The sequence below is a fragment of the Numenius arquata genome, chromosome 10 (genome assembly GCF_964106895.1).
Source record: "Numenius arquata chromosome 10, bNumArq3.hap1.1, whole genome shotgun sequence".
In the NCBI taxonomy this organism is placed as follows: Eukaryota; Metazoa; Chordata; class Aves; order Charadriiformes; family Scolopacidae; genus Numenius; species Numenius arquata.
The window spans coordinates 1,327,929-1,472,107 of NC_133585.1; the positions used below are offsets into that span (position 1 = coordinate 1,327,929).

General features: G+C 43.3%; 3 protein-coding genes across 4 annotated transcripts; 2 read left to right on the forward strand and 1 right to left on the reverse strand.

The window, feature by feature from the left end:
- Nucleotides 1-16,668: 16,668 nt before the first annotated feature.
- On the forward strand, nucleotides 16,669-23,517 carry ANKRD1 (ankyrin repeat domain 1). The gene is made up of 9 exons (XM_074155316.1): nucleotides 16,669-16,972; nucleotides 18,289-18,468; nucleotides 19,741-19,878; nucleotides 19,966-20,073; nucleotides 20,711-20,809; nucleotides 21,271-21,369; nucleotides 21,499-21,597; nucleotides 21,732-21,830; nucleotides 22,582-23,517. Exons 1-9 carry the CDS (start codon nucleotides 16,946-16,948, stop codon nucleotides 22,690-22,692), a joined length of 960 nt encoding a protein of 319 aa, XP_074011417.1. The 5' UTR covers nucleotides 16,669-16,945; the 3' UTR covers nucleotides 22,693-23,517.
- Nucleotides 23,518-25,151: 1,634 nt separating this feature from the next.
- RPP30 (ribonuclease P/MRP subunit p30) lies at nucleotides 25,152-40,448 on the reverse strand. Of its 2 annotated transcripts, XM_074155317.1 has the most exons (11): nucleotides 40,353-40,448; nucleotides 39,372-39,427; nucleotides 39,014-39,070; nucleotides 38,221-38,295; nucleotides 37,593-37,664; nucleotides 33,772-33,861; nucleotides 31,568-31,684; nucleotides 28,044-28,073; nucleotides 27,574-27,611; nucleotides 26,435-26,514; nucleotides 25,152-25,608 (listed from the first exon to the last, which is right to left on the reverse strand). In XM_074155317.1, exons 1-11 carry the CDS (start codon nucleotides 40,432-40,434, stop codon nucleotides 25,499-25,501), a joined length of 807 nt encoding a protein of 268 aa, XP_074011418.1. In that variant the 5' UTR covers nucleotides 40,435-40,448; the 3' UTR covers nucleotides 25,152-25,498. The 2 variants fall into 2 exon arrangements, with proteins under 2 accessions (XP_074011418.1, XP_074011419.1); XM_074155318.1 differs by lacking the exon at nucleotides 39,014-39,070.
- Nucleotides 40,449-46,056: 5,608 nt separating this feature from the next.
- HTR7 (5-hydroxytryptamine receptor 7) lies at nucleotides 46,057-65,801 on the forward strand. Its single transcript, XM_074155019.1, has 2 exons — nucleotides 46,057-46,586; nucleotides 65,051-65,801. Exons 1-2 carry the CDS (start codon nucleotides 46,057-46,059, stop codon nucleotides 65,799-65,801), a joined length of 1,281 nt encoding a protein of 426 aa, XP_074011120.1.
- Nucleotides 65,802-144,179: the final 78,378 nt, after the last annotated feature.

A 144,179-nucleotide genomic window follows, 5' to 3' on the forward strand; every position in this document is an offset into this window, starting at 1 on the left:
CCAAGCTGAGTCACTTTTATTGCTATCTTAAAGGGTAGGTGGCAGATCACGTGGGTCTTTACTGCCTCAATAAAAGGAATTTTATTACAAGCTGCTGTTGCTTTGCCTTTCCCTTCTCTGTTCGGCATATGCAGCAATACCATCCGATGAATTCAGGATTAATTTATTCATTTCTGGAAAAGAGGTATTTTATTTTATAGCCTTGACACAAACACGTTGCATTTCCATGAGGAAACCAGATGCGTGGGATAACACAAAACAGCTTCCAGCACTGGTCTTCTAAAGTCACTGGTTTTAACTGGGACTCTCTTCCAGAGAGCTGCCCTCAGAGGCACCAGCGAGAGGAGATCTCCATCCTGGAGCTGCACGCGCTTCTCCTCCCCAAAGTTTGCTGGGCAGGCACCAAAACGTGGGTCCGCAGCTTCTGTCTCAGACCCACCAGGAGAGCTGGCACACAAGCAAAGCAGATGTAGCTGGTGGGACACTGGAGTAAGCAAGAAGAAGTTGTACTGTCTTTGCAGAGAAGGAAGAGCGAGGAGAAGGCACTCATTTTGCTTCATGAGACGCGCTGCTCCCAGCGTGAAGCTTGCTGCTTACACCAGTCTGGCCCCGGCTGCCACCCCACCTGGGTTCAGGCTCTCAACATCCTTCACTCTGCAACAGATCAGCCTGGAATGAGCAACCCTGGGAGCAGGGACACCCTTGCATGGTGATTCTGTGTTAGATGTTACACACTGCTGTATGACCAAGTGACATACAGAAGAGAGAATGGAATATGGCAAAAGAGGGAGGAGGGAAAGATTCCTGCGGAGGAAGATGGCACTGAACTCCTAATGGTTCCTGCCCAGTTCTCTTTGGAGAGAAACCCGTCCCTCAGCACGCTTGCAGCAGTGCACGCAGTATTCCAGCTCACCTTTTGCCTTTTTTTAACTCAAGTCAGCAGATGAATACATGCTTAGAGGAGAATAACCCGCTCCCAGACCAAGGCAGCTGGTGTTAGGGCTGGATCCAGCCCGGATGCCCCTGGAGCCGTGGTCCCCTGTGCCAGGATCAGGGGTGAGGATGCCTGGGACAGGCAGGGAGACCAGACTCCGCTGCCCCAGGGTACGTGCGACCTCGCCAAGGCCACACCAAGACTGTTTAATCCTATTAACGCATGAGCTGGGAGTATGTGATACCCACTAAGAGAAAACAGCTTCCTTTGTTCCAAACCCCACAGCAGCTGTGGGATAACCTGCCAGTATCGATCTCCACAGGCAGGGCTTGCCAGCCCCATTTCGCCCCCCGGAGAGGTCCCTCAGCCCTGCTCTTGCCTCCCCTCTGGAGATAGAGGGCCAGGATCCCTTCTCAGCACGAGTGAGAACATGTATTTCCAAAGGGGATTTGCAAATGTGAGGGCCCAGCTTATCCTCCAGCTGCTGCTTTACAGCCAGACCCCTGCACAGAGCCCACAGCCCGTTGTCACTGTCCCCACACTGCCCTTCTCACTGTTAAAGCGCCAAACAGACAAAACCGGGCACCTCATCTCATACCTCCCATGGTGGATGTTCCTAAACCTCTCACTGGTACTGCTGACTGCAGCCACGCATGGCAATGACAGGATGCGACCTGCATGCCAGAGCCGGGGGAAGAAAAAGATGGGATAAGTTGGCAGCAAATATATCGGGTCAGGAACAGTAATCATTTATAAAATGTGGAAAAAAAGGTTTAAGAAGATGGGCTGTGCAAACTTATCCAGATTTTATGTTTGTGTGCGTGTGTAAGGTGCAGGAATTCCATAGCACATGGAGAGGTCCTTTTTGCAGCATCCAGCTCAAGCACGGGATTCAAGATTGCCAGTGGTTTTAGCTGTCCCAAACGTTAACAAGTTCAACAGATTAAATCAAAGATCTGAAAGAGGAAGACATTTTCCTCTTCCAAACCTGCTTATTTTCAAGATGCTTGTGCTGCAGTACAGCACACGGGGTTGATTGGATACCACCCTGCCAGGGAAGCGATGGAATCAGCATCGTTGCTTTTATTCATTCCCCCTGTAACGAGTGGAAGCAATTCCTCCCACTCTCATGCCGCTCAGGCATGCGCAGCCGCCTGTATCCAGGGAACCGGGGCTGGGGACACATCCCCAGGGACACAGCCGATGGAAGGACCCCGCAGGAATGGGCCAGCCCTCCTGACCCCACAGGAGCCACGGTGCGCGTTGGCCTGTTTTCCCCCGAGGAGGTCTCCAGGTACTGGATGGCTTTGTGTGTACGTGGAGCCATGCAAAGCAGAACCACACAGCAAAACTGAGGAGAAGCAGGAGGACAACAAGGGGAAGAGAGACAGATGCATATAATCAAGAATTGAACGCTTTTCATCCCTTCCTGCACAATTCCTGCCTTGTTTCCCTGAGTACCGGAGCGCTGCCTCCCTGTCTTCTGACAGCAAAAAGCCTGCCCCCCAGTAACAGCCATAAAACCTGTAATTTAAGGGGACTACCAGCTGATCCTGCTGCTTTTCCCTCCCATCAACTGAGCTGCCACTCTCCCCACCCTGGGTGCTTGCCTCAGGTAACTCCCCTCCAGATCCTCACCAAGGTTATTCATGCTGAAGAATTAATACTGAATGCAAAGAACCACCACAGTTTGCAGAAAGCAGAAGCCCCCCATTCCCTGTGCCCGGGAATTCTTTGAAAAAAAAGTTGAGTTGTCTAAAATGAAATGTGAATATTATATTTTTTTTTGGCCCAAAAAATAACAAAAAAATAACATTACATGACAGTCCCTCCACACAGTCAATTGAGAGGGTTTTTTCAGAGCCTGTGTAGTCAGTTATTTCTTAAGCAGGTGCTTTCTGTGCTCAGCGAGGCAGTGTTGGTGCTATCCCACGTATCCTAGCTGTTGCCATGGAAATCATCCCTCCGTAAGCCCATGTGCAAATGCAGGTCTTCTCTCCCAGCACCGAGGCTAAAGGTGTGTGTGAGTCAAACCATTTGCTGCGCGTTATTCTCCGGCAGCCTCGCTGCTACTGGGGGAGGAACAATTAGCGTCTGTAACGAGGGCACCTGTAAGAAGGGGCCCTGGAGAGGGCCAGCAGCAATGGAATAGCCCCGGGAAGGCTCCGGGCCACCTGGTTTAGTCGTTGTCCTGCTCTGGGTGCCACAGCAGGGACAGGATTCAGGCACAAAGCATCACCTACAGCATTTTTAAACATTTGAGGGGGGAAGAAAGTGAGCGAATCATGATGCAGCGTCACAGACACGAGGCAGACGGTACGCTGCCCTGTCTGCACGTCTGTAGCCACTCAGAAAAACTAAGCCACTCCATGATAAAATGAAGCTTTTGCCCAGGAGCTGCTGCTGGCTGCAGAGCTGCCCGGACAGCCACGTGGCTGCTGAAGCAGCAAGGCCAGAAGGGAAACAACTACAAAAAAATCAAGCTCGTTTGCCTCTGCCATAATTGGCAACTCTTCCACACACAGCATTCAGGCTCCTTGAGACCCATGGACAGGGGCTAAGGTGGATGTGGAGTGTTCCACACAGCCTGATGTCAGCAGGCACTGTTCAGCAACCACCTCTGCCCTCTCACAACGTAACAGGGAGAGAGGAACCCGCTGCCTCCAGGGCTCAGCCACCCTTTACTGTCAGTGGAGATGGAGCCCTTAGAGGAGAGGCCATGGATGGCCATGGCAGAGCTCCTCCACCTCAAACGCCAGCCAGACACGGCCACCTCTCTGTCCACAGGGCTTTGTGGGAACATTGCAGTTTCTAGAGCAGACAAGAACACCCCACGCGCGTTTCTCTCCCCTTGCTGTGGAACACTTGGCAGTGCTTTTCATGGATGCATTGCAGTAAGGAGTGTGTTCCACGGCAGCTCTCATGGCTCAGGAGTTCCCCAGTTCAGCATTTGACGTCCCTTCTGCAGCCTGGGGGGGAACTGGGATCGGGGAGGGGACAAGGGCTATCAGGCTCTCAGATACAGGTGTAAGAGGGGAGAGAGACAAATAAGTGGCTGTCTTAGGGTTGGTTGATGATTTTTTTAGGTTGTTTGGTTGGTTTGGGGGATTTATTTTTTTTTTTTTCCTTTTCAGATGAGGAACTAGAAGGCTGTAGCAGACAAAGAGAACATGGGATTTTTGTTTTCCCTCCACCCCACTGAAAAAACTGCTCCTGCAGAAGATTGGCAAGTGCTCCGTCGCACAGACTGAAGGTTTCTATTCACATCTACTCCCCTTTCCCACTGCTCTACAAGAAACACAGGTGTCGTACCCATCCTCTCTTCTTAATTATCTTTTCCTAGACATTAGGGAACTCTTAGAGGTATAGCAAGTACCTTAGTGTTACAGATTCACACAAGTTCATGAAGTTTTTACTTGACTTTTTTTGGTTTTGCCAGCCCCCCCTGGGGAAAGGCAGCTGGTTGAAGAACAGAATGCAAACACCCAAACATCCACACAAGATTTCAGATGAGGCAATAATCTCAAAGTGCAACTCCTTTGAGGCACCACTGCATAGGGCAATTAAACATAAACACCATAAACAGGCAACAGCACATTGCTGTGAACAACGCAAGCAGCTCTCCCTCAAGCGTAGCCCAAAAATAAAGCAACACTTACTGCAATTTGAGGTGGAAAAGGGACTGCTCTCGCCCAAAGCTGCTCTGATTCTCTCCAGCCTGATGTCCCATGTGCGGCTGGGCTGGGCTCCTCTCTGGTATCTACTTGCCAGAGGTCAGTGGCCAGTGGTCCTCAGTGGAAACACCTGCTGGTCCAGCACAGCTTGTAGCAGAGGGCAGGGATGGCTGGGATTTAAACCAAAGGAATACAGTTAATGAATCTTTATGAACTTTGTTGTGATTCTAACTCTCCCTGAGCCGTAATGGGCACTTTTATGTTGTCTTTCTGGTTAAAATCAACTGCATTCAGACTTGATCAATAGCATCCTGGCATTCTAACACACTGCTATACCATTTTATGAAAACACAATAAATATGCAAATAGCAGTGTTTCCAGTTGCTTTAAGAAGATATGTGAATAAATTACATTAAATCATGCTGTCTTAGAGAAATATCTTGTGATTTATAAGTACCCACCTTACGTAAGTTAACACCACACAGTCCTGCAGCCCTGGGGATGGCTCTCGTTTGTGTCGGGCATGAACACACATACTACGCCTCAAAAGCTTCCAAATACGTGGGTGGGAGTTGGAGAATACAAATGACGTAAGATACTGAAGGGTTTTATTTCAGGAACATCTTAGTGTGCTAGAATATGGCATCAGAGCTTAGAGGTTATGGATTAGAGAGTCACTTTTCCTGTCTTCTTAGAAAGGGTGTAAAAGAAACAGCAAAGGAATAGTAGAGGAATAGCAGAGAGAAGTGTGTACGTTTGCGTTTATTGTAATTAATCACCATTCCTTTTATTTTTAGTATAATGGTCTTCACAATGAATCATGTTGTAAGAGTAAATTTAAGGAATGTAATTGTGAATGGTGCAATCTGTTTATGACATTCATAAATGCAGACACAATCCCAGAGAAGCTGTGGCTGCCCCATCCCTGGAGGGGTTCAAGGCCAGGCTGGATGGGGCTTGGAGCAACCTGGTCTGGTGGGAGGTGTCCCTGCCCAGGGCAGGGGGTGGCACTGGGTGGTCTTTGAGGTCCTTTCCAACCCAAACCATTCTATGACTCTATGATCCCACCCTCAGCAGGACTGGGACGGATTCCTCTCACGTACACAAAAGCCAAACCCTCAGATCCTTTCTTCCTTCCCAGATGCATCATGTCATGGAAACTGCTCATTTGTTGGCATCCGATTCAGAGGGTCAGTTTGAGCTAAAACACTCCATAACAATATTAACACTCTTCTGTAAAAGGCATTTGTGAATTTGGAAATCCAGATCAATTCAGTTCTAGATTGGCTTTGACGGTTTTCTAAGATCATTTCTTCAACAACAGAAACCCAAACCAAAGCCCAGAGATTGCTTCTTTATGAAATGAAAGGTCAAATTCGTTCATGAGGAGAAGATGCACATCTAAGAAGAGCATCAGAGAGGGGGAAGAGGTGTTCCCGACTCCAAGTGGTGCTAACTTTCAGTTTTCCCTTGGGACAGAGGCTGTTTTTCTGCTTCGTGTCAGAAAAAGCTCATTCAGCCCTGGTGAAATGACTCCAAAAGGACTTGTACTGCCCATCTCTGGATAACAACCGCACCTTGATTTATGTGTGGGAGGGCAGGGGGACACAGAATTTACTTGCCAAATTCCAGAATTAAACTGCAGGGAGGAAGGAGGGTTTGTCAGGATTTGAGAAGCAGGAGCTCAGTCCACACTGCGGTGCCTCTTCGTTCCGATTCCACACACGATGCACCAACCCCTTTGTCGCTGGGGTTATTGTGTGAGAACATTTCTCCTGTAAACAAGAAAGAAATCATGTGGTGGTTCTTGTCATTTTAAAAATAATCCCAGAAGCTTTTAAAGGTTGGTGGCTTGTAGTTCAACATGGTCTGTCCTTTCACAGGAGCAGAACTGGGCTCTAATTTTTTCTGTTACGGGTGTGTGTAAGGAAAACCAGCGCCTCACGGCAAGTATGGAATGGCCACGGAATTGCTTCAAAACTGCCCAGCCCCCCGTGTGGACATTTATGGGTGACAGAGGTTACGCCATTCTCCAGCTCTTACCCTGAGGTTCAAAACTTTCCCTTTTAATCTCTTTTTTTAAATAAAAACATCATATAGATGTCAGTGAAACTCTAGCACTCTGTGAAAGCTGCTACCACGTGTCCCCGACGTTATTCTTAGACAATAACAAGCAAGAAAACGTTTATCTTCTCCCCGCGTTCTGAAAGCTCCATCAATAGAGACAACTGAGATCTTCCCGGGGAGCAAATCATCAAATTAACTAATGAACGTATGAAACGAAACACCAAGAAAGCGCACACTCGGAGGGACTGTTCCTGTGCCCGTGGGTGCCTGTGACCCTGGCAGAGGCCCGGGGGGAGGCGCACACGGAGAAAAGGGGGAACAGGCTCCCCCAGCCGGGTGGCTGGCGGCCAGCCCGGGGCAGAGCGGGACACACGCAGGGATTTACAGCGGGATTACAGATGCCTGGGGCAACTGCTCTCAATAAATTATAGTCAGATCAAAGAAAAGTAGAATGCTTTGATAAGAGATTAACAAGTGCCATTCTCAAATGGACAGTTGTAATTAAAAAAAAACCAAAATGACATTTTAACCCTTTTCTCAAGGTATTATGTTTTTCTTCTAGTTTTATTTAGGAGTGACTTCTGGCACCCAAGGATAAAGACTTTTCAATGTCTTCATTCTGTTGCAACCAGCCACCAAATAAACCCACAATCATTCTTTTTATACCACCAAATAAACCCGCAATCATTATTTTTGTGCATGCCCTGGAGTTGTGGCACGGGACATGGACCTGGCGGGGGGTGGTGTCAGTTTGAGAAAGACAAGGTGAGACACTGCAGCAAAATAGATGATGAGGCAGCAAGTCTGCTGCTTCCCCTGAGCTGCCAGCTTTGGATTTACCAACACGGAATAAAGAAGAGAAAAGCAAAATTGGATTTGCTTTCAGCTATTGTCTAGAGCCACTTCTAGAACACGATGAACATTTGAAAGGTCAGTGGAAAAATTAAGCAGTAAAGTCAGAAGTGGCTACAAATGTGAATCTCCTGCCATCATCTTATATGAAACACAAAGGTTGCTTCTTTTTTGGTTGTTAAATTACAGTTAGCGTGGGAAGATGCCTTCTGACTGCCCCCTTTCAGCGCCAGAAAAGCGGGAGCCCATCGCCCGTTCCTCGGCAGCTCTGGGGCTGCAGAGGTGTTTGCAGGTGCTGGTGCTGCTTCAGAGGAGAAAGGACACGACTTCTCCAAATCTGAGCATTTGTCCAGAAATTCTGTCTTTGGAAAAATCGCCTTCCCGTGACTATTCCACATTCCTGAAAAATGTGTTCAGGCAGTAAAAGTAAAATCTGGGATTACAGCCTTGTGATTTCATATCCAGGAACGGCTTCATCTGCCCATTTTTCATCGGAAGGTTAAAATTTACCCTTTTCTCCCACTGGTTCCTGGTTGTGCCCATCATCATCAGAAAGTCCTCTGCACTCACAAGGTGCATTATTACTCGACTTGACTTTCTCAGCCGACTTGCACTGACAGTTCCAGTTTTTTACTTGGTGTGATTTCCCGTGGTCCGACAGGCCGGGGGTCTGCTCCACAGCTCCACGTGTTCCTGTGAGCGACACCGTAACACCCTGGGAGCTCACTCTGCCAAACAGTCATTTCCCATGAGAAGAGGCTTCTCTCCCCTCATCAACAATTTATGGTCGATGTAGAACGTGGTGCTCTTCCTCCCTTAAAGATCCCTGGAGAAAGCAGCATCATTCCCAACCTCACCAGCGCTAAGTGCTGCAATTTCCCATGAAATCTGAGGCATTAAGGTGAGGGAAGCATGGAGGCATACTCCCAGGATTTGGTTTTTGTCAAGTTTTACTAGCGGTGGTATCACAAATTCAGACTTTGAGGTCTCTGTGTTTGTGCTTCTGGCACAGAGGCTGCCCGTGGCAGTAGCCCTCAAAAATGAAATGATGATTGCAGGACGTAGCACACGCTAACAGTGTCTGCATTGCTGGGTGGATGTTCAAAGTGCTTTATTTCCACTTTTCTCAGGTTTTTGTTTTTTTTTTTTTTTTTTCTCTAGTTTCTGATTTATTGATTGACTGACTTTTTATCAAAGCAACAATTCTCCTATCTCCATCTGTGCAGGTCTCTGGGCAGGGGATTTCTGTAGGAGGTGACAAACGTCAGAAATCTCTCAAGTGAATCTTTTTTTTTTCCCCTCAAAAGAGAGGGGAAAATTTTTTCTCCTGATTTCTATGATCAAACACTAAAAGAGTTTAGTTTTTAAACACTAAAAGCCCAATAAGGACTTGCAGGAATGCCTACAAATGGATCTGGCCACGAGCTCAGCAGCCTGGCACACCGAGGCACGGGCGCGCCTGGGAGTTTGACTGTCACCATGAGTTTGACCTTGAGCAAATAAGGCTCAAGAGCATTGAAAAGGAGAGGAAAAAGCTCTTCTAGACCTATTTGGGCTGGAAATTGGAGAGAGTTGTTTGTCAGGCTGAGATGTCCCACACTTCCTCGCTTCAGGAAAGCTGGCAGCCCAGTAGGGTTTAAACGGACGTGCGACGTTTCAGTGTTTCTCTTCTCCTTTCTGCCAAAACTGAGAATTGCAGAGAGACTTTAGGAAGGAAAAAACCCCCACAAACTAGCCAAAACCGTGGTAGGTTTCATAAGCTGCAGTTTCTGGGCAAAGATCCGGGTGCTTTCTTCTTTCCTCCAGACCCGTTCTCCCACCGGTGCTGCTAATCAGAAGAGCAACCCTCTCCCTGCCTCATGGTGCAGCCGGATATAAGAGCACCAGGTCACTCCAGAGGACGGAACGGCCACTCACCTGGAATGAAGACACCATGGTGGCCTGGAGCAGGGTGTCACAGAAGGCGGTGGCCTCCTCTTTCCGTTCAGACGGGAATCACTGAACGTACTTACTTCTGTGGCGAGAGCCCTTGGCCATCGGAAAAGAGCGGGGTAGATACATGAGAATGCCTTTCAGTGCTCTCAATTCCTTCATTTTTTTCCTTGTCTCCATCAGAAAAAGGAAAGCGTGTGTCTGGTTTTACATTTCTTCACCACGAAATTCAGAGTTTCGTTTGGATTCCTGCTGTCCTGTATCTCACCCCTCGCTGCCCTGAGGGGATGGAGAAGGTGGCTCTCCCACCGTGTTTCTACCCCGTTATAGCGAGGATGGCCAACCCCCCCGCTGGCCTTGCCCCACAGATGGTCTAAAAAGACACGGAAAAACCACAACCAAAGCTCAGAGAAAATTTCTTACAGGGGATGCGAGTTAGATACGGGCAGAGGAGGGGCTCAGTCCAGCTCCAGCAAGAACCGGCTGCTCACAGCCCAGTGACCTTTCCAGCTCCATAATTTGGACGACAAGAGATTTCTGGGGGAAAAGGCCTACGCCGTGGTCTCCTTTGTCCAGCTGGCTCCGGTGTGAAGATGCCTTTGCTGAGAGAAAATAGCTAGGGGGGAATTGTTATTTATTTTTTATTTTCTCTTGTGAAATAACAACTGCCTGCAGATGAGTATGTTGCAGTCTGCAGGCCCAGAGAAACCAATTTAGATCATGCATTCCCCTTTCCTCCCTTTTCATGCATTCCCTACATTTTCTCCTGGAGTAATAGAGAACACAGAAATCCCAGCCCAAAGTGTCGTAACCAACTCTGCAAAACTTCTGTATCTTACAGAAGGGCACAAGGTTTTTTCCAAGTTAATCATCTGACATAAATTTCCATCTAATTATGATACTTTAGAGGAAAAGGTGAGTTTGGGGGTTGTTTTGGTTTGTCTTGTTGTTTTTTAATTGCTCTCTTCTCTAAAATGAAACTCAAATCGCATTTTCAGTCTATGCCCTGTACCTGTAACAAATCGATAACGAAAGAGAAAATGGATTTTTCCGTCTGTGTTTGCAGCCACAGAAATACTTGCCCCCTGGCCCCGGGGGATGGCTGTAATGCAATCCCAAAGCTGCACCAAGGCTTTCCCACCCGCGCTGGTGTTGTGGCAATCAAAGGAGATATTTGTTAAAAATAGCTTGGATACAAATCCCACAGTACCCCGCTGCCAGTGAAAGCCCGTCTCGTGAAAGGGGGGGTGTGGGTATGTGAAGCTTTTCAGCAGATTTATGCATTTACATTTTAATTGCAATATGTTAAATGCACAAAAAAACCCCCTCCAAAACCATAAAAGGGTTGTTTTTTCCAGGTAATAGTGATTTTTCCAAATCTCCTCAACCTGTTTCTAACATCCCAGGAGATATGTTTCCAATGAATAAGAGAGAGGGAGGCCGCCGGCTCTGAGCGCAGGAATTGTGCCAGTGCTGTGACAAACTATTGTGTTCCTCCAAGATTACAAAAATCACTGCTCTCTGAAAACATTCTCGTGTTTTTAAGCACGATCCATTGGATTCTTTCTCACCCTGATTCCCCTGAGCTCCCTCTTGTTCACGAGGGGCAGGACCCTCCCTGAGGCAGAGCATCCAAGGGTCTCACGGGCTGGTCCCAGTGCCATCAAAGCACAAAAGCTCCTTTCTGTTTGTTCCTTCTCTCCCAAGGTATTTCCATGGACTGAAAATGCTGAAAGAGAGCGAGGGGCAGGCTGACCCCCGCGGGAAAACAGGGGGGAAGGGTTAACCAAAGCTTCAGGCAGGGAATGCCGATCCATGGGGCTGGATGCAGAGCAGCTCTGTTTAAACAAAGTCTCTTTCCATGGGATGAAGTGTCTGGTTGGCAGCAGCGCTCTCCTTAACGCTGTTCACTTGGATCTTGCCAAAGCATTTCACTTCACGGCGTACGTCGGTGGGAATCCAAAAGCACGCGTTATATGGAATTAAAAGGATGCCCTTTGGAAGAAGGGAAAGCTGGCTGGCTGACACATCGCAAAGCGGCGAGAGTAACGGGGGGAACTATTTCCAGCAGATTCCCACAAGGATCAGTTCCTGGTACAACACCGGCCAGTATTTGCATCACGTGTCCAAACAATGATGTACAATCAGTCCCGAGACGGTCGGGGGCTGGAGCACTTCCCCTGGAAGAAAGAAAGGGCTGCATGAACTGGACGTGTCCGGCCTGGAGAAGACCGGGTTTCACAGGAGCTACCAGCCGCCTACGAGGAGGTGACACAGAAGCAGAGCCAGGCTCCTCACTGAGGTTTATGGGAAGAGAACAAGAGCCCACAATCATAAATTGAAACGGGGAAACTTCTAACTGCATATAAGGAAAAAAAAATCACAATGAGGATACTCAGATGTTGGACCAGGGTGGCCAGGGAGGTTATGAAATCTCTGCCCACAGAGGTTTTCAAGATGTGACTGATGAAGCCCTGAGCAACCTCACCCAAATTCATTTTTAACAGTGTTTTGGGCAGAAACTTGGGCTAGATGACCTCTCAAGGTCCTCCCTTGCGACTGTGACTTGGTCAATTTGGGAATCCTGTTAGATAACTGCTTCAACACGTGCTGTAGCGTAATGCTACAGGGAGAGATGACAGTTGGATGTTATTTGGCCACTGCTGGTAACCAGCCCCACACACAACCTGCCCCCTTTGCAGAATGGAATTCCCAGAACTGAAGCAGCCGGTTGGAGGTGACCACTGGTCCCTCACGGACAGCCCATGACATCTGTGGTCCCTCCTGTGTCTCCTGAGCTGCTCCTTCTGCTGTGGAGAGGAGAACAGCTTGGACCTGGATTTTTTTCTGCACAAGCAAGGAACAGTCCTGCGCACGCTGTACAGCGTTTCAGAGGGACGTTTGCATCCCCCAAAACTGCAGCGTCCCCTTTACATCTACCCAGCAAAAAGGCACTGACTGGCTGGGATGACAGGCAGCACCGAGGAGCTTTTGGGTACAGCAAGATTCAACAGCTGCAGGCTTTAAGTCAGACAATGTGAAATTCAAAATAAAAATAAGGTTAAAAAAATGTCCAGGCTTCTCCGGAAGGAAGCGTAATTCTTGCTTGCTGAGAGTTGGCCAGCAGTTGGCCACCAGAGCAGTTGGCCAGCGTGGGTACCTGCTGGACCACGACTCCAGTGACCGGGCTTTGCAGGCATGCTCTCACCGTGAGGATAATGACATCTCTAAGCACTTTTCCTCTCCTGGCTGACCCGGAGTTGCTCTGGAGGACTTATGAATGGCAGAAACCCTCCAGACGACTCCACGTTGGTACCGAAAAGCCTTTTTGCCGCAGATGAGAGAATATTGTACCTCCTGGACCCTACAAAAATGCAGTCGGAGGTGAGATGAGCAGAGCACCGGCACAGGCGAGTTGGTGCAGCAGGACCCCCACCGGGAAGGGCAAGGAGCCAGCGGGTAACCCCTTTGACCACAGATAACGACCCTTCTGGTGTGTTTTCACCCATTAAGGTGAATTAGCCAGATTCCCGTGTCATACAAATGCCATCACGGCAAAGCTCAAAGCCTCACATAAATTCAAATTCCTTGTTTTTAAATGGAAATCACAGTCTTATTTTTTTTTCTATGATGTGAAATCCCCAACCCTCATGTCATTTGAGGAGGGTTTTTTTTAAGCCCTACAGTAAGTGATGCAACTTTTGCCTCATTGCTGGTGTGGGGTTTGACACCAGAGGACTGTGCTGGCCAGACCCACAACCCGCCGGGCTGTGGCTTCTTGGATAACAGCTGATCCGACAAAATGGAATTATGGCCTCATCCTTTAATAATCTACCATAGTCTAATTTCGTACTCAAAACTAACCCTGTATTCCTAGGTGAAATAGTTTGGGGTTCCCCCCCCCCCCCCAAGGAGACAGTGAGTTTCTCTTTAGCAGTTTTATACACAAAAAATAGACATTGATAAGGAGTCTCTGAGTTGTTTTAAAGAGATGATGATGTGTTGAGCTGATCCCTTCAGAGAAAGCGGACAGACATAGGTATCACTACGTGAAACACTTAGAGAATGAGGGGTATAATTTGCATATTATAGTTAACTCACACCCTAAGTGCTCTTTGACAATAAACACCACAGAGTATACATCAGACAAATAAAAGTGTTTCCTGCCTCTTATGGAAAACAAACAGCTACAGAAGAGGAGAAAACCACCACAGTTCCAGCACTGGACCATTACTGGGTACTCTGCTGTGGGGGGGGGGGTTGTGGGCACACTGGATGCTCACACGGACTGAGAAATGCACACACCAGCAGAGCACTAATCCTGGAGTAAATTAGGGGTTGCTGCCTCTTCGTGTACCGGGGGTATGAATTTACCCTCGGCTGCACACGCGCGGAACAGGGTTTGCTGGATTAATACCCTCCGAGGTGCACGACCGCCCCCCACCAAGGGGTTTTGTCATCCCTTTACTTATTTGGCAGCGGGAGACGGACAGAGACAGCCAGGCACAATGACATTCCGAAGGGCAACATCTTCGGATGCGAGGAGGAAGCTGAGGGCAGAGGGCTGGAAAATGTGAGCCAGCCAAGGCCGGCAGCGAGGGCACCGAAAACACGCTGCTAACCCCCCCCGCAGGGGCGGTAGCATCACCTGTACCACAGAGAATGCCTTCCATACACCATTAACCTCTTAAAAAAATTAATTGCAAAAATCCTTTACGCCACTCGGACAACTTCTCTTTGGATGGCAGGGAACAGGGTGTGCCAGGAAGTTTCCCCTCCGTCACGCTGAGCCTACTGCCCTTTTGTGGTTTTCTCTGAAGCTTTTTTAGGAGGATGCCCGATGGCCTCACACCTTGCAGGTCACCGCTCTGCCCTTCCCCTCGCGCCCAGTGGCAGGAGGTTTTTCAGCTTCCCCTTACGCATCTCCCACGGCCCAGCCGCTGTTACCACCTGAACGAGAGATCACTCGGTGAAAGGTGATTCGGTGGTTACGATCCAGCACAAGGTTGTGAGCTCATTATACGACTTCCCCCTCCAATATTAAGCAACAGGGATGAGCGTCCGGCAGAGCCCGAGCTGGTACGAATCAGCGCGTTGCTGCTGCTTCGGTAGGGTTGCCTTGGTTGACGTGATATTTAGCTTAAAGCATTTACCATTAGGTTAATTTAGCTCCCAGCCTTTGGGTAACGTGGGTTTCTGCGTGCCACCCTTTCACTCCGAAACTCAGGATAATCCAGGAAGATTCTTTTCTATTCTTTATTATTCTCTCAGCCGTCAGGGGCGGGATGTTTTAAAGACAATAACTGAATTACCTCTAAGTAAGATGAGGTTTTTTGGTAGCACTCACGGTGTGAGAAGTGGTTTGTGTTTCCCCTGCGAGCGCAGAGGTTTACGGTAAAGCTGCTCCGGCGCTGGGTTTACGTACCCTTTGCAGAGGAAGATCTACTCACTGAAACCTTCCAGCTTAGGGTTTCCTGAGTGGGTTGCAAATACCAGGCTGTTTTTTTAAAAAAAAAAAAAACAAACCAAAAAACAGCAAGCAAGCAAAAAAAAAAAAGAAAAAGCTTCAAATACAGCGGGGCCGGAGGAAGTTCAGAGCTTCCTAAACAGTTTTGTTCTTAAAGCAAACCCCTACGTTTCTCATCCCGCCTCAGGTCTCCGCTGTGATCTGCTTCCACTAAAGCAGAAGCTGCCTTTGCAGCCGTCTTGCTAGAGCTCTGGATTTCAAGAAAATCTCCCAAATAAGCGTCGCAGAACAAAGCAGACCGAGAGAAGCTGCTACAGCACATTTGTAAATAAGAGAAAGCCAAACCGAGCTGCCTCTTGTCGCAGAGACATACAGCAGGAGCAGAAAACTCCTGTGAAAAACAGCCCGGCAGCCTGACCGAGGACATTCCACTCCGGGGGAATGGGATCCTGGCTGTACTGAGGTTTGGAAAAAAATGTTCTGAAAGGTTCTCTTGCTGCCACATACTCTATTTTAGTGCCGGGGCTCATCCTCTAATGTCATCTATATTCTGAGTAGTAAAGGAGCCACCTGATGTTCAGCTTCATTTCAGGGAAAGGGAGGGCGTAGGTATGATGGGCGCCGGGAGACAAGTTTGGAAGTGCTCAGATTACGGGGAGACAGTTCCGAGGAGAGACACCTTGAAAGGTCAGTGCCAGGAACGCAGCACGCTAATGATGCTAACGATATAAACACCACCCCGGCGAGCTCGGTCCGGGTCGGGCGCAGCAGCCACGGACACGCCGTCCCGGCAGCACCTGAGCGGTTGCGTTCATTGCAGCCAGGTGACCGGGACGCCCCCAGCCCAGGCTCCTACTCACCCCGCAGGAGCTCCAGGCGTCGCACAACCACAGAACGGATTTTTTTCTTGGCATTTATCCACGCTCTTTACATGCAAAGGGTGGTGCATCTTCCTTTTATGAAACAGCCTTCTGCTGCTGATCATTCTCCCGCTTCCAGGCTGCTCCGATTCACGGCACGAGAAAAGCTTTTCCAAAGGACTCAGTAACTCCTTTTCCCCAAACCACACACATCATCCGTGTATGTCTGTCTGTATCCCATCTTAGCTCCGAAAAAGAACAAATCACTTCTGTGCCCTTATTCTGCCCTATCCAGAAGGAAAATATTGCCTGAGAAATCAGTATTAGTTTTACTATTTTTTTTTTTTTTTTTGCATAATAGGGCAAAATTTATTATTCTGCTTTTGATCACTGACAAAGTCCCAGAAAAATGCAAAGCTTTTCAGACCTCACACTGATTGTAACTTATCACGTCATATGCCCTTTTAGCACCGGAGACATCATTCTGGCTTAGTAATCCCTTCAGAGAATTCCTTCCCACAAATATAGAAGACTGCCATCATGACGAGAAAAATCCTTTCCCCTAAAACTGTTTATCATCCAAGAATAAATAGCAATGAAAAAGAGTGGCTTTCCGAGATTTGAGGGGTCATAATCTATTTATCGGGGAGACGTTACTGCAAGTGTTGTACCTCGGGCACTTACCCTTCCCGGTGTCTTACTGTCATCTGAATGTCGGTTAAAAAAAAACCCCAAACCTGAAAAAAAAGCAGAAATGAAGTTATAACGCTGCATCAACAGACAGCTGTCCCAGTGGGCACGGGGCGCCCGGGATGGCTGGCATTGCTGAGCCGTGCGGTCACTGCCGCGGGAGCGATGAGGTCACATTTCATTCCCATCCACATACTCGGTGCGGTCAGAGCGGGAGGCTCAGCCTCCCCCAGCCCCGCTGACGCCCCCCCGTCCCCGCCCGGACACCAGATCTGGCTCGTTAACACGTCTGGAATGAGCGCCAGCCCACCTCGGGCCCAGGCTGGCATTCCCAGGTTGGAAGATTATCTCATTCACGCGCGGCGCTCCCGCAGATATATAAGCGGGGCCGGGGTGGGGGTCCCCGCAGAGCCAGCCCGAGCACTCGGGGTTCAGCCGTTGAGGAGCGCAGCCTCCCAGCCTGGCAAACATGATGACGATGAAAGTGGAGGAGCTGGTAGGTACAACCTTCCTTCATTTACTCATAATCCCTTTCCTTTCTAGACTGTCCTTGCGCCAGGCAGAGATCACCGAGACCAGCACCGCCGTGCTCGAGGCGCAACCCCCCTGCAGACTGTAGCTTCTGCTCTACGTTCTCGCTTTTCCTCGGGAGGGGGGCTCACCGCTGATACACCCACAGAGCTGTCTGGGTTTTGCACCAGAACACAGTTCACCAGGAAGAAGAAACCGACCAAAACTTAACTTTGTATTTTTCCTTTGACCTTGATCCTCATTTTCATTTTTTTAGCAGCTATTAAGTTTATGATCACGCTCAGCAATTCCAGTCCTGTAAGGGACTGGGAGGAGGTATCGATGCAGAGAATCCAAAGTGTTTTCCAAATCTAAACTAACAGTTTAGTAATAAGTACTGTTTTCTAATAATAAACTAACAGCTCCCACACCGACTGCTGTTGATGGCAAAACCAGTCTCTGAAAACTAACGTCTAAACTAGACCACAAGTAACGGGACATCCCACTGCAGAGATTGGGCTAAGAATGCCTGATTTGATCAATAAACGGGGAAAAGAGGAACGATCCAGTAAAACACTGGAGCATCATATAGAAACCCCATTTTTCCCCATGAGGGCTAGGTTAAGATGCCACTGCCATATAATCCGACTAGTTAATGCTGTCTTAAATTCCCTGGCAAGGCCCTGGCAGCTTCTCCAGTGTTAAACCCTCTAACAAGGACAATTTTACAAGGTGACTGAACGGGAAGGCAGTCCGGGACACGCGAATTTACGGAACCCCTCTCAAAATATGCAACAGCCTCTACTAAGTTTAACAGGTTACCTCTTTGTAGGCACTTAGTCGAGCAGCAGAAGTATCTCCAGCAGCTGCCGAAAGCTGTGCTGCTGCACCGTGTCCCACAGCCCCTGCGCGGGAACCGCCTTCTGCTGCTTTCCCGAGGGCTACAAATGGGGTAAAACCAGCCTCGAAATTACTCAGCAGCCTGACTTGTCTGCATCGGATGCGCTTTGATAAAAATGTAAGGTCCCGAGGGAGAAAAAGCAGGGACTCGGACCGTGAGGTGGCCTCATGGATCTTGACCCACACCCTGGAGATGCCAAGGTGGGGGTTGCAGGAGATCTGCCTGCAAGAGAGAGCGCTCCAGCCATTAATTAGTTAATCCAGGCACAGGCTGAAGGAGGTCAGCACTCTGTCCCTCACAGCAATGACACGGAATTAGCCTCTAGGCAATCTTCCTTCCCAGGGGGTGGCTCCTGCAGTCACTCAACCGTTGCTCATATTGGATCCCGTTTGCTTTTACAGGTGACCGGGAAGAAAGCCGACGATAAAGAGATGGGCAGCTTCCTCCCCGAGGACTTCAAAAATGGAGAGTATGAAGCTGCCGTGAAATTAGAGAAGCAGGAGGACCTAAAGACGGTCTCTGAACACTCCCTGAGCCGAGGAGATCCAGCTTATGAGAAGGAGAAGAAACTAGAAGCAGAGGTAGGCTCTCGGGGTCTGTGCTTGGCTTCTTATCGCCCCGTGTGCACGTTCTGCTCCAGCCCTTGGAGTGTGGCCTCTTTCTAAGCGAGAAATAAGTGTGGGTTGAGCCAGGAAACCCTTGGGAGATAACACCAATGGTCTAAATTCCATTGAAGGCCACGGCAACCTGCTGATTCCCATAGCCTATGGATGCGGGCAGTGACCCCCAACTCCCCCGATAACGTCTGGGGGCTCCCTCCTGCCCAGAGCCACCCGCTGCCGCCTCTCGGTGAGGGGGGAGCAATCGTAGCCGGTACGACACCTTCAGCTTCCACACCTAGTGACTGCCACCAAAAATAACCAACCCAAGGAAGATGTAATAGTGCATTTCTGAAGCCTTACCTACCATGAAAATGTTCTTTTTGTGAAAACACTGCATTATGCTTACTACCACATTTGGGAAAAACAATTACAAATGAAAGTGATACCGGTCTACAGAAAAGTACCATTTTGCATTCCTGGAGCATGCCAGTTCTCCCTGCATCCCTAAGAACCGATGGGTTTTCCCCACCAAAATACAGTAGCTGTAAATTCTTTGGTGAAAAAGCAACCAACTGGCTTAAAAATTTAAAGTGACTTGGGAATGAAAGAGTTTAACTAGCAGGGGGAATAAGACTTTGTTCTGAAAAAATCAGGGTGGGAAAGTGAGCCTCAGAAATATTAAAACAAACGCTTCTGACCTTCGCCTTCAAGGGAGAGATCATTACTTGCTGCAGAGGCTTTTTGAGTTCCTCCAGAACAGGGTCCTAAGAACCTTTTGGGTTTGTGGTTGATCCCCAGCCCACTCAGCCAACATCATTATTTTCCATTAAGTCAACGATCTACAGCTCAAACCCTGATGGGGACGTTCCTTGTACTTCACCAAAATCTCACGCTTGCTGACTGAAATGCCAGGATTGGTATAAACCTGGCTCTTCACCTAAGGGTCTATTTTTCATCAAAGAGGATTAAGTTACAATAAATCAGGGGCTGCATCATAAAAGTGGTTGAAGAGAAAACGCTTGGTGGAAGTCAGCTAAATCTGACTACGTGGAGGATGCAGAATTTCTCACACGCTTAGTAACTTATTCTGATGGCCAATTAGCCCTAGCTGTAATCAGAAAAAAAGAGAGACAACTTATTTCAAAATTCATCCATTCTAAACTGAATTCAGCTGAGCATTAGCACACTTTGTCCCACCACTCAGGCAGGTCACACTCAGCTCAAGGTGTCACCTCCCTTGATTTGTTTCAGCTGAAGAAGAAGAAATTAGAACAGAGATCAAAACTTGAAAACTTGGAGGATCTTGAGAAGATTATTCAGTTGAAGAAGCAGAAAAAATGCAAGAAAGTGAAAGCGCCCGTTGTAAAGGAACCTGAACCAGAAGTTATTGTAAGTGATTTCAAAGCACTTTCTCCTGGGGAGCAGCGATGGGGTTTTGTGCCACACATTTACGCCCTGCGTGTTTCTCTCCGTCAGACGGGACCAGTGGACGTACCCACATTCTTCCGAGCTGCCCTGGAGAATAAGTTGCCAGTAATTGAAAAATACCTGTCAGACAAAGGGGATCCCAACGTCTGTGATAAGGTACGGTCTCCCTTCTTACTGCAAAGCCTGCTGCAGAAGGGGGGTTATTACACAGCAAAACTTAACCTTAACCGCTAGGTTTTGTAGCTTCAAAACTTTGTAGTTTTGAGGGGGGGGGGGAAGTGTGGGAAAAGTAAGTAAACGCTGGGAGTTTTAGTACATCAAGTTTTCTAGTGATAAAGGGGCCGCTGCAACCCTTCAAAGTAACATTACAAGAGGATCTTTACATTTGAAAGAAGGCTGTTGGTGCCCAGGAGCCCCTGATTTTCTATAACAGGGGGTCTTCCAAGAAGTCTGTGAGCAGAGCAGCAGAGAAAGCGGCGCTGCCGCCCCTCGTGCTCTGTAAGGCGTGAGCTGTGTTTGCCCAACGCAGCGCAGCACATCAGCTGGGGGAGCTCAACAGGCGCCCTGTGAGATTTGAACGCGGCACCACCCTTTAAAACGCCGGGGAGGCAGCTCTCGGCTCTCAGGATGCTGTTAAAATTTAGCAGATTTCAGGTCTCCAAAGTATTAGCTCTTGGAAAAGACTCGGCAGAAAGTAGGCGTTTGCCATCATCCTAGGGAGGTGGGAGAAAAGATTTCAACATCTCCCTTTGTGCTGTATCTAACACCCGACCTTGGGCTGTTTAAATCGCAGTACAAGCGCACTGCCCTGCACAGGGCATGCTCTGAAGGACATCTAGAGGTGGTGAAAAAACTGGTGGAAGCTGGAGCCCGGCTGGAACAGAAAGACATGGTACGTACCTCAGCTCACGCTCCCTCCGAAAAACCGCTCCTGGTTTTACAAGCGCCAAGAGCAGCAGTTATAGAAGCGCTTCTTGTGGAAGAGGAGCGTTTAGAACACAAAAAGCATTAAAAAAAAAATTAACTGGCACATACCTGGCCAAAGAGAAGTCCCAAGTTCGCAGAACAGACAAAACGCAGCCCCCCGCAGCAGCCTTGGCAACCTCTCTGTCTTTAAGAGCGACGTGCAGCGAGTGTGAGGAGTGAGAAGCTCCCAGCGCTAAAGAAATTAGGGCAAAATAAGGAAAGCTGTTACTAGGAACAACCCGGTGCTTCACTTCACAATGAAGTGCTTCAGCTTAAATGGCGAGAAAAGGATTTTGAATTAATTTAGAAATTTGATCAAAACGGTTAAATTTTTTTAAAAACATGATAATGAATTAAATCACTTCCCGTTTGTTTTTCCTGCTGCAGCTTGAATCCACAGCCCTGCACTGGGCCTGCCGGGGGGGCAACCTGGACGTTCTGAAGTTCTTACTGGACAACGGGATAAACAGAAACGCGAGAGACAAGGTACGTGCTCCTGGGACTCTGCAGCTTCTTAAACTCCAGATGAAAAGCTGACCTTTATTCCAGGTAGATAATTTTTGGTGGCTATTGAAGCGTTCTGTGCCGCTGACATCTTCCTCCTTCCCCCCCCAGCTGCTGAGCACCCCCCTGCACGTGGCGGTGCGGACGGGCCAGCACGACTGCGGGGAGCACCTCATCGCCTGCGAGGCGGATCTCAACGCCAGGGACAGGGTAAGTACCCACAGCTTCTCACCCCTCGCCATCGAGCCCCTGCCCTTCCTCAGCCATAAAACCCCCCCCCGGCGACGCGGCTGGGGCCGGATCACGGCAGGACCGACACCGTGGTCCGCGTCTCTGTCCTGCAGGAAGGAGACACGCCGATGCACGACGCCGTCAGGCTGAACCGCTACAAGATGATCAGGCTCCTGATCCTGCACGGAGCGGACCTAACTATAAAGAACTGCGTAAGTAATCGCAAAAAAACCCCGAAAAAGCAGTAATTCAAACCGCTTCAGAGCAAGTTTGCCTTCAGAGCGGTTTCAAGGCTGGGAGAGAGAGATTTAATTAGATCATTTCAGAGTTAATTAAAGCAGAGCTGACATAGAATCGCCCAGGTTGGAAGGGACCTTTCGGATCATCCAGTCCAACCATCAACCCAACACTGACAAAACCCACCACTAACCCATGTGGCTAAGCACAGAGGGAAAGCATACCTTGGGAGAGGTCAGGGAGAAGAGGAAAAATCAGAACTTCTTCTAAAACCAGAAGCCACCATGAAAGGTGCAGCCCCAAAGGCCAAAGAGCTGCTCTCTCAGGCTCTGTCTGCACACAAAAGTTGCTCCTGTTGAATTTAGCTGTGGTTCTCATTAAACCATCATTAAACCAGCACGAACTCTAAGCTGAATTCTCAGTTTAACAGAAGAGTGGTTCCTCTAAATGTATTTCTAATCACTTTAAATGAGATCACAAGAAACACCTGCTCTGCCCGTCGTGGTATTTGCTAACATGGCTTAGACCTACTGAAACCCAGGTAGATCTCACCCTGGGTCTCACCAGGGCTGGGACCAGACCTGCGGAGCGAAAGGACCCCGACCCCGCGTGCGCAGGAGGGTCTCGCCTCAGGCCGAGGCGCTGTACAAGTATGTGGGGAAGGATGAAGGACTCTATTCACCAGCCAAAATTAAATCTTGCTTCCTCCGCTGTTTTTTTCACCAGCAAGGGAAAACCCCCATGGACCTTGTTCTTCACTGGCAGAACGGCACCAAGGAGATATTCAACAGCCTGAAAGACAACTCCTACAAGAGCGTCCATCTAGGGAAGCTCTGAAGAGAGGAAACCAAACTGCCCTCTTTTTGCTGCTTTTTAAACGCTTCTTATGAACCTGGAGGAGAATAGCCCTGAATGTAGTATTTTTATTGAAAAATATTTATGGTACTGGATGATCTGAAGTATCTGCACTGAAAAGGGCAAAACAAACATGCAGATAAAGATTTTTTTAAAGGCAGGCTGAGTGTTAAAATTCCACTGCTTTTCAAAGGGCTTTATTTATTACTATTTATTATTTATTTAAAAGGTAATTTTAAATTATTTTCAATATTATTGTAGCTTTTTTAAAGCGAGCTTTACATCCTAACGCAATTCTTTGCCAACAACGTAAATCCTTTTGTCCTAGACGGCAGTATTTCCAACTTCCACTCGCTCCACACGGGGAATACTTGCGAGCGGTGCCTTTGTCTCTGCCAAATTCTCACTATTAAAATAATGTATTAAATGAGTGGCGATAGGGGGAAGAGCAACGGGAGGAGGCGCACCGAGGCGCCCAGAGGATTTAGAGAAGCAGTTGAGCGATGGGGTTTGCACGGGGTTTAGCAGTCGTGGTTGATAAAGAACTGGAGGACGGAGCTTCAGCCTCCACGGAACCGGGATTCAGATGCAATGTTGAGGAAGGTGAGAGGAGACAGTATCGGGAATGTGAATTTATTTTAAGCTAGACTACTGTGACATCAGCACGATTGAAGAATGCAAAACCAGATTATGTATATTTGTAAATTTGTACTGCCTTTTCTGTACATTTTGTACCGATCTATTTCAGATTAAATAAACAGAGTGATTCTTTTTATTTGCTGGAGTGGATTATGGAGCGGTGAGCACACACAGCATCGTTCTGGCTCTCTTTAAGGAAAGTTCACATCTTGGCCCCTGTAAAATTTTTAAAAACTCCAAAAAAAAAAAAAAAAAGCCAGAGCAGCCAGCCCTTGAGCTACCTCCTGCTGCCGTTAGAGAAATGCCATCTCTTATCATTTTGTTAAATGCAAACACGTATACAAAAGCGCAAAGACAGCACTTGAGTAACTAGTAAATCAAAGCTACAGTTTTATTACCGAGATTGCTGTAAAATCTCAGTTTCTCAGCAAGTCAGTACTCACTGTGCGGGCACAGGAGACGGGTCAGTTACCCAAGCCGAGGGAGATGCCGAGTCCTGCCGGGAAAGGCAGCGCCTCTCCCCGTGCTTTAGCAGGAGCAATCTCCACAGTGCCACCAATGTCCCATTTCATCGGGACATCACAGGCTGCATTCAGTTAAAGTCCCAACACCCCGCGGCATGGCTTCCCAACGAAGCATATCACGGGCTCCCACACACCTTCACCAACCCGTGTCAGGTGGCTTCTAGCCAACAGGCTCTACAGACTGGCCAAAGCCACATTCTGGGCAACGAGGCCGGGCCAGGAGCGGGCAGTGACGAATAGCTGTTACTAGAGCCCAAATATTGGAGACTAAAGGGAATTTACCGCAACCCGACAGAGAAGCAAGCAGAAGAAAGGCCTCTTTTGCCTGCAGCCAGCTACCCTGCGCTCAGCCCAACAGCCTCAACGAGCAGCCAGTAGGATCTCCAGCATTCAAAAGCCTCTTTCCACACACCAGTTACCAAACAGCTCCCCTTGTGCTCAAGGCAGGTTATTCTCTGGCCAAGGAACAAGAACGTGTCACTCAAACTGCACTAAACACATCTGCTTCTTCTCTGGGTAGAGCATCATTTTGGAGGTAAGTCCATAAATGACAAAATGCCCTGCACATACATATATTTTACATCCCAATACCTATAATAGAGGAGACTTAAATCATAAAGGCAACAAGTAGAATAAAATAAAGGAAAAATGTTCCATTATGTGTTGAATGAAGCCAAAGCTGTTGTGACTTCCACCAGCATTATACAGAAGCATGAGTCTGCCAAGAACTTCACCCATCCTGCTCAGTCCAGTTTCCAAGAGCTCAGAGATGACCCACTGCAAGATTCCAGGTGCTATAACTTCCACTTCTCAGCTTGTTGTCAGTGCAAACAAACTGGAATATTTGCAGTAAAGCTGCCTCAAGAGCATCTTGAGTACAGTAGCTAACATAATTTTTATATTGGTTTAATCAAAAGAAAAACTTCAGTCAACATTTGGAAGCGCTCTGAAAACGCTCTGCCGGCTGTACATCTGTGGCGATTGGTTTTCTGGCAGCCAGATGAGGTTCACTGAGGCATTAACAGGCAGGGAAACAGAAAGGCAGGAGGCAGCAAAAGGAACACTCCGACAGGCAACACCGCCAGCCCAGCCCAGCCCATAAAGAAGGAAATGATGCAGTAAAACCGATGTGACACGGAGACCGCTCCGGCCAGGGCGAGACAGCCGTTACGCTGCCACTCTTCCCAGCCCACCGAAGGGAAACTCCCCCTCCTGGCTTGTGGCTGTAAGGTGGAGTAGATGTGCTTAAACCTTGAGAAACCATAAGAGCTAGACTTTGCGTTCTTAGAAACATTTTTAATAAAAAAAGGAATGCGCTTGTACAACTGAGAGTTTCTGTAAGTTAGAAGTGTTGTGTGGAGTTTGCACTAATTCCAGAAGACCTAAGACAGGGCAAGAGACAGGCTCCTGACCTTGACCAGAAGTCCAGCATGACATTTCATACGTGGTGATCTACGTTCAGCAGACTCATTCCCACAGCCTTCCTTATTTAAGCACCAGAAGAACCATTCTTCTCCAGGCTAAATAAGGCAGTAAGGGAGGAACTGGGCTGGCTGGAGGACTGGGAAAGACTCAACACTGGAAAGAGATGGGCTGGAGGCTCCTCTTGACAATGGGTTCAGTTCTCAAGCTTGAGTCTTCGCTTTTTTGCAGGCTGGCAGCGTTGTTTCTTCCTCCTCAACCTTGCGAGGCTTCTTCACCGTGTACACTACCCCACAGGCACTCTTCCGAGTTTCTGGAATACACAAGCAGAAGCTGTAGCACCTCAAAGTGATGCTGATGCATTTAACGCATGCTCATTTCAGGTGTCCGTGCCCCAAAGCACAGTTCAACACGTTTAACAGGCGGCCAGTCAGCAGGTAAGGCACCTGCAGGGGTGGGACCTGTGGATACGCTGCTTCATGGAGCAGAGACACTAAAGGGGGAAATCCGATGGTGCAGAATTACAGGAAACATAAGGGAAAACAGAGTTCTGCAGGGGTTGAGGGGCTGCACATACATAAAACCATCAGAAACCAGGCTTCATCAGCGCCGTAGGCACAGGAGGACACATTCTTGAAGCATTATCAAAAGCATTTTTGGATTTCTGAGCAAAACATACTGTTCTTAAAAAAAAATATTAAAAATGTATTCACATACCCCAGGATTCTTAAACAGACTGTGCTGGCACGGCTGTATGGGCAGAGGCTGCTCTACACGCACCAAGTAAGTGGCTTTCAGTAGTCGAGAATATTTTATTTACAGAACCCTCAGCACTACCATAAAACAGTACCGTGTGATGTTATCAAACTCCTCACGTTTTTGCCAAACAACCTAGTGAGCCCAAACCAATTTCAGAACTACTGCTGGGAGGCTCCTTTGTACAATTTGAGGTAGAAGAGATTCTCCACATATACTCCATTAGCAACGAGACTCGGCAAGAGTCCTTCTTCACGCACTGGACAAAGGAGCTAAAATAGAGTAAGCTGACTTACTCTATTTTGGAAAACATGCATTAATATGAATTTAGCTTAACAAATGCAAGTGTTACTTAGATGCATTTGCCTGCTCTTTCCACGCACCTCCATGAAGCATGGTGGCTCTGCAGTTGGTGGACACGGCGGCCTTGGCTTCGCTCTCCGACAGGCCGAAGAGCAAACCTCTGTCACCTTTGCTCAGGATCAAAACACCCAGAAAGGAACGGACAGAATAGCGAAGCCCGTCTGCAGGATAGGTTTGCTTACTCTACAAATAACTGGGAATTAGCAACGCTGTAACTCAAAGTGACATTTTGCATAAGGTTACCCAGAGGCAGGGGACTGTGGCACCCGGTTCTCCTGGCTGCAGTTCCCCAGCAGCCCTCCTGGAAAGCTCCTGGCAACCTTGCTTTCTTCCAGACAAGCAGCTGTACTTTTAAAAAATAAAAGTCTGTCAACACAGGAACATTTTTATATGCATAAAGAAATGACCCCAATCGAAAATTTCGGTTCTGGGGAAAGGGCACTGTGTGATACAAAAGCATTATGCTGAGAAATTCCCAGCCACCTCGAGCGAGGATGACACCAGATGAGGTATGTTAATTTGGGTTGAGCCCGACTGCTCTTTTTAAGAAGGAAGGAAGCATTGCGCAGAAAATCCTTGCAGGCCACACACCCTCCCACATGGTTCTCATGACTCAGAGCACGCTCCTCCCTTCGAGGGACAGTCCCAACACCTGCTTGTGGGGCAGGGAGGGGTGAGCAGTAAAAACGCATCTCAATTTCTAAAAGAAGAGGAGAAAGACACCCTCCTCGGTTTCTAAAACACCGCCACTTATTTGTAACCAAGGACTGGAAAATGCAGAGCAAAAGTAACCAGCACTCAAATAGGAAGCTTTTCTTTCTTAATACAAATATGATTTTATAGCTTCTTCTATCAAAGATGTGGCACCGTGGAGATCATAAGTAATAATTTCTGGTTTGGTTCAGTGTCCATAGATTTTTATGGCTTTTATTAATTTCTCCACTGACACAGTATCAATACATATCACAACAAACCATACCTGCAGCTGAACAGACATTACTATTTCCAGTGACTGCTCGGGCCACCCCATGACCAAGATCTGTTGCTCCTTTCACATCCACTCAGAGCCCTGACTCATTGATCACCGCAAGCACCACTCTGTAATGTTCAAGGAGTATAAAGGATGGAAGTATTTCAAAACCACTTTGGAAAAGGATACAGATTAGCCACATCGTAAGGACCTCGGAGTTCTAGAGGCTAAAACAAAACACAGAAGGTTGGGTATGTGCATGCACCCTCTCGCAGGCTGACAGAGGGTGAGGAGGCAGGACAGGGCTGGCGGGAAGGCAAGATTAAGTGCTACATAACAGCAAGCTGCTGAAGATGCACTAGGAAATCAAGCAAGTACTACTGTTTTGGAAAACAGAGTCCCCGTCTGTGAGACAAATGTCATGGAAAATACCACAGCAGCAAAAAAAAATGCCACCCACCCAACCAAAAACACCCCAACACCAACCCAAACCCCACAACACAATTCTTTGGAAAAACAGATTGATTAAAAAACCCCACAAGATGGTAATCATATTTAAAATTGCAATTTTTATATGTTTAATACATAATTACAGATGTATTTTTAGCCACAGATAAATCCTCAAGTTGTTCTGACTTCAACAAAAATCTGGGACTTACCCTTTCAGCTGCACTAGATATAACAATGTTCTAGAAAACAAAAGAGAACAAACATTCATCTGTCAGACAGCATTAGTAAATAAATAAATAAATAAATAATCAGCAAGCAGCAAAGACTTTATGAGCATTAGCTAAGTGCAGGCTCAGAGCCCAATCTACCATCAGATTATCTGATGCCCTCAGATGAAGCCAACTCTAGCAGGGTGTGGATCTTAATTTGGGGACATGGATAAACCCAGGTTATGTCCCTGTCCCCGACAGAGAGAGGGGCAGAGGTTCATCCCTCTCTTGCAGTCACACACCTCTCAGACAGATGTGAGCTGAATAAGCATGGCACCTTTTAGAGGAGCGGGCTGAGCAGTATAAATATCAGAGCGATGGCATTAAGCAAGCACCCATCAGCCTGTTTCTCCCAGAGCAGACTTTAAAGAGACCTTAAGGGTAAAGAAGAAATGCAGAGTTGTACACGCTGTGTTAAGAACTGCCCCCTTCAATCACACAAGCTGACAGAGGCCCCACAAAAATGCCAACTCGGCCTGAGCTGAAACAGAAATGGACTTAGAAGAGGAGTCCTGGATCCCCCAGAAGCAGGTTAGATTGTGCCTGCAGCCAGTTTGGTGCTGTCTGTGTTGTGGAACACCTCAATCCTAACCCCAGCATCCACGCTGGCCTTAATCAAACTCCCACCGGTTGAGGAACCCTTCCTGCAGCTAGGCAGTGGCTGCTGATTCATGCCCTAACACTACTTCCCTCAACACTGGCACCCCCATGACAAACACCAGACATCCTCTCCCTTCTCTCCCAAAGGGCTTCTACAGAAGAGGTCTGTGACGGCTCAGGGGCTGGCACCCACCACAGCTCAGCTGCCAGCGCTCTTCTGATGTTAAACCTCCAGGGGTGCTCACCCGGGGACAGACTGTTTTGCACCGGTGGAAACTGCAGCAGAGAACAATTCCTTGCACCTTTTATGATACTGAAGAAAATGCTTTGGGAATTCCTGCCTGAGTGGGCGGGAATGAGAACTGCACTGAGGCAGTGAAAGACTTTCCCTCTCTGACGTCAGCCCCACCAACACATCACACCACCTCCGGTTACCAGCCAGGGGTTCTGATCCTTCACCGCACCGCTCTGCTTGTCCTGCCACCTCCCCGGCACGGGGAGAAAATGCTCTGTGCCCAGCTGGAACTCACACAACACATAAAAGAGCTATTTGCATGGAAACAGCTGCACATTCACTCTGTGCCCAAGGTTTCCTCCAGGAAAGGATGGGACAGACAACTCTGCCTGAGCATAAGAAGAAAGCCAGAAGGAGAAGCAATATACACAAAGTGACTTAACAGCACACATCCTGATGGAGCCTGGGGCATTTCTTCCTGCGTGGTTCACCTTTAAAACGCCTGCACTATGGATCCCAAGGGTGCTTTTGAGCTTCAGCGGTGCTGACTGCTAAAGTCTGCTGGGAAAAATTCAAGATTCCTGCTCTGAGCTGTAGCAACCCCCAGGGTGGGAGAAGCTCCCAGAGCAGCCGTGCGAGCCACCCTGAACCAGCGCAGGATCGTGGTTCACGGCCGTGCCCTGGAGAGATGCTCCGTCTGGTTCAAAGGCAACCAGTCAGGGGATGGGTACGGCGGCAGAAGGAGACAAGAGCAGACAAGAAAAGCACTGCTAGGGAGCGGAGGAGAGGCAGGCGAAGGCAAACCCAAGGGCAGGGCTAAAGGGAAGAACTTAAATGCAAAACAATCTCCGCAGGTAAAGCAGACAGAGAGCAGACTGCTTCAGGCACAGCACCCACACCCGGTTACCAAATCACGGGAGGTGAGGCACTGCGGCTACACACACCTTGTGCCCGGCAAGGCAGGCCAGTCCCTCCCTCACTCCCTGCACATCCTAACACGCTTTAAGGACTCTGCTCAACACCAGCTCTGAGGACACCAGTAAATTTCTGGAAGTTTCTCTGCCCTACTGCAACAGAGGAGGAATAAAAGTTCAGCAACTATAGGTTCCAGAAGGCAAGAGCTGCGAGCCAGGTGCCAGTGCAAGTAGTCTATGGACCAGCCACCCCACATCCCATTAAAAAAAAAAAAAAAAAAAAAAAGGCCTTTACAATAACTGATGGATACAAACTGCCAGCAAGGGCTAATAACCATTTCCGCTGGCCCACCAGCTACTGAGTCTGGAGGCAAAAAAATAAAGGCAAATATTAAAGACAAGCTAGCAGTCCTCTCCCAGCTCTTCCAGTGCCTAACAACAACTTGTCTTGCCCAGCTCCTGCTGATTTACCTTCCAGGCACAGATGATGCACTGGACTGACAGATCCAGAAAGAAAGGGTGCTGTGTACAGACCGAGTGCCAGAACACCCCATACGCTGTCTGTGATGCCAACTCAACCAAGGCTCTCCAAATCAATAACCACAGGAGAAAGACACCTTCAACTGCACAGAGGAAAGAGGAGTACTGGCAAAAGGAATCCCAAAGGAAAGGGGACCTGTGTGTATGTACCTCACCTCCAAGTCAGTATTTTGTGCAATTGACTGACTCCCAGGGCTTCTCAGGAAAGGCCATGCAAATAATCACTTTCTTCTGTTTTTCTAAGGGAATTCATCTGTTCAACCCACTCTGCTGTCCTATAAAATAGGCTGCCATGTCTGAAGGGAACTGAGGTAATGAAAGATCTGCTTTTAATTCGCCTTCCAAGCTGAATTTCCCACTTCAGACTAGATCTGCAGGGTAATGCTTCTCTGGACTAGCTCAGTGCTGAAAAGGCCTTTTCCAAAAAAGGTGGCGGGAGCTACAATCTCTTTCAACTTGGATATGTGTTACGATACGCTTCCCTGTTAAAAAAAAACCCCACAACATGGCCTGAGAGGACCCAGCATGACGGGCAGCTCAGCCTGGCAGCCTGGGAGGAGGTGAGGCATGAGAGCAATGGATTACAGGCATCTCAGCTGCAAGTGTTACTTCTTCCTTGGGTTTCAGAGGCGAGGAAGAAGGCATTGGATCTGACTGCAGCAAAATTCCTGGCTGGCAGCCAGCCAGCTGTTGGTCTGATTTCTATGCTCCGAATTTTTACTAACTCTGTAACAGAACAAGATTTCTACTTTTTTTCCTTATTATTTTCTACCCCGCACATTCGAGGTATACTACCAAAAAAGAGCTTTTAGTCAGAAACATGAAATGGAGATTTTTAAAGAGATGCTTGGACCTCAACTGTAGTGCAAACCTTAGATCTCTGGCACTTCCACCCCCCTCTCCCCCTTTTGTTTTGGGTATTGCATACAATTATAACAGATAGATTGTTCTGAAAAAAAGAATCTAACAGTTTGACAACTGAAGAAGAAAGCACACAGCGGTGCATGGCTGGAAGTATCTGGAGCTAGAATAATTGTGTCCTTGTATTAACAGGCGAAGATTCAGTCACAGCTTCAGAAACCCCAGCATCAAACTCATTTAAAATGGCTCAGCCTGTACAACTCCAGAAGAATTTGAACTGAATTAATTAGCTCGCTTGCACTTTGAGAGCTTACCTTTCCTTTGCAGATCTGCATCAGGCTGATCGCATTTGAAATTGTGTATCTTCTCATCGTGGAGTCTTTGATGGCAGGCGTGTAAAGAAGTTCAAAGTAAATGCCTCGATCTATTGCCTTCACATGAAAGAGTGATCAAAAATCAAAAGGGGAGAGGCATAACAATCTAACAACTGTTGTCTATTATTGATGTAGCTTATTCTCAGTTTAACTGTGTTATATATGAAAAAATTAAGGTGGAATTGTTCTAGCAAGAACACAACATAGCATGAAAGGGGTGGAGGGGAAGGTTTCACTGTACACCAGATCTGTGTTCTTGAATCTTGGGATGAGAGATAAATGAGGTTTAACAAACAAAGAAATACCAGCTGCTTATTAGCTGTAATTGGCTTTCCACTGTCCCAGAGCCGAGGAGACAGGTAACCACTGTCAGAAACAAGTCTTGAAATGTTGAGCACCCTCCTCCTCTAGCCCCACAGCCTGCTGCGAGGAAAACGCCACTTCCCACAGGACCCACGTTTTGCAGCTGAGGAATCTGTCCTTGCACAAAAGCAGCAATGAGGTCCCTTCGCTCCCGTCTCACAGCGTACTCTGGTATTTGTGACAACATGAAGTAACAGTGAGTCACAGGAGAGGTTCCAAACAGTAATACTCGCTATATTTTCAGCTGCTTTAAAATCCTTTGCTGCCAGAGTACCTCACCAAAAGCCTAGTATTCTTGTTTTAACAAACACCCAGAGAAAGGTCAAGGAACTCACTATAGAACACAGTGAGTTAGTGATAAAGACCCAACTCAAAGCTAGGAGTCCATTGGTCCCTAGCCTATACTGAATTTGCCTGAAATGTTACTCTATGCTTTACACTCCTATTATTAAAAAATGCTGCAACGTTAATACTGTAAGAGAGTCCAGTAAGCGAGTACAGATGGAATGAATCCAGCTCCCATGCATGCAAGCACAACAGAAGCTATGTACACATCAGGTGTTTGCAAGCATCGGGCCAGCTTTGTGTGAAACGAGAAGAGAAGCCTGAATTTATCAAAACCAAACCAGGTGACAGCAACGCACCAGTCCCCAGCCAAGCAGATTTTTCACCTCGTCCCCAGCACTTCAGCTGCCTGCCAATCTGTCTGTCTGGCACCACAACAACCACAACCACCTGCCTGAGGAGGCACCAAACCAGTCCGACAGACAGACTGCTGTGAAGCCGGGAGCGTGGAGGCTGAGAAGTAGCTCGTAAGGAAAACTCCAAACACAGGGCTCCGAGAGCCACCCAGCTCCTCACCTGGGTCAGCTGCTGGAGTTTTAGGCAGCTAGGGTACCTTCACACAACATTTCATACAAAACTGTTATTCGAAATGGAATGTTGAAATTTCTGGTCTGTAGTAAATTCCAAAGTAGTACTTTTATTCTGTTTCATGATTAATTCTACTTGATTTTCACTTTTATTCTAGGTCAAACTTTCCGTAGAAGACAAAGTAGGATTTCTACCCAATTCCAAATTTAAATTTTTAAGCACTAAGGGCCACATCAGCCAAGAATGCCCATGTGGAATGTACTCAGAGGAAAAAACTAGTTCACCTAAGAGCATGTTCAGATGAAGCTTTCTGGCAAACCACCACCAGCAGGCAGAACTGTATTAACAAAACATCTGATCCACGCTGATAGCCACCTTGTGTCCCACAGCAGATATTTAGCAGTTCCACATTTGACTCATTTAGCAAGACATTCCTTTGTTTAAGTGTGGATTCAATACAGCTGTCCTCCAAATAACTGGTACGACATCCTTCTCCCAAATTAACACTGTCATTTCCATTCTCCTGCCTTTTAAACCGCAGGGCTGTTTATCTGTTCTGACACAGCTGTACCACTCCCAGTTTGGGAGGCAGCTTAGTCAGCAACCGCACCACATCTCACCGCTTTGCACAGCGGTGGCCTTAAGGCTCCCTCTCCATTCCTTGGGAACCCCACTTCTGCCTTCGTAAGTGGGGGACAGGAAGGAGAAAGAACAGACATCACCGTGTATCAAATGCTGCAGTGGAGGCCTTGCAGTGAAGGACATCTGAAACAACACTATACATTATGTGAGAAAATAAAAGAACGACTTGGATGGGAATGGTGGGAGGGAAATGGTAGGGAATTCAACTCAGACTGACATTAAATACAGAATTTAACAGCAAGGAAACAATTTAGACATAAATTTACCATATTCACAGGGGGCCTTCGGAAGTAGAATGGCAGCTTTTCTGTTACATTTATGCATACCAGATCCACGTCTAGAGTTGTGCAAGCGATCTACAGCAAAGAAATAGGAACCGATTATTAGATACGCCAGAAAACGTGTAACCAACTTCAGGCACGCTGATATTCTCCTTCATTTCTTAATGCAGGAAACATCTCCCCAGGGTGAATTCAGTTTTAAAATGAAGAGGCACCACACCTTGCAGGTATGCCAATAAAACAGCAGGGCTACAGGTGTACAGCTTGAGCCCTGTTTTGGGCTTAAAACCCCAAGCCTTCCCTCACTCATAGAGCTACTTTCCCAATAAAATAATGACCAACCCAAAGGCAAGACTCACTGCTTTGTTCTTATCCAACACAGGACACGCAGAAGCAATGGTGGCTTTTGGCAAACGAACTCACAGCTAATGAAGGACAACTCCTATTTGCAAAGGCAACAGCCCAGGAACTGCCCCTTACCCCATCACTTTCCAATTCCAGTGCAGCAACTGTTTTACAGATGAAGTACTTTTTACCAGAAACAACCAAAGACTGAAACAGAAGCAGAATGTTAGACAGTGACTGGTGGTGCCCCATGCCCAGGATCCACAGGGCCTCACTTTCCTGGGTTGGTGGGGAACATGTAGCCCCCTTCCCAAAAGCCACATCTCTGGAAAAGTCTCAAGATGGTACTGGAGGTCAGAGTTTAAAAGCTTAGCTTTGAACCCACACCACAATTTACAGCCTGTATTAATAGAGAGAAGGAATGAACAAAGGGTCGAGAATCTTCACACGGAATCACAGATCACGGAATTGTCAGAGTTGGAAGGGACCTCTAGAGATCTAGTCCAACTCCCCTGCTGAAGCAAGATTGCCTAGAGAACATTACTCAAGACTGCATCAAGGCGGGTCTTGAAAACACATGCAGAGAAAACTAAGTGCACATAAAAGGGAGCCTGTGATTTACATATAATCTCACGCACACAAGACATGTAGGAATTATATATGTCTACCCCGTAAAGGTGATTACACAGGGCCAGATTACTGTCTGTAAGCAGAGTTGTAACAAAGAAGATAAAAGGGGCTGAAGATATTGAAAAGGAATTTTCTACATGTAGAGGAACTCTGCTTTCAGAAACCTGCCAGCAACTGCTCCAAACACACCTGGGCCAGGCACCAGCCATTCATCCCTCCTCGCACCAGCAGGAAGGTGGTGAGGGTGGCGGGGAGTCCCCGGGCTGGGCTGCGGGATTGCCACGCTCCGCTCCAGTGCAGGGCAAGCTATTGCTTTGCAAACTAGCCTTCTACCAGTTTGTTTGCGTGAAATTTGAGTGGCGATGAGAGCAGAGGCCCTGTTTCTTAGCTGTTGATAGCACTCCCTCCTAGACAAGAGAGCCACGGTGCACATGCAGGGAGCTGAAAGATCCACCAGAGATCCACAAGGGTTCTGAGGTTAAGATGTCTCTACCAGGCCATCTGGAGAACTTCATCTTCGTGCCCTACCTGTACCAACTCTGTTAGGCATGGTTGGAATCTATTCCATCCAATTAGACTTGCATGTGTAAATTTAGCCCTACTGCAGCCAGTTTTAATCCTCTCACACGGAGTACAAACTCGCATCTAGGCAGAGGTGACTGATGGGGACACGCACAGAACAAATGGCTCCAAATCATCCCCTAGAAAAGATGTCAGTGAGGCCACAGGAAATGCAGGAGGAGAGAAAGCTGAAAATGAAGGAAAGCAAGAACATGCATCAGAAACATGCAAGTTGTCCTATGTGATGAGAAAACAAGCCTTCCTAATCAGCTCCAGAAACACTGGAAAACTCTTTTCAATTTTGCAAATTTAGCACAGTGGGAAAGGGAGTGACCCAAATGCCAGGATATCTACAGGATTCCGGTGACAAGAATATTTCAGAAAACACCACCAAGGAAAAACAAATTTAAGAGACATACTTCTGCACAAGGAGGAATTCCTGCAGCGCAGGGAAAGTTGGAGAGGAGATTTCTCCAAACACTCCGATGTTCAGCCTGGCTTTGGCTGCTGGCCAAGTCACACAGGCAGGCAAGTTAAGGTTACCCTGCCTGCTGAAAGCATCTGAACTGCAAAAACTTCATACAGAAAATGATGTGCAGCAGTCGCCTGCTGTGTGGCCAGGCAAGCACCCGGCTGTGCAAGAGCCCCATCTGCTGGGAAGCTCCAGACAACCAGAAATAAATAAATTCTCCACTGCTTGGATGGCCCAAACAAAGCTATTGCTAAAACGTTTGCCAAAAAAATTGAAATTTGGCTTCGCACTACATCCTCAGATTTATATAAGCAAGTTTTTTTTAGGTACTGGTGATCTGCTAATTGCTTACAAACAGCAGGCAGAACTAACTAATATGATTAAAACAGTCAGAATTCTTAAAAGGCAAAATTTTGGAAAAGTTACAGGCACAGACCTTATTACTGGCACGGGGTGGGAATTCCTGTTGCAGCCCAAAACAATCCTCTTGGGAAACTAAAAGAAGGAGCACGTTCTAGAATTATCCTCGCAAACACAGCTTCCTCATGCCCCTGAGGATATACATTATTTGGAGAATTTGAGCACATCTTTCAGTACATATCTCAGCCACAGAAAAGCTTCCCTGGCTTGTGACAAGAAGGTGTGTCCCTGGCTTGTGACAAGAATTTGGGCCATGCTAAAATTAGAGCACATCTCTGATGGTCGTGTATCTCTCTTACAAAAACATGAAATATCCTGTTCTATGGAGAATAATCTGAGTGCCAAATTGTTGGTGCAAAAGATGATGCTCTCGAGTTACCAGCAGCCCATTTTAAAATACAAAGTTAATTTGTGGTGCAAGACCCACCCTAGAAGGCTTTATCCTGAACAGTGAAAGATCCGAGTTGTAAGAGCCAAAAGCATGTGCTGAAACTCCAAGCGTAACACCACTTGTGCCAGACTCACTGTTGATACCTATACAAAATTGACACAGCTCTCCAGGGTTAGAAAACCTCAACTCTTCAAACAAAAGCAGGGAAGATGGTCTCGCGGACAATCCCGCTTCCTTCCTAGCGCACTGTCCCTCACCCACGAGCTTCAGGTGCTTGTTGAAGCACATGATAAATTGATTGAGATCACTGGAAAAGAGACTGTACGTTGTTGTTGGAGTCCAGAAGACAGAGGTGGAGAGTGGCCCTCAAAAGTATTTTACAACTATTCACTTCTTTCACACCCCAAGAATCCTAAAATCTTCCAAGGGAAATAAAAGCAGTCAGAAATGAGTTTGGCTACCCTGTAACTGTTATAATTAATGCTTGAATTCTTCTGTTGAAAGATTCTTTAAACTTCATCTTCTTCTATAGCCTCTTGCTTTGTATTTTACTTGGACAAGTTTTCAAAAAGGAGGGGAAATAATTTAGAAAAACAAACCCGACGTATCTCATTTAATGTGTCAAAACTGGTACTCAGGAGTACTAGAAAGTAGCTTTAGCTTATTTAAAAAAGAAAACGAAAACCAAACCCCAGAACCAGACTCAGTTTTATACTGACAAGCTCTCTTTGAAAGTAAATTCTGACACTCCTCCAAAGAGATTCCCCGTTTGCTTTTGGTGTCCCTGTGCTGCCTTCACACTGCTTTAACCCGCACACCTGCTTGCTGCCTGCCAGGGCTAACAGAGACGGAACAGGTGCACCCACTCTTCCAGTTCAGAGTTAAAGTTAAGATTTATGAGCTTGCAACAGGTCAGACATCACAAGGTACAAGCCCAAGGTACCACAATTCATTGAACAGGCATTGCCGATCACATGATTTACTTACATGGAACAGCTTCTCAGTCTTTGGAAATACTGCTATGATGTCATATAACCTTATATTTGCCGATGTTGATCTCTACAAAAGGAGGAAACAATTATTGCCTTGAATTCTGGCAGATGCCAGAGTTATGCACAATGATTATGACCAAAATAACGAGAAGAAAATCCCTTTTCCACTTTCAAGTACTAAAACAAAGCCAATAATCATCCAGTTACACAGTGGGTCTCTGCTGTGAGCCATACTGTGAAGTCACTCACTCTCATTTTGAGGCTTGTCCCACCCACCGCGTAAGGCACTTAAACCTTTCGCTTCCATCACGTAGTGTTAAACATAAACAGACACAGGGCTTGCTCATGGCCTTCGAGCTTACGCACAGAAGTCCAGAAATCAAAGAAGAGAACTGAGGAACAGAATTGTTGTCCCATATTGACAAGTGATCAACAGAAGCCACACCCAGTCTTGTAAGTCTCCTCATCTTCATGGTCACATTTGCTAAAGATGCGATCGGAGAAATCACTGCTGCATGTCCCATAAAATCCACAAAGTTCTCCCCCATACAATTTCTAAAGTTTCATTCATTCATTAAGAAAGCAAAATGAAACTGGAAAATTAGTACACTGAATATACTTACCAAGAGATTACAGTGGGAAGGATCAGAAACAACAAGTGTTAGCCGGGTTAAGACTTTAATCCTTTTAGATGTCCCCTACAAAAAAGAAATGATACAAAAGACTTAAAAAGCTTCAAAGCAAAAATCCACGGTGACTTTCACCCTCTCCACTAGAAAAAGAAAATGGTAGCTTGTTCATATGCTTGCCTACACTAATTGTCTAAAGTCTGTAGTTACACTTTCCTATTTTATATTGAACAGTTTGATATTATACCTGCCCTTTACAGAGAATGACTTATTGTGTTTTTGTGAGGAAGGGTAAATAGAAAAGAGAAAGAAAGAAATAAAGAGGAAAAAAAAAAAAGTAAAATCATGCAGAAAAACTGAATTTGTTTTAATACTGCTATGGCTCCCCAGGCAGGCCACAACTGCAAGCAAAAGCAGTTCCCGAATTAAAGTATGTCAGTGATTTAAAACACAGACATGGTTCATTATATCCAAGTCTTGCTCCATCAAAACCAGGAAGTTATTTCCTAAACTCAAATTTCAAGAATTATACTGTAATTATTCAACTACAAGAAGATTCAAAATTCACATTAAGCAGTTTCTTCAGTAATTTCTAAGATAATGAACAGAGCCGACTCTAACGTGAGTGTATCGTTCTTCCAGTGCTGGGAGTTTTAACAATCAAGCAAAGGACAATTTCCTCTTTTTTGATTAACACGTTATACACAAAATCCCATATACAAACACACCAACGTAAAAAACGTAACTCAAGAGTAATAATACATAGATGGAATGTAATTAGGCATACTTGTACGATAGGCAAAGATGGAAACAACTCTGAAGGAGACACTGGCTTGACGATTTCCTTAAAGGAGAACAAAAAGTTATTCAAAGTGTCATAGGTTAAGTTTACAATGTAATCAAAAGCTGTATTCCAGCCCTAAAACGAAATTTGCCATGCCAACTAAACTACTTCCCATGGACAATGCACCGACCATATTAAAAGTTAACTCTAGGGCAATTATACTGAATTATAAAATGGGAGTTTTGCCACAAATGCAGACACTTGCGCTTGCCTCTAGATGTGCGTTCTGCAGATAAAGCTGCCTGGGAACATGTAAAAAGGCATGTAGGTTTACAAGAGAAACAACTCCAACAAAAGTTACCTGTTTCTTTTCTTTAAAATCGATGACATGATTAAGAGCAACTGCAGAATATCCCACTGAAAAAGTAAACACACAGTAAGAATATCTTGTCTAACAAAAATAAACACAAACAGAAACGTGTTAAACACTCAACACTTAAATGTCTCAAAATTAATGTGTGTGCGTATTTACCTTTCACATTATTTTTTTTCCTGAAGATTAATTCACCCCAAAAGTGCCTCAAAATAAAACTAAATCTGTTTGCCTTTTAACACACCCCAGCCCTGACAACACTTTCTCAATGGCAGAGCCTAATGCACATGAATACTTGGGGCTGGAATCCCCAGATTTTGCCCCAGTTTGGCCCTGTGGATGACTTTCTTTAGGGAAAATGGCTAAGGACTTTCAGGATAGTTGTTAAAACTGCAGACAAGGCAGAGGTACAGCTATAGGAGGAGGCAAGGCGAGCACCCAAAATGACGCTGACCAAAAGGTCTTGTTCTGCAGGGATCAGGGGAAGAGGGTACATTGGCCAGTCACCCCCCAGACACTGGACGGGCTGCACAAGAGTCTGCAGAAATGAGATTTAAGCCATAAGGAACGGCAGGGGGGAAAAATGTGTCCTGGTTGGGAAAAAACCCCAACTGCCAGACAGGGACAAAGAGGCAGCGACAGCGCCCGCAAGGCCCAGGAGGAGCTCTCCTCGGGGGTCCCCCCCGGGACCACCTCGGTCCCGGTCCCTTCGCTTGCAGGAAACCCCGCGTCGCGGAGGGGGCGAGGGGGACGGCGACCCGCCAGGGAAGGAGATGGCGGGTTTAGCCCCCAGGGAAAACCCAGCCTAGAGACTCAGGCTGCGCTCACACCGCCCCGGCGGAGCTGCCGCTGCCGCCCCCCCTCCCGCCCGGGCCCAGCCTCGGCCCGCCGCCTCCACACGGCAGCCCAGGCCCCGGGCCGGCCCCGCCGGCCATCCCCGCTCCCGCCGTGCCCGGGGCGGTGACTCACGGTGCGCTGCGGCCTCCAGCAGGCTCTGCAGGGACTTCTTGTCCAGCCCCTGCGGGAGGTTGAGGTCGGCGAAGCCGGCCATGCTGTGCGCGGCGGCGGGGCGGGCCGCAGCCGGGCTCGGCACCCGGTACCGCCCCCCGCGGCCCGCGGAAGCCTGGGGCTTGTAGTCCCCTCCGGCCCCGGGCCGGCTGTCAGCCCGGTGTGCCAGCCCGGAGCAGCAAACCAAGAGGGTGTTTCACATCATGGTAGGCACTCTGCGGTCGGAGGGGCTCCAGTAAAGGGCTGCGACCAGCCAGGGGAAAGCCGTGTGGTGAATTACCCCCATCTCGGGCAGGGCTGTGAGGGAGGTTAAACCTGCCTGTGAAGGAAATTAAATCTGGCGCTGAGGAAGACCACACCTGTCTCTGATGGAGGTTGAACCTGACTATGAGGGAGACCACACCTGGCTCTGATGGAGGTTGAACCTGACTATGAGGGAGACCACACCTGGCTCTGATGGAGGTTGAACCTGACTATGAGGGAGACCACACCTGGCTCTGATGGAGGTTAAACCTGGCTGTGAGAGAGATCAGACCTCCCTGTGAGGGAGATCAGACCTGGCTGTGAGGGAGATCAAACCCGGCTCTGAGGGAGATCAGACCTGGATCTGATGGAGGTCAGACCTGTCTGTGAGGGAGCCCAGACACGGCTATGATGAAGGTAAAACCTGGCTCTGGTGGAGGTCAGACCTGGCTGTGAGGGAGCACTGACATGGCTCTGGTGGAGGTTAAACCTGGCTCTGGTGGAGGTTAAACCTGGCTCTGGTGGAGGTTGAACCTGGCTGTGAGGGAGGTCTGACCTGGCTCTGGTGGAGGTCAGACCTGGCTGTGAGGGAGCACTGACATGGGTCTGACGGAGGTTAAACCTGGCTCTGATGGAGGTCAGACCTGGCTCTGGTGGAGGTTGAACCTGGCTGTGAGGGAGATCTGACCTGGCTCTGGTGGAGGTCAGACCTGGCAGTGGGGGAGCACCGACGTGTGTGAGGGAGACACGGCTCCGGGAGCGGGGCAGCCCACACGCACGGCCTGTGCCTCCCTGCCCAGCCGCAGCGGAGCCGGCCCGGGAGCCGCTCCCTGCCAGCCCTGCCCGGCACCAGCAGGGGGAGCAGTAACCTCGCTCGGCGCAAGTATTGCCAAACTCGAGCTCCAGCTGAACACCACCAATAAATAAATAAATTAAACACTTTCTAGTTATTGAAAGGTCTTCTCTTTCCTATGTTAGCTAAAAAAAAAAACAAACACCAGTGAAGCCCCAAGCTGCCATGTCAAGAGATGGCCTCTAACGCGCTAAAGGACTGAGGAATTGTAATAGACCCGTAATCAAATAGATATTCACTATGTAGCACCGTCACAAAAAGCACAAATGTTGTTCTACCACTGATAAATAGCACAGGATATGCAAAATACAGGTGGTAATTACCATTATGGTTTGGGTTTTTTTATTAGGGGACTTACAGCAGCTGCTGAAGACGGCTGGTCTGCAGTTCCCGTCCCACTGCAGGGGTAACTCCAGGGCCTCGGCCGGGCAGGGGTCCTCAGCGTTCTCCTTCTTCATGCTGGGCTAAATATTCACGAAGGGAAGCCTGTGGGGTATGTGGAACTCTGAATTCTTAACGAGGCAAAAATATTTCTAACCAAGGCCAAGGCATGGATGCTGCCAGCTCCTGGTACATCTCTAATTATGGGGTCTGTCCTGGGTGCAGCTTGTCACATCTCTGTGGCAGGAAAAAGACATATCTCTCTGAAAGGGGAAAAAAACCCAGCTAGTAAGGTGTCTTTGTTCTTGCCACATCTATGGCAGCATTTTGTTCTGAGATATTTCAGTAAAGGAGCTCTGTTTGGGCCTGTCTGCGTCCATACGGTGTTTGCCTGTTAGATCAGCCAGTCCTGCTCCTCTGCCAGTTGTTGGAACGAGCAACATACAGCCTGAATGGTGTTCTCAGGCTTTTCTTTAAGTGTGCGGAAATGGAAGAGCTTGAGGTATTATTTCAGGTTTTCTTTGACCGGGTGTATGATGTAACTTGATTTGATTTGTCTTAATGAATGTAAGAAGAACATGTATCAATTACTTTTGAATGGCCCTACTGCAGCAGCATTCAGGGACATCACATTGCCTTTGTGTCTGGCAATATACAAGCAAAACAAACCTTTCCTGGAGGCATTTACAATGGAGAACATGTAAACAGATCCTTGTGCAGAAGATCTGCAGAGCCCTATTTGCTGTGATGGTGTATGAATCTGAGTACGAAGCACTTTCAGCATCAGGTATCATGAACCATGTGCTCAGACCAATGTATCACCTTATTTCCTACATTAATTACTCAGGTCTTACTACTTTTTTTTAGGTGAGCCCCAGTGAGGTACTTAAAACATCTTTGTGGTCCTGACTGCTAAGCCACAAGCTTCTAATGCGCTTTATTTCATTGGTGTCCTGAGGTCCTCCTCGTGGAGCCAGGTCTTTTCTTTCTCAATACACTTGGACCTCAGGGCAGTTCTTTCAGTAATTTTTTATGCAGAAACCCTAGCAAGTCTTCTAATCTGTTTTCAATAGGCAGCCAATGGTACCAACTGATTTGTGTCCTTCAGTTCCGCGTTTAGCACTTTTAGGGAGCTAAGATAATACTTGGTGCTGTCTCAGCAACTCAGTAACATCAATATCACCGTCACTTCTATCATGATAACCTCGGTAACCTCCTTTGTAAAGGTGCAGACTGAATTTTCAGGGATGGGAGCTCTGTTTTTCTAAGCGATACAGAATTTTTATTATAAATTTCGCTTTGTTTGTTTGTTTTCTTTTCAGGTAACAGCTTGCTGCTGTTAGTATTTGCTGGTTCCAAAAAGGGAAGACGTCAATTCACATTAAAGCTGCACAGATGCAAGTATTTACTTCGACAATGATAAGAAATGCCGAAGATGAGAACGGTTACCTCTCTGTTCTACTGCCACTGAGTGGGTGATGATTTATTTTCACAAAGACAAGAAAAGACAGAAAAGAAAACCGCAGCTGCAACATCTTTGCTAGAAGTTGGACAAGAGTGTGATTTGCTAAACAGTACATGTTGGGAATGAAAATCAAGGTTTCAGTAATATCTGTCCATGGAATTCTAACCAGTCTCTGATAAAATATTCTAAACCTTTTAACAACGCATTTCCCCAAGGCAGAAGAAACATATACCTATATTTTATTTATTGTTCCCAACAGCAGGTCCTCACCAGACTTAACGTTGGTTTCCAAGAAAAGAAGATGAAAACAAAAGGAAAGAAAAAAAAGTTGCAGCAGACAGATTTGCAAATAAAGTAGATTATCAGATGTGAACAAAATAATTTAACTTCAATAAGCACACGAAGAATGAAGGACAAGGGCCTTAGCACAGAGTATGCAGAAACGTGAAGAGGCTTCTATACACAGAGAGCCCAAATTACTCAAAGAACAGGATGTTACTAAGCTCAGCCAGAAAACCGAGCTGATGATATTTATTGAAGCTGAATGGCGGGTGAAAAAGCAGTACCTTGGGGGAGCACAAGTGGCAACTCACCAGGTTCAGCCCAGCCCTGGAAACTGGAATGTTCTTCTCTGTGTGATCACAGTGAAAAGCTTTCAGGGAAAAGATTTGAGAGAGTTATCAGCTGCTTCATCTTGTTTCAGGTTTTCTCTGCAATAGTGTGTTACCCCCTTTCTATAAAGGTAGATAAATTGAGTTAAATTGGTTCATCTCTTCGAATATAAGATTATGAGAGTAAATACAAGGAGTGGTAACATCTGACCTTTGAGAAGGAAAGAAATCAGCTGATTAACTTCTAATGAACTGTGTGGGAATTGAAGGTACAGAACAAAAGATGAGGCTAAAATCCTGCTTTCAGTTTGGAATGGGTAAGAGGCAAATAGTTCTGCATATAATGCACTGAGTGCACTGAGTCAAGTTCCAGAAATGTATGGAAAAGCTGTCAAGAAGAATGACTGATTTAATGAACTGTGTCAACACATTCGCAGGAAGCACCAGATTATAATTTGCTCTGCCTTAGTGACATTTTAAGCAGCTGAAAAATTGCTTTTACAGAGCGTATTAAACTGTACAATGTTATCAGCTTGTATGATATGAATCTATTTGGAACAAAATTTACCCTACCTGCTTAGCTGTACATCAGACGCTATTTTTAAAAAAATACATTCACACAATGAAGAAATACTCTCCTTTCTCCGCGTTTTGCCCCAATGCTTCAACTTCTTTTCATGTACCCTTGCCATTTCTAACGATCTTTTTCAGCCTAATATTTGCCTCGCAGGGAGGAGGGACCAAGGACTTGCTTTATTGCCCTGGAGGGGTCAGTCACCTCAAGCTCAAGGCTCATGAACGTGGTGGTAAAACAGGGAAAGATTTTCTTGCGAGCGGACACCGTGAAGAAATAACAAAGTGCAGGGAAATATGGGACTGAATAGGAAAAGGCTTTCAGCTTGATAACGGTCAAAGAGCTGCCCAAATAGATCCCATCCTCACCATGTGAAGTTTGCCTATTTTATTATCTTAGTCAAATCGAGTTGTGGGAGTGGAAGGGAAAGAGGTGTAATCTTCTGCTGGCGTCCCATGGGCAACGGACAACTCAAACAGTTAGTTTTCACCCCGCTTGGAGGCAAGAATATGACTTAAAGAACGGAGGAAGCTAGTGAGTCCCAGAAATGGGCCAGTATCCAAGAGTTCAAGGAATCTCTGCAGGAAAAGCAGGTACTTCAAAGCAATGGGGTTTTGCTGGCGGTGGTAGTGGTGGTTTTAACTTTACCGAAAGGGTTCCAGATGGAATGGTGAACAAATTGGAAATAACGCTATATAAATATTAATAAAACTGGAAATACAGCGGTGGGATTTACGATGATTTAGTAGGAAGGGAGAAATCTTAATGCTGAGAATCCGTAAGCTTAAACGACACAAAGAAGTGCTTCCGAGATGACCACCTTGTTGGGGAGCGGCCGGGGTCCTGCCGGACCCGCACCTCCCCGCCCGCCCCTTCCCACGGCGGGGGCATCGGCAGGTCCGTGCCCGCCGGTGGCGACCAGGGGCCGCTCCGGGAGCCGCTCACCGACCCCGGCCGCTCCGGGAGCCGCTCACCGACCCCAGCCGCTCAGCCGGCGGCCGCCTCTGCTCCGGGCGCCGCCACCCGTTCTCGGGTCCCACCTATATACAGCTATAGATATAGCTATAGGGGGCGGTTCCCAAGCGGCCCCCGCGGCGGCGAAGCCGGCGGCCGCAGTCGGGCTGTGGCCAAGGGGCGCCCCCCCCCCCCCTCCAAACCTGCCGCTCAAGGGGGGGGGTGGGAGGGGGCGGGGGGGCGGAGCGGCTCCCCCCCCGTCCCCCGCCGCCGTCGGAGCAGAGCGGCCGCGGGTGGGAGCGGGCGGTGGGCGCGGAGCGGCCGCTACAGCCTCCCCCCGGCTTCCTCCCCGCGGGCTGGGGGCGATGTCGCCCCGCCCAACCCCCGGCCACCCGGAGAGCGCCGCGGGAGAGCGTTGGCGAAGTTGAGGGCTGGGTTCCCCCCCCCCCCGCCCCTCCAAGCGGGCCGCTCCGCCGGCTGCGAGGGGGCGGGCGGGCGAGGAGGAGCCCGAGCGGCGGCCGAGCTCCGCGGGCAGCGGCGGCGGCGAACGGGCGGAGGGGGCTTCATGGACAGCTCACGCCAACATGGTCCTCGCCCTCAACGGCAGCCACCTCTACGGTAACCTCCGGCCCCTGGTCCTGGAGGACCCGCGGGCGCTGAGCGGCGGCGGTAGGATGATCGCCGGCTCCTGGCCCCCCCGCAGCCTGGCCAAGCTCGGCCCGTCGCCCTCCCCGTCGGCGCTGCCCACGGCGAGCCCCCTCCCCGCCAACGACTCCCAGTGCGGGGAGCAGATCCTCAGCTACGGCAACGTGGAGAAAGTTGTCATCGGGGCCGTCCTCTCCCTCATCACCCTGCTGACCGTCGCCGGCAACTGCCTGGTGGTCATCTCCGTCTGCTTCGTGAAGAAGCTGCGGCAGCCCTCCAACTATCTCATCGTCTCGCTGGCCCTGGCCGACCTCTCGGTGGCCCTGGCCGTCATGCCCTTCGTCAGCGTGACCGACCTCATCGGCGGCGAGTGGATCTTCGGGCGCCTCTTCTGCAACGTCTTCATCGCCATGGACGTCATGTGCTGCACGGCCTCCATCATGACTCTCTGCGTGATAAGTATCGACAGGTGAGACACCCGGCGACAGGCCGCCCACCCTGCCCTCCCCTCCGCGGGGACCGGGGACGGCCGGTGGCCACCGGCGACCTGCCGGCAGCGGGTCTCCTCTGCCTCCCCCGCCTCCCTTGGAAATGAGCTGTAGGAGCTCGGGGAGGGGAGGGGGGGGGCACGGAAGGGGGCGAGAGCAATGCCCGCAGCATCCCTGCTGCCTCCCGCTGTCCCCGGTTATCCCTCGGGATAACTTCCCCGCTGTCGTGACAAACTGACAGAAGGAAACTGGAGCGGAACTGTCTGTGTTTGCTGTGGCTCTGTACAAATAACAGCGGGACATTTGCAGCCGCTTGAAAATTTGCAGCATATGTCTCTAAAGTGCTTTATACCACCGCTAGATTTGAGCCGATTCCTCCGAAGCTGGTGACAGCATAACCTCACTGAGTTCAGAGGAGTTTTAGCAGATCAGAGAAGGCGCAGGAATTATAGCTCATTAGGGCTTTATCATTATTCTAGGACAATCCCAGAATAGCTCCATTTCAACTAATACAGCCGTTTTTGACAAATAACATTTTGTTTGAAGGAAAAATTGCTTTCAAATATTTGCTTTTTAAAAAATTTCTTCTGCCGTCTTAAAACCCAAGCTGTACTTATTGACGTTAAGCTTCTTCCAAAAGATACAGGCACTGGAGCAATAAGGAGGGGTGTACAGACTGCAGAAGAGGCTCTTAGGCATTCATTTCTGATGTTAAGGCCATACCTAAGGTCTCACATTTGCCCATGTCTGCGCTCTCCTCTGCAGAGGAAGGCTAACAGATCCCTTTATTCCATGCAGGTCCCATTCTGAAGTAAGTTGCAGCCTGTAACTTCCCTCTTCCACAGCCTGAATCCTATGCCAAGAGTTTTACCGACTAGAGGGAGACTGTTTTCATTACACCTCAACACAATTAGCAGAAATCGAAGAACTTCCTGACTAGGCTGTAGAATTAGTCTATCGAGCTCAATATCCAACTGTCTACTTCAGAAAGTTTTTGGGAAGAACTCTGCATGGGGTTTCTGCAAAGAATCAATCTTTCATTTCCCAGTAACCGGAGGTTGTTTCATGCCAAGGAGCATCATGGTTTATATTAATTTCAAAACTGTAGTTTCGGTATGAGGAGCCCCTGCTCCGATGGCGGCACATACCTTGTAGCAGTGAGATCCACCTGCAGACTTGGACTGAGTAGCAAAGGGTGGGGTTTCCTTTTTTTTTTTGTTTGTTTGGGGTTTTTTTGTTTGGTTTTGTTGTTGTTGTTGTTGTTTGGTTTTTTTTGTTTTTGTTGTTGTTGCCTTGAAATTTACTGTCTTTTAACTTAATTCCAGTATTGTAAGAAAATGTGAATAGGCTTATCCACCTTCCCAGTGTTACTCCCTGCTTTTCTATCCTTCCAGTTTTTAAGCCAGGTGATTTCAGTTTTTCACTCTCTCCACATAAAGTATTTCCATTCTTTGATTGTTCTTGATGTCCGTCCCTGAGCTCTCCCCCTCCACTTCCAATAATGGTTTGATGACAGGTTAACACAATTAACCTTTCTTACCCAAGTAAGGACGTGTGACTGATTCACACTCTGGACCACTGGAGTAATTTGGTTTTACTCTTTTTCATTTCTTACCTTAACGATTGAGGTCACTGCTGGATGCTGAACAGGGGCTTTGACTGAACTGGTCACGGTGACGATTGTGTCTCTTGCTGTCTCCTTTCCATTCCCCGCTCCTCCCAAAATACCAACAAGCGATATAGCTCTGTGTTTAGAACAGAATATAACCCATTACAAATGACTGATTTTCATTAACAAGTGCTGCTTTAAACCAGAATGATTCCCCTCTTTCCTTTGCGCTCCTGCTTCTACCCCTGAATGTTTATTGAACACGATCTCTTCATAATTCATTATGCTGTTGTCTACTCCCTGCTTAAAATCAAAATTCTGTGAATAACGTTTCTCTAACCTCTGTCACCCAAATCCATTATATAGTGAAGACAGGCGATTAGCATAAATAAAGGGAGACAAGTCAGCAATTCATTAGCAAAATGTCTCTACCCCTTGAAAATAAAGAACCAAAAAATCTCCATGATTTGTAATCCTATTTAAAAATAAATAATCTTACACTGTGGTAACACTGCTCAGTCAGGCCAGAGACTGACTCGGGACGTTAACTAACCTTTGGGTAGCGAATGTATACAAAACGTGCAAACCAGGGAGAAATAATGAAAATGAAATGTGAATGACGAAATGTTGCCAGTGTAGCATTGATTTTAGTCTTTCTGTCTTGCCATCAGTTTTCACACTTACGTAGTCAGGAAAGCCTTGAATGATCAGTGAGGGAGATTTATCTCTGAAAAAAAGACTACCTCCGGGTGAAGTACTGTATGCGGCACAGGAGCTTCCAAATCCCGGTGTGGATTGTGCGTTAGAGGGTCAGACCATGCTCCCAAGGGTCATTTTCCCATGGGTTTGATGGAAACACTTGCATGTTTTATATTGTCTGGGAGGAGACGATCTCCTGTGATACATCCCGAATTATCTCAGTGCAAAGAATACCAATACAAGATGATCCAGGAAATCCCGAAGCGGGGAAGGAGTGAATGAAATTCACTGTCCTCCAACTCGGCCACTCTCCTCACTGCCATTCAGATACACATAGACCTGGTAGCACAATTGAATGTCCTGGGGTCACACAGGAGACATTTCTTTCGGCAGAAGGGTTAAGATCAGGCAAAAAGGAACAGTTTTGAAGAATAATTATGAATTGCACTGCCACCTGGCCCTTCAGGACGGTTTAGGAAGCTTTTGTTGTGATCCGGTAAAGTCTCTCCCAAAGGGGAAGACGAGGCTGTCGCAGGCAGTGCAGAGGCAGCAAATAACTTGGATATTTTAAAATTTTCATTGTTAAACATCTAGTTTCTTCCTGAAGCAGATATGATAATCAGCTGAAGGTAAATAGCTGAAAGAATGTTACTATTGAATTAAAATTTAAAAAAAAAAAAGGAGTTTGTTCCAAACTTTGTTCCAGACAAAGGTTTGTAAGGAGAGGTAGTATCTTTTACTAGAGAAATATAGCTGATAAAAAAAGAGGCTTTGAGGCCCTTCCAAACAGGATAAAATGAGTAAATTGAAGAGGCTTTTTGATTTGTTTCCCTTGCACAGTTATGTGCTGCTCAGCTCGTGGCGGTGGGAGCCCTGGCATGGCAGCAGCTGGCAGGCCTAGTGCACACAGAGGTTTCGCTGCACAGCCCCGAGTGGCAGACACGCTTTTCAGCTGGATTTATCAGATGGAAGGCTCTGAAAGATGCAGATTAGGATGGAGTCTACAAACGGGCTGGTTTCATTCTGGTGAAAAAAAAACCTGTCTTTTTTTCCTGGTCAGACATGTCAAGTGCCGCTCGTACTTTTAAAGTTGCTTCTACTCTAAGTTGTACAAACATTGAGACTGCAAAGTAGATGTTAGTGTGCTCTTGTGGGCAATCTCTTAACTTTGTCCAGGGCACACAAGGAAGCAGCCAGTCTATGGATAATAAAATGACCTTTTCAAAGAACTAATTTTTGGAGATCATGAGATAACGTCCGTAACAGTGCCAGGATTTGGACTATTATGCTTGTCTTCAGATCATATATTTCCTTTTATTTCACAAGGTGGAAACCCCTGCAGGTCCTTATCAGGGTGACCTGATATGAGCATATTTTTTTTGAGGTATCTCTGTCTTATTTAAGGTCTGCTCTCTGCTTACAGGCAGGTCTGTCGGAACTAAACCAGATGTGATGGAGAGACAAGAGTATTTCCCCCTTTTCCAATTTCCTAAGGATTAAATGGGCAAGACAGCGTGATACCAAGAGAATCAATATTTTCTTTGCTATATTCACCCTCTGCGATATGAGGGGTAGCTCTGGAGAAAGGTCAGAATTACAGAGACTTTGGGAGGATAATTGTGCCTCAGTGAATAGTAGCCTCCTTTAAGTAATTCTTATTAGTGCGTTTTGGTTTTTTTTCTCTTGAGGCTCCACTTTTCTGGTTTTGAATTAAATAAACTTTACAGCATTTAGACTCACTTTTAGAGTGAGTGAACATTGGGAGGAAATCATGAGAGACGGATTCAAACCACATCTTAGTGGGTGAATGTATAAAGGGAATTAATTGAATTTAAACTGGTGGTGTTTGCATGCTGATTCATCATGTTCTTCTGACCCAAGATAGCTACAGAAATCCTGTTTTGGAGGGTATCCACAGGATAACTGCATAAGTAGCAATTTTTAATTCAATTTAAAAATAGCTCTTTGGCTTAGAAGGTGACAAAGTAAGGTAACTACTCAGATAGAGTTGACGAATTGAATTGCTTTCCCCACACCAGTAATGAAACACTTTTTGGGGAACTTTCCCAGTCTGTAACCTAGCCAGCAGTTCACAAGCGTTCCAGACTTCCATTAAAATGATGAGGGTTTAGAATTTGTACGCAAATGGTATCAAAGTGGGCCTTTCTGTTGATCCTGGGCAAGAATGCTTTCTCTCCCTCCTCACGTGGTATCTTTTGCCATACTCCAAGTAACGAGGAATATTTATGCTTCACCTTAGAATATGTCAGTCCCTAAAAGCTCACCCCTTTCCAGTGTCCTTGGTGTGTGCCTGGGAACTAAGGAGGCCTCCAAGTGCCCCACAGGAAGAACTTGGGACTAAATTTAAATAAAGACTTTTGCACTTTCAGTAGAATCCGAGTGTCTAAATTCTGCCTCCATCCCAAACTGATAATGTGACCCAAAACCCCTGTCAGGGATTCCCTAAGCCCAACGGCACCCTAGAGCCCTGTGTTCCAGGGTAAACATGAATGGGGATTTATAGTTCCATCCGTCCCAGGAGGTTTGCAATTACACAACGTTTACGAGAATGCCTTTTCTTGAAATTGGATGTTGCATTTTCCCCCCACATTTGAAACTATCTTCTGTTTGCTCCTGCCAGGGTTTAACACTGGATGAGTTTTCAGAAGTGATTTTGAGGTGTCTAATTCTTGGGGGTTCATCCAGACATTTCAAAGGAGCCCAATAGTCAGAGGTAAGGGAACATTAATTCACATTCTTGCCAAGCAGAGCATTCTGGAGACGTTTAAAAAGCGATTTTTTTTCTGTCAAGGTCACAAAAATAGTTTCCATAAGTCAGGCTGGATTTGCTTCAAGATTCACAGGAAAAATACAATTCTAGAAACACTCCTGTTAGTTTCTGGAGGGAGCTTTCGGAAATATCTCCTAATATAAATCACAAAAATGCAAATACGTATCACACTGGTGTGATGTTGTAGGGTAACCTGTGTACACTGGTATCAAACTATATTTTCCTAGAGTGTTTTTCTTGAACTGAATGAGTATCATAGAATGAGACATCAAAGCACTTGCAGTCGTTGTACCGTGTTTGAAGCAAGATCACTAAGTCACTGGCAACATGCTCTTCCAGCCTCTCACAGAGGAACAGAAATTAAGCAAGGAATGTTCTTTGACTTTTCTGCAATAATTTTCTCTGAGACTTATTTATAAAAATCCCTGTAACCTATATAAGGACAGTACCTTATTTCTTTAAAAGAAATCCAGTATTATTTTTAGTAGTGCTGTTGAGTTTGAAACATTTTATCAGAAACATTTGTGGCAACTTTTGAAACAGAACATCCCATTTAATCTGCAGGTGCAATTAAATACTGCAAAGGTTAAGTTTTGCTTTCCAAAAGACTCTGGTAATTACATATGTCAGAGGGAAATTTTGTTTCTATTCCGTTTGTACTAACATAACAAAATTAGAGTGCAGCAGCTTTCGTTTTCTTCTTGCACCTTGCTGTTTACTCAGGAGGCTTTATATAGAACATCTAGATTATCTGATGCATATGGGTGGTTCTGTACATATTAGCATGTATGCAAATCAGGTAATGATTCACCTCAAACAGTAAACAAGGGGTTTTTTTGGGAAATGTACAGACAAGAATGAAATTTCTGGCAGTGCCAGCTGTTCTAATAACATGCAGAATTGAGATGTGCAGGGAAAGCAAGTCAGTACTGAATATATTTTCTGTCTTTGTCCTGCTATCAAATCATGAGCCAGCACAAGAGACCTTTGAGGGGGGTTAACATCACCATAGACAGCTATTTCACTGCAAAATAGCCAGGATTGTTTAAAGAAAAACCAACCCAAAACACAAAAACAAGGAGGAACATTACAAAAATAACTTTTTTTTAAAGTAAGGAGAAGTCAGGGTGAAGTCTATTCTTGGAGGTACATTGTGTCTTGATGAAAAAGCTGGCAGCAAAGTTTTTTCCTGAGATATAGCAAGGAAATGGGTGTTTTTTTGGTACTGTCAGAAACTTGAAGCCAAGCTTTTAGCTAGTGGAAACGCAAGTTAAAAATATAACCACAGGGAAAGTTGGTTATCCATTTTTATTAACCGGTTTTATGTTCCTTTAAGGAGATTGTGGGGAGCAGAGGTAGAGCCCTATGAAAGGTAACACTTTTCTCATGCTGGGAGCCGTTTTGTCCTGCAGGGTGTAGCAGGTTGGGGAGCAATTAGCAGCTTGCCACGTATTAACCCGGGGAGGGGGGGGGGAGGGCGTGTGTGGACAAACTGTTCAGGACCAAGGGAGACCGGGCAAGAGTTTTTTGTATCTCAGACTTTCACTGGGTTGGGTAAAATCAGAGCTGGAAGCAAAGGCTTTTGCCTGCAAGGGCACTGTTTTCGTGGGGGAACCGAGTACAAACATTCTCCTTCTAACTCACCGTGCGATGGGTTTTCTGTACTTAAACAGATCAAATTATTAGGTTTTTTTTTAAATAAAATCGGACTTTTTTGAGTTGAAAACTCTCCAGTTTTTCAGGGAGAGCTTTTTAGTGGACATCTGGGCGAACACACCATGAGGTCTCCTCCCAGTGTCCTCCCATGCAGCTGTGCCACCTCCACTCCCACCAAAGAACACCCATCAGTAACCTTGCTGGCACAGGAATCATCATTTCTCATCAGTGATACAAGTACCTGCAGCCAGAAATATGGCCTACTGCTGCTGCAAGTTAAATTGAGCCACAGATAGAGAGCTTTCTTTATAAATGGTTCGCTTTTCACGAGAGATGTGTTAGAGACCAGGGACAATGTATTTCAACATATGGTTTCCAGATCTCCAGAGAGGGGCACAAAAGGTAACTGCAAAAAACCAAGTTTGTTGTCAGAAGTGCCTGTTTACTAGTTAGAGGGATGTTCTATACGAGAAAATGTAGGGATTTTGGAATCAAAGTAAAGAATAGAATCATAGAGTCGTTTGGGTTAGAAGAGATCTTTAAGATCATCAAGCCCAATCGTTGACCCCGTGCTGCCACTAACCCATGTCCCTCTGCGCTACATCTACCCATCTTTTAAATCCCTTCAGGGATGGTGACTCCACCATTGCCCTGGGCAGCCTGTTCCAAGGTTTGGCAACCCTTTTGGTGTAAAAATTTTTCCCTATATCCATCCTAAACCTCCCCTGGCACAACTTGAGGCTGTTTCCTCTTGTCCCATCGCCTGTGACTTGGGAGAAGAGACCGACCCCCCCTGGCTACACCCTCCTTTCAGGGAGTTGTAGAGAGCGAGAAGGTCTAGAAGATTTACTCTGGTAACAGGTATTTAGAAACTGGCAATAGGCAGAGAAATTAGAAGATGGAAATGGAAAGCACGAGCACAGATAACACAAGGATATGCTATTATCTAAACTTACTGCAGAATTTGCAACATAGCTGTCATCCTGAATACAAACCAGGAAAACATGTTGTGATTGTCATATTTCACATACACAGTACCATTTGCCAGAATCATTTTCTGTAAGCAGATCTCTATGTGGGCTCTTAAATTTTGTTTATTTGCTGTAGAAGTCAACATTTAACAAATAGTTGAAATATTAAATCCCTGAACAAAGTCAGAGGGTGTTGTCTGGCCACAGATTGCTTGGAAATATTTATACCTGCGGCCCAGAACATCTGCTGACAAGATGCAAAGCTTTTCTTTAATAGTCTAATAAGATGTGTTGGTGCTAAAAATAATACAGCTTTGGCTCTAAAGACTTGATTTTTGCATTGTTCTGTACTGCAGTTTCCCTTTTACCCTAAGAGGCGGTGTTCAGAGACCCACTTCTTAGCACAAGCAGTTTTAGCAACAATAGTGACTGGGGCCTCTCCAGAGTATATTGTCCCATATTAAAAAGCTATTTTTGTTAAAGCAGTTTGGTCATTAGCGGAACATGAGCTTCGTTTTTTTCAAAAATAACTGAAATGAAAACAGCGTCGCGGGCTGTTTGCCCGTGAATTAAACAACAGGAGAAGGAGCTGAACGTTTCCAAAGCCTGTTTACTTAACACGAAGCTTCTGCGCTGCTGCCCAAGTGTTGAAACGCAGGGAGCATCTTATTGAATATCCCAAACAGTGAGCTGGGGTTGGAGTGAGCTCCCCGGGGTGCCCGTGGGCTGGCTGGGATGATTCAGCCCACACCGACGCCAAGGTTCTGCTCCTGAAGTCAAATGCACGTTTGAAGTTGTGGGCCCAGCAATGGGAACTGGTGTTACTGGAAGCTGTAGGCGCAGCAATAAACCTGAGGTATTTCAGTCTTTATCCACACAAAGCTGATGCTACCACGGTAGACATTTACAGTTTTTACATACCCGACCCAATGGAACATAGCAAAAGCTTTGTGTGGTTTTTGACAAATTCAGGTCCACCTTTCAGGCCGGTACAGCTATGGACAAAGCCCCAAACACCCAAGTACATTAGTTCTGTATCGAGAGTCACCCATAATCAGTGCAGAGGTGTTCGTTAGGGCTCTCGCAAAATTACTGTCCTGGAGAAGCAAAGAGGAGAGTTTGGACTGGGTCCTCCTGGGATTTTTTCCCTCTTTTCAGAAAGAGGAAGAGAAAGAAGGGGGACGAGGGAAGAAATATTCTAAAAGGGGTTGTTCCTTAAGTGCTTTGTCTGGAGATACTATGTTTAAATTGTTTGTATTCAAGGAAGGAAGAGAGGGGACATAAATATCAGCACATTTAAATAGCTATTCCCTGAAGATACTTTTTTTTAATATAGTGGTATTATCAGTTCAATGGGCTGTGATTTTTCATTTCATTCATCGCTTATACTGTGGAAGTTTCTGAAATGCTTCATTTAATTGTACTAGAGACGTCAGTCATGATTTTCTGGTTAAAGTTGTAGGAAGCTTTCATTTTGAAACGCCATTATAACTTTCAAAATAATTCCTTTTAAGCTGATGTTTAGTGTCAATCCAGGCGTGACTCATGTAGTGAAGTTGGAGAAAATCACCTTAGCCATATCTACTTTATGGAGTCTGACAAGGGTTTTCTTTTTTAAAAAGACAGTTTTTCGTAGCTCTGAAATCAAGCCCCCACACGTTTTAGTTGAAGGTACCTGTTAGCTTACCTCAAAGTCATGCTAAAAAAACGGTTATGCAACTAAAGCACCAACCTTGGCTTGTGAGGACCCAGTGGTCAGGGTCTCCCCATGTGTTTAGGCTTTCTCCTGGGAAAAGCAAGGGGCACAGGAGGGCTGATCTTCTGCCAGTGTGGTGCCAGGGAACAGCCGGAGTGCTCAGCTGGGCACGGGGACTTGGAAGTTCTGGGGTTTTGTGTTGTTGAACTGGACATCCCTGTACTGTTTTGGCAATCTCCACCTCCTGAGAACCATCTACTGTCCTGGAGTCCATCCTATCCCCAGTCTGGACCTCCACCACTCATCCTGAGAAGCTCTCCAGGAGCCCTCCTGTGTGCGTCTGCAGGCACTTCAGGACACACTCTGAAGGTCCTCCTAGAGTTTGCTTTGGTTTCAACTTGTTTGTAGCACCTACAAAGGTGCTGGCTGGGACCCACCTTGCCACCAGACACAAAGGTGTCCTTGGGTGGGTGTGTGTGAATGTCCCCGCACACTCAGGGGAGGGCAAGATGGTAGACTGGTCCATTGGCCAAAGTACAGACATAGGTCCTGTGGGCTACCAGGCTGCCTCATGGCTCACCTAAGGCATGTTTGTGCTGGTGTCTGGCAGAGTATGCAACTGAGAGAAAACACACTGCGGTTTTTATTACAGCCTACTTGAATGCTTGCACAGAGCAGGATGGTCCCAAGGCTGAGGCTTGTCTTGTAGTTGTCTCTTGGCACATCTCCTCTGGTCTGGCTGAAGCCACCGGGCTTGGCTTGGAACCCCGAGGGCTCGTCCTTGCCATAGGACAACACCCGACAGGAGATGGGAGGGCGAGAGATCTCAGCTCTGTTAATAAGTTGTGAGTTTGAGAAGTAAAACCCTATCTGAAGGCAGTAAGGGGAGGGGAAGAAATTATATGTTAGAAGAGCCTCTGGAAAAAACCCTGCAATCTTCATTGGCTTTGACAACGGGTGTGAGGGACAAGAGGGAAACCTGAAAGGAGGATTTGGTATCTTTTCCAGTTCCTGATCTGCACAAAGTGTTCTTTTCCACTCCTTTGCTTTCTTTTGCTCAGAAACTGCCTCTGTATAACAGAGTAGGGATTTCGTTTCAGCTGGTGCCTCAAGAAACCATATCTTTGCTTAAAGTTGCTCTCCCCCCACATCAAGGGCGAAGCAGCAAATAAACCTTTTTCTGTTGGCAAATCTCAACCATGCGGTGTGCCCCTGCCCATCAGCTGGCCAGCTTGGGTTGTCCCCGTGACACCCAACTCTGATGTTTTTCCCTCAACACTGCACAGGGTTGAACACTGTAATGAAAAATGGGTCCTTCCTATGTGTGACTTGCCCAGATCTGGAGAGCTTTTGAAGCATTACAGATTATCTATCAAGAAGTGAGGTGAGAAGCGCTTTTCAGCTCTGCGTATAATTAGTCCCATTGCACTCCGCAAGCAAACCACACTTAGATACAGGAAACCAGCGGTGATGAAACCCACAAAGTTCAGACATTTTGAGAAAGTTTTAAAACAGGAAGCCTGCCATTAGAGCGAGCAACTTCATTCTAAAGATTTCTTTGCCAAAGCCTTTCTAGTGTTCAAATGCATCGAGGTTCTGGTGAAGAAAGAATGACTGAAATCCATTTCCCTTCTTATGTCTCCTACCTTTACGTCATTGGTGAAGATACAAGAAAGGAGAATATACATGTACTGTTTTCTTGAAAGAGAGTTAGTAAGTGTTTAGTCTGTAATATAAAATATTTATTTGGGTAGCTGCAAAATATTGGCTAGGAAATATATACTATCTAACATTCAGGCAGTGTTGCAAGATAAACATCAGCGGCTCTGTGTTAGGACCTTCTCTTCCAACAGTCCGTTATTTGCAGCGGAAAACCAAAGGCTCGTGAGCTGTTCCCTCAGGAAACGAAGCGCAAGGCAGTGACTGGTGACAAGTGCTTTGACAGAGGTGCAGAGGGAAAATGAAAGGCAAAGGGTGAGACAGGTAAAAGAAATGTGCCTAAAGGAAAGAGGAATGTGGCTTCAGAAACTACAACTAAGATAATAGAAGTTGAATGGAAACACATTGCACCTCTCTTTCTGGCAATGGAATTATTATGTATTTCTTGGAATGAGCAGGATACACCACCCCCCCTTCCATGGGATGGATGTCTTACATCAGCAGTCAAAAATGAAGAGGGAAAAATGCAGAGCTAAGAGAGAAATAGAAATAAGGCAGGGTAAGAAAGTGAAGTAAAAATAGAATGAGTGAAATAAAACAATGAAAAATGAGCTAAAATAAATAAGGCAAATATGAAGCTGTAAAGTTATGCAACACAAGAGGAAGAAAGTCCATGAAAGCACAGAGAAACTGAAAGAAATGTAAGAGAGGAGAACATAATCTTCTACTATGCAAATTACATCCCTTTAGAATGAATAGATATTTAAATTTGATTGACTTAGTCCTCCCCCACTGCTAGGAAAGCCTACGCTTCTTGAGTTCCATCAAAGATAAACCCCTACAATGATTTCTGAGAAAAAGAAAAATCAAGTCAGAACATTTACTATGTACAATAAATGTATAGTACTGTGTTTAATATGTACCCGCTCTAACAGTGGGAACAAATGTCTTCCTTTTGCCAAGAGCATTTAAGGAAATACATTTAATTGACAGCAAGAAGAAGAATAATGGAAAGTGTTAGCATTGCTGAAAACAAAACAAATATTTCATTCTTATTCTTCCAAGTCTCAAAATTAAAGTATCACCATTTGAATAATAAGAATAATGTTGACATTGTATGAAAGGTGAAGCATAAGTATCTAAAGCAATAGATACCTAAACACGTATTTAAGATCTTTCTCAACTGCGTTCAACATCGACCGAGAAGGATGAAGTAGAGCTTTAACCGTTTCTAGCAAATACAATTAAGATATGGAAGCTGGCCGCTCTGCTAAGACTTTTTATAACTATTTACTAATTCACAACATAAAAAAGATGCAATGTGTAACTAGATGGAGCACAAAACTAGTTGAAGAAAGTTTTTTTCTCCAGTGGAGAAGAATGGTTTGATTGGTAATGGCTTGATGTCGTTAGTTCTGCTGTCTCGCTGGAACATTGCACAATATTTAATGTTTAGGTTTTAAAGGGATCTAATTCATGTTCTGGAAGCTGTCATGGATGCAATGAAATCAGTAACTTTGTTCACTTCTGGGAAGGAGAAAAAGTATTTTACTGCCTCTGAAACACCCTCCTCTTCCCAGAGGATAAACCGGCGGTTACCCTGGTGTGATGGTGAGGCCAACCTGCACTGCAGAAGGGCAGGGATTAATTCTGTCGTACCATTATTAACAGGGTTGCTTCTGCCATTATAATACCATAGTCGGGCACTGTAATGCTCATTGTCTCAGCACCTAAGTCTTTTTATGTTTCTATCCCTTTACTTCTATCTCAGTTACTTAAATATGTGATGGGAATAGTATTTCCCTGACCAGTTTGTATACCTTACTCTATTTAAAAGCATTATTCTATTTAAAAATCATTATTCTATGTTCTGTGGGACAGAGCATCCCCGCTTTAGTGTAAACACAGTATCTTTGAAAAGAACCATTTCTGTTGGTGGTTTGACATAGCCTCAAGAGAAATAATAGATTTGTTCATTGTTTCAACTGGTTATATTTACATTTCATGTACCGTTTAACATATCAAAGTATAAGAAAAAAATAATCTAGATTGATCACTGTACTAGGAGAATATTTCTGAGTGCTGGGTAGCTTTTAGGAATGGCATCGTGCTCCTGTTCTTGTGAAGCGTCTCTTAACGTTGCACTGAATTTATCAGGGAAATTAGGAAAGCTCACGAGAGAATCATAGCTGCCAAAGGACGATCAGTAGATGAGCATCGTTCTTCAGAACAAGTTATTTTTGCAGGTGAATCATTAGGCAGGATTCTATCGCTGTGGGTTGGCACAGAAGCTGATACAAGGAGATGGGTATTGAAGCTGGAAAGCGGCTGTACTAGAAAAAGAGCACAAAAGCAAAGAAGTAAGCGTTTTTGTGTCTTTGAAATGAGACAGTTTTATGACTTTCTTAAAATACAAAAATAGGAAGAACTGAAAGAACCTCAGGTTGAGGGCAACTCCTAGTGAGATGGTAAATGGTAACAGAACAATATATCAAGATTCCTGGTAGAAACAGCTATAATACACATCTGTATCGTTTCCAGTAGGGTGTTTCCAGCTCTGTTCCATAGCAATCCAATCTGCTTCATGAAAGCAAAGTCAGACGGGGAAAGATGCTAATCTGTTTTTGGAATGATTGTCTGTTAGATCAGGTCAGTGGATTCAGAGGAACAAATGTGGACTAATTCAAACGGCTATCTGCCTGTAAAGTACGCGGGGACCAGAAGCGAAGGAATTACACGTGTGCATTTCAAACATGGTATAAGTGATCCTGATGCCATGGGGCATTCAGTTTATCACTGAGTGGGGCAAGAGGCTTCAAAACAGTTCTAATGCTTTTAGCCATTAGGTTTTCTATCACTCTGCGACTTTGCTCACAGCGAGAAGCAAGTCCTTCTACTTTTTTATTTCTCTTTTAGCCATAGAGCAGATGTAATAAAGATTTTGAACACAGGATCCCAAACTGGGCCATCCTATTACTATTTGCTTTCTATTGTTGAAGTAGTTGTTAATTCTCAGTTTGCTTTCTGGATATTTCAAAAGGTAGGAGGACTAGAGCCATGTCAAAATGTCCAGTACAGCTGGGAACAATTCACCATTTCTACCGCTTAAATATGACAGATATGGATAGCTTTCTCAGGAACAAACAACAGAAAAGGAAGTGGACTTTCCTACTGCTGAAAAAAATCAGGTTCATGCCATAAAGAAAAAATAAAAATGCCTGGTTAACCTGAAATGGTACCATGCCTGGCACTGCCGCTTGTTGTCTTCTTGGAGGAAGAACTGGCATCTTCTTCTACACCTATAGAATGACTAATTGATTCAGCTACAAATGGGGAGTTATTCACATGAAGCTGATGAGACAGGTCTTCCTGAAAAGTTCTTCTGGTGGATGATAAGTAGGTGACCACGTGAATAGGGAGAGTCCCAGAAAGGTAAAATGATGTGCCAGAAGCAGACAGCAGGGTCTGCGGGTGCCTGTGCCCTACGCCGTGTTCCATTCTGCTCTCCATATACCTTGCATCTCAACCCTTGCTGTAATGTTTAATGTATTGAGCACACTGCAATAAGAAATGCCTGTGCTCAAGTTCCAGTGACAAAGGAGACTTTCAGCCCTGTAGGATAAAAAAAAATTCTGTGTGGTTGTTGTAATGCATCAGCACCAAAAAAGCCACAATGAAAAAAAACCCCACAAATGGAATGATCTCAGGAGCAGTCCTATACAGCTGTAATGGTTTTACATTAAATTGTCTATAACAATTGCCTGTCATCAAATGGTGACAATTTAGAGGTACTGGGAAAGAATAGTGGATCACAGGGAGCCAGGTTTTTATTAAGGGGAAGAAAAAAGGACTTATTCATTTACCTTTTCCATTGTTGGTGTTTTGTGGGTGAATGTGGCAGAAGGTGGTGGGTCACAATAGCTGACGATGGTCCCCCCCGAAGGACAGAGCTCTTTACCCCCCACCCACGTTTGAACAGAGCTCCAGAAAGAGGATGGTGAGGAATAATTTTTCCTCCCTCATACCGGAATGTGACTGCGGCACAGAGCCGGCTGATCCTCCGGTGGGGAAGAGGAGACACTAAAGAAGAAAAAACTTTCTTATGAAGGTTTTCATAAGAAACCAACCCAGAATGGAGATGTGCTCTCATGTTTGCACACATTTGTTTTAGAAGTTTACTTTGTCCCTCGCCGCTTGCCTTCTCTTTGGTCTGTGCTGTCTGCTCTTTGAGCTCTTCGAGCAAGGGGCTGTTTTCCAGATTTCAGTGACGTGGTACCAAAAAAGTTGCCATCATCTTTTTTTGTTGTTGTATCCTCTAGATACTGGTGCCAGGTTCTCCCTACTCATTTTTCTCCACTTTCCTCTTGGAATGGCAGCAGGACTGGAGTATGCTGGATGCGATATGGATAGAGGTCCTGTCCGGCACAACCATGTAGGCAAGAACCTCCGAGAAGGAAGGGTAGGAAATAGCGTTGCCCTTCTTTTACAAGTGAGAGCTGAGGCACGGCTTCTTGCCCCACCAACATCAAAACGAACACTTGTGGCACATAAAAGGAACAACTCTCAGAGTAACAAGTCTGAGACGCTTCGTTCTTACAGGGGGTAGCTGAGACACATGAAATGGGCTTTTTAGGGAATTTACCTTCATTCTTTCCCAGCAGTACAGCCACAAGGTGTAACATACTCCAAAAACATGTAAAGTTCAGCTGATCTACCTTTAGCCTTTTTTTTTTTTTTGGAAGGTACTAATTAAAGATTGAGCATTACAAAGCATATTTCTGCACTGAGCTTGAGACAATACTTTTGAGGTTTGTGAATCTATTAAGTCTTGGACACTCTGTTGTATTAGACAACAGTGGTTATTTACATTATTTTGAAGTTGCAAGTAAGTTTTCAAGGGTAATGGTTTTCATATAGAGAGATAAAAAGATAAAGTCCCTTCATTTGTACTTGCTGACTTTTTTCCCCTATCATACTACATTTAGCAAAATGGATATGGCAGAGAGGATGCTGGTGTATTTTTATGTTAATTAATGTATTTTAATTTCAAATAGCATTTTTGAAGCTCAGATAGCTTCCAAAAAAGCAGTACCAGGGCAAAACTAATGAATTTTAATTCTTTTCAGTATACTTCTGCTTTCATGGGTTCTTTTTGTTATGTTCCGATGCATGAGAAGGCAGCAGTCGGTATTCAGAGCGTGCAGCCCACAGATCCGTTTTTTACAGAAATCCAGTTTAACTTTTTTAGCTGCATAATAAGACTCACCTCATAATCATGTTATTTTTAATGACCAATTGGGTAATAGCTAGAAAAATACACCCTTCAGGAACACGGACTAACTTTTAAAAGATTTTTTTGGAACAGCACATTGTAAGTGACAGGTAAGCTTTCTGCACAAAAGACGTATTTAACTCTTTTGTAGCTAAATCATGCACTTCCCAGACAGATTCTGAGGGTGTGCCACTCTCATCCCAGGAGGGCTGCAGCTATAACTCACCTTTGGCTGCAGTTACATTGCCTAGAGCAGAATAATGTGTCCCTTGGGTAGTGAAACTCCGGAAGTTTACCACGTTAATCCCGCTCTTCTATATCTTGGAGCCCCTCGGAAAACCCTCCGCTCCTTGGGAGCACGGTTTTAGCCAGGAAAACCCAAAATCTCTGCAGACTCTACAGCATTCCCACAGCTGCCAGAGTGGGTGAAGCATATATTCTATATGCTGATGGTGAGGTGCACAAGAAACAGAATTTTTTAATAGTATGGTCCATGTCTCACACTGCTCTAATCCCAGCCAATTTTAATTTCTGTTCTCAGCTGCTGGCCCCACCAGGCACAGCTTCATCGGCACAATTCCGGCTGGGATGTACTTGTGCTTGTGTCGAGAACAGGGCACAACAAACCACTCCTGTCCATCACGTAACACTTGATATAAAATCAATGATGTTGTTAAGAGAGAGATGGTTGTTACCCCTCAGAGCAGCCCACGAAAGGATGCTGCTTTATCCTTCCGAAACCGTAGCCTACCTGGGTTCCTGTGTAAAGCAGCAGCGCTGCCCGTAATTTACTGCATTGCAGTAAAATCAACAATGCAGCGTTCTGCAGAGCCAGGCAAACACTCATGTTTGATTTGCTAGGTGAATAGAGAGGAAAAAAGGCTTCAAAAAAATATTTTTAATCGCATTACTATATTTCTTGTTTGTAACCCTCTGAAACCTTCACTGGGTAACTAAAGGCTGGTACCTCTTGAAACCAAAATGTTGTTCTGACACCCAGTTTGAAACCATTCCTTTTACGAGTAGCAAAGTGAGTCACACTGATTTTTCTCAAAATTCTTTCTTTTGGGGGGGAGGAAAAAAAGAACAATTTGAGAAGTTAACTGTAACTCATAGGTAGGTTCCTGTTGAGCAGAAACCAGATTTCAAAGCAAAAATGTTAGGTGTAAAAAAAGCATCCAATTCCATGGAAGACAAACTTCCCATAGTTAGAGAGGAAATAAGAATCTTTTGTAGTTGAGAATAAACACAAACTTGGTATTTCTGTCCAACTATGTAGGGCATTAGTGATTTTTTTTTTTTATTTAGAACAAAAATACATGGTCTCAGCTGTCACAGCTTAGGAAATGTAGAAGTTGTCAATGTACTTCATTTTTTTTCCCTATAAAGACTTGACACATTATAAACATTTTTCTTGTCTGTTTACAATTTACCACTTTATACTTAGTTCCTGGTAAAACTATGTTTTTTCCCCAGGTCTCGTTGAACTGATACTGTGATAGATTGTTAGTTTGTTCAGTAGAAATTTGAATGTTGAGTAAAAGTAGTTTCTTTCTAATTAAATTATGATAAAAAGAATTATTGTAGTATTGAAATAATCTGCTCTTGGCATAAGTTTTCCCTTTGTTATTCCTGTCTGAAACACGGAGGTAAGAAAGACAACTCATCCTCTCAGTTTATTGGGGGGCACCTTCACATCTGTTGAATATGTGAGGATGAAGAGGAAGATGAATGTGTGCTTGTTTTAACTTAACCATGTGCTCAATACAAAAAGTGGTAGGTTTTGTGGAGTGAGTGTTCATCTGCAATCCAAGATTTCCTACATTAGCCAAATTTAGGTTTCAGAATTTCCTTAGTAACAACAACAAAAAAAACATTATCTGTGTGAAGGTTGCACAAATTCATTAAATTCCCAGTCCTTTGTGGCTGATGGGAGACTTCCGTCTAGAATAAAAGACTTTGTATACGGAATATCAGTGCTATAAATATTCAAGTGAAAGACACGTGACTTTACAGGTTTGAAATACATGCTGAGAGAGGATTGAACCAACTAACGACTGCACTATACAGTAACTCTGCGCTATCGTTCTAGGTACCTGGGAATAACGAGGCCTCTCACGTACCCCGTGAGGCAGAATGGGAAGTGTATGGCCAAAATGATCCTCTGCGTGTGGCTTTTATCTGCCTCTATCACCCTCCCCCCGCTCTTCGGTTGGGCCCAAAACGTGAACGATGAAAAGGTTTGTTTGATCAGCCAAGACTTTGGCTACACCATTTACTCCACGGCGGTTGCGTTTTACATCCCAATGTCGGTGATGCTCTTCATGTACTACCAGATTTACAAAGCCGCCAAGAGGAGTGCTGCTAAACACAAGTTTGCTGGTTTTCCCCGGCCAGAAGAAATGGAAGGGATTTCTATGAACGGAGTCATAAAACTGCACAAAGAAGCTGAAGAATGTACTAATTTTTCACGGCTCCTAAAGCACGACAAGAAGAACATTTCCATCTTTAAAAGAGAACAGAAAGCTGCCACTACCCTTGGGATTATTGTTGGGGCTTTCACTGTCTGCTGGCTGCCCTTCTTCCTCCTCTCCACCGCCCGGCCCTTCATCTGCGGGACAGCGTGCAGCTGTATTCCGCTCTGGGTTGAGAGAACATTCCTATGGTTGGGCTATGCAAACTCTCTCATCAACCCTTTTATATACGCCTTCTTCAACCGAGACCTAAGGACAACTTATCGCAACCTCCTGCAGTGCCGATACAGGAACATCAACCGGAAACTCTCAGCTGCAGGGATGCATGAGGCTCTGAAGCTTGCAGAAAAGCCAGAATTTGTTCTGTAAGGTCACTCAATCCTTTAATACAATAATTTATTCTTTTAGCGCGTTGGCTTTTTCCCCACAGATTTGAAAGAAGAGTTATGGGAAGAACCAGGCTTCTTGAGCACTGTTAGTGCAGTCACCAAGAAACTGGAAAGTAGCAAGGTTAATTCCCATACAGCCCACCAGCCCCAGGGAGCCTGGAGAAACAAGGTGACCATCTCCAGAAGGTGGATGTAAGAGGAATACCGGGAAGGGAGAGGATAAAAGGGGGTGCAGGGTGTTTGAGTTGCTGGTGAGGAAAGAGCACAGTTGGCCTAATCCATTTCTTTGGCCCTTGGCCACAAACAACTTTTAGTTGGTCTGAATTTTGTTGGATGCATCTTGTATCCTAGGGATTTTTTGCTGTAATAAAGACCTGAGAATGGTGAGAAGTTCAGTATAATTCAATGCTTTCCACTTTGTTATTATAAAAATAAACCGTTTGAGAAGAAGCTGGATCAAAGAATTTATATTGCCTAGAAATACTCTTTATTATAAAAAAGCATCTGTCCATTAAACATTAATTTGCTGGATTGACTGGAAGTAAACGACTTTGTGAAATTTAACATTGCCTTTGCACAGCAACTATGGCACTGAAAGTACGTTACACTTCCAAAGCGAATATGAGACTTTGAGTAAAGTCCCACGGACCAACACCTACTGCTGCACGGTGTCAGGCAGCGCAATTAGCTGCAGAGCTGCTGTGCCAATTACCCCAGGTAAAGATCTAATCCTATATTGCTAACATAACAAGTACATCTCATTATGGGTTATTTCAGGGGCTGTCTGGTCTTTGTCCATCTTTTCTTTCTTTAATTCTCTTGGCTTTGTCAGTTGAGCCCTTCTCTAATCTCGATGGAGACTCTGCCTGTGCTCAAGTAGTTTCTGTGTGGCCAGTCCTTGTTCCACTTCAGTAGTTCATTTATTGTCAGTTTGAAAGTTCTTCTAGTTCTTGGGATTTCTTGCCTTTCTGAAGTCAGTAAGGAAAAAATAAACGTTAAGACTTTATGAGATTCAGGGACATCTGGACTTTATACTTACAAACTGATTTTGGTCATCACTTCTGCTTAAAATTATTTAAAGCTTTGCCTTGTGTAAGAATCAAGATAATTTACTGTTCCTAATTGTTTCCCCCACCACTGCAGCTCATCCAAGTACGTGGTTCTACTTCTAACTTTGGTAACAAGCAATTTTAGATAGGTTTATACAGTAGGATACATACGGTAGGAAGTACATTTTGGGACAGTTTTTAGAGAAAGATCATAGTTTTGTAATCATAAGAGACAGGCTACATCCCAGCTTCCAAAAAGTTTTCAAAAGAAGTTTCAAATTGATTTGGAACAGTCCGATTTCTTTATAATATTCCAAAAATAGTATGTGCAGAAGGACAAGAAAAGCTTTTGGCCCAGAATATCCACAAGCTCTTTTCCCTGGGAGAGGATATATAGGAGAATGTACAAATAAAAGTATCTGTGAAGATTCCAAGTGGGATTATAAAACTCTGACGCGGAAAACCTTCAGCCATTTTTATTTTGCAGGAAAGTCTGAGAAGTTGTGTTTCCTCCAAATAAGGATTTTTTTTCTTTTTTTTTTTTTTTTTTAATGAAATATATGTCTTATGAGTCAGAAATTGACATTTGCCCAACTGTTAACTGAAAGCAGTTGCTTTCTTGAGGGAAAGCATCCTGCGGGACTCCACCTCTCCCCTGCCGTCTGCTTCAGGTAGCGAGAGCCCAGGAAAGCATGAGAGCGAGAGGGGCTGTGTGTCAACCCCTGAAGCTTTTGGAGATAAACAGCCACCTTCCGTCCCTGGGGATCTTTGGAAAGGAAAGAAAAACAAGAGAAAAAACCCAAATTTCTTCATATAGCCAAAACAAAACACAGCTCACTGGCAATTAAGGCTGCTGTTAGATGGAGCTGTATTTGGGGGAAAAAGTGAAGAAGTTAGGAAGCTCAGAAGGGTGTCCCATTGCCCAAGCACACGGGTAACGCGGCACTGAGAAGAGGAGAATTTCAGGCAGAATTCTAACTAAAAGAGGCTTAGATAAGAAGCATGAGGAAATAATTGCTTGAGTTCAAGAACAGGCCTTTATAAGAGGGTAATAAATTGAACTGCATAAAAATACCTAAATGCAGCAGTAGGAGTTTTTAAAAATAAGGTAATTCACTACTTACGTGACAAAGAGGTAACAGCCTGGTACGTGCTGGTACCAAACCCTAAAGGAGATTGCACCCTTGGGCTGTGCGTCCTTTCCCGTGTTTCTGGGAGAAGGCGAGGGAGGTGAATCAAACAGATGTGGTTGTGAGAAAAATGGGAATATAAACCTGCTACAAGGCAGCAGGGCACGGGGAGGGCAACGTGGCACCAACGGGATGAGGGCAGAGAGAGAGGCGACAGAAATATGGGAAGCAAACACGGAAGCAGTTCTTAGTTTCAGAGTTGTGACTGGAGAGTGATGTTTGGGAAAACATGCTAAAATGTAGAGGCCACGATTTTGAGGATAAAGACGCAAACCTTGCTAAAATTATGCTTGCACAATCCCAGTGAAAAGACTTTCTACCTCCTGGCTTAAAGGGGAGCTGGGCTCTGCAGGTCAGCGCTGCTCTAGATTTAGCAAAACTCTATTATTTTTTTTTTAAATTTTTTTTAATAGCAGCACAAAGCGAATTTTGAATTTAGGTAAGATCTGTTGAGATGTAAAAGCAATGAAATATAAGCCAATCTTAAGAAACAGTGCACGCTGCCTAAATCCATGACCTGCAGTCACCGCACAGAAGGACGGTGACAGGTCCCTCTGTCGCCCTGCTCCCGGGAGGTCTGGGGGGTTTCAGCGACCTCATCCTTAAGTCACAGCCTGAGAGGTGAGAAGTCCCTCGTTACCTACAGAGCATGAAAGGCTGGAAATCCTGGACAATCTCAGGTTTTCTACCAAGGTAGCTGTCACTTTGGGTGACGTTCAAGTGTTTGAAAGGAAAGGTTGGAAGCGGGTCCTTGGGTGCACAGTCTGGAAAACAAAAAAGCCCGGAAAACGCTACCCTAAAGCATAGGTTTTCTGGTTGGCATTTCTGAGGAAATGCAGCCGGCCGTACTGTCTCGGGGGATGATCGCTCAGCTCTACCACACCTAAACACTGGGGAAAATGGGAATATTTGCAGAAAACACTGGGAAATGCTCAGGCGGTCATTTCAGAGGGATTACCAGAGCCTGTGCTGGGAGCTGTGGAGATGGGGAAGCGGCTCTGCCACCTCCTCATCCAGCACAAGCAGCCACTCAGTCACGGTTTTCACTCAGCTGTTGCCAGAACGATCTAGTCATCAGCATGGGGAGATGCCAGCCAGACCCCCTTTACTTTGTACGCCGTCTCAGTTCACCTCGGAAACGGTTCTCGAGAGCAGCCGTTGAGCAAGGCAGGTCCCTCAAAGGAGTTTTAGCCACCGCTGAGCCGGAGACCGTCCCCTGAGCCTACCTCTCGGTACCACAAACCTAAGAGGAACATCAGCTGTGACCAAAATAAAAGCCCAAGAACAAAGCTCTGAATCACAGAATCATAGAATTGCCCAGGTTGGAAGGGACCTTTAAGATCATTGAGTCCAGCCATCAGCCTAACTCTGGTAAAAAACCACCACCACTAAACCACGTCACTAAGCTTTATGTCAACCCATCTTTTAAATACCTCCAGGGATGGGGCATAAAAGAGATAACCCTTACACAGGTCATTATATGGTATTAACAACCCCCTGTCTATAATTTATCCATAAAGGTAACACCTGCTCTTGAAGGATCCCAGGAGAGCAGGTCCTGGATCAGACTCCTTTACTTGCAACCATCTTTCCATAGCACCACTCATTCCTCTGATACAGCGACTAACGTACAGGTTTTATTTTACCAGGAAGCTCCTTGTGCCCTTCCAGTCTCACCCTGCTCAGATGCACCATATTTATGTCATTTTTGCTCAAAAAAACCCCCCCAAGGCACAAAGCAGCTCACAGTACAGGGTTCAGATGAACAGGCTGAGGCTGAACAGTTCTCCCCACTGTAAGCACCGCCCTCGGAACAGAACTGGAGACCATGGTTTTGTGAAGAGTTTGGTTGGTTTTTGCAGCCTTCCCTGCCCACCCTGCGACTGCCCCGTCTCTCTCTCGTTCTGCTGAGTTAATTACCCGGTGTCAAACCAGGAACTGCTGCTCAGAGGTTCCTCAGGTGTCACGTAGGACCATATTTCTTCATTGCCGTTCCTGCTGCCCTGGTGAACGTACGGGACAGCCCCCTGCAAACCACCTCCCCTCTGCAGCGGAACCGGGCAGTAACAACACACACTGCTACCCATGGCGTTTGTAACTCCTTCAAATAAAAAAAGTGAAGGTTTTGTTGTACTACGGAAAACTGCACTCCCCTTGCTCACTTGGGGCTGGTTTCTGAGGGAGACCCTCTGTGGAAAAAGCCTCATTCCCAACATTTTCTCCCAACCAGTGTGTGGGTTTAATACTGCAGCACAGCATCATAGAATCATAGAAGTGTCTGGGTTGGAAGGGACCTTTAAGCTCATCGAGTCCAACCATCAACCTAACTCTGCTGAGAACCATCACTAAACCATGTCTCTAAGCACTATGTCAACCCGGCTTTTAAATACCTCCAGAGATGGTGCCTCAACCCCTTCCCTGGGCAGCCCATTCCAAGGCTTAATAACCCTTTCAGTGTAAAAATTGTTCCTAATATCCAATCTGAACCTCCCCTGGCGCAACTTGAGGCCATTTCCTCTTGTCCCATCGCCTGTTCCTTGGGAGAAGAGACCGACCCCCCCTGGCTACACCCTCCTTTCAGGGAGTTGTAGAGAACGAGAAGGTCTCCCCTCAGCCTCCTCTTCTCCAGGCTGAACACCCCCAGCTCCCTCAGCCGCTCCTCACAACACTTGTGCTCCAGACCCCTCACCAGCTCCGTTGCCCTTCTCTGGACACGCTCCAGCCCCTCGATGTCTTTTCTGTGGCATCAGCAATTACCAAGCTCCTCCATTTAACAAGAGCCTTACTAGGTAATAATAGAAATAGCAGAGTAGTAAACCACGTTAATTTATGATAATACCTCATTATTATATGTCTATTGCTTCACACTTCGGTTTCACGAAGAGAAAAGCAGTGTTTTCCATGCTCTGTTCAGGTGATTCACGAGCCTATCACCACCTGCAGAAAGACACGTCAAGCGGCATGAAATAAATCTGCTACGATGAGGCAAAGAGAAGGGAATTATTTATCAAATTAATACCATAAATAAAGCAGACAGAGTCCACTCACTCCCTTGCCCTGGCTTTCTGTCAGGAAAATGGATTTCCTCCACTCCAGACCCTGGGGTCAGCGCAGCATCGTTAGAAGAACGTCCCCGGGGTAAGTTTTGGGATCTCTGACCCAGACGCTGTAGGGACAGAGCTGGAAGGTGTTTCCACCCAATGCCATTTGCCCCCTTGCCTTCCTCTAGCTATCAACCTCGCTCTCCATATTACTTTTCTTATCTTTCAGGAAAAACTATTTAAAGTATAATATTCTCAGAAAACGCGCAAGATCAACGTGTCATTAAATCCCCTTCAATTTGCTTAAGAGTCAGTTCTTGTCTTTTAAAACAACGTTTCTCAGCAAGACGCAGGGAGAGAGAAAACTCAGAGACGTGGGGAATAGCCTCACTGGGCAGAATTGTTAATGTCCCGGAACAGAAGGCACTCACCCCTCATTTCAAAGTGTAGGAGGTAGGAATGTCAGGATTGGATTTATTTTTTTTTTAAGGGAGGGCTCAAGTAAATAAATTAAAAAATAGCCTAAGAAACACTGCATTAAAAGAGCAATCTTTGCGACCTTCAAGAAATACAAGCCTACATCCCTCTTTATTGATTTTAATCTCTTAAATGGTGATTGCCACTGAAGAGCAGGTTCCGCACAAGTTGGAAGTGAATTAATAGTGTTTTCTGTACGCGCTTTCCACGCGTTTTGCCGAAGGGGCCTGCCCTTCCCCGGACTCGCTGTCCTGCCTCCCCTGGCCCCGCTTCCAGCTGCGGTCCCAAACCCCTTCCCGCGCGGCAGTATCTCCGACGGGACAGAACAGCTTCTACTCACTGGAAACTGGAAGATGCTTATGATTCCCAGATTAATTTTTCTCCGTTGCAAGTGAAAAAAAAAAACAACCCACTGAGATGCTGTGTTTTCTTAAATATATTAATATATATTTACTGCAAGGGATAATATTGTGATGATTTGTAGCTTCGTGACTTTACTGATTCAAATTATTATTTCTGTCATTTGTGATCTTTCACGCAGAACCAGTCAAGTTATTTCAGCAAAAAAAATGCACGTGGATGTATCAAAGTTTCCAGAAGAGACCAACGCACTTTTATAAACCAACAGACCAGAATGAATAAATATTTTCCTTTTAGTTTTCTATCTACTTCGTCAAAAGCAACAATATTTCATTAATTCAGTAGTTGTGTGGTCTTGCTAGTTCCAGAAAATGTTTACAGTATACTTATTTTTACTTTCTGAGAGAGAAGAGAAAGCAAGCCGCTGCAGCGCACCAGCCCTTCCGGAGAATCTGTGTTTTAAAGCAGCAAACTTTGCCTCTTTGGCTAATCTAAGCAGGATTTCAGCAGGTCTGGGGCAAAACCGCAAAGATTCTTCAGTCAAATCTGCCAGCCTGAAGATGGCTGCCAGGAAAAGATAGAATTAGGCAAATGCAATGAAGATTTGCTGCCCAACGATAGTTGCAGGAGCAAACCCATCCCACCCAATCGGTAAAAACAACGATCTTTTTGTAATCTCAACCCTTAAAACAGCACAATGTCAAAATATTGCAGCTGCTTCATAGAAATACAGCAATTAATTCCTTAATGGTGTGTGTTTCCAAACTGAGTAAGAGCCACTTGACTATCAATTTCAGAGTGTTTACCTTGCATATTTAATTAATGGAGACCCGCACCAGGGAGCGCTGGAGCAGGTTGCTGCGTGCACTGGTGTGAGTAATTCCATCATTTCATTAGGGAGCCTCTAATGAGCCAAAGGAGACCTTGATGCATCTATAGCCAGGCAGAACTATGCTGGGATGCCCCGAGAACCTCTCTTGGAATCCCATGGATGCTTCTTTTACAACATTTCAGCCTAGGTACTGCAGAGGGTCACTTCTTCCCGTCACCAAACTTGAGAAAAAGAGGCAGGAATTTGCCCTAATTATAATTAGGGTGATGGTGTTATAGGTGGGATAAATACAATGTCATTGCGGCTAAGAAGTATGTTCCATGCAAAGCCTTTGTGGCAATGATTTGTCTATAGATGACTCTATAAAGTTGAGGGAGAAGCCTTCATTATTGCTCTGGCTCCTTTCTCCCCCCCGGCACGTGTGAGGTCTCCACGAGCGGTGACACTCGTGTAGGCTCTGCTGCACCAGAGCCTGGGCCAGACGTGGGGCTCTCAATAAATCCTGCTACGTTTTCTGGAGCTGTTTTGGGTTTCTGCCACCAAATGGGGTAAAACCTGTGGGGAGTTCCTCAGTTCTCACAGCAACCCAAAAACGGGATGAGAACAAGGGACCAGAACCCTCCACTTTCCCCTGGCTTCCTCCTCCCTATGGGCCCTCTGAGAATTACCTCGTTAGCCATGATCTAATTGCCTCTTAAGAAATGTTTCCATTTATTTCAGTGGTACCTGGATCAGGACTTTTAGTTCCTCCAGGACATTTCTTGTCTAATTCACCCATTTTTTTTAAAAAACAGGAGAAGTTCTGATTTCTCCAGGGAAAAAGAGTCATGACCAAACGTGCATCAAAGCAGCCAGAAAAAGCCGAGCCAGAACTGGAAGAAGAAAAATGAGGAATTGGCTCCTGAAGAACTGGATAGATTTATGAAATGTATTTCATCTTCTTTTGATGGGAATGTGCTAAAAATACTCAATGAGCTCAATACATTGCATTAAATACATTTCCATCGGGAGGAGCCACAGCTTGTTTGTTATGGAGAAAAGTGCTGCTATATACAAATGGAAATAGTTTTCTGCCTGAGGAAGCCAAATCATTTCAGCAATAAGAGTTTGGCACATGGGGTGAGGAAAAAAAAAAATTAAAAAGCAACTAAAACTCAAAGATAAAGCACTGTCCAGGTTCCCACCATGTCAAACGATGTAGAAGAGCATTCATTTACGTTTACCAAACCTGTGCATCGTAACATTGGTATTAACGTTCAGGGCTCGTCAGTGACACCGAATGTACTTTGTTGGGCTGGAAAAAGAGGTTTTCAGGCAAATGGTGGCTCTGTGGATGCTTGTGCTAGAGGGATGATACACACCTGGAGTGGGGTGGAGAAAGGCAGCAATAAAAGACCGATTTTTGTAAAAGTCTTATTTTGTACTAAGTAAACGGCTGGTTACCTGTTAACACACACGGGGTTTGCTCTCCCCAAAACCCCCCAAAAAAACCTGCTGCCTTCAGTTACGCTCTGACGAAAGTTAAGAGACAGAATTAGAACGCACACACGTTACACCACAGTTAATTTACAAATACGATGGAGTTGTTTTATGTAGTTTTCATGATCTGCCAATTTATAACAAACAATTTTCTCTCATTTGGATTCAAATAACTATAAAAGGCTGAAGAACTTCCACAGCACTTTGCTTTTTGTCAGACTGGCTGGCCAGACTACACTGAGTATTACAACTTTTTTTTATTTTCAGTTTTTTTTAAATGTGTTTAAGAGGTATTATTTCTACCAATGTTTGGTTATAATTAAAACCAACCCCTTTGACTTGACAAAAATTAAATTTGCAAGTATCGATAACCATTTGTACCAGGGAAAATTGGTTCAAGGCATCGTTCCTTAAATACACCTTTGAACATTTTTGATTTTTTTTTTTTTTTTTAGCTTCTTATATTAATTTTCCCTGTGAGTTTCTAAACTCTGTGTGGTTTCACAATACAGTGGGATATGCCATTCCTAAAGGCTGTCTTCTTTAAAGGTGCATCTCGATGAGCACTTGCCTTGTTTCCATAGCTGTATGATTTGTGATAACCAAGTCTCCTGACCTGTGGTGTAACCAAATCTCTGTTATGGCTCCGTTACCGTTACGGCTCTGATTTCCTGGAGTTACATGAGAAAGCACCGGAATCGCACATTTTCATCGTACGAGGTCAGGAAGACTCTTCCCAGTACTTCCCCGATAAAACTAATCACTATGAATTCTGCATTTGAAACAAAACGAGTCAGTCCTATGATCGGCTTTATTTCCCAAAGGGAGTGACACAGCACCGCTTGTGACTTGGTTAGACTTCAGTATTTAACGTGAAATGGGGCAGTTACTGTCAATGGCCAACGGACCAGCTCTGATTGAATTACATGAGAATAGGGACAGAAAAACTTGGCTGAAGTCAAAATTACACTGGCAAATAATATTATAAATGGACCTAGTGAGAAAGGGAGATGATTAATATAACAGTAAAAAAACCTCAGTCTGTTTCTTCATTTAAAAAAAAACCCAAACCTTAAAATAAAGGGCAGTGGTCATACTCTGAAACTCATTTCTAAGCTTTATGGTCTCACTTGCACGTCCATTTCACAAAGGCAATGAAACAATTTCACTTAGATGAATTAGATTGCCACTTTCCTTGTTCATCATGCTATGTCAAAAGCTTAACTTCAAGGGAAATGGGAAAATTATACATCATATGAATAATTTAAATGATTAAAAAAGTCCCAAGTAAAAAAACCCTACCAGTGATAGCTCTCTGTCAAAATTCATGTGTTTTTTTAATGCTGTTATTTTAAGGTTAAGTGAAAATTTATGTTTTAGGAGAAATATAATGGAGGGCAAAAGAGTTAAGAAAGAGCTTTCAGATGTTAGGGATCTACAATTCTAGATAGACGTATGTACGCACATATGTAACACACACCCCCATCCCTCATATTTCAGAGCGGTGCTGCCTCATGAAAAGGCGGTGATGAGTATGTTATTACCAAATAAACATTTTGTTTCTTTTAACATCTATTGATAAATTCCAAGAATCTTGCAGAAATTATGAGAATGTTTTAGAATAAGTTGCAGCATCACGGGCCTAACGAAGCCGCCTTTCTGCCTGATGTTTTCATTAAGAGCTTTTCATCCGGTAGTTTTCAGACGCGTTCACACCACACAGAGCAGCGGGAACCACAGAACGCTGATATTTGTCATGCAGGATGAAGCTGGTTTTCACCCTGCTGTAACTGTCAGCTCTGTCACCTCGCTCAAACCCAACGCACAAACCCAGGCAGTAACTACAAGAGTCACTCCAGGCCGAGTGCGTGTTCAGGACTGGCAAATAACACACACGATATTTTAGAGGATTAGGAAAAAAAGTACGGCTGATGAAAAGTAGTCAAGAGATTAGGTGGCCTACTGGGATAACGAGTCCAGCTCTCAGTAGTTTCTGTCGCCAATGGTACAAAATCAGCGCACGGACCTGCTTTCTGCTGAGATAACCCATTCCCCAGGCTGCAGACAGAGGTCTAACAGAGCCAATAACGCCAAAAACAAGGCTCAGACTCACAGCCTGGATCTGTAGGAGATGCCTTTCTAGCTTGGTCACCAAACCTCTTCTGGGGTGTGACAGTTGGCGTTTTCACTGGGCTGTCTCATGGTAGCCACCACAGCATTTGTCATAGAATCATAGAATGGTTTGGGTTGGAAGGGACCTTAAAGATCATCCAGTCCCACTCCCCTACCCTGGGCAGGGACACCTCCCACCAGACCAGGTTGCCCAAAGCCCCATCCAGCCTGGCCTTGAATTTTAATAAATGAAATAAACTTCCCAAAAATTTTGCAAAACCCTTGATTCTTCACTTTGAGCCCCAGCCTGTCTTGTTCTCCACAGGTCTTCCTGAGGTCAACAAATAGCTAAGATATTTGGTGGATCAACCTACTACACGCTCACGATATATCTCCTGTACTTCCCTCGTCATCTGATTTTTCTTCAGGTTGATCTGTGCTTTACAAACTTAAAGCCTTTTCACGGAATCACAGAATGATATGGGGTTGGAAGGGACCTCTGGAGATCATCTAGTCCAACCCCCTGCCAGAGCAGGGTCACCCAGAGCAGGTTGCACAGGAACATGTCCAGGTGGGTTTGGAATGTCTCCAGAGGAGGAGACTCCACCACCTCTCTGGGCAGCCTATTCCAGTACTCTGTTTTTCCTAGCTGCCCCCTCAAATTCTAGTTGAAAGTTCTTGCTAAATTAGCTAGTTTTATTCCTATGACAAAGTGATAAATTTGCTTCAGACCTGAGCAAAAAATAAAAACAATGATCAAAGAAAATTTTTCTTCTTATCACAAAATGCACTGCTGAAAAAGTTATGTGAGAGCAAGAAAAAAAAAAAAATCTATGTATAATATGAAAAGTCACATATTAATAATTTTAATAGATAAAATTGAGTTCTATATATCATTTCAGTCACCTGGGACTCTTAATATGCAAAAGCCACCAGAGGATTGAGCTCTCTCTGTTTTAAGTCACGTATTTTTGCTTGAGATCTAGTAAAATATAAAGATGGTTAACATCAGAGACTGTTTCCCACAAATAGCTTACCAAGAAATACAAATACAAGGAAATTAAGCTCTTCAAACTGTAAGTGGCCTATGCTGGAAGTGTTGAATGTCTGTGGTCACAATATGAGTCATCCGAGGGAGAAAAAAAAAAAAAAAAGAATTGCTGCCACTTGCATCGCACATGATTCAAACTCACACAGCAGACTAATTTAGTAGGAAAGGAAACAGGGTTCTTCTGTATTAGGCACTGAGTTATATTATGCTTTTAAAATGTATAAGCCCAGAGGGATATTAAAATGTTAATTTGGGTAGTATTTAGAAGGTAATTACTTTTATACAATAAAATAAGAAGTCTACTGAATACTAATCCCTGTGTCATGTGCCTTCTTTGAACTAATGCTACAGAAAATAGAGAACCCGTTTGTTTAAGCGATTTTAATTTAGATTCATGGAAGACATTCTCATCTACAAAAAATGTCTGATTTTTTTTTTTTTTTTTGCTCGACTCATTTAAAATCTGTGCTGTATCAAAATTAACGTTAAAGAAAGGTACCTACACTTGTTGGGTAGCACTGAACTGAAAGAGCCAGAGATGGGAAATTTTATCGACTCTCCTGGGGACGGGGGGCTTGGTGTGTTCGGCACAAACACTGCACAAGGAACGCTGGCTCGGGCCCCACTGACCAGTTCGAGACTGGTTGCTCCTAAGCAAAAGCTCATTTCATCTACTCAGGCCTTTTAAGGGAAGGGCAAACGCTCAAAAATTTTCAGTCCAAAGAAGATTGCTCAGATCAGAAAAGAATATTTTGTCCAATTCATTGAATAACATAATCCAAATATGGATTTGGATTTGCTTCTAGTTCTATTTAAATAAGTCATGTAACATACTGTCTAGGAAAACCTCTGACGTTAGCCTTGTTTTTTTAAAAAACCCAAAGACCTTGGCTAGTGCCGTCAAAGTTATTTGCATTTATAAACAAATAATTGTAATGTTTGTGTCACACTTTCATTCACACCCATTTTACTTGTTTCCTTGCAGGGGTTTCACAAATGACTACTACATACTTTTGTTCTTTTCCTTTAAACATTTTTCCCATAATTTGCAGATCACTTCCAGAGTTTTTACTGACAGCCACAGGCTGGGAAACACTGACCCAACCACCTCCCCTCCCAAACCTGCTTTAGATACACCAGACCTATAGAGCACACACCTCACTTCCATGTCCTGCCCCTGGTGACCTCTTCAATGCCCAGAGGGCTTCCATCTTGGGACATCCACAGAAAACAATATTCATGTATTATATAATATGTTTTGTTTATGTAAGTGTTTCCTTTCCCTCTGTTGTATCAATGCTTATTTCTTTAGCCAACGTCTTCTCCCATAATTGAGTACCTATCTAAACTCTTTTGTTAAAAATACCACACATCTAAGTTGGGTATTTACTCAAAGAAGCAGAGATGATTTCCATCTGAATCAAGATAAACCAATAAAGGAGACACCCACATCTGATCATCTGATTATTTTCTTCAGCATATCATAAAAGCAATTTTTATAGGACAGAGTATTCTGAAACCGCTCTCAAAAAAATCAGTTTTATGTGTAACCGCCTAAGTTGTCCTGAGCAAACCGCGTACCTTGCCGTGTACCACCCTGCATGGGGAAGCTCAGGTTGGCCTATGCCCGAGATGAGAAACGCCAAGAACCTCCCTGCTCTCCTCAGCCATTTGCATATGCCCACTCCATATTCATTAGTTTGACATTTGCTGCTCTTATCCTGTCAGCAGAACGTTGATTTGATTTTCACTCTTGCTATTACAATGTCACAGGTATAATAGCCCTGTGAAGGGTGCAGCAGATTTACAGACTGAGTGAAATACGATTTCTGAGGAGTAATTACTGGTAGGAAATTAAAATTTAATAACAACTTACAACTGGGTGGCAATTAACTAAATAAAATCATTTTATTCATTATCATGATTTATAGATGAATCATTGGAGAAAAATGCCCAACCACAAGCTTATATCTCGCCTAAAATGTTACGAAGGTTAAAATACGGAGAGTGATCAGTTTCTTGAAATGGGCAGCTTGGGCAGGAGGAAAGCAAAGATAAAAACACTGCAAAAGCTGCTGCAGGTTTCAGATCACCAAGACCTCCCACATCGGAAGAGCTTGCTTTCAAATTTGAGTGTGATAACGAAGTGCAATCAAGCTCCAGTTTCTCCCCACACGTGAGTGACAAATAGTAAATTTTGAGCAAGAATAGGGTGTATCTAATAAAAACTTACCCTAAAGGAGAAGATTTGTGGGATTCAATGAAATGTTTCTAGAATTGTGACCCAAAAAAACCCACCAGTTCACTGCCACCACAGCACAGATGTCTCTAAACAGCCTCTTCTCTGTTGGACTGAAAGCTCCTGCAAGGCACAGAGGTCCTCTCCTGGGACAGAGGAACCAGAGCCAGAGCCAGCCCAGACCAACAGGAGACCTTCTGCCCAAGCCTCCAATCCCATGAGCACAGACTGAGAACATGGACTGGGCACCCACCAGAGCTTGATGTGTCACAAATCCCATCACCTCCTTTTAGAGACAGTCGGGACACTGGTAGTATCTATGTTTCTTATAACATGGTCAACAACATCACTTACTCAGCACATGGAAAATCTGGCATCAAGGCTCACATCAAACCCTCCTTACTCCCAGAGTGCTCCAGGCTACTCAGGGTGACAGAAACACCACCTGTCCCTTCTGGTGAAGGCCCTTTACAGAAAGCAATTCAGTGTTAATTGGACCAAAATGGACCCGAAGGGGTACCTGACTCCATAGCCTGGTACTTCAGATGTTAATTGACATTTAAGGAGTTTTTATCTAGTGGAGGTATTGTAAAAGTAAAGTTGTGGATAAAATTCTGGAGCCAGAAACAGGGACTCAAGATTACTGTTTCCCAGATGAGCTTCGTCACCACGTCCTACAGAGTTAAGCCACTGGAGATTCCATTTGGCCCACAGATCTCACACGGTTTTCCCCATGAAAGAGCATTACTTCAATAGCAGGAAGGGAACCCATTCCACCACCAAGTCAGAAGACCTTGGTAATTGGGTGCTTTATCAAGAGACAGCCGAGATCAGCTCTCTCAGGCTGAGGGTCACTGTCTGTAGGTGAATGTTATAAACACTAACTTTTCTCTATGAAACACCCACAATATAATTGCCCTCTCAATGAAAATAGAGAGCTCCACTGGGACTTTTGAAAGGAAAAAGCATAGATGCCCATGTCTAGGAATGAACCCTCAAAATAGTAGGCATATCTCAGCTCCAGAAAGTAGTTTGAAGTGTCAGAGAGTACTGTACTGGCTAGATAAAATAAGCTTTATTGCTCTCAGACTCCACGCTGAGGCTCCCGGTCCCTCCTCAGGCACCGCAGGAGCAGCCTCTACACATCGGCAACGGCATCTCATCTTGGGCATCAGGCACCCAAGAGGTTAAGCCCTACGTTGGATTTCATACATTTATTTTCAAAGTATGCTGGCACAAACATGTGGATGAAGTCATGGATATTATATTACCAGCTTTAATTAACTAAAAGAAAACATATACTGTTCTCTCTGAGGATCAACCAAGATGTAATGAAAATTATAAAGTTCATAGAGCCGCTGTGCAGCTAGCACAGGGATAAAAGTGTTATTTTACAGTGAATGATTATATTCATTAATACAGCTTACCAGAGAGCGACTCAAACCCTCATTTGCAACTTCTCATTTCTGTGTATTTGAAGACATGTTTCTAATAGCAACAGTAGTAATTCCTTTGCTGTGATGCATTTTGGAGTTATTGTAAATAAGAAAAATCCCCGGTGCTACTGGTAATTTGCATATAGATAGTGAACTTCTGTAAGATGGAAACCGAAATCAACCAATATGTATATTTAATTCATTTATCTAAAGCCTTTAATTCTACGTTCATCTTGCTGCTTGAATTACTAGTTCATACTTACTTTTCAAAGGCTTTAATGCTATACATCCAACAGCTCCTCATAGAAAGTACCCGCTGGATACTAAAGTTTTGATCCATTATGGATATCTTGATCCATTATGGATTATTCACTTAAAAACCGAGAAAATTAATTTATTCAAAATCCTGCCGAGATAATCAGCAGCTATTTGTTGCTACACACATTACTCTGCATCTCAGAGCATGCCAACAGATGATAATAAATTCCTTTCCTCATATAATTTCATCCTACATGGATGCATATATTACACTCAGAAAACTGACTATGTCTTAAAAGGTCATTTCTTCACAATATTTCCCAATGTGGTTTTGCAAAGATGTAAAATATTGACATTTCTTATCAAAGTCTCCTTCTGTCTTCTAGGACTCTCATGGAAACCCTTTACGTAAATTTATTACATAAATAATATGTAATTTCTAAGTTCTAAGTTTCTAATTACTTCTAAGTTCTCCTTGTACCCCCAAGGCCCTCTTCTCCAGACCAACCCAAATCCCTGGTCCCACCTTCCTACCATAAAGCCAGAGCCTAGAAGCTGGGACACCTTCCCTTGCACTGCAGTTCCACCACCATGCCTTTGGCCATGATCAGCGGTTGACATTTGCCATGGAAAAGCAACCACCCATTTCTTTTAAGGGTGATCTTACTTCAGATTATTTCTTAATTCAGTTTTACCTCAGCAAGACTAGGATCTCTTCGTCCTGGAGCCCAGTCTGGGGAGGGCTGAGACATTATGAGCTCGCCAACGAGGCTCTTCTCCAATTCACAAACGCGCTCTCAAAATGCAGGAGTGACGCTCCCTCCCATCTGAGTGTTGGCTGAAACTTCACAAGACTTTAATACGAAAGCGCTGATATTTTGCCCATTAATGAAACACTGAGCAGATGCTATGAATATGCATTAAGCACATCCTGAAAAAGAGAACTGCAGCTCAGAAGCACCTATTCGGCTGTTACAATAATCCTGAGGTGATATTACCTGCTCCAGTGGGGCCTTATGAAGAACGTTCTGCGTTCCAACACTCGGCATTCGGAACCCAGAAACCAGGCAAGCTCAGTTCTTTGGATTTATCCTGGTGAATTTATCCCCGATTTCTAGCTCTCCACAAAAGTTTCACTGGCAAAAATACTTTCACAGGGCATAACTGAAGCTAACAAAATGCCTGCTGCATATCATATATTAATATATTTTACATAGTATAAGCTTGGATTTGGCAGGGTAAGCTTAGGTAACAGCTCCAAAAATATCAAAATACTATATTGAAAACCTGACAGCAACTTTTACAAGGTGCCGCCTCTTATTCTCCTGCTCCAGTAGGACTTTTCTGGGTGAGGTATCTTCAGACTGTTTGGCATAAGAGCTTTTATATCAAAGCAAGTTTTAAAATGTTATTCAAAATTATTCTGTTGCCACAAAGGAGCACTATAGCCTTTAAAACCCTCCCTTTAGAACTGTCCCACATAATTGACAGGATGAGAGAACATTGTTCAGTTTGTTAAACCATCACACAGAAGAGGCTGGAAATAGATTGAATTTTCTCCATTTCCATGAGTTGGCTTGCCTAATTTGATGGTTAAACAGTGCAGCAAGTAGCAAAATGCACACCTAGAAGGAAAAGAACCTGAATAAGCTCCAAAAAGTTATTTCTCTTTATCTGCTATAGCTTCATAAGCTGCAGCTCACACAGATGCACCTTTTTCGATTTAGACTTCAAACTCTTGTCGGCGAGTCACAGTCTGTAGGGTCTCAACCGCAGGTTAGCGAACAGAGCAGTAGAAAAGACTGAGTAGTTCTGATAAAACCCGGGGAAAGATTAGTTGTTTACTAGAGGATGTGGGATTCATTTTCACTCTCTCATAGGAAGAGATAAGAGAGAACGTGGGTTTTTTTCAGCACATAATTAGCTCAAGATGAGAGGCCCGTGATTGATTGGGTTGCACACTTGAACCCGGGTGCAAACTCCCTGCCCCCCGTATCCCGTACGCACCCTCAGCCACCTTCCAGTTCATGTGGGCTGTGAAAGGTCCCCAAGGACCAAACTACAGAAATGCGTCTCCTCCTGCATTTCCTCTGGTCTGCCACCACCACGAGTCAGCGTGAAAAAGCTGCACTTTCAAAACTTCACCTTCTTTTAAAATTATTCTAAAAAATAGGCAGTTAAACCAACCTTTAGTGATTCTGCAATACCGCTAAACCAAGATTCTTAAATCATTTATAATTTAAAGTCGCAAGCAAAAAAATTTCTCTGTTTAAAAGATCAGTTTTAGTCTTTGCTTTTGCACTTTCTGCTATTTTTCTAAAGGAATAATTAAGTCTCATGAATTAGAAATTATTGACACGTTCTGATTTGCAGATGAATATTGCCTTTACTTTGGACTTGATACTCGCCTTTGCTGACCAAAAGGGGAGGATATTCAAGAAGTTTTACAGTTTGATGTACATGTATTCAGAATCTTAAAATTTAAGTTTTGTAACAGGTGAATGGCATTTCTAATTACAGATTAACAGGTCTGAGCTACAGAATAAAGCTATTTTAACTTATATGTCAAACTGTTTCAGAATGGGAACTGAAATTTAATGAATTTGAAGAAAAACACTGTTTTATAATTGATTTGTTGTGTAACACAAAGGAGAAAGGATTATAAGTGTTTTGCACTCCAAACACTAACTGATTTATTAACCTGTGGTATTAGGAGCTGTATTTAATGAGCTGAATTAATGGTTTCCCAGTCCCTCCGTCCTTCAGTGTTTCAGAACTCACTGGTAACAATTAATTGCACACTTTATCCATGGATTCAAAGAGTAAAATCAACTTTCCTGGTTTTACAGTGAATTAAACTGAGAAAAGTCAGAACAGGACATCGTGTCTGAGAGCATGTTTACCACCAGCTGGCCTGGCAGTTCAAAACACCGTGGTATCAGATTTGGAGTTTGAGGCTTCAATTAACTCAATAATTTGACCCTCTGTAATGCAAAGTGGCACTAAACACATACCACAGGCTACCACTGATAAAATTGCGATTTCTTTAATTTTAAAGGAATGTTCTTACCTAATACCATAGGTTTCAGGCAAAGGATTTGCTCCATCATCATTCTTTTATTTCAAGCACTATTTAGGATATGGCACTATCAGAACAATCTCTTCATCTCCTGCTGAGTCTGACAGATAGGTTGCCTTACTTTTTTTTGCCGCTCAGCTACCATAAATGAACCCCATTTGATGTTTCCTATTTAACTGAGTCATGTTATATATTGCCAAGGAAGCAGCAGTATTGAATGAGGAATATGTTAAATCTAAACTCAGCTGCCTGCATGAAACGGCCCCTGGGAAGCTGGGAGCAAAACCCTCCACGTTTCTCACAGCAGGAAAAACATGGTGTTTGGTACATAAATTAGCAGAACTCACAAAATTCAGAGGTAAATCAAAACCTACCTTGGTACTCTCCACCGTTATTAACAGTAAAATACTGATAAGACCACGCTGCAGAGACTTCTGCACGATGGAATAAATGGAGGGTCCTGTGCCCTTACGCTTAAGTTTTCTAACTTATTTCAGCAATAAAGCAGGATCTTCAAGGTAAGTAATAATACTTCCTACTTTGAAGGGCGACACCAAATTGAATTTTCTACAGGCTACTTAATTATTCCCTTTGGGAATGAATGCCATTCTGGAAAATACAACTTTTGAAAGGGTTAGTTTGTTAACACGTGCATCTGTCATTTTCTTAACTCCGCTGTGGTTTATACCACATTATGGGACTATTTTTCAATAAAGTGTAATTATTTGTGATTTGTTACCGAAGGGGCAGGAAGTAATATTAATAACTGGCACTTGAATTTCCAGTCAGCATAGGTGATTTAACACCTACAGGTTAATTATCAACCCCATTGCATCTCCAAACGTAATTATTGAGTCTTTTTTCTTATAGCTAAAAAAGAGCTCTCTTGCATCAAAACTGTGATTACATCCAATGCTTTTCTATCATGGTGTCACAAACCAAAATCCTCGTTCATCTTCTCGTGTACTGTCCTGTCTTTGGCTCCCAGTACCTTCAGCTCAGCACATTTTTGGGCTTTTTGTGCTGATGATCTCGGATGGAAATTCTTCCATCAGCCGAAGCACGATGCCTCCTGACTGGCCAGACGCGCAGGAGTGGCCAGAACGGGAAAAAACAGGCAAAGACAGAGGCTGCAAACACTAAATACACCAAATACGTACGTGGCTGCTCGGGGGTTATATACACATTGAGCTGTGTTCACCTGGACCATAATCCAAGCAAAACACATCCATCGGATCCCTCAACCCTGAATGACTTAAAAAAATAAGTAACACCTGGAGAGAAATGGAAGAGAAGGTGGCGTAAGCTGAATATCTAACTCACCTCCTTCCTTCATCCAGTTGGCAGCACAGGCTGCGGGGTGTAATAAACCCTTGAATACGATGCTACAGGTCCCTGCAGGTGGCTATAGGTAGGCTGCAGCTGGTACTTGAAGTACCATCTATGATTGATCAATGGGAGAAAGTAAGTGAGGCTTGAAATTAAAGAACGCACATCCAAGAGTGTAACTTCTGATGGGAAAGGAGGGAACAAATGCAGGCTGAGCTGGAAGGAGAGCAGGCGCTAAAAGATGAACGCGGCTGAAAAACGGGAGCACGCGGTGAAACCAGAGTGACAAATTCATGATGCAGAAGGAACGAAGATTGATGCAGAGTATCATGAACCTGGAGAATTAGAAGGTGAGAGAACTAAAATAAAACTGCAGCCTTTCCCAAAACAGGGGCAGGGGGCTTGCCAGGGACCTCTCCTGGGTTTTCTCAGGGCTACTGGATACCTCTAGGTATTGGGCATCAAATAAACCTACCTGAAAATGAGATGAGATCTGATAACCATGTCAAACATGGTAAAGTTTAACACCATTATTAAGGTCCCTTCTACCTGCCACAAAATCCAGACAGCAACAGAACTCCCTGTATATTGGATTTTCATCCAATATCGCCGTTAGGCTTGACTGAGAGAGGAAGCCTTATGAAATTCTCTTCTCCAGAGGGTCTGACATACAGCACTGTCCCACTGTGCAGAGGTCCACGCTGCAAAGGTCTGGTGAGGTGGAACTCCAATACTGAGAAAACCTGGCTCTGGGAAGTTTTTGAACATTTTTATTGCTCTCCTTACCGTCTGGTTGTCTGAGCAGTATTGTGCATGTGTGTGTTTATATACATACATATAGATATGAATATATACAGACACATATTTAAAAGGCAGGCAAAGAACATTGTTCTGCTTTGAGTAAACTATTTAAGCGTACATTTAATTCCCTCATTAGGGAGCAAAGCATGTAAGCACGTATTTAATCATGTGTCAGCCTCATTGAAATCAGTAAGACTAAGTGGAGCTCAAGTGGCCTGATGAAACAGAGCCCCAATTAGGCAAAAATGAGGAAGAGAGGAGGATTAATACGGCTGTATCCGAGACAACTTCTGTTTGTTTGGTATTTTCTTTGAGGATCTTATTTCAAAGGCATAAATAAATATAGAAACATTTGTGTGAGACCGTAACTCTGAGGTTTTCTCGGCATTAACACAGCAAAAACCAACGTGGCAGCTATTTCTGATCCAAGCAGTGCTTCTGGTATCTGGAGCCCCTGTAAGGGAGTATCGATGGGAGACAGGGAAAGAGGGTGACCTCCAGTGCGGTGATACACTGTTTGGTAAACTACAGCTACAGCCCGCTCTGCTCACAGCAGTCCTAACAACATTTCACCGGTAGGTGATTAGTTCAAACAGCCTTTGGATCTCTGAAGTAAATTAATTTACATACGTCACAAGTGCAGATTTAGACAAAACTCTTCTGATCGTGAGACTAGGTTTCACGAATGATCAACTCTGGGCATTTTGTGACCCACCTGCACCATTTCAGATGAGAAAAAAAAATATCTCATTATTGTCATAAATATTTTATAGCAATAGTGCTGGAATTTCTAAATTGCTCTCCCCTTAAATTCACAACCTCAACCATCCCTCTGGATCTGCACGTTTTGGATTTTTCCAGATTTTGCTGTTTCTCTTTACTTAGGTATCTCAAAAAACTGCATCATCTTTTCTGCTATTCCACCCACATCTGCAAGATCTCACCATAGCATTGCTTAAACTTACCTTTTTTAAACCTTGACTCTAGCAACTTTTTTCTCCCTATTCAAAACAACGCCAATGAAGCAATTTGTGTAGGTCCTTTAGGCTCCTTCACTTAATCCCTGCGCTGGTTGTCCTTTTGTCCCTGCGAGTCTTCTCCTTGCCCAATAAATCCTTTTGCCATTTAATCCATCCAAGCGGTACCCGAGCATCCCGTTGGGGTGTTAATCTCCGATATCACCATCCCAGCATCCTTCATCTTTACGGACCACTCATCGGCTTCACCCCTCGCCTTTTCTCATAGGAGAAACTCTATGATTTTTCTCCTGGTATTTTTTTTCTGTCTGGGAAGAGCTCCCTCAACAACATCCTTGACAGCCTCTTGTGCTTAGCTCACCTACACACATCGCAGAGATGAAACCCAGTCATTTACTGCTTAACAAGATGGGGTTGTTATATCAATCTCCCGTGGGAATTCAAGGAGCAGCTTAGAGCAGAGCCATGAAAAACACAAGGTGAAAACTCTCATTTTATTCCCCTGGGGACTCTGTGTCCACTTGGAAAGCAATAGCTCTGACGGTTAAAAGGTTGGGAGTCTCCTGCTAAAACTCTCATCCTGCTGCCCCAGTACAGAGAGGGGACTGGTGGCCTTCAAACTGGAGAGAATTTATCTCAGAATCACAGAACGGCCCAGGCTGCACCCTAGGAAGGAGAGCCGAGCACCAGCAAGGAGGTGGGAAAGCAATTTTAGTGTGACAGAAGAAAATAACTGGAGGAAGAACAAAGCTGTTAATCTTCATTAGCTCCCTTTTCATCAATTTGTACTTCGGATTTTCTACCTGAATGAGTCTAATTATGTAAGCTATCAGTTTCTATTTTCCATAAGTCAGAGTCTTCAGCGTACTAAGCAGAGAGCTGAGGGCATGCCCTCCCATAGAATCAACACTCATTCCCAAATCGTACTTCGGGGCATAATGTCTTACGTGCTCCAGATGCATCCTATTAATAAAATCTGACATATCCGGGAAACTGTGGATGTTCCCTAAAATAGACTAATATCCCTTACGTGACCAATCTGTAATCAATATTTTTAGAAAAATAAACTGCAATGTACAGGATTCTTGTTATGGAGAATGCAGCCTATAAAATTATAGCATTTGCAATGCAATATAGAAAGTATATTCGGTATTATACTATAAACACACATTTAATCTTGTAAACACGGGTAATGAGGATTTCTAGGCCAGACATTTGGCTACTCCCAAGATTCGTTGGAGTGGTGCCACATTGTTCGTACATGAAAAAATGTTCTCATCCTATATAGCCTGAAATCTGTGGGGTCTGACTTTGCAGCAGCCTCACACAAACAGCCCTTCATGAAGCAGACGGGGAGCACAAGGGGAAAAGCTGTGTTGTGTGTTGCACACAAGCAGTATCCAGGCCTTGGCAATTTTCATAGAAGAAAACTCAGTTTTCTTTTAAAAAAAAGTCCGTAGAAAACAAATGATAAATGTATATTACTATTCCACTTGCCATTTGACATACAGCTATCACTTTGATGTGTACTTTGTCCCCAAAGGGCATTTAAATACAACTGTAGATGCTACAGTGTCTGAAGGGACACATTAGCATTCATTAATAGGAAACACTGAAGAAAGGGCTACTTTAATGTTTATCTCCTCTAATTGTTATTCAGCTCAGTGAATAGCTACCTTGCAAAGCAGGCTTCAAGTTCCTTTTCACACTGTTTAATTAGAATTTAGATTTGAAAGAAGAAACTTAGATATGGAGAAAAAGTTGTACAGAATAAAAATTTTATCAGGTTTACTAAAAGTTAACCCTTGCTTGTGATTATTCTGTGCTACACTGAAGATTTATGCTGAAATGCCAAATATTGACAGCACTGGGATACCAATGAGCATAAGTAGAAAAGTAAAGTGTGCCTGCAATGGGTACGATGCTGAATGGACACAAATATCCGGAAGAGGACCCCAAATTATATACAACTAATTCCAAGGGGGGAAAGAATAAAGCTCTGTAGTCACAGGCTATCAACTAAGGGAAAGATGGATACATTGTCTTACAAGCCTTTGTGGTTTTTTCCCCTTGTTTTCCCCCAAGATTCCCTTATTGGGGAAATTTGCGTTGCTCAGTGCAGAAATGAAGCCAGTTGACAAATTCCCCCTCTTCATTTGGTCCTTCTATACACAGACAGCAGCAGCATCCACTGAATCCACCACCCCTCCAACTCTGCACGGGAATTACTTGTCTAAAAGCAATTTTATCATTTCTCTACGTTAAGAGACTTCATTCTGGGTCTGCTCTCCATTCCAGGTGCTTTGCTGCTGTTCTGCTGTGTCATACCCAGAAAAAAAATAATCATTTAATCTTTCAGAAAGTAGTACTGAAATAAGCCATCACTTTTCCTACCTTGGGGTAAAAGAGGGGGGAAAAGAAACTTGATCTTAAACCCGTTGCCTTTGAGTTCCATCAGTTGGAACAAAGGATACTGTAGTTTTTCAAGGACAAACTCCATTCTGTGTGCTTTATTGCTATTTCTGCATTCAGAAACACAGGAATAGTACAAAACCCAAACTGGTGCCTAAGAGGAGGACACAGCACTCTGTCAGTGGTGGGAGAAGAATCTCACCCTGCGGCTTGAACTCAAAGAGATGTTTACACCGGTGTTAGTCCAGTGATTAAACGACTACTTTAAATTGTCCATTCTTCCTGTATTCAGTAAAGGCTCATTTTAAAAATAAAAATGGCCACACATAAAAAAGTTTCATTAAGTGCCATAAAAAAATCAGTAGTATTTATTCTTCATGGTACATATTTTACATGAATGCTGCAGTGCTGGAAAAGGTTCCAAGCTTAAGAAGGCTACATTGCTTTCTTTGGCTTCATTTACACAGCTTTCTGTGAACATTATCACCAAAAGGTGCTTTTCTTTCTAGAGTAAGATTTCAACTTTTTTCAATTAAAAGAAAACAAAAGTCCTATTTTCCTGCGTTAGCTGTGTTTTCAGTGGTAGCAGAATTACTAATGTAAATGGCAATAGACCCAGCATTACTATTTAAACAACCAGCAGCTGTAAAATAGCGGAAATCTACACAGAAAAACTTGGCCACGGTTACCAGGGGATATATTTTTGTCATGTAACCATCAGTTTCTATTATCATTGCAAAAGTTGCAATCATTGCAAAAAAGAAAATATTTGAGGGGCAAAGTAAAACAAATTAAACTGGATGTGCTATTTGCTTCTTAATTGAGTTCCAGAGCGTGATAATTTCAGCTGAAGGAAGGGGTGCCCAGCACGTCACTGACACCATCAGTTTTGTGCTCCGGAGTCCGTGCCGGCGGCTGCCCCTCCTGTTCCCAGCCGCAAGTCGCTTTAGAACCACAAATGTCTTTTTTCAATGCACCTATAGTTACTTTTTAGGCTTCCGCACACGTCTCCCTGCCCCCTTCCCAGGACTAGCAGCCCCGTCGGAGCAGGCTTGCATGCTGGAACGTGAAATTCCCTGAAGAGCTGCTTTCCTGGGGAGCTAATTGCAGCAGCAACACAAACAGGAAAACAACGTTCTACGCATAATCCACACGCAGCACGTCTAAAATTAATCCAGCAACAAAAAGTACCGATGGGAAGAGTCCAACCGTTGCTATTCTGACGCTGAGGCGGCTTTCAGAAGCACACCAGGTTTGATTTAAAATCACCCTGGCTCTTTTGATTGGAAAGCACCGTCAGGGACAATCTGACCCTGCCGCAATGTGATTAAAGTGGTTAAACCACAGTATTTCAGTGCAGAACACGTTGCTGGCTGCTGTCTGATGAAGGTATGCTATTAAGACTGCAAGAATGTAAAATGCCACAGCTTTAATTTTTAAATTTCTGTTCCCAACTTGTCAATTTTTTTGTTTGTTTTTTTTTAATAATTTTTTATAGATAAAAGACTAAAATTTTATAGATTGATTTAAGATTTTATAGATTTGAGAGATCCCAAGTGCTAGTTCTGTCCTGATCTGTCCAGGCAACCTTCTAACCCCTGCCTGGGAAGGAAAAATTGTGAGTAGTTGGGAAAAGCAGTGACAGGGTGACAGACGTGACTGTCCCTTTGTCTTGCATCCATTTAGATGTTACAAAACGTTAATGGTTTGTCAGGTACTCGCATCAGGCTTTGAAATGCTTAGGGCATATATTTGTGTAGTATATTAGAGCTACACTGCAAAGCTAGGGTGGAACATGCAAAGAAATACAACTGGAAAAAAGAAAAAAAAACAAACAACCAAAACAGTTACAAATTAATTATAGTCCTGGAAAAGAATGGCAAAAATAGAGAGAATGACTCATGGGAGAAAGTTACGAAGGCAAGAGTAATTCTCTTTGCCCTTACTGCTTTCTCCATGTGAGGAAAAAGTAGAAAATAAATATAAAACAAACAAAAAAACCCAAATCACACACTTTACAACATTCAACAAATGCAAAGATTCCCCTTAGTATCTTTTTCCTTGCAGTTCCTTCTGAAACCAGGATGAAATACGCCAAACCACAAGTTCCTCTCAGCACAGCAGAGGACAGACAGCAAACCATAGACATCTGTCCCACACCCCTCCAGACCAGGTTAGTGTAAGCCCTCGGCTTCTCCATCACCCACCAACCCCAGGAGCACACATGGGCTCCGCTCCCTGCGCCCCCCAACTCCTTTCCATAATCCAAATACAAGGAGAAGCCAAGATGCGTGTGCTAAGCCTGACGGGAAGCAACAAGAGCTCTCTTCTGCTCCTCTCCATGATTCCATAACATCATTTCTACTTCTTCAAACAGCTGAAATCAGAAATGTTGCTGTGGCACCCCCCGAGACACGTAGTCCGGGGTCCTTATGCTCTTATCCTAGGGGTGCCGAGTCTATGTGCAGGTTGTGTTTCCGTGCACGTGGCGAGGGGAGTGAGACCTGCCTGGGAACTACTATCAAAGCGTTTGTCAGCTACGTGGGCCATAAGCCACCCTGAGACACAAGGAAAATAAAATATACAACTCCTACGGGACGCCACCACAGCACGCGTTACCTACAGAATCAGGGCAGCCTTTTGCATGTACATTAAGAAGCGCTTGTTGTGAAAGAAAAATAGCCAGAAAATAATATAGTTAAAGATATGTTTGACCAGCACAGAAATAGCTCCCCACTGGCTGGAGGTCCCCTGAGTGCTACGTAAAGACGCACAGCAAAGGAGCCACAGCTGATTTCTCTTTTGCTTTCATAGCGCAGAGGAGTATGGAGCTGGGCCGGTAAACGGAGAATACCTTCAGTTTTTGTGTTTAACCAGGAAATGCCGAACCTGAAAGCAGTCAAGTCATTTGAACTCTACTTGATCTCCCTCGTACTTGGGAAATTCAGATGAAGTCTTATCCCTTAAGCAAACATAGTCCTTCTGGGTCTGTGCAATCACAGAATCTTCATAGTTGGAAGGGACCTTTCAGATCATTGAGTCCAACCATACACACACAAAAAAAACCCCAACAATTTTGGGCACCAGAGCATGCCCTGAAGTGCCTGTGGCTACAGACCAAGTGGAGACCATCTTGGATGTTTTCTTTCTAGTCAGCCTAGCTTGCGTGCCTGCCCTCCCCTTGTTCCTCAACCCCACCTCAATCCTAAATCCCACCTCTATTTGCGTACATATCACTAACTTAATGAATAATTTGTTAACAACAGCAATCAAGGTTAACGTGAAAAGGATGCAATTGAATAATTTGTTTTCCTATTGTGCTTCTTCATTAGGACTCATATTCGTGTATAATACGTGATCCACTATATGGCTATGGGTTTTGTACACACTCAGAGTCATAGAACCATAGAATTGCCCAGGTTGGAAGGGACCTTTCGGATCGAGTCAAACCATCAACCCAACACTGACAGAACCAAGAGTGAGCCGCACCGAGCTTGAACATGCTTTTAACCTGCAGCAGAGAGCTTGTCTTAGAGAACTCATGCCTTTGCCTCAAGACTGACTTCAAATGTGGCCTGTAAATGACTCAAATTTACCGGATTCACAATGACCCACGTTATTATGTTAGAGATACTCCAGCAGTAAGCAGCTACATTCATTTTTTTATGCTCAGCAAAAGAGAATTATGCTAGCAAAATGACCCCTTTTACTGTGTTCTATTATCTGGGAATTATTCCAAGTGAACAAATGTTGTGGGGCTTCATTAATTTATCATTCTGCAATTAGTATGATTTTTGTAAAGATTTCTAAGTCATCCCTAGGGTGGTTTGCCCAGGTGGTAGTCCTTCAACTTTAGCTTCAGGACAAACCAAAGTAACACACATTACCAGGATAAAATATTAATGGAACAAAATGGGAGTTAGAAGCTTCAGGAATATTTGGACAAGAAGTAAAAGCCTATTTAAGAAACTGCCTTCCTAAATTTGCAGACATGCTCATTATCTTTTTGTCTCCAAACACAGGCTATGGAATGCATCCTACCAAAAGATCCTATTTTTTTAAATGGTTGCAAAAAAAGTTTATCAAGGAAGCTTCTTTAGATGCAAATATCCTCATTTAAGCAAATAATAATAAAAATAAAGAAATCAGGTGTTCTGTTCAAAATGTGTGACCACTAGGTAGATCAGCATTAAACAGCACAAGTTCTTCAGTAGAGAAGGTCTAGCAAATTCTACAACTCTAACCTAAAATTGCAGCAACTCAAAATGCCTTTAAAGGCATCTTGCTTGTACAGCAAAATGGGAGCAATGTCTGTGAGTATCAGCCCTCAAAACGCACAAATTCTCATGTGAGACAATTAAAGCAGCTTTTTATCTATATCCTGATCTGTGGTTATCTAAGAAGATGACATTGAAAATAACTCACTTTCAAAATAAGTGCTGTCAGAAATAATCAACAGGGAATCTGCAACAAAATAACTTCCCTGTCTTCAAAATTACAAAATCAAGTCATAAGGAAAAAAAAAGAAAGCGTTCAGGTATCAGAAGCACCCTTCTTTACTGTTATTGTAATTTATCATAAGGGTATTTCCAGCTTCTCCATAGAAGACAAGCATCACAATTGTTCTCGAGAGAAATTTAAATTACCTTAACACAAAACCACGTGCGGTATGGAAGCAGGGTGTTTTAATTTGTTCACCTTACTCTATTTAACTGGTTTCCAGTTATGGAAATGTGGATATGCTTTGTTGCATGTCTGTGTGGAACCAGAAATCGATGGCAAGCATGAGCGTGGCACTGAAGCTGGGTAGTTGGGGCAGTCTAAGAGGGCTAATTTGTGGTTTCTGTTTGAGGAATGTTTCATTAATTTCTAAAAAAAGCACTCAAAGGAGGAACTGGAACTGTGGACTCTCCTCTCCAAGGTAAGTCCCTTCACTGCTGGTCTATAACATTCTGGTCTGACACGACTGCAGTCTCAGTCCATTAAGAACCATTTTCTATAGGAGAGAAGAGATGGAAGTGGAGAAGGGAGGTGCTCCCACCCCGGCTATGGTGTGTCCCCCGGGACATTAGCACGGTCTTCTCGCAGGTTGGGAGAAGGGAGCTTAATTATCTCAGATTTATCTAAGAATTGGATTTCTCTTTCCTGCATCTAAGTTCTCTAAATGCCACATTAATGGATTTTGCAATAAGGGGGCAAGAAGGGAGAGGCTGTTGCCATATTGAGAGAAGCCCAGTTCTGTCAGTGGGCATTAAGGCATTTTCCGAGAACGGCACCGAGAGAGATTTGCAGCAGCTGAGGACCACACTGTCCACTTAAAACATTTCAAAAAAAATCAAGTAAAAATGTTAATGACTTCAAGGCAATTTCATTTGGGAAGGGCGGGGAGGGAGAGTTAGATGAGACGTGGCTGGAATTGCTGTTGATGAATCAAAACACTACGCTAGAAAAGTTTCACTTACAGAGAAGCTCAGCAGCATTAAATTGGCACTCGGAGGCTCCCACCGGCTCCGCCGGGTCAGCGCTCCATGAAATGCAACGTCCCTTGCAATATATTAAACTGTCAAACAAAGGCCAAAGTATCAGTTTTCCCCAACGTTCAGAACTTCTCTTTCTAAATTATTAAGTAAATAAATGTGATTAAGCTGCCTTTGAGAGACAGCCCGGAGATAAAGGAGGCTTTAACAAAGAATCCTTGCTAATGGGAGCAAGCATCCTAAGTGGAAAGCATTACAGCTCAGAGCTCAAAGACAAGGTATTATTTTTCTCATTTCATCAGCCGTCCCGAGTATTTGTGCCAATCCTGCGGCCCTCAGGAGGGGCTGGCGGATCCGGCCCTGACATTTTTCGCATTTCTTTTGTACGGCTTTATTGTTACAAGCTCATTTGCAATCAGGAGCCAAAGACGGTAATCAAGCGCATGAGCTCAGTCAGAGCACAATGCTCGTTGTGATTTTATTCCCACAGAGATTGCAGCGAACACCGATAATCAGATGTTCTTGTGGGCAGGAGCAAAAGAGGAAACCATAAATTTATGTAAGAAATAGCAAAAAAGTTATTTTAAGCTGAGCTTAAATAGGCTCAATTTCCTAAATAGGCTCAATGAGGAATAGGCTCAAGCAATCATTCCACATGGGAGACAACTGCAGAAATGCTAATCTATAACAATATCACACATCACCAACATCCAAGCCTTTCAAAACAACCCTAAATCACGTAACTCCCCTCTGTTTTCTATGATTTCTGTCTGCGTTGCAAATTTGCCCAAACTCTTTGAAGTTCTCTCAGTTTCCTGACTCTCCCCTCGGCTGCCAGAGAGCCTCCAGCCTGTGCTGGGGAACAGCAGGTCTTTGTTGTGGCACCTGGAGTTGGCAGCCTACATGTGTGGCATCCATAAAACCAGAAAATAGGAATCCCATGATGCCAAAGTCAGTCAGAAGGAGACAGTTTAGCCTGTTTCGAATTCCAGATTCAGTATTTCATAACAGAAAGTCAAGAGACCAACTCAATTCAGAAGACGATGTGGAGTCACCACACTGAATGTGTTTAAGAGTCATTTAGATACGGTGTTGGGGGAGAACTTTGTAGAGTAGGGTTGATGGTTGGACTTGATGATCCCAAGGGTCTTTTCCAACCTGGATGATTCTATGATTCGATGAGTCTGCTTGCATTTCTCGACTGCCTGTACTTTTGGAGGCGTGGGGCAAGACTATTGGCCTTCAGTCTCAGAAAAAGCAAAATGTTTTATTGTCTTTATTCTGTGCTGGGGGGAAAAGGGGAAGAGTAAACTACAGACCCAAGTTTGCTTCCTGCAAAGTGTAGAAACATTGCACTGAAAGTAGTGGTATTGCTTCCAAAACTAAAAAAGTTTTGTCAATCCCAAGTCCCGAGAGAGACTCATGTAGACAAGATGGAAGGAAAAGAGAAAAAAGAAAAGATATATATTGCTTTTTCAGGCCCGTAACAGACCGGGCACTGAGACTCCCTGACTCACGGCTGAAGTCACGGTGATTCACCCGGGTGAAATCTTGCTCTCAGTGAAAGACCGGGCCAGAGAACAGTCCTTTAGCCTAATGCAAAGATCAGCACAGAGCAATTTCAGATGAACGAGCAGAGTAAGGTCTCACTGTGGCCCCGAGACATGCCACGTGGCCGAGCTGGAGATTATAGGAAGGGGTGGGCACACATTCACAGACACAAAAACCCAACCAAACAAATCCAACCCCCCCAAACCCAAGGAGCAGCTCTGGCTTTTTCCAGCATGCAAACCCTTCAAGAGCCTGTGGATCGGCACAGCCGTAACGCAGCTCCTGGGAACCAGCCAGAACACACCGAGCAATCTCAGCACCTGCCTGCTCAAACCCCGACATCCACGGGGAGTCCAGCTCTTGGGAAGAATATTGCCAAAAAAAAAAAAGCATAAACCAGGGGTTACTGAGTATTATCTCGGGTATGTAATTCTCAGGTCTTTTAATCTTATTTATAAATATACCTTGACTAAATAAATCCCACGGTAGGTAACTGGATATAAGAGAACATTTAAAAGTTATGAGAGGATTTTTAAAAATATTGAAGTGCTGAAAAAAAATCTTATCCTGATTTAGATTTATGAAAAAGTATAATAGTTGCATCATTCCTTTCCAGAACTTGAACATATAGTGACTATTTTTCCTTCCTGTTCTCTTATTTATAGAGCATACTAGATCTACACACCAAGTCATTATAAATAAGTGGTGGCTCTTCAGCTCCTATTTATGAGAACTCTTTTATTCCCACATGAAGTTACTACTGTTCTTCAGCATTTTTCCTTCCTGTTCTTATCAGCTTAAAATAATAGCATGGTTATAGCTTTTAAAAACTTGTTTATGATTAATTTTTCCTAAATGCCTAAACTGATAATTAGCTTTTTTCTTTCAGAGCATTGTGGAGCGGGTTGTATTCTTCATTTTTCTGTTTAGCTATGTGATTTAGCTGTGATGTCTATGATATGGAATATCCTTTGGTCCAGCTCATCCTACCTATGGTCCCTCTCAGCTTCTATGGGAAGCCGAAAAAGCCCTTGATTAATATGAACATTACTCAGCAACAGCTAAAACAGTATGTGTTATCCACATTCTTCTCACACTAAATCCAAAACACATCAGGCACTAGAGAGAAAATTGACTCTATCCCAGCTGAAACCAGGATATAGCAGCCACAAGCCTCCACTGATTCACAAACTGAGGACTACGTGAAGGGGTTGAGGAGACAGGTCCGGTTTCACAGGCGAGTCTTTTTCACTGGCCTTTTTCAGGGTAAGGGTAACATCATAAACCCAGGAAACTGGGATTCTTCTGGCTCCTGAATTAAGATGAACACCTGTTGTACATGATTATTTTAACGTAGGATGAGATGTAAATATCCACAGCTTTAATTTAGTTCTCCAAATTAGAGATCCTTCCCTTACATGGTATTAAATGGAATTAAATACTGGTATTAAATACTTTGTGTTTGCAACTGCTATGTTTATGCTTCTGTATTTGTACTACTGCAGAAGCCTTTTCTGCACTTCCCATGCGCTGTGTCAAAAAACTTCTCTTTTTTTTCCTTTTTTTCAGTGCTGCAAGCTTTGGGGATGAGGATCGAGCTCCACTCTTCACTAATCAGCCGTCGACTTACATCCTTTAAAATCTCCTTACAATTAGGGGCAGCCGTTGCTCATTTTGGCTGGGGTTAAGACAGAGGGGACTACTAACACAACAGTAAATGTGACAGCATCTGACTGATGCATCTTACAGAGCAAGTGAGTAGGATGGCATCAACACAAAACAAGAAATAGGAAATTCAGACTAAGCGCTCTTACAAGAGGTTTCAAAACATTCTCCTCAGATATTCCTGTAATAGAACAGCCCATCTGTTCTGTACAAAGCTAATGAAATCACTTGGCATAATATGTCTTTACTGCCCTCCTCATTGCCTAAGAAGTCCTTCTCAACTGATAAAAAGGCACCTATAACGTAATGTTGACTTCCACTCTTACTTGAGTTAATAAATTACCTTAATGCATAATTGCTTTTAATTTAAGATCTTAAATATTTCATAAATTTTATTATTTTAGAGATTAACAAAGAAGGGAAGTTAAAATTGATTTATCACGAGATCCAGGTCATTTTAAAATCAGATACGTTAACAAGGATAATAGTTTCTTTTTTAGTCTAGATGAAGGCAATTTATGAGCACCAGGAAATTTTGCAGATTGCCTGTGGGTAGAGCTTGGCATCTGTATAATTATGTGGGATCTCTGAAGGCATTTAAAGGCCAATTGGCTGCTTTTAAATCATCTCTTTAAGCTGGTGACAACTAGGATATAAAGATTTTGTGGCCAAATGAAAGAACTGCATTTCAGTGCTGCCAATTCTGGCCCAGCAATTCATAAGCCTTGAAAGTTCATGCCTGGATACATTTTATAGGATATCTATTAAAAATTAATCACAGAATTGATGTTGGAAAAGACTAATTTATTAATTTTAAAAGAAGTGAAAACATTCTAGAGCCATTGGAGAAAAATTTGAATCAGTGGATGCTTTAATTATAGGAAGTAACTGACAAAGCTCGCCTGGATACAGCGATCAGATCCAGGAAAAGCAGCTTTTCTTGGCCTGTTCTTCAGATATTTCTTCATGTGTGGCCGCCAGCATTAGCACTTTGGCTACGTATCAGAAGGGAATTGCTGTGCACATTGCTGTCAATCTGTTCATAATTAGACTTGCACACACACACTCTCTAACACACGCACTGAATCATTCCCAGTATCCAAGTTTACTGTGCATTGTATTTTAAAAGACAGAAGAAGCCATTTCCTGCCTGCCTTCCTCCGTTGCTTTCATATTATACACAATAGAGATATTTCTATCGCCCTGCCACCTCTTTGGATTGCAATAATCGTAGAATCATAGAAATACCCAGGTTGGAAGGGACCTTTCAGATCATCTAGTCCAACCGTCAACCCAACTCTGATAAAAACCATCACTCAACCATGTCTCTAAGCACTATGCCTACCTGGCTTTTAAATACCTCCAGAGATGGTGCCTCAACCACTTCCCTGGGCAGCCCATTCCAAGGCTTGACGACCCTTTCAGTGTAAAAATTTTTCCTAATATCCAATCTGAACCTCCCCTGGCGCAACTGGAGGCCATTTCCTCTTGTCCCATCGCCTGTTCCTTGGGAGAAGAGACCGACCCCCCCTGGCTACACCCTCCTTTCAGGGAGTTGTAGAGAGCGAGAAGGTCTCCCCTCAGCCTCCTTCTCTCCAGGCTGAACACCCCCAGCTCCCTCAGCAGCTCCTCAGAAGACTTGTGTCCCAGAGTCCTCACCAGCTCTGTTGCCCTTCTCTGGACACTGCACATAGGTTCAGTTCTTCTCAACCCCTACAGTGCAACTGAGCTGTGTATTTTCTTATGGTTTCTAGTAATAACTTTGGTTATTCACAGTAATTAAAGGATATTATAGTATGACTCAAATAGGTTTTCAGTGAAAGCTATGTTGAACACATGGTTCGGTGTACCAATGGGTGGAATTGCTGACTTTCTCACAGGAGAACACACCGATGGACACCGCTGTTGACAGCTTCTGGTTCACCTACTGGTTTTTGCACACCAGGAACCAGATCGTTTGGCATCGCACAGCACAAAGGCACCGAAGGGCAGAGTTTAACTGCTAACACACACATCACTAGTACCCAGATCCTCCTGAGCGAGCCAAGCTCTTTAAAGTACAAACCCAACTCGCCAGCACAGCCATGCATACTGCACGATGCTGAAAGGAAGGAGAAAATTAAATAAATTGAAGACACACTCCCCAAAAGGCTGTCATTAAGTGTATCATACCTTGATCTTCCCTACAATTTCCTCTGTTGCCTGGGACGAGCCGTATCAATTCATGTCTTTCATGCATTATAAATCTGATGAATCCAGAACAATTTCCACCAAAATGTCAGCAGACAAACTATTGCAGAAGAGATTTTTCTTTGCAGAAAATTGCAAATGCCTCCATTACTTTTGATTAGAGCATAAAATTTAGGGCTCAGCATTTGAAGAAATAAGGGGCTATACTACTTCCCCAAAACATTGTATTTTGAATGATTCCAAAATGAAAAAATGAACCAGCATCTTATAAGCACAGTATTTGATGGCTTTATCATCTCATAATGCAATGCATATTCTTCTCTAACCAAACTGCAAGGTGTTTTATAGAGGCTAGAGGATAACACGGTTGCATACACAACGGGACTTGCATTTCTCCATTTAAAAAAAAGTATTTTGAAGCTGAAATGTCAGCATTTTGATATATTAGAATTTAAAGTGAGATGGAAATCCTACATTCTACTTTGCTTTGTCATTTTGTTGTTAATATCACCTACTTTTGCTGCACAGAAACCTCAGGTTCAGGTAAAAATTGTATGAGAACCTTATCTACCAGCTTTGAGAATACAGCTGAAGTAATTATGTAGAAATATGTTTGAATAAAGAGAAGTAAAATATCCAAAAATTTAAACCTGAATTCTGGTTTCTGTGGTTATTCAGAAATACAATAAGATTCTTAGCTCTGTCAGCAACTATGATGGTTTATGAATACAAGGTTGATGATAACATTAATTTTATTATAATTAAATGCTATTGTGGCACAATATTTCTTTGTGGAGTTTCTGTGTTTCTTTACAGAGTTTGTGGCATAAAATGAGGGCAATTATATTTACTTCCTTTGTAAAGTGATTTGTGATCTACTGATGAAGCTGTTGTATGAAGGAGGTAAGTATATTATTACTAAATCATACGGCTCAGTACATCAGTAATGCAATTCTCTCTTCGTAAACAAAGAGAAAAGTAAATGGCTTCTTTACTCATGAACTGAGCTCACAACATGATTTCCACTGCTGCATCTCACCATTTAACAAAACCCTGACTGTCCAAGTCTCTCGTCTATAGTGTAGTTAGGAATTCAGCTATTTTTAAAGTGTTACAGTATTTTAAAAATATTATAAAACTAATAAAAAACAATATGAAAATTTCATCCATGTTGTCACTCTAAATATAAAGGATAATTTCAAGGGCATTTGTGCGACCTAGAAGCTTATTCTCAAAATGCATTTGTGGAAAAGTCTCATTCCAGGTAAGTCGAAGACCACACACAGGAGAATTTACCTAACTTTTAGAGTCACGATTCCTAGGCTGGAAGCAGGAGCCTCCAAGTAAGGCTGGCTGAAGATCCCCTGGCACAACTGACCCAATAACTGCTTTGTGAAGAATCCTTAAGAGCACACCAGCTCTTTACAGGGACCATCTGGGTCTGATGGGTGTGAGTTCTGTGGTCACCACAGTCCCATCCTCAGGGTTAGAAAGAGCTTCTCAATATTGTCCTTGTTTCTGTCACAGTAGGAATTAATTCAGCTTGGACATTCCATTCTCATCTCCTATTACCTTAAAAATGAGGAAGAGCAACGTCTTTTGTCCGAGTTTTGCATGGCCAGTGACAAGCACTTGTTGGGGTCAACTGAACTGCACAGCAGCCTTCCCACAGCCACCTCCACGCCAACATGAGCTGGTCTGGGACCTCCTGGCACTGGCGTTACTGTTTCAGCCACAGTCCGTATCACTTTTAGACCAACCCACCTGCACCTACTGAGCACCGCTGCGGGAAATTCTCCCTCAAATCTTCAGAGGAGCTACTCTCATTCCTGGGCTGATCCAGAGTAACCAAAAGAGGGCTCAGGACCCCACCCGCTCAAAGAGCGAGTTCAGCATCAACATATTCCCAATGTTCCTTTTTTTAATCATAAAACAAAGTTGTCTCGGCTTACTCAGCCTAGCGAGAGCACTAACTTCCATAAAACTTGTTTGCTTTAAGGGTTTGTTTCCTGCTACTTGGCAGGTTTAACCCCTGCAGCGGCTGCACATCTGTCCACGAGGGTTCTTACTCATTTGGCATATTTAGGGGGTTTGGAGAGCAAACAATAAACCAAGTACATCAAGAATAGCTATTTGCACAGCTTAACTTCATGTTCTAACCTTCACTGTTCCACGATAGCGCTCCCGAACAGTGAAATGACACTTGATCTACCCAATCAGTCCAATCAGTAGCAAAAAAATTAATTCATGCGGCTGTCTATAATTTAAATGAGCCAGTGGGCAGTGATTTTGTCTGCAGCGGTAGCGGACACAACCAGCAGTAGCCACTGATGTTTCAGCTTAAGGTCAACCTCGGCATTAACAGCACGGGACTCTAAAAGAGCAATTTAGATTAAATTACAGTTTCATATGATTTATTTAAGGTTCTGATGCTTTTAAAAATGCTGTTAGTTATTAAAACATGATTTACATTCTGTCCCGTAACAGGGATACCAATAATACACCAGATTTAATATTATATTTATCAGTTTTCTACAGCAGAGTAAAATAGAAAAGAAATATGGCTAATCGTGACTTACATCCAGTTCCTAGCATTCAGGTATAAAATTTAAAAATGTGCTATGGATTAACGGTCTCCTCATATACCTCATGACAATTTCCTGACATGGGTTGACCACAAATCATTTCGAGGCACAGAAATTTCTTTAATGGAAAACTGACAAGGGCAAGTTAATATCTCTAAAGGAATAGGGAGTTTGAAAATTGAATTTTAACTGTACTGTGGGCAATAGAATAACCTTTAGATTACAGGTATTGCGCAGTACAAGCCATGGAACAAATTAAAGAGGAGTGTTTCTTTGATTCTGCATTAGTCAAAATCATGGTTTCTTTAAAAATAAAAGAAAGGGAAATTTAAAATTTAGTTTTTTTCTGTCCTCCATAGTTAGAAATTGTACCTGAGCTTTTTTATTGTATTTAGCAGGTGAAGAATAAATAGAATTATTCAGTGACATTTCCTGGTTTTGGTAAATGCCTTCTGAGAAATTGCATTAAATACTAATACCATCACTAACATATTTCCTTCATGAGAGCTTTCGGAATGTTCTTAGCTATTTTTGAGAAAATAACCAAGCCTGACAAATCACCTTTAAAACAGCAGTCGGTAACCCACTGTCCCTAGAAGACGATGCGCTCCCTTAGCTTGCAAGGCATGGCTTACTATGAAGAACATGTTCTTCTAAATTGCCCATACGCTTTTGTGGAAACCGAGCTAAAATATTTCTTTTTAATTACTGCAACAGATACAAGTGGTGCAATGAGTGCATGAATATAATTCTGATAATTTTTGCCATGCTGGTTATGAAGTAAGTACACCGATACCTTAACTGAAGCTGGGAGAAATCAACAGAGCTGGAAACCAGGCAATAAAAAGAATTCAGAATTTAACTATGTGGTCATATGCCTGAAACCTGATGGCCAGAAGCTAATTCTCTCACCACTGTAAGTTCTTTCTGAAATACTTATTACTTTCTATCTTAGCAACACTGAGCCTGCTAATATTCACATCTAGTGCTTTTGCTTAGTTTTCTTTCTGGTTTTCATGCTACCTCGTCCCTTAATTACCTATAGCTCAATTAAATACTACATGGATTTAGATCCGTGTGACTACCACTGGCCCCAAGACACTTGAAAATTTATTGTACTAATTATTTCTCGTATTCTTATCGCTGTGAAGTGTTTCAGTGAAATGAGGCTGTGGATCACACGCTACATTATTCTGAAATACTGATTAAGCACGACCAGAGATGTGCCATTTTCTCCTGGTGTTACCTGGCAGAGAGCGGCTCCTTTTTGCTGCACAAGAGAGAGCTCACACTGACCAGCCCCAAGGGCATGAACCACGTCAATGAATGAACCATTATTATGCTTTCTGTTATTATACACTGCCCCATTAGCAAATAAGCTCACAGGATGACTTTCTGCACAGCACCCGTAGGGGAGATAAATTATGCTCTTAAGCATTTAAATGCTTAAGTAACAAGCATTTAAATACATTCTATAGGTCTAAAGACTTAAAAGCCAGAAGAACGATCATACAGATCTTGTTCAATCTCCCATATAACACAGGTCACCGTTTTCAAAATCCACTGCTGAATCGATCCTTTTCTGTAAAGAGCTTAGAGGTAAATCCAATAAAACACTGACATGCCTGAAGTGAGACCTTGCTGTTCCTGTAGTGAGCGTTCCTGGGAGACACAGTGGTCTCAGAGGGACAAGCATGGCCTTCTTGCAAGGTCAGAATTCATCTAAGAACTAAGTATAGCCCCCAAAAACCTTTTACTTTTGTTAATACAGTATTTTTGAGGATAGCTGGGAAACAGTTATTATCCTTAACTTAAATGGGATTATTTCCACTGAGTTCTGTGTGGACCAGTTTAGCCATAGACCTTCTGGTGACTCCTATTCCCATAAGAGAAGAGCAGAATAAGCGCTCTTTGGAAAGGCTTTATTAAATCAGGAAAGAGAACATCGACCATCATAGCAAGAGACATTCCATCACTGTACCACGTGCTGTGTAACGGAGGAGCAGTATTTTTAGATATGACACAAACCAGCTGTTTTCCTGCATTAACACACATAATAATGATGACAGATGTCATCACTGACCACACTAAGAAATAAATGGGGGGAATGGGAGGGTGGGTGAGGGTGTAGATTTTTTTATTATTTTTTTTTTCCTGGTTTTACTTGGTGGTCTTTTATCTGTGAACCAAAAAGAAATAAGAGGTGATGAACACAACTAGAAATTATAGCAGAATAAGACTACACTTATTGATGCAGATATAGCTCTATGAAGCACATTGCATGAACTGGGGATGAGTCAAAAATATCTGAAAGTGAAATGTATCACTCGGGTGGGAATTCCATTTGCATCAGGAAAGTTTTAGTTGAAGATCAATAAGAAAATAGATTATGCAGTAGAATATGCCTAGTATCAGCGAGACACGTAAAACTCCAGGGAACAACTCAGTACTTGCAGACAGCTGGTCTGAATGGCCACATTCACTTAACTAAAATCTTTTTTCAAGAGATCCTATCATGCCAGTCCTTATAGAGGATACTTGGAAACTGAGCTTTCACTCAGTCAACTAAAACAACACCTGGAAATCACATATGTGAACTTTATTTTAAACATTCCTAAAAAAAAAATATAATTTCCTTGCCTATCTAGGAAAAAAGAAATATCTGAAATCACAAATCCACCAGAACTCACATTTACAAAGCAGATGACAGCAGGAAATATTTCTACAATCTAAGATGCCAATTGCCGAAGAAGTTAACATCACGCACCCAATTTGACCCCTGGAGGCTACACGTTGAGACTCGGGTTATTGTACCCTTGAATTCAACCAGAGGCAACTACTGCAATTTTCAAGAGTTGTCTCCCAGCTCCGTGTAGAAAAATCTTGGGGTTTGTTTTGTTTGTGGTTGGGTTTTGGATATTTTCACACGGGAAACATTTTAGAAGGGACAAAATTAACTAGAGAATATGGCACAGGAGGAATACCTGTTAGATGAATGAAAAAAAACTTAGGAAACCATGAAATAGTTCAAATCTTAACATTGTTCTTCCAAAAAAACCAGAAGCAACAACTGAACAGCAATGTATGCATCTTCAAAAAGAGTGTGAGAATTAAATGACTAGCAAATTACAGAAGTAGGAAAAACAAGTGACCAATCAAGAACATACAAAGTATTAAATTTGGTGGTGGTGGTGTGAGGGGGAACTCTTCAAGAGGAGGCAGCACTTAAATCCTAGGGATTAAGTAATTCAAAATAAGATCCAAAAATCCAGGGAAAAAGATATGGGGAAAGTGTGTGTCTGATGATAAAGGAGAAGAACATGATTATGAACATGTTAACATCACCAAATTACCAAAACTTTTGGTGTAATATCTTTAAAGTATCATAAATGAAACAGCAAAGACAGGGAATGCAAGAATAATGATAAAAACAAGAGGATGCTAAACATCAATTTATGCAAGCAGTCAGGAATTGAGAAGTAATTTAGCATATCAAAGGAATTGATTTACAAGACTAATGTTAATACGATTATTTTTTTAAATTACAGAAAACCAGAAAAGTATCAGGTACTTGAAGGCAAAAAAAACCCAAAACACACCAGTAAATAAAATTCCAATAAAATACCAAATTAAATATTCAGAGAAGCTGAAATGTTTTTAAGATGATGGAACCATCAGTTCAATTTTCTAAAAACACATCCTTTAACTCAATTTCCTATTTTTTAGAGAACCAGGGGAGGCAGGGGGAAGGGGAGATGAATAAGCTAGATCTATCTAAATTCCAGTCAGGCACTTGCTACAGGAGGAACAATTCCCTGTTGCGTCCCATCCCTTTGATACTACTTGAAAAGCTGCAAAAGAGGCAGAAAGGGCCCGAAGCATCCATCAGGTATAAAGATGGAGAACTAATAAGATGCTGTTTGGTTCCTGGCTTAAAGAGTCAGAGTGCTGTTATGATTATTTTTTTCCCAAGTTAGAGAGGGCAATTCCCTGGTACTGCTGAGGGTGCAGGAGGCACAAGTGAGCTTTAATGTGCCAATTTACATCTCTTTTTCTAATCCTATACCAACAGTTTCCAGCTGCTGTACATGTTTTTCCTGGCATATGATGAAATCTTATCCTCAAAATAAAATTTAGTTGCCTTAGATATGCATACTGCTGCATCAAAAATAAAAATTAACAGGCAAATAATAGTTAAAAATATAAAATAGTTAAAATAATAGTTAAAAATATAAAATCAATAATTAAAAAATAGTTAAAATATAAAAAACATTAAGATACCTTAATGCTCATACTATCCAGGGAAGAGTTCCAGTGAGGCTTTACATTAACAGGTGGGGAAATGTGAGGTAAGTGTGAGGAAAACCCAAGAAGTTAATAAAATCTGGTGGTAAGGTTATCAGTGAGAAAGCAATTTGACCTAGAAAGTCTGGAAATAAAAGCAGAAAATAAACCGAGTTGGAACGTGGCAAGCAGAGAGCGTTATCTGGCCGGCAGCCACACCAAGGAAGGGAGGAAGCGATAAAACGAGTCCTATTAAACCCACAGTTACAAATGTAAAGCGGAAGCAAGTATCAGACTGGTGCTCACCCAAGTGTCAGGAAGACAGGAAAGCAGTGTAATCTCTTGTAAATAGCTCTAACGAGAGCATATTTGAAATACTTGTATTTATTTATGATTTCTCAGTAAAAAAAAAAACAAAAACCAAACAACCAAATTAAAGGAATAAACTATTTCTGAAAATTCTATTTACTTGGAGTCTTCAGCTATGTTTTGGTGGTTGAACAACAGATACAGGTGGGGGAACAAAGTGAGTATGCACAAAGAGCAGAGAGCTCTAAGCCAAGAGCAAAAACAGAGGAATAAAATTAGATGGAAAGGTGAAATAAGATAAAAAGTAAAACTTAAGTTGAATGACACAAGAACACCCCACCTGTGAGCTATATTATATTTAGTTAATCAACTGGGAAAATGAAGCCCGTCCTTTCTGGACAGTTCTGCTCTCTTCTTAAATCTTTGAATGAGAATTCAAGGAGCTTTGGTGCATCTGGATCTTATGAACCTTCCCTGAGCGAGCAGCGCGTGGACATCAATCATTGGCCAAATGCTCCGGAAAAGACCGAACATCAAAAAACGAACTAACTGAATAAGAGACACTTAATAACATTTGCCGGTTTTGCTCTGGGTATTTACAGTCAGTGAGCAGCAACACAGACCCTACACAGTAACCTGGGCTTGTTGCTGCGCTTCCGATTCCAATTATTTCTCCTCCCCACGTGCCCCGTAGCAGCACGTTCAGTTCAGTTGTGTTTTGTGTCTGCTGAGATGGAGGTGGGAAAAAATAGCCGTTGTGGCAGAATTCTCCTCATTTCTGCTGGTCCCTAACCGGCCAGGAGCCAGGAAAGCCGAAACTGGGAGTAATAACACCTATAACTTGCACAGTTTATTTTCTTTCTGGGAACAGTCACAGCATATTCTTAGATGAATATTCCTGGTTTATGTTGTAATAGAAGAAGTTCTTCTGTGGGCATTTTTTATGCTTTTTTTCTATTGAACGAGACAATTTTTGCTATTCTAGGCAATATTCAGGGCCTGTGTAGGTTTTTAAAATATTAATTATAATACTGAAAATGTCAGAGGGATGAATTAGAAGCAGAACATTATGCCAAGTACGTAGATATAAAGCATCCTAAAAGTATCAGCTAATCTTAATGCAGGAAGCAAATTCAGTGGGGAAAAGTTACTTTATTAGGAATAAATTTGAGTATTAGGGATGCTGAGGTGCAAGACTGAGAGAATTCGACAGAGCAGCTACTGTAAAGTTGTTTTGGAGCAGAAATTTACAGGCAGCAAGGAGTACTTTGTTTTCTCACCACTTTTCAGAAAGGATCACATAAAAGCCAGACATTATTTGACTGCTTACTAAATGTGGTTTGAACAAGCATTTGCTTCTGAAGTTATGCACAGTACAATAAATCAATGCTCCTCATTATCCATACTAAAACCAATCTCTATCACTGAAACACGGCCTTAAATAGTGTCGGGAGTAGAACTCACCACGCTGGGGCTGCTTGTTAGGAATTGCAGTCAATCACAACTCGTTCTGAACAAACATCTCCCATCATATTTTCCACACGCCCTTTACCTGTGCTGGCTGCTACGGCGTCGCTCCGAGAAGGATGCGGGAGAACAGCAGTGACTTTGCAGGGCTCATTACCTGCCTAAAGGCACAAACAAGAAACTGGGGGGATTTTTCAGGGCGCGTGGGTGCATTTTGGCAAATAATGGGTTCTGAAAAGCTGACCTAAGCATTTTACTTACTGCTTATTTATTCTATTGCACTGGGTCAACTACCTTCACCTCCATCTCAAACTATTTCTATCCTCTATTTCCTCCCCACAAATATTTTTTCCTCTAGTTTTATACATGGATTTCTCTGGGAAACACCAAAACAAATGCCACAAGTAGCATAACTAATTTCAGGATTCCTCCCTTGTGTCCCCAACAATATTTTCCAAAACAAAAGTATTTATAACCAGTGAAACCACCCGGAACATACAACTGTTGCCTTGGAATTTTTTTGTTTCTATTATTTTCTGTGCAGAAGTTCAACTGCGATGGAGCAAATGTAGCATCTTGTATCTTTGAAAGATGCCCAGCTATTAACACCCTTATTCTCATGGGGCAGTGCCTTAGAAAAATCTTCCCTCTGGTTTAGGTGCTCGATAGCAGAGTACTCCGAGAAGCCTGGGGGTACGAGTCAAGCACCCTAAAACATGGAAGAACCACTATTATTTTTAGAGTTACCCTCAACTTCAGCTGAGAAAACCCTGATATTAGGGATCAAAGCATCCCCAAAGATTCCCTTTTCAACCATCTCCAGATAAAAGTCAGTTCTTCATATTGTATCTACGCCGGCAATCTAGACATTTATGCCAGGCTTCTCTTTGTAGAGCCCAATTATGTTGATTTTTTTTGCCATGAAACCTAGATTTTCTTAAGTAAGCTATAATTTCTCTGCAGCAGCTTATTTTTCTAGCCTTATATCCAAAAAAGCTATAATTGCCTGCAATAAAATCTGTCTCCAGTTGCCTTAGGAAAACCATTAAATAAGTTTAATGGCAGTAGTATGGAAAAGCACATCATGTGTACATGATGGATAGCTCTCCTCTACTGCTCCTACACATGAAACTTGGCAAACAACTTATGGCCAACTCAGCAAGTCCCACCAAATAAAGGCAATTGAGCTTTTCGGTGACATGGTACATCAAAACCAAAATTATACCTCCTAGGGAAAAGAGGACTATTCAGAAAATTCCTCCAGTTCTTCAGCTTTATTGGGAGCCTGACAATGCAAAGCCGTCTTATTTCTAGAGTAAAAACAGAACATTTCTACTATTTTCTAAAACTTCTGACTGAAATTTAATCTACTCTACAGGATGCGTCTGGCTTTAAAGATGCGTTCTGAATTAAGAGCGCCTTTTTCTAATGCTTTGTGACTCTTGTGCCTAAGGAACATCTGCAGGATTTCAAGAGCTGGAGATGTCCCTTGTGCATCTTTCTCCTATCTCATTTTCACAATTCTCTATAATGGTGGTGCAGCTGCTTAAAGCACCCTTTCCAGTGGATTTTCCCAGCAGGTGGTCACTGGCAGCAGCCACCAATGAGCCACCCAGTTAGGACTCTTCTTGGGGCTCCACTGCCGGCCAAGATGAAGCCAACAAAAGGGTTTTAAGGGCTCTCTCAATCCCTACTGGGAGAGTCGGCTGCTGTTCGTTTCTGAATTAAGGAATCTTGGTCCTCAAGAAGGAAATCTGTGCAAACAAGACTTTCTTCTTTTTTTTTTTTTTTTGAAAGAAAACATAAAGAGGATGAGACACTTCCCCTTACTAGCATGAAATTTCAATTTTGAGAATACCCTTCACAACTCGTTTGTTTTGCAGGTTTGAGCAGGAATGTTCTTGAAATCCAGAAAAGTTGCCCAGTTCATGTTGGAAACACACATTATTCACATGTATTAACAGAAGTCAGGGTTCAGAGACAGGTGAAGACTTCTCAATAGCAGAGATATCACATGCATTTTGCCATGCCAAGGATTTCACTGTCATTTCCATAGAAAAAACCAAACCCTTGGTTTTGCAGTAATGACAGAGCAAGCACTAGGAACAAGGATTTGCAGATTTCCGGAGTTACTAGTTACAACACAGAAATTTTGCTGATGCTTGTCTCAAATCAAGGTCAAGAGAAAAGTGTCAAGAACACGCATCATCTGCCGAGGAACAAATGGTCTTTGTATATTAACAAACACAGCATTTAGAAAAAGAAATGAGAAGTAGGAATAATCTCTTCACAACAGCTGCCGTTCAAGCATTTTTCCACTTGATTTGTTAATATTATTTTGAGAATGTCACTTGAATGCTGAGGATTCTGCTGCTGTGACGGCTCTTGGACATGCATTTTCTACTGTCTACTTCAGCCTCTAAGCAACTCTTGCGCCGAGAGCGTTTCCTCTGCTCCAGAGTTAGTCAGCAAAGTCCCAAACAAGAAAGGATTTACAAATATCATTCAAGAAATGTCTAAATGAAGTAATCACTGCCTTACTGACCACATTGCAATAATGGGCAGGTACCTGAGGACCTCCCATGGCAAGAAAGGAAGGCAGCATGACAGTATGACTGAGTTACCTTTTTTTTTTTCTTTTAGGTGTATCTGTCACATTATATTTTAGATTTGCTTCATGAAATATTGGATGTGAAATAGATGGGCTACATCTCCTCTGGACATAGTCTGTGTAAGAATTACTTACCTTAAAATCAGATGTCTAATAGACTGCTTAATACACTCTGATATTTCACTGTCAAAATTACAGTGAAAAGAGGAGGAAACAAAGCACCATCAATCTTTTTTGTCACAAAAATTGCATGAGAAAGATTAAAATTAACTGTGTTTTGAAGAGTATAATGTCAGTGTGCTCCCCGAATGCATAATTTATAAGATATGCAGCTGTTTTCATTTAGCCTGAAAAAAGGCAGAAACAGCTTTGTGAAGATAAAAGAAAGGGCCTTATATTCTACAGCCTCAGCTCTTCAGCAGGATCGGTAGACCTTTAAACCGGGGTGGTGTTCCACTCTCTACTGCCCTCAGTGGAACGAGGTACCAGTGTTGAAGCATTCCGTTATTTTTCTACTGAAAAAAATATTCTATCTTAGACCGAAATATGGAAAAGCCACCGTTTGTCATAGGGGCAGAATTCCCTCCACGCAGGGAAAGGACTTTGTGGGTCAGACCATCCCTCACCTCTCCCTCCTGTGAAAAACACACATGGGAAAACCAAGTGATGGATCACATCTACTACAGCTCAGGAAACAGCTTCTAGTGAGAACCTGGTCGGGGGAAAGGAAAAAAAAAAAAGACCTTTGCAGTCTTCCACGTGCAAGGGGATTCCTTGCAAATTCTGCTTCTTAAGTAGAGTATTTCTTTGGTAAAAACCAGGCTCTGACTAGCCTTGCCCCGAACAGAGTTTTTAGCCTGCCCTGTGGGTTAAGAAGAGTTTGAGGATCAGGTGATAACTCGCTTTTTAGAGGCAAAGGAGGAAATATGTGAAGAGAAAGCAGGAGCAATACAAAGGGATGGAATTAGATCGGCTCGTTAGCGATGCTGAGTGCCATCACAAAGCCAGGCAGAGAAGCATCTGAGCTCCAGCACGTGATAAAGGCTTACTGTGTGGGTGTACAAAATAAAAAGAACAAACCCCAGAAATACATATGAGGAATTCACACATTTTTAACTCTTCAGAATCCAGCAAAATGACCTTATATGGCAGTTGAGACTGCACAAGGATTTTCAGACATCGGTCTTAACGTTTCTGGAGGAACTTTAGAGTCTCTGTGTAATGAAGCAACCTCTGGTCTTCATGACTAACGCTCTGTGTGTTGCCATGTCAATGAAACAAATATCTCTGCGCCAAACACAACGAGGCATCCCCACCCTCGGGAATAAACAAAAACCTGAACCGATGTCGCTTTTCCCAAAGACTGATTATAATTCAGGTGACCCAATTCTGCGAGCTTCTGAACTGCAGTTTCTCTTTGAGTCTTTTACACCTGGCAAAAGCACTGCACGCTCTGTTATTTAGAGCCAGAAGTCGCATTGCAGTTTCTGTTTCTAAACTTTGTCGACGTTAACATCTCCTTTCCCCACCTGCAGACCTGTAGCTTTCAGGAGTGACGAGCCACCATCGGGGCACTCCTCGGATAAAGCAGTCTAACCGTTAAGTAAAACACTCCTAATGAGACTCTCGATTGCTCCAGTCAAATAACCGATGATTGAAATGAAATATTATGGATATCACGTAACAAAGCTAATGGAATGTCTCAAAACAGTCTGACCAAAGACAACGGGCTGCAAGCTGACCAGCAATGAGATGATATTGCAAAATAAAATCCGAAGTTTTTGAGAATATTGATGTTTCCTTCCCCCAGGGAGCGAGTGAGCTGGAAATTGAAAGGCTCTCTGGACCACGCCACAAAGAAGTTTACACCAAAATACACAGTCCTTTGAATTTTTCAGCCTCTCCAAGAAGCAGTGCATATCCTTATTTTTTTTATATTATTATTATTTTTTGGTTTTCCAGAGGAATATTTAAGTGTTGTAAAACGAATACCTAATACAGTGTGACTAAAGGGGATGGCGGGGGAGGTAAGCTCAGCGATGGCATCCAATAGACCGATGTCTCACTTGCGCTTCACGCAGCTCAGCACATTCTTGTGGGAACATGACAGAGCGGCTCCAGCCCATCCAGGCACAGCGTGATGAACGGCCCAGCTCGTCACAACGCCCTGCTACAGCACTTGGCGGTGGCATTGAGTAGTTCTTCAAACTTTTAAGGAGCGTCCCTGTGACTGCTAAACGCCAGGAGTCACAGCTCTGCCTGTCCACATTACCATCTCTTTGAATACAACACTGGCTGCAGAGGAGGGTAACTTTGCTGGCAAGGACCAAATTTCACAAGGCTGATGCTCCCCAACCAACGCTGCTGTCAGCATCCTCACCTGAGGATTCACCTCCTGCATTTTATAGTCATTTGCGTTGAAAAAGACCTTTAAAATCATCAAGGCCAACTGCTTGGGTTGGGTTGTTGTGTTTTTTTTTTTGTTTGCTTGCTTTTTTTCCTACCTGCAAGTGCTATCTGAACACAGACCCAGCTTCAGGTAGGGCCTGATGTCCATGGGGGTGGGCAGTGAAGCTGCAGGGGCCAGGGAAGGATCAAATTAGTTGAAAAAGAACCGTCATTTCACAGGATCACAGAATGATACGGGGTTGGAAGGGACCTCTGGAGATCATCCAGTCCAACCCCCTGCCAAAGCAGGTCCACCCAGAGCAGGTTGAACAGGAACACATCCAGGTGGGTTTGGAATGTCTCCAGAGACAGAGACTCCACCACCTCTCTGGGCAGCCTCTTCCAGGGCTCTGCCACCCTCAAAGTCAAGAAGTTCCTCCTCATGTTTAGATGGAACTTCTTATGTTCCAGTTTGTGCCCGTTACCTCTTGTCCTGTCCCTGGGCACCACTGAAAAAAGACTGGCCCCTTCCTCCTGACACCCACCCTTTAAGCATTTATAGTACTTAACATTTCTGTTATTATTCCATGGTGGACAGACTGCAGTAGAAATTGAGGCAGTTTCCCCATCAGAGGGTCAGGGCAGCCCAACTCCTGTCCCTGCCGGCAGCAGCAGGAGCGCATCGCCAGAAGGAACCTGCCCTTCCCTGCAAGACCTGAGGTCTTCTGCTTGCTGCATCTCTCAAATTTACATCTTCCAGGAGATTCTGCAGCCTGTACATGGACAGTTTCACAACACGTATTGAGGCCACACGGGGTAAGGAAATGAGAGGAGGAGAATGAGGCCACTGGGAGACATTCATAGCAACCATTGCACAACACAAAATCTTATTTTATGGAATAATATTAAGATGAAGTGGTGTGATTTGATGTTTGTGCCTATTCCCCTACCAGTACTCTTAAAAAAAAATATTTGCCATCCATAACAGCGACACATACATTGACTTTAACTCGTAAACTCATAACTGGGTGTTTACATAGAGAAACTTCAAATGAGTTTTAGCTACATAATGGTTATATATTGCACAACTACACATTGATCCCACACACAATTATAACCACGCGCTCAGTAGGATTTCTGATAAGGACTTTAGTAGAAGTTTTCTCATCAACCAAAAGTCCAATGATACCTGTGTCATGGGCAGATACGACTATTTATTGTTTGTTATAGACTGCAAATGTTTCTTATCTAGTACTATTTAAATAAATGAAATAAATTCAATAAATTCTTAAAAGCCGAAACTAATTTTCCATTAAAGTTCATCATTGTGACTGCATGCATTGATACAAATAAAATTATATTTGCAAATTGATGTTGTAAGGACACTGGCAAAAAGTGTGTACATCTACATGGAGACACGAATACAGACTTTGTACGCATGGAAATATTTTATATATGTAGTGTATATATGTTTGTATGTTTGTGCATCTTCAAAGAAATATTATCTTTATTTTTACATAAAGATTCAGCCAAATCAGAAGGGACAGATTCTGCCCTTTTGTTTCATATTCTGAGCAATTTCAATTTCAATTTCTTTTTTTCAAATCTGCTCTAATTCTGGAAGACCGTTCCTGAAAGCTGACAACATCAGCAAGTACCATCAGCAGATGAAAAGCTTTATTTCCCTCAAACAGCAATTAAATTTCAGAAAAAGAAAAGGTAAATATTTCCTCTTTTCACTAGGAGATATCAATGGGCTTCATGCAAAACAGAATTTCTTGGCAAGTGTCCAGACAGGGGTGAAATAAAAAACCCAAACCAAAGCCAACCAAAACTCCCATATTTTGAATAAGCTATTTTGAGCAGCAGCTAAGAGGTTCCCTTGCTCAGGGTTTCAAATGGAGTTTAACTACTTTTTCACCCAGCTTTGGCACATAGGGAAAAAGTGTGCCATATGTCACTTCTCCTGAGCTAGCAGGTAGCCCCTCAGAGATATTTGATGCTTGGTGTTCAATGTTCAGCCTCCAGGGTATGTTTCCAGTGGAACATTTTGCCTCAAGCAACAACTTTTGTTAAATCAATAATTTCTAGCAACATACAACTAACAGCCAACTCCTTTATTAAGTTCATTATATACTTTTAAATATTCCTTAAATTTAATGGCAGCCAGCTAGAGTTGGCCAAAAATTAAAAAATCTTCAATCTGAACTTAAATTTTTTTTTTAATCTAGAACCTGGGCACATCGCCTTTCATTGGGAAAGTAAAAACTCTGAAAGCTTCATTTTTGAAGTACCTGGATGAAACCGCTGTGTGAAAACCCCTAACGTTAATGTTGATGTCAAATAAGAGAATGTAATTTCAAGCGTGTCGGGCTGCAAGACAGATTTCTGTGCATTTAATAGCAACTGTCAAAGTGGAAAAAAACCCCAAACTGATCTTTACTTCAACATTCACTGTATAGGAAATGGCAGAGATAAGAGACAGACTTTACCAGCTTTGATCAGCACAGTTTGACAACACTAAAGGGAACCAAATGAAACCGCAAAGTTTATATCGAATTTGTGGGGAAAGAAGTACAGAAAAAATAAAGCTGATGACTTAGACTTTCTTATGGCTTACATATGAGTAAATTTTTAATTCAAAAAGTTTAAGTCAAAATTATTTGGCTAGCTTAGCTTCACTTACAGGCTCTACACCATTGTTCCAAGTAGTGAACACAACCTTATATATGTGTGATAAAGCTCCGAGGTGAACACTGTGACCAACCACCAAACCTCTTGGTTCTGGTTGCCAGAACACCAGAGGTAGAGGTGTTCCCTCCATCGTGGTTCATGTGTTCCCCACCTGACATTTCATTGCACCTTTCCATCTGGAAGGGTATGGAGCAAGAAATGGTGGATTACTTCCACACTAGGTAAACAGACTCTGTTTAATATCATAAAAATTGGAAAAACTGTTATAATCCGCAGCAGGAGGAGGAAAGACAAACATTTTAACTGCCTATTACACAGTTTCTTTACCGTTTGTAAACATGGCTAGCCAATGCTGCTAGCAACTTTGATCATCACTTAAAAATACGTATAAACAGACCCATTAATCTGCCCAGATGAAAGTAGATAACCCAGGACCAACACAAAAATAACAGATAATGATTTAATATACAGTGTCCCAATGCCCACACCACCACTGCCAACTCATCCCCCGAGATAAAAGGGAGAGTGGGAGAGTAGTTAAAATGAAAAGAATCAGCCCAGAATTGGCCATTCAGTTCTGAACACCCATAAATACGTGTGAATTTGTCAATGTATTAATGGATAGAGAAGTAATTTTTTAATATTTTTTTTTTTTTCAAATAAACTTGTATACCAAGTCTTTCAAAAGCCAGCATACGGTCATTTTCTAAACAGGCGTATTCTCTTCCCAGTTAAATTAGTGGGATTCTTGCCACTGGCATCAAAACAGGAAGATCTAGACCATTGTGCTGAAAGCTATTATAGCATTATTGCTATTCATACACAACTCCAGGCTTTGTGTAACACATTACACCCTTGTGGAAGGCTACTGGGAAAATATCAGAAAAAAAATAATCAAACAATCTAAACTACAGCTACTAAAAAGCAACTCTGAAAGCAGGGTAAACTTCAGCAAATATTGTCATGATTTTGCTGTGCCACAACTTCAAATATTTAACTGAATTAAACTGCTTATACAGAATATTCAATTTGTACTTCCATTTACTGAGTTTTGGTAGCATTTAAGTAGATATTAACTTTGCATTAAGCCAATGCATTCAGTAGAAACGTCACTGGGACTGCAGAGAGAGTTTTCCTCTTTAGCTTTGCCAGAGCTTCTTTTATCTCTGCAAAGCGGAAAGAAGATACTCATGTTAATTACTGTCTGCCCAAGACTTGTATCTTAGTTTTGTGGCTCTCCTCAAAGCAAACAAGCAAAACCCACAGCTAAATCAACCGTACTTTTTTGTACTGGATATACATACTAATGTGCATGTGTATATATTTTCTTGGTCGTCCAAAGAAGGGCAATTAACTCCTTGTCAGATAATTAAGGTTACACTGCAAGCCTGGTCTGCAAGCCAAACACTGCCCAGTTAGCCTACCACATTCCACCAGTTAATTGAGTTTAATCAATTTTTTAACATACGTTTAACCATCTTCATGTTCAAGATTCTGTCATTCTTGCTTGAATGGGACATTAGACAGCTTTTGGAAGCCACTCTCATGCATTCAGGCCAACTTTCTAAAATGAAGGTACAAAAAAAGAAGTAAAAACCAAGACCAGTTGGGATGCTCCACCATAGACCAATACTTATTTAATTATTAATTCAATAGGACTATACCATTGTAAATTTACTGGTGGGCTACCTGCATCCATGCTGGAACACACACAGTACCCAGAGACATGGTCTAACTGAAACCAGTATCACTAGTGGACATGCTTTTCTTTTACACAGGAACTAATGTTGAAGAGATATTAATATACTGAACATCTGTGGGAGATTTAATCCACTCATCCTGTTATTCTAAAGGGAGCTTTATCCATGATTTATGATTTCTTTTTTAAAAACAAGCCTTATAAATATGCATAATAAAGCAAAGAAGAATTCAAAGTCTTTCTAGCAGCAAAAGTACGATTAGAACTAGATTTATCATTCAGAGACCCAAAAAGACTTTTATAAATATTTTTTCAAATTTCAGAGCTTTCATAGCTGTGCAGAGAACAGGCATGTTCACTCTCAAAACAGATTCCCAGGACCTGCAAAAGCTCTCAGTAGATGGATAAGTTAAACGCTTAAAAGATTTTTGGAATTTTTTAGAAAAAAGGAAACATAAACTCCGTTCAGCATTTAATAAGAATAAAAAATTCAAATCCACCACAGACAAAACCAGAGTATTTCATGATGCAAAGAACTCTGCACTATTGTAGGTCTAAGCTATTTTAAGCTTTGATCTCCAGAACAAATTAAATTATTTTGCTGAGACACAGGGCACCAAAAGTTCCCATCGTAGCATGTTGGTAATGAAATCAGATCAACAAACCGACTGAAGTAGGTATTAGCACTTAGGTGTATATTATAGTTTGTTTTAATAATGATATAAGAAGTAAAATCTGCTGATTTAATAAAATGCTGTTAATATTGGTGAGCCTGAAGTCTTTGAGTACACAGAACACCTCGTTGGATGAAGTTGCTTCTACATAATCTTTAAGAAAATCTGTCAAGGAAAAAAAAAAAAAAAATTGAAGTAGGGGAAAAAAACCCCACCCAAACCAGACTGTCCAACCATCACCGAACACAACCTGCCCACCCAAACTGGGTTTGAAAATCCTCTGTGAGAGTGCGGGAGAGCATGTGGAAACACCAGGATGATGCTTAAGAAAAATGAGGGAAATGATGATATTGTTCCACTACACGTGACGTATGCACGCGAGATCAATCACCCTGTAAATACAGGAGCCCAGGCTGGTGAACTGTTCACCATCTCTTTGTAGGAGGCAGGAAAGGAAGGGGAAAAGCCGGGGTATGATTTAGGTAACCATGTTACGGCTGGCGAATTGCAAAGAGCAAACACCTCAAGCAATAAACAGTGATTAGTTGCTGAGCAATTCAGAATTTGAAATATGTCGTACGGTGCCGCAGAACAGAAACCGAATATGAAATAGGAGAAAGCAAATAGAGGGCTTGGGTAGAAGAACAGATTAGCCCCATGCAAATCTCTCAAGTCAATCTTCTTTCTACCTGTCCTCGGTAAGGCTTTCATGGAATCATCTTGTTGAATCTCAAGCCCAAAGCTTGCCTGGAAAGGAGGAGGAAGGATGGAAGAGCAGTATGTGATCGGTGGTGACACCCACATCATCCATGAGAAACAACTGCGGAAACAACGCCTGTTAAACCAGGGAAAGCCAAGGCTAGAGGCAGGGACGCGTTTTGTCCTCCACAAAACACCACCAGCAAAAAAGGGGAAATTAAATGTTCTGCCAAGCAACTGTAGATAACTTCTGCTGTAACTATGGAAGAAACAGCTGCATATGGCAGCAAGAAATGCTTATCTTAGGTGTAAGTGGAACTTTTTAACTGTAGCTGTGGTTAAATACAGAAAGAGTTTACCCAGGAGCTTGGTTAAGACCAGCTTGGACAAACACCTGTCAGAAGTGGTTTGGGCGAGCAGGGGAACTAGCCAGCTTTGACGTCTGCCTTCTGAATATATGTTATGATTTGCACACAAAAACTGCAAGAATATTTAAAGTATATAAGAGTCATAAGTCAATCTCTCCACAGGAATTTACAAACACGATTTTATTTAAGTCAGGTAAACAAGTAGCTACATCTACTCAGCTCGGCTCCCTCGGTGGTGGGCATCACCGCTACGTGTGATGGTTCTCCAGGTACTAGTATCAGACTGCTCTGAGCTCTGCCTACCCTGGCAGAGAATATATAGGCTGCAATATAAACACTCCCTCAAAAACAGTTTCACAAACCCTGCAGGTCTGACAGGGAATGAAGACAGAGTTTTGACAGTGGCCAGATCTCGCATTTGATCCTACAGCAGCTACATGCAATTAACACACTACATGCTGCTTGAAAAAAAAGCAAAAGCAAAAAAAAAAACAACACCCCAAAAAAACCCCCAAAAAACTTGTTGCTATGTCACATCAGCCAACAAGTCGTCATTTTCAGGCAAGTAAACCATAGAATTATACTATTGTTCAAACAGATACTTAGAAATATTTCTGCTTGAATGTTTGTGAACCCAGAGACTTGGTCACTCCAGCAGAAGTTGTTATTCATGTTAGTGATTACATGAATATTTCTTGGTTTTTTTAGGTGAGCCTGTGGGAGTCACGTTTGTTTGATGCTCCTGAAACAGAGGGTGGAGGTGGTAGATGTAAGGGGTGTCGACATAAATTCACCGTCATACGTAAACATTTCTAACGCTCTGTTAAAACAAGACAGCATCATTACGAACCGTTGACCTTCTACTCAAGAGTACGATCTCAGCTATTCTCCTCCAGAAATATATGGAGTTTCAAGGATTATCTTGCCATAAAATAGATTTAAACTCCAATTTCTAAATTATCATGATTATCCCTTTTCTATTCCACAGGCCAAAAATCAGAGTTTCTCAGAAGAATCTTATATAAAATACTTTTATGGAGAATATTTAAAACACAGATACTGGGGAAACGGAAGGTACGTCTTATTTGTAGAACTGACCTCAGGCTATTTGGATGCTGCTCTAATGTGACTGATTTGATTGCTTATTCACATCAATTAATAAAAGTCAGAGAAAGGTATCACCAGAATAATCAGCTAAGCAGAAATAAGATAATCAAGCCCCAGACGGGTATTACACTTCACTTCTAATTAAGTGCTAAAACCTAAGTAGATTGTCCGTTAATGTGATATTTTATGCAAACTTTAAACTCGTGTACCTGTCAAAAATTAACACCTACTGCTAAGATGTATGTTTTATTGCCTGAAACATTGCTTGCTTCTAGGCCTAATATTTATTAGCATTTGTTATTTTTGACAGTTAACTGAAATCTCATTAAAGGCATTTGAAAAGAAATGTTCTAAGCATTAGCAGGTTACTATTTTAGTATAGGAAATACTTAGTACTACCTTAGCTTTATTCAGGATTACAAGATACATACTTCAGTTTTAACAATTACCCAAAGCATTTTGGTCCAGATTCTTGAAGATGTTAATGCCTTTTATTTCCAGCGAGAATAAGCATCCATCAGGAGTCTATCCTTTTTTTGCAAGATAGTATCATTTCATGTTATTAAGCAACTGGATTGTTTTATGCAAATATGAAAGATTAATGGCTATTTTAAGGAGAATTTTCATTTATTATTTATTTTAATATTTATACTGTTTAAGCATCCCTCTCCCTGAATCATTATTTCTACATCTGCCCATCTATGACTTGGCAAAACATATGAGTTCTGGCAAAAGTTTTCAGAAACGCTTTTGAGGAGAGGTTCTATGGGTTTTAAAAATCATTTTACGTCATTGAACTGCTGCCTCAAGATTTTGTCTTAGGAACCAGCTTACTGCGAAAAATGCTGTTCAAATAGCATAAATTCTGCAAAATTCAGTATCAGCGCTTTAACACAACCTGGTAGAAGGGAAAAAATAAAGCAAGCCAAACCCACAATATCTAGGAAAAGACAGGTTTTCGGGCAAGAGATAGCTTTCTAAGTTGTAGCTGATTTGAAGAGTTTTGCAAGTATTACAATATTTTGAGATTTACTAAATTTACTCATCCAGCTTGTTTTTTTTTTTTTAAAAAAAAAGCTGCAAAACAAATTGAGGTTTCTGGTTTATATTCTAAATGATTATTCGAATAAGACTATTTCTTCAAGTTAAAAAGAAGTATTTCAATATTTTCGCAGTTATTTCTACATCTACTTTTCCTTGAGAGAAGTGATGCACATCAGTAAGAGGAAAGTCTGTCCATTTGGCCCCGAAAGAACCACATCCTGTAATCCTTAAGAATCAGGTAGCACCATTCTTCAGAGCTAAGTATGCCTCCTTGGACCTTCCAAGGGCTGCCCTTGATAAAAAACCCCCTCCAATTTAGTATGAAGAATGTGCCATGATTTGACCTGAAATTCACTTTTTATCATCATTTTGACATCAGCTTTCAAAATAAAGGGAGAGAAAGAGAGACAGTATTCTCTCGGTTAAAAATAAACTCTTAAATCTTCATGTCCCTTAAAGTCACAACAGCTCAAAATCTGGAAAGAAAAAGTATTTTGTCAAAAATGGTCCTTGCTATCAGTTCTGACTGACACGGGAGACGCTGCTCTCCGGAGCATCCCCAAACCGGTCTCCATGAGTATGACCATTTTATTACTACGCACTCGTGGCTAATTACCAAACATATTAAATAATCACTGTAAGTAAGCATTTTAAGCCTCGTTCTAGTAACGCTGTAAGGACAAATCACAGGAGTGGAATCAGCATTGCACCTTCGACCTTTGGTCCTCGGGCTCCGTGAGCTGTTTGAATGCCAATTACACGAGGCTTGTGAACAGTCTGATTAATTTTAACCCGTGCACGGATGTCAGCAGGGCTAACCTTAAATTCACGTGTTTAGGGTTAAATTACTTTCCCTTAAGCATCTATAAAGTTCACCACACTTAATATTTTGCTAGTTGATGATAAATTCCTGGGGACAAGAACTGCAGGTGAATCGGAAGAGTGCTCAGTGCAATGAGGATCTCGCCTTGTGTGAACATCCATCTTTTATTCCATATAGTTTTCTAGTAAAATTGATTAACAATATAAATTAAGAATGAAAGCACTCAAATTGGAAAAAAAAAAAAAAATCACTACTTTCTTCCACCAATACACAAAATACACAGCAGTTTCCAGGAGAATATAACACCCTACGGTAGCCTAAAAATCACGACAGGGTTCTAGGAGAAATTAATGACTTTCAAAAAGACGAAGTGAATCTTTCGTATTTGAGTTGCTGACTCTCTACCCATTTTGCAGAGCTTCAGAACTACCTCCCCATTAATTTTCTTAAAACAAGAGCTGACAAACAGGCAGACTGGAAGGCAAGAGAATCAGCTTTATGCCAGACACTGAAGAATAAGCAGCAAAATAATTCAATAAAAAACCAGAACCCATTGTTTTAAAATAAAGCTGTCTTTCTCCGCCCCCTCCCCCATTAATAAGTGTTGCAAGACAAAGCATAAGAATCCTTTAACCTAAAACAAGCTAAACGAGTCTTGCTTATTTCTTTAGGAGCCCCTGTGTGACCAAGCACGGATCTGCTTTTACCGACAATGGGATCTCACTTTATAGCACAAACCAGTTTTACTTTTCCTGCAGCTTTTCCAGACAGAGTGACGACCTTTTGTGCCCTAACACAGACCCTCCTCCCAGACTTCAGCACAGGTAAGGGTCATTTGACGGCCCAAGCATTTTGTTTTTTCAAGTATTTATGCAGTGCTACCAGAGGAAAGCACCAAAGGAGCCGTGATGATCAGCTGTCACTCCCGTCATGTATTTTTCAGTGCTTCTCATTCGGTTTCTCAGCGATTCGGTCATTTCCTTCTGGTGGAGAAAAAAGCAGAGGCACCTCCCAACACCACAACCAGTAGTTCCATACTAGGACAAAGCTTGGTAAAAGCCACAGTAACACATAGCTGAATTAATTCCAAGACCTGTTTCAAAAACAGACACAAGCGCTTCACTGAATTTTTCACTGAATTTCACTGAATTTTTTTTAGAGTTGGAAGGGACCGTATAGATCATCTAGTCCAACTCCTCTGCTGAAGCAGGATTGCTTAGAGAATGCTACTCGGGACTGCATCCAGGCGGGTCTTGAAAATCTCCAAAGAAGGGGACTCCACACCCTCCCTGGGCAGCCTGTTCCAGGGCTCTGGCACCCTCACCATGAAGAAATTCTTTCTCATATTCGAGTGGAACCTCCTATGTTCCAACTAGTGCCCGTTGCCCCTTGTCCTGTCACTGGGAACCACTGAAAAGAGTCTGGCTCCCTCCTCCTTCAACCCACCCTTGAGATACTTATAGGCGTTAATAAGGTCTCCCCTCAGCCTTCTCTTCTCCAGACTAAAGAGTCCCAGCTCTCTCAGCCTTTCCTCATAAGGGAGATGCTCCAATCCCTTAATCATCTCAGTTGCCCTGATGCGTTGTGCGCATCTACTCATGAAGTACCCATGGAGTAATTGGCAGTATTTATCTTTAGTGCTCCAGGATGAGGAATTCACCTCTGTGTGCTCCAGGGACCCAGTTCTTGGGTTTGCTGTGCACCTGCTGTAGCTTTCGGGCCATTAGATCAGATATTTCCTCACTTCATTTCTTCCCTCAATTAAGCTAATAACAAGTTTTGCTTAGAACTGCTGGCACAAGGTATAATTACGATGACAAAACAACTTTAGAACATTACTTGTAGCTTTACTGTATGTGGTTAGCGAATTAGTTAGCTCACAAATCAGTGCCCATCAAGTACAAGCATTTCTGGGTTGCCCACAGTAATTACCATTTTGTTCTGCCACCGATTTTTTTTCCAAATTTAAGATTTTGTCACTGGTGCTCTAATTATTAACACTGGGGCGTAACACGTGTGTTTCCTCCCCATTTATCATGGGAAATAATGAGTACTGAAAGTGTGAAAAGAAAAAGAAAAGAAAACTACTGATAATGGCGACTATAGAGCTGTAACAGCATCCACTGTCTGGGTTAAGTAACAACTGAAAGGTTCTTTGGGACATTCCAAATTCAGTCTTGCAAATGTACGTTTAAATGGCCAATAACAATTGCACAAAAGCACAATAGTCCCAAGGCACCCACTACGTCTCAAATCTTCACAGACCAAGTCTCATCTGGAGCAAAGCAAAATCATTAACAGCTTTCCAGCCTAATTTGTATTTTGTCCTTTTGCTGTTTGGAATCCTGCAGACTGTGCTGCTCGGTTCCTCCTCACCAGTTCCCAGATCCAGCTCTCCTGCTCAGTAGGTTCATTTACCAAAGGCACTCTCCTTACCTAAAAATCTAAACCGCAGGCGTTTGTTACAGACAGCGTGAAATCCTCGTGGGTATCTTCAAACCTGTTCCGCGTCTGCGGGCAGCAGGTTCAGAGAAAGATCCTTTTTGATATTCACCCTGGATTATTACACAGATACACAGATTCTGCGTCTGCCTCGGGATGCAGCTGATGCTCGTGGCTGAAGAGCGATGCTCTGGAAGTCCGTTTCCAAAGCACGTTGGGGATTCAACCAATGAGGAGAACGCTAAAATAATGCCAGGCAACATTAAGGCCCATTTTTACCAAAAAAACCAGTTGGTCTTTCTTAGAAGAATTTCGCCACTGAAAAATGAGAAAGAATTTGCTTTTTGAACAATGATAGAGTGAAGTCTTAAGAACAAGGGCTGTTTTCCTTTTGCATTTAGAGGGGACCTGCACACAAAGGATGCTATTATTAGTAGCCAGAATTATAACAGTGGCAGACAGCTGGGAATTCTGCATTGGAATTATTTCACAATACAAAACATCCTTTATGCAAAAATCACGTATCCTTGGCCAGAAAAATTTCCATTTGCTGTCAAAACACACAAACCCCAATTCACATCAGGCCATTCATTTAATTTCTCCCAAAAAGTATCTTATCGCCTGAAAAAGTCTCTTTCAAGAAAATTAGTTGGGTCTTTTTTGTTTGTTTGTTGCTTAGTTTGTTTAGGTGTAAAAACAAACCAACCAACTCCCCACCCAACCGAAAGACAAAATTCTGCTCCAATTTGGAAAATGCAAAATTCTTTTTCAGCAAAAGATTTCTGTTTTCTGGCCAACTCTAACAATCACGCAATTACTTCCCTTTTCATTTACTCAGAAACCAGATATAGCGCAATTCCAGTCTTGGATTTTTTGAGTACGGTAAGAGTCACAGGAGTCACATCTGACTGGAACCTGCCCATCTACCCTGGTCTAACCATGAAAACAAAAAGGAAAATTAGTCCCTGCTATTTCTAAACACGGTTCCGAGCGCCCATAGAAGCTCTCACAGCTCAGCCCAGCAGGAACCGCACCAGTTTCTTTCAAGTTCATTCATTTCAAAATATTTCGCAGCGAGTTCAGCAGTCTGACTAGCTTTCCTTTATTCAATATCATCACTTGCAATCCACTAAGAGCTCTATTTGAGTTCAGCACTTGGAATACAATTCTTAAACAAAAACATGCCCTTCATTTGAGAAGGTTATTGGAGCTTTGAAAACAGAACATTGGACGAGAATTGATATCTTGGTTGTCTTTTATCACAAAAATCCATTAACCTCTTTAGAAATACTTGCTTAGAATAACTGATATTCTTTAAGATAAACAAGCATAGAGAGAAAAAAAACCTTATTAGCAGAGGCTGAATTGCAAAATGAAGTTTTCTCCTGTTATATAAACATTTTACAAACATGCAATCTAGATTAATATCTCATAACAACAGATATGTGCCTGTCAAAACGATCATCTTACAAAAGCTATGTTCCAATAAGAATTTCTGTGCAAAAGCCGAAAGATTCAATTCTTCCTTAGATGCAGATTGGGACTTCAATGAGCTACTTCAAACTTAACTTCTAGCAGGTTGAGAGATGAGCTATCTGAAATCTCTAGCTGGATTCCACGACACACGAGAAATTGCTGGTTACTGGTACTCTGTTTTCTCTTCGAGCTTGGCAAGCCTGCTGGTCTCTGCTTATGGACCGGGCTCTCCAACACAGGACAGAAAACAGAGGTTTAGATCAGATGATTTATTGTCCTCGGGTTTATCGTAGATGCCAAAGCCATCTAATTAAAAGGTTATTTTAAATACATTGCCTATTTATTCTGTGGCAAGGATATTCCATTGCTCTTCGGCATTACGTGTGTAAAACCAACCAACCACATGGAATCTACAAAGGCCTTTGTTGCTAAAAGAAAGAAAATAATAATTTCTAAAAACTTCTCTAATTAAAGAAAAATTTGGAATGTCACAGAATCTCTTTCAACGCCTCTAAATCTCTCTCTGTTCTTCAGTAGCAGAATATATGCATACATAAATATATAAAGGTATTGGATGTACACACATCTAATCCTATTTCTATATCTAGGAGATATATATGCATACATATGTATATAGAATTGGATTTTTCAGCTCCAGAAAGTCCTTTTTTGCCCTTTCAGTGGTTCGGATTTAAGGCAGATAGTGACATAGGGCTGCTCTAGTCCCTAATTTAGTACAGGGGTGGTTACAGGTGTCATTAATGCAGGTGTCGTCCTGGTTTCCAGGCAAAGCCCTGGGCGAGGGCTGTAGAGCTTCATGGCACTGTACATGCAATTACACACGCACTTGCATTTAGAACACCTTCCATAACAAAACCTGGTCTTTAAGACAGTTATCACTCTGTAATTAATGCTTCATAATTATCCTCAATTAACCTAGCCAGGCCCAGACACTTGGCTGTGTCCTGGTGGGACTGGCAAGTGCCAGAGGATGGGCTGAGCAACGTACGAGAGGATTTCTTCCTTTAGCGCGCCTGAGTATTTCTCGCAGCTCGGTGCCTCAGCAGATGATGTGATTAGTAAATGCAATAGAAAATTCTCTAACACTGTCAAGGGGAAAAAAAAATCCCAATTATAACAGCAAAAGGGGTCAGAGCAGATCTTGTACGAAGAGCAAGAGTGCCTCTGCTCGCTCCTCTGGGGAGCTCTGAGACCTACCGGTATCTGAGAGAACGTGATTTTGGGCAAAGCAAACTGCAGCCAACTGAACATCGGGGCCAGTCCCCCCCTCCCTCCCCATCTCAGCTTCATTCTCCAAAATTGCCTTTTTTCCCCAGGGGGAGAACAGACACAAACTCAAATCCCAGAGCAGTCTGCGTGCCCAGAAGAACCGAGAGCAACCTGGGCGTGGGAAACGCGTTCTGATAAGGTTGCGGCAGGACTGCAACCCGCACCGCAAAGGGAGATGATCAATAATGACATCATACAGAAAATGCACTACAGCGATTGGCACAACTCCCCGGGCAGCCTGAATTCACGATGATTCCAAGGCATCGGCAGTTTGGCCAAAGCCCTCCCCTGTCGTTCTGCAGCGGCCACTGTTAGACTAATGTCCCGCAGCTGGTTTTGGCCACCTCTTCTCTGACCACTGCACCAGAGTATGTGTGTCTGGGGAGTTTTTTCATAGCTAAGACACTCTCTAATGAAGACAGCTCTGCATTAGACCATATCAAACTGCTCCCTTTTCAGGTGTCTCGTGGAATATTGCAGTTTTTGTTCTGTAACGGTAAATCTAGGATGTGTTCTGCTCTTGGCGTACCGGCAACATTGGGGGGACTTGGACCTGCTTTCATTGCACGTTCACTGCTCGTGGTACCCAACCACTTTATTTCCTCACATCAGTGGTTGTACATACCTTACAAAGAACATTCTATACAAATTCCTACTGATTTAGCACATTACACATTTGCAGATTCTTAATTTTGCTGACACGGCCGTTTCTTCATCACTGCTTTCTTCCATTTTCACCGTATCGCAGCTATTTTCACTTACTTTGAAGTCTTAAACTTGCCTGGTCTTTTTTCACCTCCGTAGGAGACAGGAGATAATTTTGTCTCCTTCATAAAGGAGAAATCGATAATCCCGCACGGTTACGGGATGGATGCTTGGTGGTGATTTTCAGGAGTGTGGTAAACAGCAGTGATTTAACCGTCTCCCTTGGCAGGTTATTGCAGGGCTTTCCTGTTGTTCCTTAACATCTTTTCCAGATGCCCAATAAACTCCTTTTGTTGCAATATAAGCACCCTGCTCATTATTTGTACACAGAGAGAGGGGAGGGTTTAATCCTTCTTACCTTTTGCTTATCTGAACGCTGTAGCGCCAGGGTCCGAATCGTCCTTTTTGTCCCTGGACAAATTCAGCCTCCATTCCTGCGACCTTTTGTCACAGGAGGTTCTAGAAGGGGTGGTTCTCAGCATCAGGCTGTTCTGGACCCCTCTATTTGTTCCTCACGCTGTCTGTCCCTACGGGCCACTTCTAAATCCTTATAGGAGCAGAGCAGGAGGAATAACTCTGCTGCCTTCTGAACAGCATTGCAGCTTCTACACAGCCCTCCCCTTTCTCAACAGCGTCTGTGTCTGTGCTTCCTATTATTGAAAATTACGCTTTCTTAACATTTTCAAATGAAAGTACAGTTTAATGGAAAATTTGAGGAAAAAATAGTCCCTAGCTGCTTCGAGAGAAAGAAGTTTCAACCCTCTTCACGCCTTGGAAAAAAAAAAAGTTTTCTTGAGCTTTAAGTATGCACTTTTATAATTGTTGCCCTTTTTAGCCCTTGAAATAAGGAGCTCGGTTCCCTTTCTCCGACACTCCAGCGTTTGCATCAGCGCCTGGTGGAAGTCACACAAGGCACTAAGCTCTCCGTCTACTCGCTTCCTACTTTGATTAAGCACCCTGAGCATTCAAGGTGGAACTGGAGGTGTTTTCTAAGAAGAAAACGTGAGAGATGGTTACATCCATGCTGTTTGGCACCGTCCCGGTCAGTGTGGGATCCGGGGAAAAGGAGAGCTGGAGACTGCCTGGGTCTCTGAACTGGACCTTCGCATGTGTTCATTATCAGAACCCGTTATTACATTTAAGGGGATATTCTCTTTCCTGGGTACTGTGCCCACCGCGGCTGGGTCTGTCTGTCAGCTACAAGGGCAATTACGGGGGTCACTGCCATTTGCAGAACATCATTTTCCCTGTCTCCCGGAGCGTCCGTGTATGTTTATGTCAATAAGAGTCATCTAGGATGGAAGCAAACAGCATTTTCTGTTTTATGTAGCGAAAACAGAGCAATTATAAGAATGAAACTGCCATAAATCAAACCGTTGACGAGCAAAGCAGCAGCTGGGAAAATATGCATATGCACACACACAGACACACACAAACATTCGATTCCAACCACAAAAAGGTTCTTTAGAGAGCGAGGGAAGCGCTGAGCGATATCGAACTGACCAGCAGGAGCTGATACTGAATTGCTCTGAATATGACTTTTGTGCTAACTGGAAATACTGAAAATATTGAAATGAAAGTGTTGGGGTGAGAATACATTTTGCTTAATTATACTAAGACACTTTTGTAAGAAAAATCTTTTACCAGTAAATCTTAGAGCACGGAGTGCAAGGACATAAGGGAGAAACATTCTCAAAAGATCCTTTTTCTAGCAAAAACAGCAATGATCTCTATTTCTTCATATTTTATAGGCACTGTATCAGGTCAGATCCTGACAAATGAGCACCCCAAACAAATTTGATCACGTGTACTAGAGCAAAGGGACACCGCATGGTACAAACATGTTGCATTGATCAGCACAGGGATCCTTTTTTGTCTTGTTTTTAAATCGGTTGCAGAAACTACGTTAACTGAAAACACTGCCCGAGCCCCTCAGATGTCACCCAGAGGAGAAAAGGACATACGAAGAGAGAGTCGCTAATGCCTGTAGCCTTTTGTTTAGTCAAACAACTGAATTCTTCTGAGATAAGTATCAGCGAGACAGGCTTTGGCAATTTATCCCCTGTATGCTCATATTGTGCTAGAAACTGCTGAAAATTCAGTGAAGGCTACAAACCCCCTCCGTACACAGTTTCAGCTTCGCACTGATAATAGTTATTAACTCCTCAGGCGATGCAGCATCTGACAGAGCGATGCTTAACCACTGCCTTATATATTCAATACATGATTCAGAAGGCAACATCTGCTGTGCCCCATGGATATACCGTGCACACATTTATACGGAGGTTTTAAGACACACAGCCCGGCTTGAAAATGTGATTAATTTACCACTCAAAGCAGAAGTAAGTCTCATCATTTCAATCCTCCTTCTAAGTGCAGCCCCTAAATACCTTTTCTTTAGAGAGAAGGAGGAAAAAAAAAAATCTTACATGAATCAATAAAAATTTATCTGTTCCTTCAGCCAAAAAGGATTATAAAGTCTTCTTAAGCACATCAACTATTAAACATTGTAGTGATTTTTGATTTCTAATTCTTCAATACAAGCTAGTGAGGAGTTCCCTTACTTTCACACCAAAGGGTAGATCTTTCTAGGCACTTGACTCCATGCTTTCTTACAAAATTCCCTATTTTTTCCTATCCGTTTTCTCCTGGATGTATCTAAGGTTATAGTCTGACTGAGAGGAGAGTAACGACAAGAAAAGGAAATATTTTTTCACACCAAGCACGTTCAAAGGTTGACCTTATCAGCGTTTCCCTCGCAGCGCGACACTTGGGCTGCCCTTCTTGGGTTACCCTGGTCACGCCGAGATCTCACTCAATCCTGCCAGTCCAAAGAATAATTTTTAGGAAGTATCCACATCACACACCACATCACCACTGATTCTTAAATATCTACCGACTCGCCTCACCACTTGCCATCTTCTATGCTTCTGCAGGCAATGGTAAATTCAGATAAAGGAGAATAAGCCCAGGTACACACCTGCTGGCACTGAGCGGCTACGGCTTCAAAATAGGCCATAAAACATAAAAATAAACACAGTGTTTAAAACAAACATTGTTTCATGCTTTTTTTATTCTTCCTCCTCTTAGCCTTTCAACTTGAAAACAGTTTCCAAAAACAGTATAAAAGACTAAAATGCTGTAAAAGTGCTGAGTAAGCTGAGGGTCAATAACATTCACCGCCTCTCACCCAACATGTTACATCCATCTGCTCAATTTACCCTGCATGCTTAATATCAGGGATTTTGGAAGTTACCAGAGTGAGGAAAAATGCAAATGGGAAGTGTAAACAGAGGAAGTTGAAGAGCTGTAGGAAGGCGGCAGCTTTCTGCTCCCCATCATGCTCCAAGCACACATGGAGAAATAAGGAAGATGGATACATCCAGCCAACAAGCTCCAGCTGAAGCCAAACAGAGCTGTAATCACAAGGACTGGACACCTAACACATCTGAAGAATATTTCTAGTTGTCATGATAAAACATTATTTAGATGGGAATTTTACACACATTCTTCCATCACTGAACTCGGGAACGCTGCTGGATTCGCTATGAGTTTGGATGTTTTACTGGGATTAGACAAATTCTTCAGAACGGACAAAGGAAAGCAAACCCATGGAATATCTAGTCATCAAAACATGATCCAGAGCTCATGCCAATGTTGAATTTTGCCTTTATAATTATCACAATTTTAAGTTACTCTTATGAACTAACTTGTTCCTTTACCCCCCGGCAGCTTTCCTCAGCCACCAGACAACACCTTGCATTAGAAGGGAGAGAGGACAAAGACACCGCCTGTCATTCATTCAGGGGCCAGTCCAGCCCAAACCACAACAAGGTGTCCCAAGTGCAGTCGTGCTTCACATTTACATGCCATTTTTATTCTTTCAGTGGCCATTCAGATGGTTGCGTTCAAAACCAACACTGTCAAACAAGTCACGAAACAGTTGGTGAAGGGACGGGAGTCTCTGCTATTGTTCATAGGGCATTGTTTCTTATGCCAATGGATAGGAAGTAAAAAGAAAAAAACATTTTGAAAGACATTTGAAAATTTTTAAGGATGCCAGTGAAGCCATTCTTCATGGATTAAAGCATTTGTCTCCTCCTGAGAGAGATTTTAGTGATGTATTATTCAACTTCCCTTGCTTTAGTACCAACAGTAAATCCAACATTATGCATTGTTAACACAGTAATTACACTTTCCACTCCATAAAGCGGCGTGTCGTCATCTCGACACGCGTGCCATCTGGATGGCCAGCTGACAGCAGTCACCTGGGATCCAGCAGGAAGCCCAGCCCCACCGCGTGTCGCGCTCACATCCCATTATCCAAGCAAAAAACACATTTTGTCGAGCCATTCATAGCGCCTCGTATTGAAAACGAATTTTGTCAATTAAAATATAGCTATGAATGCTCATTCATTTAAAACAAGGAATGAATTATTCATACTTTGAACATTTTTTTTTTTCCAGACATGCTTTGTCTTTTCTCATCTAGAATGATTAGAAGTATCCTCCACTCCCAAGTGAAGGAAGGCCTTACATGTCATTATTTTTTTGGTGTTCCTGATAGAAAATAAGCTTTTCAAAAGGATCTGTACAACTTGGGAACAGAATCTACTTCTGAAATTGGAACAGGGGCACACAGGCTGGATTAGGTATTCTGGATTATTATACTCCCTGCCCATAACAGATCCAAGAAATTATAATAATACATCAAGAAAAGTTACACCCTGCACCCTGAACACCCCCCCAGCATTGCAATCTTCATGTCAGTAACGAAAAATTACCAAACCCTACTGGCAAGTTTTGAATCCTGCTGTAAGACAGTTTGACATTTCTGTATTTTTTTTTAATAACTACATGAAAAAATTATCATCATAACATACTTCCCAGTAGGATAAATCAATTAGTCGCTAAAAATACAAAATCAGATTCAGAATTTGTCAACTCGTGCTTCTGTGGAACCCACATGCTCTGCAGAATCAGCTGTTATTATGCGTGTTCTGGTGAAGTAACTGGTTTTCTCTACATATGCTTCAGCTGACAGTACAGCTTCTTTTTTTGTCCTATTCTTCAAGTTCTGCATAAGACTATAAGAAAATTTCCAATGTGAAAAGCTTTTAACTGACAAGTTCCACTAAGTGTGAAGAAAATGTTGGGTTTATAGCCTTAGGTTACACCTAATTCACAAAATAATTTATGCTTTGGATTTTGAAGCTGGTATGACTCTCTCTAGCCAGGAGTCAACCAAGCAGAAGGCAGAGAACATATCTCATGACACTCAAAGAATGTCACTGAAAATTTATACCTGATCTGAAGGACATTGAGACATAGGAAGGATCTCCTTTCCCCATCACTGAAGAGAGCTGAACAAACGAGGAAAGATTTTAGGGTCCAAGTGGTTTAGTTCAAACCATAACTATTTGCTCCTCTACACTAACAGACAAAACAATCAGTAAAACTACTGATGTTGAGCAGTTATAAGCAGGGGGGAAAGACCACTGTGGAAAACAGAGTGAATAAATGGTGGGTTTTGTTTGCTTCTTTGATGAAGGGTTCCACAGAAGCATAAGATGCAAAAGGTGGAGGGGAGGAGGGAAGGCAATCTAATGACATTACCAAATAGACATCTCTCTACTCCAGACCAGCACTCAGTGAATTAACAAGTTACAAAAAGACTCTCGACTATAAGCTGGATGTTTAAAAGACATTTAGTTATAGGTGTGATAGAAAGTAAACAGGGGAAAGAATTTGGAGACCTCAGTCTTCCGATACACTCACTAATATTGACATTTCCTATAATATTTATTCCACCAGCTCAGGGCTTACTTTCCCAATAAATAGCTTTCGTGTTCCTAGTTCATCTTTGGCATTGTATTCAAGAGAAGCTAGATTACTCAGTTGTTAAAAATAGAGAAGAGTGCAGTCTTGGGCAGAAAGCAGTCTTCATAACAAATGTTTGCTCAATATTCAAATGAAGAATAAGAAGGATAACAAGGCAAGCACCCAAGAAATAGGAACTTTTTGAGAACTTCAATGGTATTTCATTAGATGTTATTCCCTCCTTCTGTACGAGTCAAAAATCTGAAGGGTTACAGTATTTTGGTTACTGACCCTGGATATTCCAGGTGTGGAATTTTTTACATCAGATTTAGTGAATTTTTATCAGCGAGAACTGTGGTGGTAAAAGCCTACTGGGGAGATTTAGGAGGAAGAGGTGGAGACACACTCAAGCAAAACCAGAGAGCCATTAGATCTTTTCACAGGTCACCTTTTACGGGGTAAATAAAGTCTTTCTAATGGAGTGTACCACAGGGAAAAATCACATTACAGCCAGCTCCACAGATTCCATTAAGACAGCCATTGCTTTACATTAACAGTCCTTTTTCAGAGAAATAACTGTTTTGATAATGAATGAGAAAAGCCTTAAATTACACTGAAGGTTTTTTATAGAGCTGCGGTTTGCCGTGGTAATTAAATTTTACAAGAAAAACTCTCTACGTTTTACAACAACTAGGTGGCACTGTCCAAATAAACGATTATGTTCATGCTCATTTATCTGCTTATTAGGCAGAGTTTTCTATTTAAGTAATTAGTTATATTTAGAATAATAATTGCCGATCTCCACGAGAAGAATTTAAAAGATAATTTAAAAAGAGATCTTTGCTAAAACAAAGGCTAAACCAAATTTCCTCTGATTTCAAGTGTTGTCAGAGAAATTCCAGCCTGCCAGGCCCAGTGGCAAAATTCCCAGGTGACATGAGCGGAGCCAGGGTTCGACTCACGATGCCAGTGTTCATTAGCAGAATGATACAAGTTTCCCCAACCTTTGGCTCCTTTCAGTCCCTCTCCCCACCACAGTAAAACACAGAAACAATTATAATATTGAAAGGAAGAAAACCATCGGCGTCGCCCAGAACATAGAGGAGTTTGATCGTGTTCTCTCTCCAGTAGAAGGATTCCGGGTACTTTCCTGGCAGCACTGCTCAGCACTTTGGAAACTGCCCGTTAGTAAGAAAGGAGACAACATAACAGATGAACCACCAGAAACAATTTTCAAAAGCCTTCCAGCAGCAATGTGCACAATGGGATGGAATAAAGAGAAGGTGTCACTGCTAAAAGGGCTGAGATTAGCTAACGGGAGAGGGGTTTTGAAGAATAAATGTATTGTCTCCATTATTTTTCATGTTTTGCTTTTATTTCACATACATATGCACTGAGGTATAGTTTAAATGATTGCCTAGTGAGTAACACAGCAGGTACGAAGGGCAGCATCTGGTGCCTGTGCACAGGACTTGGGAGAGCGTTAGCAGCAGAGAGTGCCCCTGGGAGACAGGCTGACCGGGCTGTTAAGCGTCCATCGTCTTAAACAAGGAAGTTTTATTCTTTATTAACTTTCAACTTGTGTGCTCCAAAGCACAAAATGCACAGGAGACATCGTAAGAATTTATGAGACTTGTTATGACTGACACACTGCCCACTACAAAAAGTAAAACTCAATTAAAAAAAAAAAAACTAAAAAAAAAAAATCAACATAAACTTTAGAAAGGTAAATAACAGCTAGAATCCAGTCCATGTTGCTCGATAGACCCAACGTCTTGCCACAAGCCTGCTGTGGAGATCCCCAAATCAGTTCCCCAGAACCAGAACAGGTTTTGGGGATAGTCTTGACTTTCAAGCACAGGGGACAAACCACGGCAGCGTCTCGAGGAGGCGTCCACCTCCCACAACAAGGAAAACATGAGTGAGATAAAGCAAACAGGTTAAAACCTGTAAGAGCGGTTACTAACGGTACTGCTATATTTATATGATAAATTTATTTGCTCCGTGGACAGCAAGTATTGATCAATTTGAACAGACAATCCTTGCTGGCTGGAGATCTGCACTCATCACTGACCGGGGCAAGTTTCCCAAAGTCATGGAGTTTGTCTTTCTGCAGAGGACACCAGTACTTGTGCTATCCCCAGGTATCTAAAAGTCCCTGGATGGACACAGGTACGAGCTTGGTTCCTTCCTCTGCTCAACTGGATTCGGCCCCACATCCCCTCCATCCTGGAAGTGCCCCGACCGCAGCCGTGCCGTAAGGTGTCCTGGCAAAGTCTCCTCTCGGAATCAATGCTTTGCCTTTATATTCCCTCACCTTCCCCAAACATACACCAATGTGGCCTAATAAGAGATGTTTTTTCTGCGTGCAAGCCAAGGTCTGTAGAGAAAAAAAAAAAATTAAATACATAATAAAAACCACTGGAGCAGAGAGTAAAATCCCCGTGTCCTATCTTGAGAGTGCATCCTTGCCGGCAGGCTGAAAAGTTATTCTCCTCTTGTTCTATCTCATCAGCCATTTAATTCTTCCACACAAGCTAGGACAGCTCTAACAGAGGGTTAGGGCATCCTCCTGGGCGCTGGAGGGAGGTGATTTCAAGCCTCCCGCTTGCCAGGTGGGCACCTTCGCTACTGGGTTATTACACAAAAGAGCAGCCCGTTCCTCCGGCACCGCAAACATAGATCTCAGTTGTGTCCTCTTGCAAATGCACCAACAGAAGCTGTGCTACGTGTCATGAAAACTGTTTTTCACACCAGCTCAGGACATAAAAATAGATTGATTCTAATCTGTTTTGAGTGACTTCCTTTGATTTCTTTCTCCTCACCCCACAACAGATACAGTGGCGGTGAGGGGGGTGGGTGGGGAGGAAAATAAAGTCACTATTTATTCCCATAGCTCCACTCAGAGGACCCAAAGAGATTTCTCTAATGAACCAAAACCCCCTCGGGTCTGCTGAGGTCTCGCAGGAGCACCGCGAGCCAAGGATCCGAGTACAGCAAACAATTTTACAGGAGAGAAGAGGCACAGGGCTGGGAGCTAAAGAGCTGTGTCCCCGCAGGGGCCGCACAAAGGCTCAAAGAACCAGCTTGCCCTCGACCAGATAAACCCCGTCACACTGACCTGATCCACTAATCCTTCTACAAACCACGCGCTTTCAGGTGCAAACACAGTGAATGTTTTAGGGGAACTCTGCTAAAACTCTCCCTAAACCAAATACTGCAAGATATTATGCAGATTGCAAATTATTTGCATTTTGATTGACTAATCAGCTTCCTGAGAGAGCTCTCTCTGTGCTGTGATTGCTGTCTTGATTGGATTCAGCTTTGCCAACCTCCCCTATTTTAATAAATCCATACATTTATCTTGGATAACAAAGATTCTGGAGCTTTTTCTGTTGTCACAATTGCAGAGTTGTCTTTTTCCTTTAAACCAAGTTAAAAAAAAAAAAAAAATCATGTGTTGTCCAAGATCAGTAGAAGCTTTTATTTGATTGTGTTTAAAGTGAAACATGGTCATATTTCGGCTGGCAGCTCCTGTGACAGGCACAGCTTGGAAAGCGTCTGAAAGGTGTTATTTAAGAAGAGTGGATTTTCACTTCATGCTCACAGCCCAATTCCTTAGCTCCCAATTCTTCAGCTCTCGTCAGAAAAAGGAGAAAGTCTAGAAATGCTGCTGTTTTCAAGTGACCTTCTCTCCTTCTTGACAAGGGACGGCTTTGTGGGAGCAGCGGGCAGAGCGACAAGCGTCCAAAGTAAATCGGAAACGAAATGAGAGCTCCAACCAGCTCCAGGAGACCCAGAAACAGTCTGCACCAAAGAGCTTTGCACCTCTGGCAAACGGGCTCTTACCGATTTACCTCAATGCTGCCTGCTGTTCAGGAGGATATTGTTCACCTCCCTGAGAAAAGCTCCCCTCGTGCCAGAGGGAATGCTATCTGGGCAAAGGACACCAAGAAATAGACCCTGGATCTGCTGGAGCATCACTGGGGAAGCGGCAGGGACAACTCTACCAGCCACAACAGGTAGGAACTCACTTTCCTCATGGGAAAGAGAGAACCCTTATGATTTAATTTACATTTGTGCAAAGTGTGGAGACGATACGTAGATGCCCTTTCCCTTATTGACCACCCAAGTTACAAGTAAGCAAATAAATAAATCAGTAATTTAAGGGTACCGCTGTCACCAGCTCTCATGGATCCCCAAATTAGCACTGGGCTCACCTGGGCGAGTCTCTGCGCCCACCGAGCAGAATCGCTCACCAAGGAGAACCGCCGGCAGGAACAGAACTGGGGACACCCCTGCCTGAGGGACATCACCCCGAGCAAAGGGACAGAGATGGATGTGACACAGCGACTGCAGCATCAGCACAGCACGAACCCAGCCCTGCCGCCTGCAGAAACGCGGAGGACAGAGGGGATGGGTTGAAGGGCTCTTGCACTAAAGGTGTTTAAAAAGAAAAATACTGTGCTTTTATTTTTGTCAGGAAGGAATTAAACAGACATGGTCTGCCTGCAGCTTGAAGGCAGGGTGAGAAGAATATCTTCCATCTAGAAATTAACAAAAAACCCTACATTCAGAGCCAGGTAAGTTTTTACACTAATAAAGGAGAAACTTCAGGCTGGATCCTTCTTTATAAGACACTGACGAATGCAATCAAGTACGTGGAAAACATAACACATTACCCAAGAAATGAATACGTACCCAGATCTAACATCCCAATGTCAGGAAAACTTAGTTGTTGATTTTCACTGCAAGTGAAGCTTTTGTCCACACAGTCTAAACAAGGTCTCAGGGAAAGGAGAAAGCAGTGTAAAGAGGGAAGAACAGATCCTAACTCCTATCAAATTGTTGTTTAAGGTCCTTTTGGGGTGTCTCACAAAAAAGTTAGGAACATGAAAAGGAAAAACAACTAAGTAAACTCAAGTGTGGAAAGGCAGAGACTCATCTGTGTTAGAGCAGGGCCAAGCACCTCTGTGATAACATGCAGAAAAAGAGAAGAACTGACAACAGGGAAGATAAAATGCCAGAAGCACAATATTTTCATCAAAATGAGAGCCATCTCTCCCCTCCTCTGTTAATACCGAGGAGCACATCTGGCTTCCCTCCCGCAGCCTCGCTGGTAGGAGAGAAGAACAGCAGTTAGAAAAATACCGTATTCTGGGAGACAACTCAGAGGGGGAAAACATACACAGCGTGTAAGGAAAAGCCTATTAAGTAAAAGCTGAGAAAAATAACAAAAGGTTCTATTCTCAGCGATTTGAAATAACACACGTGACACTGAACAAATTAGTCCCAGAAGTAAGAGATGACCGGTTTTGGTTGCAAGAGAGCTTTTAAAAACCCTCTCAGCCATCTGCTGTCATCACATGATCACTGGAGTTGGAGAAAATCCTTCCTTCCAGAACCATTTTGCTACACGGTTGTTAAATTACAGATGATTTTTTTTTTTTTTTTTTTTTACAGCATACCTGGATTCTAACAGAAATAAAGTTGTCAATGAACGATTTTTTGGGTTTTGTTTATTTGTTTTTGGTTTTTTTTTTAGTTTCACTATTAATATTTAAGTCTTTTTCCTTAAAAAAAAAAAAAGTGAAAGTTTTCATAACCTTTGCCTGGTTTTCCTCAGGGCCATGGCAAATTAAGTACAAAAAGCCTTTTTGGGTGACACCAGTAACAACACGTGGAACAAAGCCAGTGGAGAAGGCAAACAGAACCCTAATTGTGGGAGTGTCACTTGTGTGAAGGAAATGACAGACTCGTGCTTGTTAACACTTGTCTACGCTTGGAATTTTATCAGAATAGTTATCCCAAAATAACTTCTTTAGTTGAAATCAAAATCACTATTCCAGAGTAATTACTGAGAAGGTTCTTTTTCCAAACATAAGAAAAACCTCAGCCCTTGGAATCAGTTTATTATTATAGAAGATGAACAATTTTATTTTTTCAAATTCAATAAGTGTGTTTGCACGTGTCCCCGTACAAGATCACCGTTCTGTCACAGCCTTTATTCGCCCCTGATACAGAAAGCCCCACTGCTGGTTGTAAAGGCTTAGTAACGTGCTCAACCCAAAAATATGAGTTGGTAATCTCAACAGCAGAAAAAAGCCCTTGCCCTTCACAGATTTTCTCCAGGCTGAACGTACGTTTTAGAGGTGCCACCCTGAAGACGTGTGACTCACTGGGCAGTTGGGGTAGAAAAGAGACATAAGTTCTACCACCAAAAGTACAAATTGTCTGCAGTTAAGCCAGGCCAAAGTCCAAAACTGAAAAGCAGTAACCAGGGGGAAACATTTTATTTTTGTAGTTTCAATTAAAATATTTGTATGCTACTACAAAAATTTAAATAAGAAAAAAAAAAATGTTCTCAGGAAAAAAACCAACAAAAATGCTATTAGAAAACTAGAAAGCTCATAAGAAAACCTTTCTCTGATAAAGCATAGCTATGTAAAGTAGTTCAAAAATTCTATAACTAAGAAAGAGACAAGTGAAAATACTTTGGAAGAGTGCAGCGTATTCTGTTTAAAGGGAGGGGGGATGATCAAAGCCAGCACAGTGAATATATACATTTTAACACATTTTCCCCCCCCTCTCGCATCACCATAAGAACATAGTCTCCATAGTTCTTTAAGGTGTTCTATTCAAGTGAAACTACTTTTTTTTAGCTGCCCCTTTACTATTAGTCTTCATTTCTATTCTAAACGTGGGTAGGCATCGACCGCAAAGGGGACTATATTGGGGTAGGCATCACAGACAGAACAGCAGATAATCCAAGTGCTCCCAGTGCAAGGGAGTGGGAGAAATAGGATGTGGAGAAAGTAACAGATACAACGAAAAGTGACACACGCAAAACTAGAGTTTGCCAAGGGCTGGAGGTGGCTAAAAGGTAGGATGGAGCCATGGGAAGGGAACGCAACTGAGTAGAAATGGAAAAAAAAAAAAAGAAAAAAAAAAAGAGGGAAACACAAAGCGAAGCCAAGGCGAAACGTTCAACTCTTGGCAATTCTTCAGCTCATAAACACTCGGGCTGCAAAAGCGCAAATAGTGAGCACGAACCCTGTTTGCATAGAGAAGCTAAAGCTCAGATGATCCAGAGCTCCTGTTAATCTCCCCTCGTTCCGTATCTGCGGGACCTGTATGTCCCCTGTATATTCCTAGTATGAGGAAGAGGAGGCTGAGGGGAGACCTCATCACTCTCTACAACTACTTGAAAGGACACTGTAGAGAGGTTGGTGCTGGTCTCTTCGCACAGGTAACTAATGACAGAACAAGAAGGAACGGCTTCAAGCTCCAACAGGGTAGGTTTAGACTGAATATTAGGAAAGAATTTTTCACAGAACGAGTGGTTGGGCATTGGAACAGGCTGCCCAGGGAGGTGGTTGAGTCACCATCCCTGGATGTGTTTAAGAGCCGTTTAGATGTGGTGTTGGGGGATATGATATAGGGGAGAACTTTGTAGAGTAGGGTAGATGGTTGGACTCGATGATCCCAAGGGTCTCTTCCAACCTAGACGATTCTATGATTCTATGACCTACCTCTGCTCAACCGCGGCCGAGAGAATCTACTCAGGAGTCATACTCACAGCATCCCAACTGCTTGATAAGTTTGGTTTTCAAAGATTCTTAGTCTGAACTATTTAAAAACCATTCTTGCAACTATTTTTTCTAGAGTTTTCACATGTTTTTCCCCCTCATGAAGGCCATTTCCTTATCAGAAATGGGCTGCCTGCCTCTCACCACTGTAGAACTGGTCTAAACTGGTTATAGCATATACTCCTGAAAAGAGAAAAAGAATGTTTTGCACCTAAACTCTGAAGCCCAGAACACCGTGTTACAGTCCTTGCTGGACAGGGGAGTGAACTCAAATAAAAAAAAATTTAGAACCATACACGTACACGGGAGCTAAAGAATGGAAAGGGTGATTATAGCCTTTCCCTCACCAATTTCAAAGCTTGAATGAGAACGGTACAAAATTCTTCCTGTAATCAACCTGCTATTCTGCAGCTCCCTGGGAAGGGACTGGAACAATCCAACTGGTGTCACATCTGTGAGCAGGACCCACTCGCCCACATTCGCCTGTCCTCAGAAATAACGCCGTCTCCAGACGAGCCAGGAGAAAGTCATCCGAGGACACGAGACCCGCTCTGCCTCCCGGGTACATACATTATTCCTTACGTTTGATGCTTCCTGTTTCAATGGGATACCACCTACGTGAAGTTACAGACTGTATCTACCTTCTCTAAGGAGGGAGGTTTTCTAAACTTAAGGGGGGTTACCTGCTCTTCTCACGGACATACCAACCTGAGGAAGGGGCAAAGGCCAGACCCTTCTTACACAGAAAACATTGAAACTGGAATATAAAGTAAGCAAAATAGAAAAACACTCGCACGACAGACTACTTTTTGAACAAAGAAATAAATTGAAAGATGAGATTTGCAAAAGCTAACTCTAAAGTTTGCCTCTCTTGCTTTTAATGAGCTGAACTCTTCTAGGATCGCCCAACTAAGGTCCACAAAACCTGCTCAGGCCTTCAGAGCTTGTTATTTTGCTGATTGGTTTGATGTTGGGTTGTTTTGTTTGATTGGTTTGGGCTTTGTTGCTGCTGTTTTTAATATATGCACTTATGTATCCTTAAAATGCCAAAGATACACATCCGCATTGAAGCCCTCTAAGAGAACAGCTACAAAAATTCCATTTCTTCACAATCAAAAGTCTAAGGAATAAACAATCTTCTAAATGCCTCAGCTGTATCTGACTTAATTGGAAGAGTCACTGGGTAATAGCCTGATATAGAAGAGTTTGTGGTTATTAATTAATTTCACGGTGAGATACAGTAGAAAAAAAAAAAGCATTTGAAGCAGAAAAGGAAGAA

What these genes read in the sequence shown, in the direction of transcription:
- ANKRD1 (XM_074155316.1), top strand. Translation starts at nt 16,946, where the DNA reads ATGATGACGATGAAAGTGGAGGAGCTG. An exon ending in CGATGAAAGTGGAGGAGCTG is followed by an intron (nt 16,973 to 18,288) that starts GTAGGTACAACC and finishes TTGCTTTTACAG; the next exon opens with GTGACCGGGAAGAAAGCCGA. An exon ending in ATCCCAACGTCTGTGATAAG is followed by an intron (nt 20,074 to 20,710) that starts GTACGGTCTCCC and finishes TTTAAATCGCAG; the next exon opens with TACAAGCGCACTGCCCTGCA.
- RPP30 (XM_074155317.1), bottom strand. Translation starts at nt 40,434, where the DNA reads ATGGCCGGCTTCGCCGACCTCAACCTCCCGCAGGGGCTGGACAAGAAG. An exon ending in CATCTTTGCCTATCGTACAA is followed by an intron (nt 38,296 to 39,013) that starts GTATGCCTAATT and finishes TCTTTTTTGTAG; the next exon opens with GGGACATCTAAAAGGATTAA. An exon ending in TGCAGATCTGCAAAGGAAAG is followed by an intron (nt 28,074 to 31,567) that starts GTAAGCTCTCAA and finishes TTTGTTTTCTAG; the next exon opens with AACATTGTTATATCTAGTGC.
- HTR7 (XM_074155019.1), top strand. Translation starts at nt 46,057, where the DNA reads ATGGTCCTCGCCCTCAACGGCAGCCACCTCTACGGTAACCTCCGGCCC. An exon ending in TGCGTGATAAGTATCGACAG is followed by an intron (nt 46,587 to 65,050) that starts GTGAGACACCCG and finishes CTATCGTTCTAG; the next exon opens with GTACCTGGGAATAACGAGGC.